Source organism: Peromyscus maniculatus, chromosome 3, assembly GCF_049852395.1.
Source record: "Peromyscus maniculatus bairdii isolate BWxNUB_F1_BW_parent chromosome 3, HU_Pman_BW_mat_3.1, whole genome shotgun sequence".
In the NCBI taxonomy this organism is placed as follows: Eukaryota; Metazoa; Chordata; class Mammalia; order Rodentia; family Cricetidae; genus Peromyscus; species Peromyscus maniculatus.
In genome coordinates, this window is record NC_134854.1 from 94,070,182 (window position 1) to 94,193,931 (window position 123,750).

The 123,750-nt window shown below is 47.4% G+C and overlaps 1 protein-coding gene and 1 long non-coding RNA gene across 6 annotated transcripts; one reads left to right on the forward strand and one right to left on the reverse strand.

The window, feature by feature from the left end:
- The first annotated feature begins 5,703 nt into the window (after window positions 1-5,703).
- St3gal5 (ST3 beta-galactoside alpha-2,3-sialyltransferase 5) lies at window positions 5,704-76,879 on the forward strand. Of its 4 annotated transcripts, none has more exons than XM_076566925.1 (7): window positions 5,704-6,143; window positions 53,067-53,190; window positions 56,857-56,968; window positions 68,738-69,081; window positions 72,117-72,303; window positions 73,886-74,044; window positions 75,629-76,879. In XM_076566925.1, the coding sequence occupies exons 2-7, from the start codon at window positions 53,069-53,071 to the stop codon at window positions 75,875-75,877; spliced, it is 1,173 nt and encodes a 390-aa protein (XP_076423040.1). In that variant the 5' UTR covers window positions 5,704-6,143; window positions 53,067-53,068; the 3' UTR covers window positions 75,878-76,879. The 4 variants fall into 4 exon arrangements, with proteins under 4 accessions (XP_076423040.1, XP_006991055.2, XP_015864755.2 ...); XM_006990993.4 differs by lacking the exon at window positions 5,704-6,143 and adding an exon at window positions 20,308-20,467; XM_016009269.3 differs by lacking the exon at window positions 5,704-6,143 and adding an exon at window positions 20,410-20,682.
- Window positions 26,551-27,937, reverse strand: LOC121828019 (uncharacterized). Of its 2 annotated transcripts, none has more exons than XR_013049908.1 (3): window positions 27,627-27,937; window positions 27,287-27,465; window positions 26,551-26,835 (listed from the first exon to the last, which is right to left on the reverse strand). It is a non-coding gene; the product is annotated as an uncharacterized LOC121828019 (long non-coding RNA). The 2 variants fall into 2 exon arrangements; XR_013049907.1 differs by having other exon boundaries at window positions 26,729-26,835; window positions 27,420-27,465; window positions 27,627-27,764.
- Window positions 76,880-123,750: the final 46,871 nt, after the last annotated feature.

Below are 123,750 nucleotides of genomic sequence, written 5' to 3' on the forward strand. Positions count from 1 at the left end.
CCCCTATGGGCCAAGCCTTCACGCACATGAGTCTGTGGGGGCCATTCCTCTTCAAACCACCACAGGAAGGGTTTATTTTAACTCATAATTTGAGGGCTCCAGTCCAGCATGGTGGGGAAAGGCATGGAAGCGTGAGACAGGTGATGGCGATGTGTTCAGTCAGGAAGAGAACACAATGAGCTCGGCTCACATCCCCCTCTTTCTCCTTTTTCTTCAGTGTGGGGTCCTGACCTGCAGAATGGCGCCACCCCAGTGTCTGTCTTCTCAGTGATTCTGAGTCCAGTCAGGCTGATAACGAAGATTAGTCACCACACCATCCCTCCTTACCCTCCACCTCTGGAAGAGGGGCATTGATGCAGTCAGGGTTGTCCGAGGGCAGAATTCACGGTTCAAAGTTCCTATGGGCAGGGGCGGGGGAGGGGGAAGGGAAGGGGAGCATGGGTGAGGTAAAGGGTTCTTAGGACGGTGAAATTATTCTCTGTCATACTGTGTGGTGGACATGGGCATTGCATGCTTGTTACAGCCTACAGAAGGAGCAACACCAAGACTGAACCCTGATGCAAACCACCGACTTTTAATTGTAAGGTATCAGTATTGGCTCACAGGCGAGAATCTGTGTGTCCCTCTAGCCCAAAGCACTAATGGGGACATTAGAGGTGGTGATGGGACTATCTGGTATTTTCTGATGGATTTTTCAGTAAATCTAAAACTGCTCCCCACTAAATACCATTAGTTAAAAAAAAAATAAGTACACATTTGAGAAAGCGCATTCATTCTCACCTCCGCTGTCTGCTGGGACTCTCATCAAGGCCTCTCCTAACTTAAGGAAGGGAAGGAAAAGAAAGGAAGAAAGACCAGATTTAGCGGTGAGTTCACAGGAAAGACTCAGAGAGACCCTTGGCCTGCAGCAGCTTTGAACCTGAGGCCACCGTGTGTGCTGCTTGGGTGGGACACTGTACCAGGGCTCAGACTGAAGAGGACCACAGTCTGCTTATGAGCACTGGAGCTTTGGGTGTCGCAGGAATTCCAAGTGTCTTCTTATTTTCTCAAAGACTGTAGGTGAACCTTTCTGGACTCTAAGCCTACTCCAAGCTGGGGAACACAGTTTGGGGATTTGGAGTAAGAACCTCTGTGAATTTACCATTCTTCAGAACCTTGAGTGGGACAGGTTGAGGCAAACACCACCCAGGAGAAGCCCAGGGAGAGACATAAGTGGAAAACCATGGAGCCTGGTCACCATGGAGCCTGGTCACCATGGTGAACAGAAGAAGAAATGGCTCAGAACCAGCTAAACCTTTGCTTCCAAAATGGCAGGATTAAAGCCACAGATAAGCAGCAAATCCTGGAACCTACACTGGGTCATCCAGATTCCCGAGCTGGGCTGTCCGTTTGTCTTGATCTTTGTCTCACACACACACACACACACACACACACACACACACACACACACACACACAATTTATTTATTTATTTATACACATATGCATATATTATTTATTTTTGCTGCAAGAACAAGTTTGTGTGAGACTGGGCTTTCACGAAACTCCACTGGCTTGTCATTCTACAAAGATCCAACTCTTGGCATGGCCTGGGGCCCAAGACAGGTAAGAGTAAGCTGAGGCAGCACACATGGATGGCAACCCAGTCCGTAAACCTCCGCTCACTCACCCACTAATATGGCTTACAGTGATGCTTTGTGGGAAAAGATCGTTTGAGAGGACAATTTTGGAACCAGGAAAGCAAGCCAATGAGAAACACCTACCTGACGGAGCAAATCATACAAACCAAACCCTACGCCACAGGCTCTTCAAAGGTAGAAGAGTGGCCCAAGAGATAGCTCAGTCGGTAAAATGTTTGCCTTGCAAGTGTAAAGACCTGAGTTCAGTCTGCAGAATGCAGGTAAAAAAGCCACGTGCACACACTTGTAATCTCAGCTCCAGGAAGGTAGAGACAGAAAGATTTCTGAAGCTTGCTGGCCAGCCAAGCAGGCCTGCTTGATAAATTCCAGACCAATTAAAGACAAAACAGCCACAAAACAAAACAATAAAACCAACCGACAAGTTGAATGGCACCTGAGAATCAATACTGGAGTTTGTCCTTTGGTCACCACACACATGTGCAAACACACACAGAGGGACGAGGGAGCCCTGGGAACATGGCAGGCAGCTGATAGGTAGTAAAATGGAGAAGACTAGGGGGAGGGTTGGTTGAGCGCTAACTCTGGCTGAATGGAGAGGTTACCTTGAACCCTTGGTGGGCCACGCAGGGAGGAGCTGCTGGGCTGGCACTCTCTGGTGCTTCGTAGACTCTGCACCTCTTTCTGCTGGATACCTGCCTTGTCTCAACTCAGCAGAAGTCAGAACTCTGGTCCTTGAGGAGGCAGACAGTGTGGGTTTGGACAGGAAGATAATGGCGTCTAAGTTACGAGAGGGATCGAAGACAGATATTGATTACCACGCTCAGCAACTTCTAGCCCTTTCACTGCTATGAGTGGGAACGAGCTGGAAGTCTGATCCTCACTTTCCAGGCAAGAGCCCAGAAGACCTTCTCTCTCTGGGGAGACTGAGCAGCCCCAAAGGAGAAACCGAGAGATACTGCTGTATCTGTAGGGGACTGCCCCTAAGATATGGTCAGACACTATCCTGATTCAGAAGTGACATCTGAAAGTGACTTGGGAGTTTGACAAAGGAAAGTAAATAGTTGTAGGGTTCAAGGGCTGGGGAGATGGCTCACTGGATATACTTTTTGCATAGATAAGCATGAGTTCAGATCCTCAGCACCCACATAAATGCCAGGTAGACTTAGCAGCCCAGCCTACCTGTAATTCTAGCATTCAGAAGCTCGACACAGGATCTCCAGAACAATCTGGGGAGCTAGACTAGTTGTATTGGAGAGTTTTGGGTTCAGTGACTACACATATGCCCAGGCACCTGTTCCCACACACATGCAAACACACACACATACACACCACACACATACACATAATTAAGATAATAATGAAGACAGAAGGGATAGCATGACAAGTGGGCAGAACCAGAATGGTGTGGTGCCTGTAAGGGGAACTGTGGGCAGAGTATAGGGCCAAAGATAAGGTGGGAAAGACTGAGAGCAGGAGATGAGGGTAGCAAGGCCAAGTGAGACCAGTGGGTACCTGATAAAGATACAGTGCACAAAGGAACTCCTGCGCAAATCCCGTTCTCCCTTCTAAGTGATGCGCTGTTGCCTGAGGCCGCGTCTGCCAGCAGAATTATTGAGTCTGGCCGTGGATCTGCTAGCTGTTGCCCTGAAGAACCAGATGGAGAAAGGCTTCTAAGGCTGGGCTCAGCGGATGGGAATTAATTCGGGAGCTAATTGTGGGCCTGGTGAGACTTTGGAGATGGAGGAGTGATGTGTGGAATTGACTTCGATTTAAGGACAAATTAATTTATGAGCCAGACACTGTGAGAGGTGATGCTGGGCTGCACCAAAGCTAATTGAGAAACTCCAAACCACTGTTCATTTGGCGTCAGTATTGGCTAGGAAATGACTTGGATGGGACACAGGGGTGATGATAAAGCAAGAGAGAAAACATCTGCAACCGTGTGAGCAGAAACAAGCACCAAGACACAGCAGGGGACTTCAGATGTCACCGGACGTATTGGCAGATTGCTCTCCCTTAGCCAGGGGAAAGCATTCTTTCCCTCTGAAAGGAGCCTTGGTGAAACACCCACCACCCAGGGGCTGATGAGGATGGTCCAGTCCCTTCCTCCCCCTCAGCCTTCTGCACAGGCTGTCTCTGGGTGGTAACAAAGCCCATCCCTTTAAGGACAGAGATGGCAGCACCAGCAAAGCATCCTGGGAAGGATACTGGAGCAAGCACAGGAGCTGTCACCCCCACAGTCAGCCTGTGAACTTAAAGTTCATTTCTTTATAGGGTCCACACTGTGGCACAGGGCGGCCTTAAACTCGGGGCAATCCTCCTGTCTCCCAAGTACTGGGGATTACAAGTGTGAGCCACCATCCAGTTTACCCACTAATCATTTTTCATATTTATTTATTTTTAGTTTCTGTGTGTGTGTGTGTGTGTGTGTGTGTGTGTGTGTGTGTGTGTGTGTGTGTAAGTGTACCTTGTACATGCTGGTGCCTACAGAAGCCAGAAGAAGGTATCAGATCCCCCAGAACTAGAGTTACAGGAGGTTGTAAGCTATGGTATGTGGGTACTAGGAGCTGAACCCAGGCCCTTTGTCAGGGGCAGCAAGTGCTCTTAATTGCTGGGCCATCTCATCTTCCCCCTGTCCTCTAGTCTATGAATAAAGTCTGGTTTCTAGTGCAAATAACTTTCTGGAAAAGGAAGCAAAAGTTCATTGCTGGCTGCCAACACCTATTCATTTCACGGGGGGGGGGGGGGAGAGGTGGGGCTCCGGGGTAAATAATAATAATAATTATTATCCACACGTTGGAGTACATTAAAGACAGCTACACACATTACTTTGATCCTAAGGCATCCTCCATGATGGATTGTCCTCATTGGAGGACTATCTCCCTCTTATAGCCGAGGGACTCAGTACCCAGGGTGGTTTGGACAGTGACTTACTGTGGGAACTGATGGCCGGTGTCTTGCCAACCTAGCCCCTCGGAACATCTGTCCTAGGGTCTAACAAGTGAGAATTCATGAAAGTGCCCCGCTCCTGCCCCAAAGCAGCCCTAGCTTTCAGTACCTTGGGGACCTTGGCCTTGGGGATGATAACATCAGTGATACAGAGTACCAAGTCCTTGCACGGCGATCTTCTTTCTAAACAGTCCAAGCTCCGGGACTGGAGGAGACAGTCAGTGACGTGCTTGCCTCAACACACCCACACACACCCCCCACACACACAGGCAGGCAGGAAGGGGTAGTTTAGTGCAGTGGGCTTTGGTGACGCAGCCACCTTTGAGTCGTTTCTGCTCCTGTCAGTCACCCCAATAAAACTCGGGGGTTCACCAAGTTGGACTTTGGTGGGATCTGTACTTTGGTGTGTCATGAATTCTTTATCTGGAGATGAATAGATATATGTGGCATCTCCTCAGGAAAAGTTTCGTCACACAGCACCACTTCCGTCAGCTTTTGGGGGGAGATGGGAAAATAGGAACAGTGGGTAGTAATTTCACCCCAGTTCATAGGCCCTCTGGAAAGACCTGGGAGAGCCAGCCAGTAAGCAGCCGCCTTCCATAGCTCCTGCTCTGCTCCTGCTTGAGTTCCTGGCCTGACTTCCCCCAGTGATGAGCTGTTACCTAGAGGCATAAGCCAAATAAGCCCTTCCCCACCCCCCACCCTAAGTTGTAAGCATTACAGCTCAGATGGAAAGCTATCCTGGCAGCTGGGAGCCAAGGAATACCACAACATCACACTGCACAACAAACCTCACACAAGAGATTTATTAGGAAGGAAAAAACCAGGAGGGTGGCTGCCTCTGGCCAGGTGAGAAACAGCAGCAAACTGAACAGGATACAGGGCTTAGATAGAGTTTCTTGGGAAGGCGGTGGGACTTTTCAGGGTGGAGCTTTTCAGGGTGGAGCTTTCCAGGGTGGAGGCTGGTGGGATTTCAGGTCCTGAGCTTGGGCTTTTCACTCTGTAGGGTGGGGGCAGGGTCCAGCAGTTAGGGCAGTTAGAGTGTTCCGTGGGTGGAACCTGGCAGTTGGAGGTCCTCGGGGGAGGGTCGCCTGGCCCCTCGTGCGGCTCCAGGGGCTTACACAAGTTGCTTTTGATCATGCTGTAAGCAAACTAGCACAGCGCCTTAACAGTTTACAAGTCATTAGAGGTGATACGGGTCGCCACTAATCTTATCACAGCTGGAGGCGTTGGACTGCCTGATGGCTTCTCTGGAGACCAATGAGAGACCTGGGGAAACCTAGACCTGCCCTGTCCTGGACTTGGACCATGGCATAGGCTGTAATTAAAAAAATAAGAGTTGGTGCCGGAGGGACGGCTCAGTCAGTGCACGAAGACCGGAGTTCCACCGCCGGAACCCGTGTGAAAAGAAGTTAGGTGTAGTGGCACACTTTTGTAATCCCAGAAATACGAGGCAGAGGCAAGAAGATCCCTGGGACTCACTGGCCAGCCAACCTAGCCCTACTTGGCTGGTTTCGGGCCAGTGAAAGGCCTTTCTCAACACCACCACCACAAGGTGAGTGGCACCTGAGCAGCAGTGTTTGAGGTTGCTCTCTGGCTTCTGCATGCACATGGCACCCACAATCACAGGTACGCCTGCACATATATAATACACACACACACACACACACACACACACACACACACACACACACACGCATACGCACATGCACGCACGCACGCACGCACGCGTGCACACACACATTGTTGAGTTGGGTGTGATGGAACATGACTGTAATCCCAGTATTTGGGAGGCAGAGGCAGGGGGATTGCCATAAAATCAAGGCCAGTTTTGTCGACATGGTAAATTTCAGACCACCAAAACTATGTATTGAGACGCTGTCTCAAAAAACAACAAAAATGGAGACAAAATGGGGAAACGTTACCGGGATGGGCATTCATTTGTGTAATAACAGTCTTTTAGGCCACCAGCCGGCACCCAAATCATGACAAGGAGGCTCTTCATTGGTTATGAATGTTGGGCCTTAGGCTTGCTTGTCCTGCTGGCTCTTATAACTTAACCTGCTTCTCTTCATCCATGTTTTGCCTCAGGGCTTTTTACCTTTCTTTCCTTCTGTGTATCTTACTTTCTTGCTGTCTCCATGGCTGGTGGCTGCCTGGTGGCTGCTTGGCTGGTGTCTGCCTGCCTGGTGACTGCCTGGCTGGTGACTGCCTGGCTGGTGACTGCCTGGCTGGTGGCCGCCTGGCTTCTGGCCCCAGGCATGGTCTTCTCCCTCTCCCTTGTTCTCTTCTTCTCCTCTCTCTTGAGCCTAGCTTCCTCCTCCATTTATTCTCTTCTGCCCAGCTATTGGCCAGTTCGGCTTTTTATTAGACCAATCAGGTGCCTGAGGCAGGCAAGGTGAAACAAGCGTAACACATTTTTACATAATTAAACAAATGCAGCACAAACACGTGTAACACATCTTTGCCTAGTTAAAGTGATAGTCCACAGCACGTCTGTGGCTAATTCGAATATCTTCCATGCTCTGATTTGGTGGAGGGGCAAGGAGGACAGTCCTAGGGCCTTGTGCATATGAGATACTAGACAGGCACTCTACTAGTGACCCACATTCCCAGCCAACCTCACCCCCTACCTTAAAATTTTTATTTTGAGATACGGGCTTGCTAAGTTGAGCAGGCAGGCTTTGAACTTTTGAGCCTCCTTCCTTGGGGCTTCTGAGTGGCTGGGGTTGTAGGCTTGTGTCACCAGGCCTAGTTGCTCTAATCTCAATGGGTTAAAGAAGGAAGTGCTGCCAGGCAGTGGTGGCACATGCCTTTAATCCCCAGCACTCGGGAGGCAGAGGCAGGTGGATCTCTGTGAGTTCGAGGCCAGCCTGGGCTACAAAGTGAGTTCCAGGAAAGGCACAAAGCTACACAGAGAAACCCTGTCTTGGAAAACAAAAGAATGAAGCGTCTCCAGTGTAACACAGTGAGGGCTCCTGAGGTCAGCCTTGAGCTGGACTGATGATATGGAAAGGAATTTGGTGTGATCAGAGGATTCATGATAAGGTCAAGAAAATACAAGCAAGCAGCTGCCATTCCAGCCCGGGCTAACTTAGAGTTATAGAGGATGGAGAGGCAGTGGGCACTTCTGCACAAAGAGGGAAAAGTAAGAGGCCGGCTTATCGAGGAAAAGGCGCTGCGTTGGGCTTTGGACCTTCACTGGAATGAAAGGAGAGCGGGGGAATCAGAGAAAATTTGCGAGGCACATGCGTGACATCCAGGACTCTCAGAGACAGGCCATTAGCGCAGTCACAGTTGGCACCAGCGAACGTGGACTAGGACAGGGATGGGAAGCTAAGAGAGGGGTTTAAATGGACTTTGTCTCATTGAACTGGAACTGGTCAGATTTACTTGTACAGTCCCAGCACTCTGGAGGCCAGCCTGGGCTACGGACTGAGACACAAACAAAACAACAACAACAACAAACCGACCCTAGGGTAGCATCTACAGCCAGGAGTACTTGACCAGGGAGGGCGGTCCTAGCCCTGGGTCTCACAGGTGGAGAGGTCTTGGATAAATTCCCTCCCCAGGCTTTGCTAAGATCTGTGTAGGTGCAAAGAATGCATTACTCGGTGGTATTTGGTTGTTGTTGTTATTAGTGAATTCCTCCCAGCAGAAGACAGGTGGCCCCATGGAAGCAGGAAGTCGGGTGGGTTGGGTGGGTTTAGTAAAGGGACTGGCGATTAGGGAGTCAGCAAGTGATAGGGAGCTTGCTTGGGAGTCCCAGTAGCTGGAAATCCTTATCCTTACCACTTAGACTTGAAGGAGTAGACGTGGAACTGTTAGCTGCGAGAGAGGAGCGACCTTGGCTAGAGGATGAGCCACTTCTGATGGAGGCAAGGAAGAGTGGAGGCAGTGGTCAGGAATTCCCCAAACTATAGCTATTTTACTGGGCCTCAACCGCATGGCCCAAATCCAAAGGACAGAGCAGCTAGCTGTTTGAGGCCATCCGTCTTCCCAGACAGAGCAGGGCAGGGTGTGGACCAGAAGGGGCCTGTGGGGATTCTCTCACAGGCTGACAATTTCATTTGAATAGCCAATTATATGTTTGTTTGCTTGTACAATAAAAAAAAAAACTGTATGTAGCATAGTAAAATGTAAGTTCCCTACTGTTATTGATTAGGATAAGACCAAAGCAGATTTAAAAAAAAATTTTTTTTTAAATTTGTGAGTGTGTGTGTTCAAGTTCATGCATGTGCTCATCTCAGTGTGTGCATGAGAGTGCATGTATGAGAGAGAGAGAGGGGGGGGGGGTTTATGCATGCGCACATGCTTGCCTCAGTGTGTGTGGAGGTCAGAGGACAACCTGCCAGGGAAGTTCGTTCTCCCCTCTACCACGTGAGTTTCTAGGATCAAACTCAGGTCTCCGGCTTGGTACCAAGCACCCTCGCCTGCTGAGCCATTTTGCTGGCCTTCAAACAGATATTTAAATGATAACAGGTTGGGCACTTTGAAGAAAAAATATTAAGTAAGTAAGGGACTGAGTGGTTTGCGGATAGGGTGGAAATGACTACGACGGCCCTTGGGGGTCTAAACTTTGGGGGATTCTAGGCTACAAGGTATGAAAGATTCTCCAGTTCTGCGATTCTGCTGAGTGTCTCCATGTAGCCGTGCTGAGTATATGACAAATGTCAGGGACCATTTTTTGTTTCCAGTGTGCTCAAACTAGTTGATTTCAGGGAAGTCACAGTACAAGCCATCTAGTGAGATGATCATAGGATTTCCAGTCACTCCAATACAGGTAGACAAGAGGGAGACCATTCTCACTCTTGAAGGCCAAAGCAGGACAGGCCACTACCCTAATTGCTGTCATGTTGCTGGTGATAAAATTCCCTGACCCCCCGCCCCCAGGGTTTATTTTAGCTCACAGTTCCAGGCTACAGCCCATCTTTGTGGAGAAGTCAGATGGAAGGATCTTAAACAGCTAGTCATATCTACAGTCAAGAGCAAAAATAGAATGCATGCATGCATGCTTAATGCTCAGTGGACTCCTTCTTATTCGGTCCAGGAGCTGTCGTGAAATAATGCTGCCCACATTCAAGGTGGGTCTTTCCCATGTCAGTTAACCCAATTAAGAAAATTCCTCCTCACAGACCAACCTCATCTAGACAGTACCTCATTGAGACGTATTGTCTCAGTACCTCGCCCCATGTGATTCGGATTGTGTTGAGCTGGCAAAACTACCCGTCACAACCACCAAAGACTGGAGCAAGAACATTCACAGTAGTCTTATTTGTGATCGCCTCAAAACAACCCAAATGCCTACCAATGGGATTTTGAAAAGGATCATGATACACTCACACTCCTCAGCAGCGAAGATGAATAGAGTGCAGTTCAGTGGTAGAGAGCTTGCCTAGAATGTGCAAGGCCCTGAGTTCAATCGCAGCAATGAAGAATGGAAAGAAAGAATATAAATATAACAAACATTTTATGTAATAAATATAAAAATACAATAAGTAAATATAATAATAAACCAATATAAGCTTCATTCAGCATCCTAGACAAGCCCCACAAGCCGAGTCTGACAGTGGATAAACTAACCTATGAGAAGACAGGAGAGTGATGTCATGAAAAGGGGGGAGGGTGGTGACCAGGAGTCACAGGCTATCTTCAGAGAGGCTGCCCTTATTTCAGTATTTTTTAACAATATTGTATTTCAATTCAAATGTTTATTTTTCACAATATGAAACTTTTTATTATGTAATTTCTGTATATAAGGCATTTGAGAGTAATCTTTTACAAACAGAAGCTATTTTTGTAATTTATTATTTATTGTATGTGTATGAGTGTCTTCCCTGCATGTGTACCTGCGCACCACATGTGTGCAGTGCCTACAGAAGCCAGAAGAGGGCATCGGATCCCCAGAGCTAACAGGCCATTGTGAGCACCCTTTGGGTTCTGGACTTGAACCCGGGTCCTCCTGAAGAGGGGCCAGGCAATGCTCTTAGGTGCTGAGCCCCCTCTCTAGCCTCTGAGACCCATTTCACTAGAAGAAATGACAAAACGAAAGCGGTGCCTTCTGTGGCTCCAGGGGAGGGGGGGCGGTTATTATGCTTCCAATCCAGCCAAGAAGCTTGCTGCCATCTCTTCCAGCTTTGCATCGGATGCTTCGGTGATTTTTCCCATCAGCCCTGCTACTGCTCACTGAGGATTGGTGCCGGCTGATAACGTAGGGCAGGAAAACACTCTCCAACATTAGGATCTTCCAGGGCTCCAGTCAATCAAGACACCCCCTTACAGTCATAGAGATAGCAGCTGCCTGTGCTCCAGTAACCACAGGAAAACACGTCTTAGCAGCACAGTCAGATGCACACCACAGTTTAAGAGTTTCTGAGTGCAGCAGCAGCAGCAGCAACAGCAGCAAGATCAGCAGCAGCAGCAGCAGCAGCAGCAGCAGCAGCAAGATCAGGAGCAAGCTTGGCCAAAGCAGCGGCCTCACAATACTGAGCCCACTCAAGCTTCTTGGTACCTGCAACCTGCCTCCTGGTCCTTGTTTGGGTAGCAGGTCCCACATGGGATATAGACAAACCACTGTGGTTGGCAGGGAAGACCCCTGTATGGACTGTTTCCTAGAAGATCTGTCCATCAGTAAGGGAAGTAAGCAGATATATCATCAGCCTGTGTTTCTATTTCTGTCATTTTTAACCATTGCTGATCCAAGTAATATGGTCATGGAGGATGATGACATTTTGTCCTGAGCTATCAGAGATCACATGTCTTTGTGATTGAAGGTTTGGTTGTTTTTTGTTGTTTTTTCATTTCTAATTCCTTTCTTCCTCCCTCTCAGCCTCCATTCTTGATGGGGCATCTGCCATCCACATAGGTCTCACAGATGTCCATATGATGGACATCAGTGGAGTTCCTATTGCTAAATATAGTTTGCTAAATGTGGGTCTATGCAGTTGGCTGGATGACTCATGTTAACCTCTAGCCCCGTCTAGTGCTAGGAAAATAGGTCAAGGGATCGCTCCTTGATGATAGTTGATATCTTGGTACTGTTTGCCTTTACTTCCAACTCTGGACAAGCACTACTCCAGGAGTCATGGAGCTGCCTTATCATGGATGGTTTAGCTGCAAGCTTGCCCACGGGTCCTTTAGTATTCATACAACTGTAGCTTTTAGTAGTCAGTACCTGAGCATGGTACTCTAGACTTCCCCAGTATAGAGCTCAGCGGAACTGAGCATGGGACTTGGCCTCTTCAACACCGCTCCATCCTACTCCACTTCAGTCAAGAGAAACCCAGCTCTTCTTAGGGTGGAGGGATGAGCACGGCATCTGATCCTTCGGGAATTGGACATAGCTTTGAAAGAAGAAAACTGACTTCCATCAGCACTATTTACTAAAAGTCAGGAATGTTCTCTGTCCTGCAGATTAAGCAACATGAAGCTCCTAGCCATAAAGATCTGCCATCCCAGTTGGGAGTATAAGAACATCCCTCTGGTTAACACAAACTGACCGAGCTGGCCCAAAGATGTTTAAGGAAGTGTCAGAGATTGTAATCAAACTTATTGTCACAGTGTGTCTGCACGTCATCATCTTCACCAGTCTGAGGGAAAAGTAGGAGCCCTCAGTCCTGTAACTGCTATAAAATATATTACTCTAAAACCTGTGAACTTGGATGACTCTGAGCCCAAGTTAAGAGCTGAAGCCCTGGCCGCCACCTTGGCTTTAGTCATATGAGATCCTGGGTGGAAAGTTCAGTTACCATACCCAGACTTAGGCTGTGAGAGAGTAAGTTTGTGTTGTTGTTTTGTTTTTTGTTTTTGTTTTTTTGGTTTTTCGAGACAGGGTTTCTCTGTGTAGTTTTGGTGCCTGTCCTGGATCTCACTCTGTAGACCAGGCTGGCCTCGAACTCACAGAGATCCACCTGGCTCTGCCTCCCGAGTGCTGGGATTAAAGGCATGCGCCACCACTGCCCGGTTGTTTGTTTGTTTTTTAATATTTATTTTATTTTATGTGTATGAATGTGTTTGCCTACATGTATCTGTGCACCACAAATAAGCAGTGCCTGCAGAGGCCAGAAGAGGTCATTGGATCCCCCAGAACTGGAGTTACGGACCACTGTGAGCTACCATGTAGGTTGCAAGAACTGAATCTGGGTCCTCTAGAAGAGTAGCCAGTGCTCTTAACCACTAGGCCATCTTCCCAGCCCCAGATTTTTGTTGTTTTAATGTCAATTCATAGTAATTTGTTTTACAGCAATAGACAAAATGCTTGTCATATTCTTGAAACCCAGATTCAATTTCACTGGTCTTGATGGAAAAGAAACGAAAAAGCAATAGAACTGATGTTATAAAGGATTTGTTAATAGATTTGCTTAGGACACACTAAACCATGCAAAGTAGAATTCAGCTAAGGGAGCTCTGCCTCCAAAATACTCCCAAAGATAAATAGTATGCCTCCCAGGCCTGTTAGCAACAAGCAGAATTTACCACACTAGGGTGTAAGTGTTCACCAGCCATTAGACCCATCTCCAAGGAACATGCCTCTAAGAGGCAGTTCAAGGGGAGAGCACAGGGTCACAGCTACTATTAAGTCCTGGTCTGCCATGAAGTCTCCTGTGCTCTTGGTGAGAAAAGCCTAACTCTGCCAGGTGGGTAAATGACCCTGAGTAACAGCTATTCAAAAAGAACAGCACTGGTGTGTTTAAGACATCTGGCGATATCTTTGCTGTGTCAATGTCCCATCTGCCCAAGTGGCCAGACTTGCAGTCTCCTGTCTCTGAGTTGTTCAAAATGTAACCCCTGGGCAGGGACCCAAAAGAGATTTAAGGATGACCGTGTGTGTGGAATGCAGAAGCCTCAGGAATGTATGTCTAAGTCAGTCAAGTCTTCTGTTTGAGGCTGACTCTTCCTTGGGCATTGGGCAGAACTGGGCAAGTGCTAGAAAAGATCTTCCCCTTCATCTCTAAGTGCTCGGACTGATGTCACACTGGGACAGCATATTAGTCCATGACACTCCAAGAGGTGTCCCTGTGCTCTTAGGATGTGGCTGGTTTGCTTGCTTGCTTGAAAATGTCTTCCTTTTTAGTTAGGCAATTTAGTCCTTCAGGACTGTGACTCAGAAAGGCTGTGAAGTCTGACCTTACGGTTTCAAATCTGTATAGGTGTGCATGTTGAATGTAGATCTGTGTGGGCATGTATGCATGCACACAGGGGTCAACTTCAGGCATTATTCTGGGAGCCATCCACCTTGGTTTTTGTTTGTTTTGTTTTTGAAACAAGCGTTCTGAGTCTAACAGCCCAGGCTGGCCTCAAACTCCCAGAGACCCGCCTGCCTCTGCTTGAGTGCTGGGATTAAGTGTGCACCACCATGCCCGGCCACCATTTTTTTTTTTTTTTTTTTTTTATTGATGCATTCTCTCATTGTGAATCGGAACTCACCCATTAGGTTTAGCTGGCTGAAAAACGAGCCTCAGGGACCCACCTGTCTCTCTTCCCGGTCAGTGGAATTCCATCACCAGGTTTGGCCTTTTCACATGGGCGCTGTGAACTCAATTCTGATCCTCAGGCCTGTGTTGTAGCAACACTTGGCCAACTGAGCCAGCTTCTCAGCAGGCGAGTTCAAATCTTGACTTTACTACTTCTTAAGAAGGTAAACACAGCATTTTCTTTCATTGCCCTAAATTTCTCTAAAATGCGGGGACAAGAAGGTTGTGCCCCCGGCCAAGCATTGGGGCGAGCTCTGGGGGCCCTGTTGAAAAGAGGGAAGAGGAATTGTACCAGCCAGGGAGGTCAAGATCATGACAGGAAACCCACAGAGACAGCTGACCCGAGCTCGTGGGAGCTCATAGACTTCAGACAGACAGCTAGGGAGCCTGCATGGGACTGACCTATGCCCTCTGCATGTGGGTGACAGTTGTGTAGCTTGGTCTGTTTGCCTCTAGCAGTGAGATCAGGACCTGTCCCTGGCTCATGAGCTAGATTTTTTTGGAACCTCTTTTTCTACGGTGGGATGCCTCACTTAGCCTTGATGCAAGGGGGAGGAGCTTAGTCCTGCCTCAACTTGATATGACATGTGTTGTTGACTCCCATGGGAGGCCTGCCCCTTTCTGGGGAATGGATGGGGGAGGGTAGAAAGGAGGTGGGTGGAGGGAGTGGGGGGAGAGGAGGGAGGGGAGACTGCGGTTGGTATGTAAAATAAAATTTAAAAATTTAATGATAATTAATAAAAAGGCTGTGTCTCAAAAGTCATGAAGATAGACTGCCTGAAGGTGTGAATGGACTTTGCACACTGTTGGCACACAACAGGCTCCCTACAAGGAGTGTGCAAACACACAGGTGAGGGAAGGCGGACAGAGGGCTTTAAGGCCTGTCTGAACGTGCCTGAATCTAACCCTGTTGGTCCCACACTTGCCGGAGGATCGGGTCCATGTGGGGCATTTCCTCCACAGGGCCTGCCTCTGCCCACTGGCAGCTTTTCCATGCTCTGTTATTGCAAGTTCTTTCCCCGACTTTATCTGGCTCACGGAAAACATTCCTAGAAAAACCTCAAGGGACCAACTTCTTTTGTGCTCCAGGGCAACAGACAGTGGTTGTGTTGTCTGCCACAGAACTCCAACCCCTAGGGGCCTGAGGGAAGGAAGGGGAAGTCAGTTGGGATCAATTCACACCATAGAGCACGGCTTCGGTGAAGTGAGCCTACCCTGGATAAGGTAGACTCAGAGGGTAAGGGAATTCCTTCCACCCCTACATCACACACCCCGTCAGTCAGGGCTGAGGTGTGTTCTGTCCCCTCTTCCCTCTGCCTCTACCTCCCTACAGAATGGTCACACCAGAGACAGTCCTAACTGCTTAGAAGGTGCCCGACTCAGGGGAAGCCCCGCCTCTGTCCTGGTTGTGGGAAGAAAGCCATTTGGCCGGCAAAAAGAAACAGGCCATCTGGAGAAGCCTGAGACCTCAGTGAATTGTCCCAGTGACTCTCCAAGCTTTTATTTATTGTAAAAACAACATGATAACAACATTAAATAGAATTTTTTTTTGAAGGGAATAAAAGATGACTCATGACTCAAGAGCCCTGACACTCACAAGTGTTTAATTTTATTTCCCCAGTCTCCTCTGAGTTTTAGCTACCAACTTAGCTGCATGCAATCTGTGTCTGTCTGTCTTTTTTGTTGTTTTTGAGACAGAGTGACTATGTAGACCAGGCTGACCTTGAACTAATAGAGATCCGCCTGCGTGGTGATTAAAGGCGTGGGCCACACCCAGCAGATCCTCTTCATTTATTTTTAGGCAGGATACTTTCTATCTCAGGCTGGCTTGAACTCAATATGTAGCCAAAAATGATCTCAGTTGACCCTGATGTCCCTAGTACTGAAGGATGGGATGGTAGGTATGTACCACCGTGCCTTACTTTATGTCATGCTGGGGTTGAAGTCACAGCTTCATACATCCTAGGCAAGTATTCTAGTAACTGAGCTACATGCCCAATGACTTTTTTTTTTAATTTATCATTTAATATATATGTAGAGACTCACAGAGGTTTCCAAGTGAGAACTTACTCAGGGTCCAAGAATCTGAGCTTGCTTTATCCAGTAGGGCTGCATAAGGGGATGATTTGCCCACGGGCATGGTTACCAGGTGTTTGGAAGGGTCTACACTTGGCTGTGAGATGTGCTTTGATCTAGCAAGGGAAGGGAGGTCTTTTGCCCTGCCCCTTGGCATTGTTATAAAAAGCCCTTTTGAATAAACAGAAAAGGCCGTTGGGTATTGACCCAGGTCCTCCTGAAGCTATCCTGTGTTTCTGTCTTTCTCCTCTTCACTATCTTTCTATCTAATATTTTCTTAACCCTCTCTCCTCATCATAAGAATCCTTGAAAAGGTGGGAGCTGGCCTCTCACAAATATACTCCTTAAGTCATTTTCTAGTATTAATATGCAGTCTTCACATTGGTTTCCTCCATTGTTTCTGTTTTTGTGGGGTGTGTGTGTGTGTGTGTGTGTGTGTGTGTGTGTGTTTATTTTTTTAAACTGCAAATATCCCAGCTGATTTGATTCAGGCATAATTAATGATTCCTTATCCCCGGAGCATTCCTGTTCATGGCTGGAATCTTGGCAAAGCTGTGAGTGAAAGGGAGTTTGTTTTCTGGGCCCATCTGCACCACAGAGAAGATCTTTCTTCTCTGCTAACATGTAACCTGAGAGTTCCCTTGTCCTATCCCAATCTAAGCTGCACTCTGAAGGTGTGCCCTTGGTTGTTGTTGTTTTTTTTTTTTTTAAAGTAATGCTATATGTTTGATTTGTTCCTCCCAGTAAAAGCAATGTGTGCTTATGTAAAATAAAAATACAGAAAAGCCAAAGAGAATTAAAGAATGTTATATGCTGGTTATGGTGGTGCAGATCCTATAATCTAGCAACCAGGGAGCTTGAGGCAGGAGTATCGCCAAGAGTTTGAGGCACCTTCTGGCCCTGCTTTCCCTCTGCCTGGGCTGCATAGTGAGTTCCAGGCCAGTCAGGGTTACACACAGAGACAGCGTCGCTATCAGGCCTGTATGTCACTGTTCTGACCCCATTTCTGTTCTCCGTCCCTTTCCTCTCACCTTCCTGGCTCATTCCAGAGCTGACTTACATCATTTGAACGACGGCAGAATGAAGGAGTACTGAGGTCTTGGGTGCTTGTTGAATTCAAAACATGCACAAATAAGCACTCACAGTATCATTTGGAGGGCTTGAAGGGGGTTAGTTCAATCCACAGAGGAGCCCAAAGCCTCATCTAACTGGAATGTATGGAGGCAGGGAGGGCTTCTGAACTGCTTTAATCCAGTAACTCAAGAATGTCAAAAAGGAAACGTTTTCTTTCTAATCTTTGTACTCTGTGTTCCCACAGCATTACTTTCTTCTTCGGGTCTGCTCTTCTAACCCAAATGGCTGGCTATCTTTTTCACATCTTCTGAGGCTACTCACAGCTAGCAGGAAATGGAAGCATTGCTGGAGATTTCCTTTAAGTAATTCTGGTTCCTGTGGCCAGTGATAGGAACCCTTTCTATTTCTAGAAATTACTGCAGCTGCCAAAACAAAACAAAAAAAACCCCACAACCTTTTAAATATAGAATTTACCTCATGCTTGTTGCACAATCAGAAATTAAAACCGAAGATATTTAAAAATATTTATTACATCAGATTTGGTGGCATATAACTTTAAGCCTAGGCCTCAGGAGGCTTAACGCGTCTGGTTTACTTTGAAGTTCCAGGCTAGCCATGTGAGACCCTGTTTAAAAACAAATCTAAAACAACACCATCTTCCCTCCAAACCCAAAAGAATATGCATTACTTCATTAAAAGTAATAAACATAGACTTGGAGGTATAGCTCAGTGGCAGGCGCTAGTCAGCAGAGTGCTGGTCTAGTCAGCATAAGGCCCTGGATTTGATCTCCAGCACTGAAAAAGTAAACACACAACTGAAGTTGCTGTCCTTGATTTAGTGGTTGTCCTACCGTGTGCTAATCAGAGTCTGGAAGCTTCTCTGAGGCCAGTCAGTCAATCTTTGAGATCTAGTGACTGATTCTGATAGATTATTTGGGGATTTTGGGGGGCAGATCTTATCTTCATTAAGTGTGAACCGGGTGGATGAGTTGAATGCTTCAACAGATGTCCTGTGGGGCTAAGACAGGAGGCAGAGCTCACATCTCTTTCTTCGACACCCCCAACTTAGACCTACCGCTGCAAGTCAGGGTACTTCCGGCTCCCAGGCAGTCGTTATTGCTGACAGGGTGGGGCTCCATACAGGGAGACAGCGGATCCTTGGAGCACACAGGCAGGCCCCAGGCTGGTCTCCAGCATAAAGAGAGTGAGGCAGGCGCTCCACATCCTCTCTGCAGCTGTCGCCATTCCAGGCAGCGGCTCTGTCTGACCAGCCTTGGCCAACCCACTGGCTTTAGACTGTCCCATGTCAAGCTTTCTTTCATTTTTCCCCTTCTAGAATATTCCCAGTGTCCACTTTAATATCATCCAGATTTATTATTATTATTTCTAATAAAAGCAGAATCCACCCACCCTATTCTTTCCTGTTTTTATTCTTGGCATTGACTACCCAGATAGCATTCGCTCCCTTCGACCCTCACCCCCACATCCCTGCCCTGTTCTCCACCCTGGGGCAAGAACAAAGATGTGCCCAAACCTGCGGCTCTGTTCGAGCTGTTGAAAAGGAAAAAATGATAGGGCTCTTGGCTCGGGGTCTTGGATCTTGCTCTTCAAAATGAGAGAGGCATTGTTTGGTAAAAGATAGACACCGTGCCCGCCCGAGGGAGCTGGGAGAAAGGGGTTCTAAAAGCCAGCCCAAGTCCTCTTCCTGTTTGTACGGCGTCACATGCTGTTGTAATACCCTGGCCCTAGCGTTCACTACAAAGCTCCAGCTTTCCCAGCTGACACACAGCCGTAAGAATTATCATGGGACCAAGAGCAGCCTCAAAAAGGAGTTTGATCTGCAGTAACCAAGAAAACTGAAGCTGTATCTTGGAAGACGTGTCTCCAGACTGTCAGAATGCCCCTTTGTGGTTAAATGTTCTCCAGGCAGAAGGCAAGCGGTGCCAACATAACAAAAACTAAGGCACCAGAGCATTTCCCACTATACACGAGCCCTAACAAAGGGTCTACATCCTCAGAAGAACTTGGCTTCATTATAATATCATTTACTTTGTGGTTTGGATCCCATTCCTGTAGGCTTTTCTAGAGGATCATGGGAAGAAATATCCTAAAAGGGAGATACAGTCCAGTTTTAAGAGTTTTTAACGCCCCAAATTTGAGATTTACTAAATGTGTTTTTTAAGAATTGCATGGTAGTTCCTTTCCAGAATAAGGTATGGGAGGCGAGGGGATCAGTAGTTTTCAGATTTGAGTGCTCCAAGCCCAGGTTCTGATCTTGGTTGTGCCACTAACTGCCTCCAGTGGCTTAAAAGCTACTCACCTCCACCTCAACCCGGACCTCAGTTCCCCCTTCTGTTAAAACTAGGTCGGCTTGGGTAACTAGTACTGTGACACTAGGTACAACACAGCAATCCTGGCAGGGCTAGTGAAGACACTTCATCTAGCCCAGTGGTTCTCAACCTTCCTAAGGCTACAACCCTTTAAAATAGTTCCTTATGTTGTGGTGACCCCAGCCATAAAATTATTTCCATCGCTACTTCATAACTATAATTTCGATACTGCTTACGAATAGCAATGCAAATATCTGTGTTTTCCGATGGTCTTAGGGCACCCCTGGTTGAGAACCGCTGATCTAGTCTGTCCTGGTGCTCGCCTCGAGGGACTCAGGGACCGAGGACCAGTAACTGTCTAAAGATCAGAGGGCGGCTGGCGAATAAAGCACGTGACTATGTCAAGCCCCTTCATCTCCTGGTTCCCCGATTACTAATTGGATGCTCAACCAAAAGCCCACAAGGGTTCCAAAGCCACCTTTGGTTCCCGGGGTGCCTTCCACCATCTAATCGCAGACAAGCCTAGAGACAGTTGGAGAGAGCCCCAGGCGCGGGGGATCCCGTGTCCCTGGCCGCCTGGCGCCCAAGCTGCGTCCGGGCTGGAGGCGCCCTGCTCCCCCCTCGCTCTCCTGGGCGGAGGGGGCTGCCCGCTTGGAGGCGGGGCCGCGGCGAGGCCCCGCGCGCCGTGATTGGCCTCCCCAGTCCTCGTGACGCTCGACCCCGCCCCCTCTCCGCATCCGCGCCGGGGAGCGGACGGTCCGGGGCTGAATGGGCGCGAGCGCGGCGCCGGGGGCGGGCTGGGGCGCGGGGCCCGTGGCTGGCGGCTAGCCAGCGCTCCCTCCCTAGCATGCGAACGGAGGCGGCGGGCGGCGCGGAGCGGCGGCCTCAGAAGCCGCGAAGCCAAGCAGCGGCACCTGCCTGCCGAGGTACGTGGCGCAGCCCCCAGTCGGCAGAGCCGACACCGGCAACCCAGGCAGAGGCGGTCCGCCTTTGCCCACTCCTACCCCGGGGCCCAGCGACTCCTCCCCAGCCCTGCGACGCCGGACGCGCCTGCAGGGGGGCGCAGGTGGAGGGTCGCGGCCCCGGGTCGCTTAGATCGGTGCCCCCCGCGGCCGGCGCAGGTGTGGAAGCGGCGCAGCGGGTAAGGACGACCTGACCTGGGTGGCAGGTCCAGCCGGGGTGGCCCTCATCCACGCCGCTTGCTTCGGGGGTTTTTAATTCATTGCTGGAACCTTCTGAGCCAGCCGAGCTGAACTGACTCAGTGTCCCCGTGACTGGCTTGGGGAACCCTCTGCAGGGTTACTAGTGATTCCCGAGCCTTCCCTGTGCATGCAAGCGGGTAGATTTCTGCTGGTAAAAATTCCCTGGTGACCTTCCCCGCCCCCTCTGCGGCCAGTCCTGCGGAGAAGATATGTTGGGGCGACCTTTTTGGTTCCTTGGAAATTTTTAAACCTGACAAGGGGGTCCGTTCTTTGTGCGCTGTTTTGTTTATTTGTTTTGTTGTTGTTGTTTGTTTTTTAAGAGAACATTTGGTAGGACCCAAGTGAATAGAAGCGAACCCCTGCCCCTACCCCACACCAGCTGGATGACCTTGGCAGACACTGATTCTCCTGTGGGGGGCTTGCTCTCCTGCTCTGTACTGGAAAGCTTAACTGTTGGCTGAGGTCTCTTCCAGGCCACTGGATTTGTGGTTCTAACCATTTAAAATAAATCTATTGTCGAAGAGAACTCTGCAGAATCATTAACTGACTGGGAAATGAAATTTTTATACCTCTCCATCTTAATTCATACATACGGCCTTTGCAAAATTAGGTGTCATTTACTTAAAAGGGGGGAAATCGGCTTTATGTGTTATGCTTTTTCTGGAACTGATGGGTTGCAGGTTCCTTCAGCCAAGGGCTGTGTTGGGTTTTAGACTCACAGAGGAAGGAGACTCGTTCTCATCTTCTGCCCTCTGGTGTCGAGCCAAGCCTTTCCTTGGTTTATGACTAAATCCTCTTCTACCTGCAGATACACACACATGCCGGAGCTGGCAAGAGGGATCTATGTGTGTTGAAGGAAAGGACCAGACAGGACAGATTTTGCTTTCATTTGTGTAATTCCATATCCCAACAGCTCGGAGGGGTGGCTCACAGTTCTAGTTGCGGAGCTGGGAATCATCTGCTTCCAAGTGTTTGGACAGAGAGAATTAATACAGACTTCCAGAGCACTGCAATCAGAATGCAGGGCCCTTGACACCCATGTCTGCCATGTGGTTGGTGCCATTTCTGTAAGGTGGAGGTTCTGGCTAGTGTTGATGGTATATCCTTGAGACTTGAAAAGAAGTGAAGGAGATGATTGGGGGGTTTTAGTGGCTGGTTTGTTGGTTGGTTGGTTGGTTTGGTTTGGGTTTTGACGCCCGGTATCATGTAGCTCAGGTTGGCCTTGAATTCACTGTGCAGCTGAAGTGCTGGGATTACAGGCCTGTGCCAACATGCCTGACTTCAACAGGGTAAGATGAGGAATGATGAGGCTTCTGGAAGACAGAGTGCTGGGGGGCTGGCAGGAAATTCTAAAAGCTCCCGACTCTGAAAAGTCACTCGGTGTAACACATATTGCTGATTGTCCCGTGTCATCAAAATAGGTTAAGTGGTGAATGGTTAAGGAACTACTCAAGAAGAAACACCTGCTCTCTGCTGGGCCTCCTCTACTTCTTCTGCCCCTTACTGGGCTGGCCGAAGCAGTGAAGAGTTAGTAGTTGTCTCTTGGGACATTAATGGTGTGCTGGGTAGTTTTTAATGTCAACTTGTTACAAGCTGGAGTCATTGGGGAAGCAAGAACATCAATTGAAAAGGATGCCCCCCCATTGTCCTCTAGGCAAGCCTGTGAGACATTTTCTTAGTTAGTGACTAATGGGAGAGGGCCCAGTGCATTGTGGGTGGTGCTACCCCTGGGCAGGTGGTCCTGGGTTCTATAAGAAAGCAGGCTGAGCAAGCTGTAAAGCAAGCCGGTAAGCAGCACCCCTCTATGGCCTCTGCATCAGCTCCTGCCTCCAGGTTGGCGCCATTCAGTTCCTGCCCCGATTTCCCCGTGATGTGGAACTGTAAGCTGAAATGAAACACTTCCTTCCCAGTTGCTTTTGGTCACGGTGTTGCAGCAGCAGCATCCCTAACGAAGACATGTGGGAAGTAGAGTCACCCTGCACACCTTTCTAGCTTCGGAGGAGGGCTGCCTGTGGAACCAGGAGGAGGATGGTCATCACCCTCCAAGGGCATGCTCTGCATTGCTTGTCTAGCTGGGAAAGTTTGGCATAGAAACAGCTAGGGATATACATGACAGCTGCTGAGGATGGAGAAGCATGGGGGGATCGGTGTGGCTGGCCTAAGTTAGCAGAGGCATCCACTGGAGGGGGTGTGACTCACAGGCCCAGTGTGGGAGGGAGCCGGAGGTATGGATGGTGGCACAAGGGCTCTCCTGGAAGAAAAACCCATCTCAGGCACTCCCATAGAGGGAACAAGTGGGGTGTGTGAAGGAGGAGGGGGGAAAAGGAACTGAGAGGGCCTCATGGGTGATACTAGCTGACACCAAACAAGGTTTGCTCCTGTCCAGATAAAGCATAGGTTCTTGCAGCTGCATGTGGTGTGCAGGCTTGTTAATCTCAGCACTTGGGCAGGAAGATCAAGAGTTCAAGGTCAGCTGGGGTGTACAGACCCCGTCTTGATATATATATAAATACATATACACGCAAGCACATACATGCATAAAGCCAGTGAGATGGCTCTGTGGGCAGAGGTGCTTGCTGCCCAGTGATCTGAGTGAAATCTTAGAACCTACCCAGTGGAAGGAGAGAACTTCGTGTTCTCTTAGGACCACATTTTAGAAACGTGTGGGTTTGGGGAAGGTAGACTGACCTAAAGTGAATTGCCGAACAAACTTCCGTACTGAACATGGGCCACCTTCAGATCGGGGAACAGAACAGAACCAGGACCTGCCTGTGTGCAGTCTCTGGCTCTCGGCACTAACCCTGGCCTGCCTGCCTGCCTTCTCCCACACCGTGCATAAATGGGAACCTACAGTGTGTGTCTCCTTTTGAAAGCCCTCAGTCACAGCGTGCTCACTGTCTCTGCCGATGGTGATCGTGGGGGTGAGTTTAGTGCACTTGCGACCGATTGTTGAATGTGGAGACAGCCTCTAGTGTTTGTCTGCCCCAGAGAGTGCTCCTGTAACCGCTCAGTGCCTACCGTTGACAAAGTGTGCGTGCATTTCTGAGACTCTGTGCTGAGCAGTGGGATTACTGGGTTATGGGTTTATTGCTCACTTGGGTGATCCCCAGGCAAAGCTATTTTATTCTAGTCCTAGAATTGACAATGATGAAGGTAACTGTTTCCAGGTGACGGTGCTAGAGTTGTTTTTACAGTAGGATAAGTTTCTCCTTGGTCCTGCTCTACATGGCCTCAGGAAGAGCCATCCGGCAGGCTCCAGGCTCCTCCGTTCTGAGCACGGGGCAGGCTGAGCCATAGCTCTGAGCTCCATGATCCTCTTGATGTTAAGGGTGTCTCTAGTTTGATCTTAGTCTCCACCCATCTTGCTGTAAACAAACCTCCACCCAATCACTACATTCCTGTTTACCTATAGGAAAAGCCTTTTTCTTACTTGAGTTTATGAGCTATACAAAGCATCTTTGTACTTACAGTTACAGCAGGGAAAAATACCCAGGAGTAAATTTTTTGGGTCATGAACCAACACCTATACTTGGGAAACTTTTTTCCCCTTCAGACTTAATAACATCAGGATTATAATAATTTAAGATCATGTGATTAAGTTTGATTGGCTCAACAAACAGCATTTAAAAGGTCTACTTTATGAATAATATTTACGCTTTTTTAATGTTGCAGCCACTTTTAAAATTATTTATTTATATATTTACTTATGTTTTTAGTTTAGTTTTTGTTTGTTTGTTTGTTTTCGGGTAAGGGCTCCTAAACCCCAGTCTGGCTTTGAAGTTTGGCTCCTGCCTCCCCTTCCAAGCGCCGGGACCTCAGCCATGTGCTACCGCACTCGGTTTTGTCAGACTGCCCTCTTCATAATGGCAGGCTTAGATATATTAACCGAGCAGAGTCTGTTGTCTGTTAGACGCAGATAGCGTGTCCTCCCTGGCCGTCTTCTCTCTGGCCTCTGCACTCTCCTCTTCCCTCCTGTTCCTCGCTTGCTTTCTCTCTTTATCTAGACTCCAGCAGGAGGACAGAGTGGCCTCTGGTCTGTCTTCGCTTGCCGTTTTCTGCAATCATATCTTAGTCAGCTGGGACTTATCGGCTGGCCTGGCTGCCACTTTACCTTCCCTCCAGTTTGCTGCTCTCCAGTGGAAAGAACCTGCGCCATACCTGTAATTCAAAAATTTCTTACTTTTAAAAAAGTAAGAAGAAACTGGCAGGGACTAGAGAGGTGGCTTAGTGGTAAGAGAGCAAGCTGTCCTTACAGCGAACCGGGGCTCCTTTTCCATCACGCGTGTCGGGCACCTCACAGCTGCCCATAATTCTGGCTGCAGGGTATGCAGTGCCCTTCTCCAGCCCCATGTACCCACGGGTGTGCTCGCACGTGTGTACACACAAGATTAAAAAATAAACTAAGGGGCTGGCAAGATGGCTCAGTGGGCAAAGGCCACTTCTGCCGGGTCTAACAACCCGAGTTTGGCCCCCAGAGAACTCACAATAAAGAGCTCTCCATGTGCTCACCATGGCACGTGTGCACCCACACAGATACACACATACTCACAATCAAAATAATAAAAAGGAGCAGATAGATTCAAGTTTCCATTTCTCTGGAAGATACCAACTTCTAAACTTACATGGACCTAGTGATATAGTTTCCAGCCGTACGTAATATATTAATGACTACTTTATAGTCTGTTAGTCATGCTAAGCCTTCAAATCCCGCTCCCCGCTGCTCCCTGTACTGTAAAACATGAGAACTAGTTTCTCACTCTGTTACATAGCTCAGCTGACTTCACCATAGCCCTGTCTGGTACCTCTCTCCCTCCCATTTTACAAAGGAGGGTATTGTTTCAGAGTGCAGAGCTAGGGTTCAGGCCTGCAGGTTATGAATGGGGCTACCGGTCCCACATCTTTGCAGCTAATAGTGTATTCCCATCCCTCGGAAGGGGTCCTGTCCGAATTCATGACATTGCTTTTAGGTGGCTGAGGTGGTCCTGTCCAGGTTTCTACACCTCCAGGTGCTACATGGCTGTTCCCCTGGGTCTCCAGGGCAGCCTTCTTTCTGGTTTTGCCTCATGAGGGGATGGCCAGCCTCTGGAGGTTCCCTTCAACACCCAGTTCCACTTAGAAAATCTCTTCTATTCCTCCAGTATAATTTCAACACCCATGGTAGGGGCAGCTCATTTCTCCATCAGGTTCAGCATGCCGGTCATCCCTCCTGGGCTGGACCATTCAGAGACTTCTCCTACCCGCACCCGCTGTCCCTACACTGACATCTGCCTCCCCCATCCCGCTCCAGTTCTTATTCAGACAGTGGCAGAGGAGCATTCCTCCTTCAGGGGAGCCCCTGTAAAGGGTCTTTGCTCCCACATCTCTAAAAGCTCCTGTAACACTTCAGTGTGCAGCGCCGTGAGAGGGAAGACCCTGCAGACAGATGCACCGGTTTGTTCTTCTTCGTCTTGGCTCTGTGTTGTTTCTGAGGTAGGATTGATGGTAAGACCTTCTGAAGGAAAGGCTGCGTCTCCGTTACTTCTTGCTGTGTGTCCCGATATGGACTCCATGTGTGACTGAAACCTGGTGTGTCTGTCTGGGAGCCTGCCCAAACGCTGGCTTAAAACCTTTTGCCAAACCAGATTGGGCCCCTCAACATTTTATCCCGGGTGGGGGATAAATTCTCTCCCCGAGGGACTGCTGGTAATTAAAGGTTGTCAGAGAAGGGCTGTCGTTTTCTTCAGTGGCGTCGCTACTGCTAAGTTGTCTTTGCTGGGGCAAGAAACACTAATTAAACTCAGTGAGCCAGCCGCACACCAAAGAGGACCTGGAGGTGGAGGGGAGATTTATTGAGAAGAAGGGCGAGCAGGAGAGGGAGGGAGGAAAAACAGGTATGAAAATGATGAAAATTGATTTATGTACGAAACTGTCAAACATAAGTGTCTCAGTTAGGGCATCTATTGCTGTGAAGGGATATTGTGTCCATGGCAACTCTGAGTGAGAAAAACATCTCTTTGGGGCTGGCTCACAGTTTCAGAGCTTTCATCTGTTGTCATGGCAGGAAGCATGTTGGTGCACAGGCAGACATGGAGAAGGAGCCGAGAATTCTGCATCTGGATTAGCAGGGAGAGAGAGACACTGGACCTGGCTTGAGCATTTGAAACCTCCAACCCCCCCCCAACCCCCCCCCCCCCCCCCCCCCCCCGTGACACACTTCCTCCAACAAGGCCACACCTCCTAATAGTGCCACTTCCTTGGGCCATTTTCTTTCAAAATACCACAGTAAGAAAATCTTGCTTTAAAAAATTGTTCAAGATAAAAGGGTTCCTGCCAGGCATGGTGGCGCATGTCTTTAATCCTAGTTATCTAGAGGCAGAGGCAGGCAGATCTCTGTGAGTTCAAGGCCAGCCTGGGCTACATAGTGATTTCCAGGATAGCCAGGGCTATGTAGAGAGACCTGTGTTGGAAAACAAAAAAAATAAAATAAGTAAATAAAATAAAAGGGTGCGTGATCGGGGTGTGAAAGGCCATTGCGTGTTTTGGTCATGGCTCCCACAGACTTACGTATGCATGGCTGGCTTCTGCAATAGGAAGATGCTCAGCGTGATCTGAGTTCAGCATGGCCTGGACTCGTTTGTCTTCATCCCCCTCTGTTCTTCAGTTACTGGGTCCCATGGACCCCTGCCCTGTGCCTCACCTTAGTGCGGCTTCCTGATTCGGGCTTTAGCTGGTGTGTTCTGCACCTGCAGGATGAACACAGTTTTGATTGGCATTGGTTCATGTCGGAGCTGCCTGGCAAACCCCCACCAGGCGCCTGTCCCCATCAGCCCGGCTCCCCGCGGAGTGTATCTAAGGTCCTGCTTGGTAATGTTATGGTCCTACTTTACCATCTTCAGAACCTGACCTTTCTTCCTGGGGTGCAGGATGGTGGCATCCTAGAGTGCCCGCCCATTGTCTCCTCTGTGTTCCATTGTACTCGAGCATGCAGGGAAGGAAGGACCTTTATTTGTGCTGGCCTCACAGTTGTTTTTTCGAACTGTCTGTTCTTCTGGCTTTCATTTTCTCCTATGAAGTATGATTTATTAAGCCTACCAACTTATCTTTTCCTTTTATAGGGAAATCGTCCATTAAAAACTTCGCTTCTGGAGTTTGCTATGTTTAGGACAGGCAGGGATTGCCACAGACTTGTTTTACCATAGCAGATTCTTTGAGGCTGATAATGTGGTCAGGTCGGTTCCCCGACCCGAGACTCTCACGTAAGTAAGGCCTTTGTTAAGGGGACCCACAAGGAAGAAGGCCTGTGGACAGCTTTCCTCCCAGCATCCTCTCTTGCTCCCTCTGTCCTCTTTCTCTCTGAGACATGCCCCCACTTTTGCCACCGAATTGTCTTGAGAGCTAATGCCAGCATCAGAACCTTCTCGCACGCTCCATTACTTTAAGAACTGCTCCTCCCAGCTCAGTCACCAAGTTCTGAAGCATCTTACTCCCTGAAAGCCCCTGCTTGGCCCCCTTCTTGCCTTCCTGGCTTTGGCTCAGCAGTTCCGTCACCCCTCACGGCCATGCGCCCAGTGACCTCTTGGGCACCCAGTGCCTCAGCCTTGCCCTGCTGAGGTTGGCCTGCCAGGTGGATGTCCTGGTGTCTTCTTAGTTGACTTCCATGGTCACTGTCCCATAGATGCCCTGGTGTCCAGCCTCAGCACCCCTCTGGCAATCTGCACATTCTTCTTCCATCTAGAACACGCTCTGAACTCCTCCTCACCCTTGGAGCACCCATCCACTCACTTACCACCTCCTGGGGAGGCTGATATGGATTCACGACACGCCCCCACAGTTGGGCATGGTTGCGCATGCCCGGCGGACCTAGGCACTTCCGCCTAGCCATTTCCGGGTCAAAACGTCTCGTGTGACCAGGACCCCGTGGCTTTGCGTGGTTGCATAAAGCGGACAGCACAGCCATGTGATCTGCACGCATGGAGTAGCCACATGGGCCTGTGTGCGCAGGCGCGGCCCAGCCTTTATAAGCCGGGCCGTATTCCCAGCTCCATGTTTTACTCGCGTGTCTTTTCCACAGGCCTGTGCACCTCTGTCTCTTTACCTGATCTTAATAAAACTCTCGTTAGTGGATTCCGTCGTGTTTTGTGATGTTTCCTCGCAAGGTAAGAGCACCGCCCAAATGAGCACCGCCCAATAACCAACAGAGGCCTCTCTGATTTCCTGTGTTGGACCTGTGGCTCCTTAACCATCAGCCACACTGTCTCATTGTTGGTGCTTTGAATATTTGGGGAGTTCCTGGTTGATTATTCATTGAAAGAGTGAAGGGATTATGCCCTGTTTATTTCCCTAATCTCAGTTCCTGGTATGTAACATTTGCTTATTAAATGTTTATTTAAAGGATTTTAAATCTGGACATGGTAGTTCATGAACCCCAGGGATTTAAAAAATTATTTACAAAATTAAAAAATTAATAATGAGGAGTAGAATTGTTAAGAGAACAAAACAAATCCCATACCCATGCAGACCAGCCCTTCTCAACTGAGGTTATATGAGAAATTTAAGCCCTAATACCCAAAGGCAGCCTGTGTGATACATTAACTTCTCTCCTGTGCTCCTGTAAGGATTCTACTTGTTTGCCATCCTTGGGGCACTTGACAAAATTAGCCGATCTAGCCCTTTGTTGTGGTGATTCAGCCCTAGTGGAATTTCAGTCAAAGAAGGGCTAATAGAGACAACTCAACCCTGTTCACATAAAATGCACATGAGATAGAGGCTGAGAGGATCGATAAGAACGTTGGCAATGGGCGCCCCAGGAATGCAGGACAGCTTGCTAATCTGCTTCCCACTGACAAATATTCTCTGGTGCTTTTGCCTTTGTAAAAACAAGAGTTCAAGGCTGGGGGATGACTCATTTGGGAATAGTCATTGCTGTGCCAGTGTGAGGACTTGAGTTCAGATGCCATGTACCTGATAAAAACGGGGTGTCCTGCAGTCTGGTAACAGACAACAATGGAGGGAGACACCTTATGTCCTTCTCTGGCCTCTTGAGAGCACGAGCATGTGCACACTCACACACACACACACACACACACACACACACACACACACAAAATAGTCTGAAATGTCAAAATGGAAGAATAATTTTTTAAAAAGATATTAAGAATAAAAAAAGATTTTAAGAAAGATTTTAAAAATACTTTCTGGATAAAGCAGATTAGAGTCCCTAGCCACCATCATGCCAGAGGGGGAGGCAGAATCATGGACTGAGCCCCCTTGGCATTGCTCATTAAAACAAAAACAAAAACAAAAACCAGGCATTGGTGTGACTCTTGGTGTTCGCTCCCTGAGTCCTGCATCTCTTCTTGTTTCTGGACTTCTTAGAAAGTCTCTTAAAAAAATGCAACAATTAGTCTAGTCCCATAGCCTATCTAAGTGGTATGAAGTTCCTTCCTTCCTTCCTTCCTTCCTTCCTTCCTTCCTTCCTTCCTTCCTTCCTTCCTTCCTTCTTTTTTAACTTTTTATTCATTCTTTGTGGATTTTACACCATGCATCCCGATCCCACTTATCTCCCCATCCATTCGTATCCACCCTCTGCCCTTGCAACCTCCCCACCAAAATGAAATAAAATTTTAAAGAAAAAAAAAATCTCATCGTGGAAGCTATAGTGTAACACAGTATACCCTTCAGTCCAAGTTTTCTTTCTTTTGTTGATTTTAAATTCTATTGTATGAGTGTTTGCTTGCATGTATGTATGTTCACCATGGGCATGCCTGGTCCTCACGGAAACCAGAAGAGGGCCTCAGATCTCCTAGAACTGGCATTATAGGTGATTGTGAGCCACCAAGTGGGTGCTAGAAACTGAACCAGAGTCCTCTACAAGAGCAACAAGTGCTCTTAACTACTGAGCAATCTCTCCAGCTCCTGCCTAGTTTTCTTACTAAGAGTAAGCATGAGTTGAGGTTCCTTGGAGTAAATCTGGTAGGAGACCCAGATGCTAGTTCATCTTCACCCCCTGTGCTCTGACAAGCCGTGTCCTTGAAGTGTGAATGTAACCTTACCTGACATACCGTTTATCCTATTCTATTCCAGTGGCTACTGAAACAGGAAGAGTTGATGAAAAAACAGGAACTTTACTTAGTTCCTGGGTGTGGTGGTTTGAATGAGAATGGCCCCCACAGGCTCATATATTTGAATACATGCTTAGTCCTTAGCCGGTGGAACTGTTTAGGAAGGATTAGGAGGTGTGGCCTTAGTGGAGGTGGTATGTCACTAGGGGAAGTACTCTTGGAGATTTCAAAAGCCCATGCCAGGCTCAGTTTCTTTCTCTCTGCTTTCAACTTGAGGATAAGGATGTAAGCTCTCAGCTACTGCTCTAGTACCATGCCTGCCTGCTTGCTGCCATGCTTCCCACAATGATGGTCATGGTCTCACTTTCTGAAATTGTAAGCAAGTGTTTTTTGTTTTGTTTTGTTTTTTCCTTTATAAGTTGCCTTGGTCATGGTGCCTCTTCAAAGCAACAGAAAAGTGACTAAGACACTAGGTATCTCCCATCTAGTCACTTATTAATTCATAAAGGTAGCAACTTGAGAGTGGATTCTGACTCATGCCACCTTAACCAGCTGTTCACATGAGATGTCACCAGCACCAGGCCAGTTCAACACCATGAGCTTCCTGAGAAAATGCTGAGAGAAAAGTGTAGCCTCCCACTGTGCTACTCTGGGCCCCATGCATAACTTGAATCTAATTGTGAAGAAACATCAGATGCACTCCAACTAGGAAACAGTCTATAAAACACTTGGCCTGTACTTTTCAAAAAATGTCAAGGTCATAAAAGAGAACAAAACTGTTTTAGATTAAAGAAAGTCAAAGAGACTTGACAATTGGGCCTCACATGTGATCCTGGACTGTATCCTAGAAAAGGAAAAAGAAAACATTTTTGTTGCTGTTTTTGTTTACAAGCTATCACTTGGAACTACTAGAAGAATCTTCCCAGGGCCTTCCTATTAGAGTCTAGTTGAGAATCTGTTCATGTTCTGACATTGACCTAACTGTGCTTATGTAAGGAATGCCTTTGTTTCTAGGGTGTCACGATGCCTCCAACTTGCTTTCAGGTGTTTCAATAAATTATGCATCTTATATCCTAACAGAGCAGCAGCGCACATGGTAACCATGGGGGATATCTGGGGGAAGGATAGACGAGAACTCTTTATATTGTTCTCTAAGTATAAAGTTGTTTCAGGAAACAAAGTAGATGTCTCTACAGCCTCCAGCTCAAGGTGCTCTGACACCGTGGCAACAGAAGCTGTGGCGTGGCTGCATCTTCTGTGGCCACTGCCCTTCATTTTCTCTACTGCTGAACATATCTCAGCATCTCTTGGCCTCTGCAGGAGACAGAATGAAGACCTAGTCTCTGCTTGAGAGTTCTTTCTGCCTCGCCTGCTATGGCTGCTCTTCTAGAGGTTTCCTGGTTTGTTCCTGGCCTGAGGGTCATCTGGTCAACCAGCTCTGACCGCCCCTATTGCCCCATTTCCTGATTTAAACTAAACCTACCACAGTCCTGTGAGAGAAGTTTCCCATGCATACTTTGAAGTGTGTTTAAACCCAAACACAGGATCTATGCACTGTAAAATGCTATAGTCAGCCCTCAATAGCAGATAAGGTACAAGCCCCAGCATTTGCCCATTAAAGATGGGTCTGCCCGTATTGGCATTGTGGCATACACTTGTAATTCCATCACTCAGGAGGCTGAGCAGGAGGATCCTGAATTTGAGTCTGGACTAAGGGGGAGATACTGTCTCAAAACAAGACCTACAAAGCAAAAGGCAGTTCCCCCCCCCCATGCTTTGAGAGAACCCCAAGTTGTACCTTTCAATAGAAATCTCAGCCGGGCGGTGGTGGCGCACGCCTTTAATCCCAGCACTCGGGAGGCAGAGGCAGGCGGATCTCTGTGAGTTCGAGGCTAGCCTGGTCTACAGAGCGAGATCCAGGAAAGGCGCAAAGCTACACAGAGAAACCCTGTCTCGAAAAACCAAAAAAAAAAAAAAAAAAAGAAATCTCACACTTGTAGAATATTTTTATTTTTGAGAATTTCATTCAGACATCCAGTGTACTTGGATGATATTTACTCTTCCCCCTAACTTCTCCCATCCTTCACCCGCTCCAGACTGATTCCAGTTTGTGCTCCCTCCCCCAACCCTTTTAGATCCAGTTTGGGGAGCCTTTTGTACTCCAGCGGGGTTCCTCTGTGGAGAGGTAGTGGTGGGGGCCAGTTTTTGGATTCAAAGGAGGGTCTCCAAGTTGGGGCTTGTAACGGGTTTTGGGGTGGTGGGCTCATGGGCCTCTGTAGAGTTCCTCTGAAACTGCCCAGCTCCAGGGGCAGAGGAAGGGGGGTTGTGATATGCATTTGGTTCCTCTTTTCTACCTTTCCTTCCTGGTTCTAACTTAACAGAGCCTTCCCCTCCCCGACCCTTCATGGCTCTCTGGCCTCAAGCCTAGCCCATGGTAAATATGGTTGCATTCTCTCTGTGTGTGCTTGAACTTGAAAAAAAAAAACAATTCCCCTGCTCTTTCTTTTTGGGGGATCTTTAGTCTAACTTCTTCCATTTGTTCTTGTTCTCATTCTCTCCCTCCATGGTCCCAGCATTTTAGTGCCCATCTAACTAGCCAAGCTATTTACTGTTCTTACTTTGAAAGTTAAATGAGTGAGGATTCTAAGGTCCCAAGAAGGAAGAAGAGAAATAGAAAGCTGTCGTCCAACCCTGGTTTTTTGCAGATTAGTACACTTAATCCAGTGTTAATTTGGCCCACATCAGATGACAGATAGTTGAGTATTTTAATCTTGTTTTCTTAGGGTGGTGACATCAAAGACATCCAGTTGCTTTTTTTCCCAGGCTACCCCTACTGGTACGTGGGACAGTCACTGACTTGTCTACCTGCCCCTCCCCCAGCACACACACACTCAAGCAGTCTTGTTTGTACAGCCTGGACACTTAAGAAACATCTAGTGAGACTAGAGAACTAAATATAGTCAGGATGGCTAAAGGTGACCCCAAGAAACCAAAGGGCAAGATGTCTGCTTGTGCCCTCTTTCTGTACATATGCAGAGAAGAACATGAGAAGAAAAACTCAGAGGTTCCAGTCGATTTTGCAGTTTTCCAAAAAGTGCCCTGAGAGGTGGAAGACAATGTCCAGCAAAGAGAAACTGAAGTTTGATAAAGTGGCAACGGCAGACGATGTGATCGGGAAATGAAAGATTATATACCAGCTAATGGAGGCTAGAAGAAGGACCCTAATGCCCGCCAAAGATCGCCATCTGGGTTTTTCTTGTCCTGCTCTGAATCCCACCCCAAGATCAAATCCACAGATCCTGGTGTCTCCATTGGAGGTGTGGCAGGAATGCCACGTGAGGTGCCGGTTAACTTAGTGAAGAGGAGGAGCCTTGCATTACCAAGGCCGCAAAGCTGAAGGAGAAGTATGAGGAGATATTGCCGACCGTAAGTCTAAGGGAAGTTCAGTGGCGCCAACGGTCCTGCTGAAGTTGTCTGGAAAGAAGGTGACAGAAGACGATGAATAAAAACTGTCTCCTTGTGAATACCTTAAAGTAGGAGAGTGTTGTGATTGACACATCTCTTATTTGAGCCACGTTTAATTACAAAATTGATCACGATCATATTGTGGTTTCTCAGAGTGTCAGTGGTTTACGTGAACTAGCTGTGAGTGTCCGGAGCGCCCTGAAACTGAATCAGAGTTGTACACAGCTCCAGACATTTTTAAAATGAAAAGGCACTCTCGTGTTCTCCTCACCGTACTTTGCTGTCGGCGTGACAAGGCATTTGAAGGTGTTCCTGGCATTTTGTTTTCGGTGCACGAGGCAGCGTTAACTGTGTAGTTATGGACTGGAGATCTTGAGTTGTCAGCTCTACACATCCATAGTTTGTAAGGATAGCAGAACAACCCAGCAGATTTCTTGTTTGGTGTGGACGCTGTGAGGGGAGGTGCCTTTTGGAGGGGGCTCTAGCTCAGGGCGTGCACTGTGAGGCTGGACCTGTTGATTCTGCCATGGGTGTCCATTTAGCTTTACATTGTCTTGGTTTTTTTGTGGCATAACAGTCTGCTGACATTCTTAGTTGTGGAAGGAGGGGAGGCATCAGCTGGCGTGAGAAGTGTTTGGATTTTTTTCTTTAGTTAAGTGCGGTAGATTTTAAACTGTTTTGAAATAAACTGTGGAACTCCTCCTTGTCAGCAAAGCAAAGGACTACTGTGTCAATGAAGTTTAAGAACCCTCTGTACCTAGATGCAGTTTTCAACATTCTTCTATTCTTTATTTTGGTATGTTTAGAATGCTGAAATGTTTCTGAAGCTAAATAAACAGGATTAGATTTTTTTTAAGGAAGAAAGGGAAAGAAACATCTAGTTGTGGTTTGTTTGGCAGTCACAACTAAGTCACAAACAAGTTTGAGGTCACAGGTGAATTTGGGTGCACTTTGAAGTGTGGATCCAGTTGCAAGCTGATGGTCGGTGCATTCACTCGTGAGCCAGCCCCTTCAGTCAGTAAGTGCTCGCTAAGTGCCTTTTGCACAGTGGCACTGTTTTAGGATGCTGAGTTAAAAGAGTGAACAAAATGGACAGAACCCTCACTCTAGGGATCACCTGTGTTAGTGTGGAGAGCAGGCAGCGAGACTGATGTTTGCCAATGGCGTCTCCAGTGCAGTGAAGGAGAGCAGGAGAGCAGAGGAGCAGGTTAATCAAGGGAGTCATAGGAGCCAGACCCTGAGCGAGTAACTGCTTCTTGGTAAAACCTTGGTTAGGCAACGTCTGTGCTCATTAGTCAAGTTCTCAGTTTGGAGAATGAATGCTTTAGAGACTATTCAAGCATTCAGAATTCATTGCCTTAATGTTTTCAGACTTGTAGAAGCAGAGATTTGAGTAATGGTAATGATGCCGCCTTCACATCAGTGGGTGTGGATTAAAAGACATCCCTCAGAATCATGAAGGGTTATTTGGCCAGAACAAGTAGGGTACATATTCTCAGATCCGTGGTTTTGTTTGTCATGGAAGACAGACCCTTATAACTTGGCTCCGTTATAAGGGTTAAAATTCTCCGTAGAAGAATCTTGATAGTCTTTAGGCTGAAACCTGTCATTCCACGTGTTTATCTCTGCTGGGAAAAGCTTGCTGAAAAGGGGGATTTCTTTTTAAGTGCTCTAACCACATAACATGAGAGAACTTGCTTGAAAATGGGTGCCCTCTTCTGATCTCGACAGGTGTTGCATTCTGGGAGTGAAGTGTTAGAAATTCACATATTTTGCAGCCTCAGGTGGTTCTTTTATAAGGTCTTGCAAAACCCTGGCTGAGATAATAGAGGGAGGGACACAAGGTTTATGTGTGCACATACCTACTGGGAGATGGTCGGGGGAAGCCTCAGCAACTAGCACTTCCTGTGGTTTTGATATTGAGGAAACTGCGTACTTGTGACAGTCAGATGAGACCCTGCCCACCCTGTGGAAATGGGAGAGGGTGACGTGGTTGGGGTGATCCCCTCTTGGGTGTTGAAATGAGAGTAAGATGGGTGAGTTACTCAGCATAATAAGTCTTTTGGGTCTGGGAGTTGTCTTGAAGTGTCTCGGCACGGGTGTGTGGGTTTACACGAATCCGTGGAAAGAAGACTCAGAGGCACATTAAGAAGGTACTAGCCTTTCGAGGCTGCAGCAGGATCCAGTCTCTAAGGACTGAAACATTTTCCCTTCACGCAGGGCATTTTTCTTTTTCTCTATATTTACAGTTTAGCCAGTTGATTTTTATATGTTCAAAACAACTTGAAAGAAGCTCCCCAAAATACAATGTCAAGTGCAAATTCCTCAATTCATCAGGCACCACAGTTTCCCGGATTTCCTGAACCAAGTTTTGTATAGGCCTTTGTATCCTTGGGAGACTCTCAGACAAGATTCACGAAGGGCAACCAGAGAAACTAAAGGTGTCTGCTAAACTAAAGATGGACTGGGGCTAGGGCTACTCTGCGCCAGGCCAGGTGTAGCCCAATGGGAGTGCAGCCACAGATCCCCCTTTCTTTTATAGAAAAATCAATTATCTTGAAGGCTATGCAGTCTCATAGTATATACAGCCCTTTTTCTATCTGCCTTACAATCTTACGTAACATATATGTATTCTTAGAGCAAGGCCAACAATCTGTAAAATGTAACACATTTTAAAGCCAATAAAGTTACTATTGCTAGAACAAGGGCACCACCTACTAGGGTAAGAAATCTATGTAAGTGAGTCATAGGATTAATGAGGCCATGGTATCTGCCAGACTTTCCATAATGTCCATTCCTGTTGTACCAGGTAAATTTTTTGTAAAAATGTCTTTAATTTCTTTCTGGAAATCATAAACCATTTGAGAAGAATTAGGTTGGCCCAACAAATGCATCTTAACCTTATTCCAGTCATACTTGCTTTCATTAAATCTTAAGATTTATCTTAATGCACACACCCTTAAGGGTGAGAAGAAACATTCCAATCACATTTTAATTTTATCTGCTCCTTCAAAATTTCTAACTGATCCTCTAATAATACAACAGCTTGCCTTAACTCAGCTAATTCATTTACTATCTCATTATCAATCTTATTTTGTTCAGTCCAAAGTTCTTCTGAATGTCTATGCCAGTCTCTAAGGAATTCAGCGGTTTGGATTTCTTTATGAAGTGCCAATCCAGCTGTCAATGCAATGATCCCCATAATAACTGCAACCACCAGTCCAGCCATACGACGTGTTCTTTTTAATATTCTTTCAGGGAGCTTCTGTACCAGGATCGTCACAGGAGAGTCTCATCATGGCCTCGACAACTTCATTGGTATCCAGATTTTTGGCCTTGTTCTAAGAATATATAAACTTTCAAAGGTCAAATTCAAAAACATAGAATTAACACAGGTATGAAGGGTATAGCATTCACAAGTGATGCTGTAATTATTTGGGTGCCATTGTACAGCCATCTCTGAAAGCATTAAAGATAATCTCTATAGGATTTAAAGCGGTAACTTTAGGCAATACTGTGGAGTATTTCTATAAAAATCTTAAAAAGAAGATATAATCCTTTTTTATAGATCCCAAGTAACACACTAATGCAACTTAGCAATTATTAACAGTGTGGCTCAAACAAGTTTATTTTATTTTATTTAGTGGAAAAATAATTTTGTAAGCTCTTTATCAGTAAGACATTATTTTCTGTAAGTTTTTAATCCTAGTAGCCACATTATTTAATAAGCTAACAACCCAATTTGTTTCAGGTGCTACATTTTTAAGAATTTAACCAAGAATTTCTAGAAAGCAACCTAAAGAGCAGAGCCAAAATCTCAGTAATGATCAGCAGACAGGAGCATACCCAATATATAGTTTAAATTATGAATCCTGTTCCTTTAGTTTATCTACCATGAGAATCAAACATTCATCCAAACATTTATTAGACAATCAAGAGAAGAGAACATCCTCTATACAATGAATGATTAATACCTCTGGAAATTCAGACAGCATCCACTTAGCATTCCATGTCCCGACTGCCACCGTTTTTCATCAGAAGTTGAGACCGTTTGAACTTCCTCTTTCTCCCATGAAGGGACTAATAATGAGTTATTCCCACCATTGGGGAAAAACAGAAAGCATTTCCCACGAAGGGATCTTTAATATTGAGTTATTCCCGCTCTGAGGAAAAAAACAAAACAAAACATTTAAACTAAAGTTAAGCAAACAGACAACAAAATTCTAAGCTCTGGGCTTGCTTGTTAGGCTGCAGATTCTTTGTGATTCAGATGCCGCCGCTCTGTGCTGGCCGCCAGAAAGAGCTCAGAGTTTTAGCTATCCTCAGTTTCTTACATTGGAAAGAGCCTTTTCTTCTTCTATTTCTGTTGAGAAGCGGCTTTTTCTTTCCTTTAGTTTTCTCTTCTGGGGCCTTTTAATCTTTAGGCCTAGTTGCAATATTTTTGCCCTTTTTACTGGAAAAATCCTTTTTTTCTTGATCAAGCATTTTTCTCTTTTCTATCAGAAAATTTCTTTTTACTTCCTTCCCTTCCCTCTTCTCTATTGGGAAGATTCCTCTTTCTATTTTATTTCTTTCTCTTTTCTCTATTGAGAAAGGTCTTTTTACTTGATTTATTTCCTGTCTCAGGAGCCATTCTATTTCTATTTTTAAAAACTATGCAGTTACAGCTTTTTCTTTTGACAAGCATTTTAGCAACTGTACATTTTATTCTCCTGAGATGGGGAGTTTAAATTCCCCATGACCCTGCCAATGCTGGAGTCCTGTTAACCTGAGAGCGCTTCCTTCCAGTTCTTCAGTGGATCCTTTGTCTTTCTTTAAGCCATGCACTGGGTGCCAAATGTCATGTAAACAACCTGAAAACCTCAATTCCTGGGGTGCCACAGTTTCCCAGGTTTCCTGAACCAAGTTTTGTATAGGCCTTTGTATCCTTGGGAGACTCTCAGACAAGATTCACAAGGGCAACCAGAGAAACCAAAGGTGTCTGCTAAACAGAAGATGGACTGGGGCTAGGGCCACTCTGCCCCCACTGCACTGTGAGAGTGCAGCCACAGGAGTGGGGGCTTTCCTCCCACTCAGTGCCCTGGCTGTTAGCAGCCTTTGTTCAGCCTACTCTGTGTGTGGATTCAGGCCAGGGCGTGTTGATTGTCTTGTATACCCTTGACAGGTAAGGACCAGACCACTTTCATGATAAACTAAGATATCTTGAAATTGTACATTCCTACCCCAGCACTGAATATTAGATATTGAAATGAGGATGTCATTAGTGTCCGTTCTTGATTCTAGTCTTACATTTAAGTCTAATTACCGTTCTTGACTTTGTGATGGGGCCGTGTTGAAATATCATACATGTTATGATAACTGTCCCAACAGTGCCAGGGGTGCGCTTGTCCCTCGGGGATAGGTGGCAATTATCTGGGGACATTTTAAAAAATTACCACATTTTATTTATTGAAACAGTGTGTGATATATATGTGTGTAGACATGAATGCCATGGCAGGAGTTTGTAGGTCAGAGGACAACTTGTGGGAGCCTCTTCTTCCATCATGTGGGCCTGGGCATCAAACTCAGGACTTGAGGCTTAGAAGCAAGCGTCTTCACCTAGGGAGCCATCCTGCTGCCCAAAAGATTGTTTTTGTTTTGTTTTGTTTTGTTTTCAGAGACAGGTTTTCTCTGTAGCTTTGGAGCCTGTCCTGGAACTGGCTCTGTAGCCCAGGCTGGCCTCCAACTCCCAAGAGATCCCCCTGTCTCTGCCACCCAAGTGCCGGGATTAAAGGTGTGTGCCACCACCCAAAAGACATTTTAAAATAAGATTATCTACTTATTTGTATGTGTATGTGTGTGTGCCTGTGTGAGGCTATGTGCACCAAGTTTGTGCAGCTGCCCATGGAGGACCCCTGGAACTGGAGTAACAGGTGGTTGTGAGTCACCTCACATGTGTGTTGGGAACCAAACCCAGGTCCTCTGCAAGAGTGGTAAGCACCCTTGAACAGTGGAGCCCTCTCTCCAGCCCCACAAGAGAGGTTTTTTTTATCGACACAGGAAGAGCAGAAGGAGGGTGGTTTAGAGATGCTGCTGATACTTGGTGATGCCAGGATGCTGCCGAAAGTCCGATGATAAATGGGACTGCTCCTCCCCACAAACTCCGGAGCCGAACATGTCTGCACCGCGTTTGAAAAGACCAATTGAATACCTTGTCTCTGTGTTGTTACTAGGATTCTAAGTAAGCTTTCGTGTGTGTGTGTGTGTGTGTGTGTGTGTGTGTGTGTGTGTGTGTGTGTGTTGCACTGCTAAAGCTAGCCTGTTGTTAGCTACCTAGATTGTGGGGATGGAAGTCACTTGGGCAAGGAAGGGTAGGTGGACCTCTAGAACGGGAAGAGAAGTTCGAAGTCAAGGCCCTCCTAAGCCATGCATGGGCGAGGCACAGGACCGGTGTGCTCCTGAGTGATTTTATTAACAGCTCCGTGAGGTTTACAGCACGTTCTATGATACATAAACATAAGAAAGTGGCCACTAGAGTAAAACAAAGTGATGGACCTGTCACCTCACAGTATTTTTGTGATTAGAGCAGCTGAAATACACTTATCTAATAGGAGTCCCTCATACACTTTATTTAGTTTGTTTTGATTTGGGCTTTTCAGGACAAGCCCAGGCTGGCCTTGAACTCTGTTTAGCCCAGGCCTGCCTCATGCTCAACAGCAGTCCTCCCCAGTGCTGGGTTCCAGGCCTGTGCCCCACACCCAGTTATATTCTTAGCTTTAGCCCTCACATGTTACGTTAGAGATCTATACTTGTTCATTCTGTACTCTTCATCTGCTTCCTGTTTCCTCCCCAACCAGCCTGTGGTAACTGCTGGTAAACTGTCTGATCTATAGTTTTGAGGTTTTTTTTAATTGCACATGTAAGTAAGACCATGTAGGATTTGTCTTTCTGAGTCCAGCTTACTTCACTCAGCATAGTGTCCTCCGTGGGCCTCCATGTTGAAGCAAACAGGAAATATCTCTGTCCATCATGGGGTTAAGGCTAGAGGAGTTTGATTTAGAGTTCACTGGCATCCGTTGCAGCCTGGCCCCTCCGTTCGAGCAGCCGAGCTCCTGGATGCCATGCCTGCCCACAGCAGCCCTCAGACCGCTCTGCTCATGGCAGACACCCCCTCTGAGCAGCCCCCTCTCTGGGCAGCACCCCCCACTTGCTGCCCTCCAGATCATGTTACTTTCTTGGCAGGTCTTGTTTTATCTCCGCGTCCTTCCTTTGGGCCTGGCAGGGCCGGTGAAACTGACAAATTAGTCTTTCCTGTGGCTGCATCAGGGGTTTCTATGGTCGCCCCTCCACCAGGGTTAAGCAACTTAAAGAGCATTTTGTCCAAGAACTAGTATTCAGCTTAAATGATGAGAGCTCCAGAATTATTTACAGCCTGCAAAGTCACAGGTTTTATCTACCTCCTTTCTTTTTTTTTGTTTGTGACAGATTCTCACCTGTACCCCATGCTGGTAACTCGCAGTAATTCCCCTGCTTCTGCCTCCTGATTGCTAGGATTGCTAGGTATGACCTAGCATGCCCAGCATAGATTTTTTTCTTTTCTTAATACTTCTTTTTCCTTCTCTCCCACCCTTCAAGGTAGCTGTTTCCGAGTTAAATCTGAGCACTGTTCTTCCACACTGGGATTTTGCCTCTTTAAGAATCTTATCTCATCTCTTATCTTCCTTATCTGAATGGCCCTAGGTCCTTATCTTTTCTAGACTTACCTATTTCCTTCTTTACTGCAGGAACTGAATTTTACCTGGGCAGACAGGAAAAGAACAGTCAGTCTGTGTGTTCCAGGATAGACTCCTTGCAGCTTGGTTCACCTGGATCTGTGGAGGAAGGTTGACGGTCAGGCGGGCTGGCAGGACAGTTGCTCTGTTAAACCACACACCCAAACTTCCACCGCCTCCTGGACACCGGTGTCTGCTCATCTCAGTTCATCACCGCCCTAAACCACACAAAACCTGCCATTCATGTCCGCCTCCTGTTGTGGGACCCAGATCCTTGATGTGTTCTTTCCTCTCCATCCTCCTTTCATAATTCCTTAGTCCGTCTGCCACTGCCTCCTCTTCCTCTTGGTCCACCTCAGGCTGACCTCCCTGTTCCTCATTCACCTGTGCCAACACAGTGTGAGTCTCTAGAGCTTGCCACAGTCACTGGGAGTATAGCACGCAGCCCACTGGGCTAATTCCTCATCTGTCGTGAAATCCATTTCTCGTAACCCTCCCACCGCCATGGCTGTCAGCTCCATGGCCGTTGCTCCCCTTTCTGGACAGCCCACTCCAGTCATGTTGATTTACTCACTGGTTTATCAACTCAGATACCATTTGGAACAGTATCGCCCTAGCAGGTCCTCATTATTTAAGCCCTCATGTACATGGTCCACCTGCTGTTCTGAGCTCTGCTCTCCCCAGGCTGTGGAGAGGGAAAAGAGTGGGTTGATTTCTCAGTGCCTCTACTTACCCAGCTGTGCCCTTGGGAAAGTGAAATCCAGATAGCAATCCAGTGAGGTGGGTGTTTTAGGATTTGGTCAGAGCAGGTATAGGCTTATCCTTCCCAATCTGTGGATGCCCTGTCTACTTTCCACCAGTAATCATCCTTAGGGTCGGTTTGCCACTGCATTTTATACTGCTTGGAAGCATCTATTCTGCTCTTGTCTGTAGTGGATGATTGTTAGTTTCATGAAAGTTTGGGGGTACCTGTAACCGGTGACCGTCTCCACAGAGTCATCACTTCGGTAGGTTCCCCTCAGCCACCCCTGAGATCTGAAGTTTCCTCCCTGGTCTTGGTGTGACCACATTCACTTTGTCCTGCCAGCAGCCCAGTCAGCCCCCCACTCCTTACAGCCACTTTCTTCCCTCCATCCCTGAAATTCTTTCATTTCAAAAATAGATAATGGGGAGCCAGTGAGCTGGCTCAGTGGGCAAAGGCACTTGTTACCATGCCTGGTGACCTCAGCTTGATCTCCAGGACCCACATGATAGAAGGAGGGAACCGATTCCCTTCTTCAAGCTGTCCCCTGATGTAATTTTTAAAATATATATAATTAATTTATAAATTATATATATATATATATATATATATATATATATATATAATGCCAGGCATGGTGGCATGTAGATGTAACCAATCGTCTTTTTAAAATAAGAAACACAGAGCCAATGTAAAAGAGAAAGCCGAGAGGTCAGAGCTCAGAGATAAAATCTTACCTCCTGCAGTGCTCCTAGCTTCCCCGAGAGAGCTTCTTCCTGTTTGTCTATCTTTAAATAGTCTTTCTGTTCTGCCTTCTCATTGGTTGTAAACCCAACCACATGACTGCCTCGTCACTGCCTGTAAGTACCGCCCTCCAGGTCTTAAAGGCGTATGTTTCCAATACTGGCTGTATCCCTGAACACACAGAAATCTACCTAGCTCTTCTAACCACCACGCTCTTGCTATGGCTCTAATAGCTCTCACCCCAGGGCAACTTTATTTATTAACATAAAATTAAAATCACATTTCAGTACAAATAAAATATCACCATAGTGGCACATACCTTTAATCCCAGAACTCAGGAGGCCAAGGCAGATAGATCTCTGTGAGTATAAGACCAGCCTGGTCTACATAGTGAGTCCCAGGACAGCCAGGGCTATGTAGAGAGACCATGTTTACCAAAACACAGAACAAAAAAATATATGTGCATAATTAGAATTGCACAGCATATAATCACTTGACTGGTCAAGCAAGATATGAATAATAACAGATTATAGCAATATGGTATTAATATCAATAGTAATTTACTTTTACTTGTGCATCATTGATTAAGAAAGTTTCACTTTTAGACATTCTCTTTCCATCCGATTGGAAGTGTAGACAGTAATGTTGGGTAATATCACTGCTCCCTCCTGTTTCCAGCTGCCTTTTGTGGTACATGTAACATAGTTGGCCTTCAATAAGTTTTGGTTACATTTTCTTTCTTTCTTTCTTTCTTTCTTTCTCTCTCTCTCTCTCTCTCTCTCTCTCTCTCTCTCTCTCTCTCTCTCTCTCTCTCTGTTTTTTTGAGACAGGGTTTCTCTGTGTAGTTTTGGAGCCTGTCCTGGATCTCGCTCTATAGTCCAGGCTGGCCTCGAACTCACAGAGATCCACCTGGCTCTACCTCCCGAGTGGTGAGATTAAAGGCATGCGCCACCACCGCCCGGCTACATTTTCTTTAAGGTGAAATATTCTACAGATGGACTAGAAGCTCCCCCTCCCTTTTTTTTTTTTTTTTTTTTTTTTTTGGTTTTTCGAGACAGGGTTTCTCTGTGTAGCCTTGCGCCTTTCCTGGAACTCACTTGGTAGCCCAGGCTGGCCTCGAACTCACAGAGATCCACCTGCCTCTGCCTCCCGAGTGCTGGGATTAAAGGCGTGCGCCACCACCGCCCGGCTCCCCCTCCCTTTTTTTAAGATTTCTTTTTACAACCCCCACCTTCCTCCCTCCACCTCCACCTCTGCCCCCTCCCTCTACTTCCCTCTCCCCCTTCTGTGAGAGAGAGAGAGAGAGAGAGAGAGAGTGTGTGTGTGTGTGTGTGTGTGTGTGTGTGGTGTGTGTGTGTGTGTGTGTGTGTGTGTGTGTGGTGTGTGTGGTGTGGTGTGATGTGGTGTGTGGCACACTTGCATGCAGGTGCCTGAGGCCGGAAGGAGGTGTCAGCTTCCTGGAGCTGAAGTTAGAGGCAGTCGTGAGCCATCAGACATGAGTGCTGGGAACCACACTAGAGTCCTCTGCAAGAGCAGCCTGTGCTCTTCATCACGTCCTCACCAGGGCTCTACTAAGAATGATTTCCTTATCAGATGTGTAGGCTCATAGACGTCCATTCCACTCTTCATATATGGGCAGAAAAATACCTTCAAAGATAAGCCTCTTCTATGTGAAGTAGTTAGTGAAGCCATAAAGTAGGGCTGCGGCTCAGTAGCCTGAGTAAAGATAGGGTCAAACTGATGTGCCCGGGCAGCCACACACTTAGGAGAAGAGGAGAACCAGGAGAGACAATAGACTAGTGCTGGAGAAACTATATTCGGGTGAGGGAGACAAGAGACAAGTTATATTTAAGTCTGAATATGTCACACAGCACTAAAGCCAGAGGACAGTGTTTTATAGGAAGATGTAGATCAGCAGTTCCTGCAGGTAGGTGTGAGTGTAATTGCCTATAATGTAAGCTAATTGAACTGACTACTAGCAGTTGAATTGTTCATGTCGTAATTATGCTTCTGTTATTGTGATAAAATACTCTGATAAAAGCAACTAAGGAGAGAAAGTTTATTTGTATTCACTTATTCATTAGGGGTTTTGTATCAATATATAGCTTGTTTTTTATTTTACAGAAGTCACAGTGAAGAGACTTTATTTTTTTTCTTTCTTTCTTCCTTTCTCTCTCTCTCTCTCTGTCTCTCTCTCTCTCTCTCTTTTTTTTTTTTTTTTTTTGGTTTTTCGAGACAGGGTTTCTCTGTGTAGCTTTGCGCCTTTCCTGGAACTCACTTTGGAGACCAGGCTGGCCTCGAACTCACAGAGATCCACCTGCCTCTGCCTCCCGAGTGCTGGGATTAAAGGCGTGCACCACCACTGCCCGGCTTCTCTCTCTCTTTTTTTCAAAACATGGTTTCTCTGTGTAGCCTTGGCTGTCCTGGATCTCGCTCTGTAGACCAGGTGGGCTTCAAACTCACAGAGAACTGCTTGCCTCTGCCTCCTGAGTGCTGGGATTAAAGGTGTGTGCCACCACCGCCAGGTGACTCTATTTCTTTGTATTTGTATGCATGCCAACACATGGAGGTCACCAATCAACTTTTGGGTGTCAGTTTTTCCTTCCACCATGTGAGTCCTAGGGATTGAACTAGGTCATCAGTCTTGACGGGAGTGTTACCCACTGAGCCTCTCACCAACCCAGAAAGGGGTTATTTTAGCCCACACTTCCAGGTTCCAGTCTGTCATTTTGGGGAAGTCCCAAAGGCTGGAGCTCAGGACTGTTGACCCCATAGTCAAGCAGAAGAAAGCAAACCCCCCTGTATCCTGCGCTCACCCAGCATCCTCCACTTGTTCAGTTCAGGATCCCTTGCCTAGAGAATGGTGCCATACCATAGGTTGGTCTTCCCATCTTAACTAACATAATCAAGATAATCCTCGTGTGCTGTGAATGTGTTGCTCTGATTGATTGATATATAAAATGCTGATTGGCCAGTCACCAGGCAGGAAGTATGGTATAGGCAGGATAAGCAGAGAGGAGAATTCTGGGAAGTGGAAGGCTGAGTCAGGAGACATTGCCAGCTGTCGCTGCCATGAGAAGTAAGATGTAAAGATACTGGTAAGCCACGTGGCAAGGTATGGATTTATAGAAATGGGTTAATTTAAGATAGAAGAACTAGCCGGGCAGTGGTGGCGCACACCTTTAATCCCAACACTTGGGAGGCAGAGGCAGGTGGATCTCTGTGAGTTCAAGGCCAGCCTGGTCTACAGAGCTAGTTCCAGGACAGCCAAGGCTACACAGAGAAACTCTGTTTTGAAAGAGAAAAAAGAAAAGAAAAGGAAAAAAAAAATACAAAGTCTCTTTACTGTGACGTCCGTAAAATAAAAAAACAAGCTATATATTGGTACAAAATAAACCTTTCCATTTCAAAATGGAAGAATGGCGTGAAACAGTCCCACCAAAAACAAAGTCAAATCCCAGCAGGGTAGGCACCACCCCGCAGCTCTGCGTCCAGCCTCTAGAGCCCATGATGAAGTCTGCCCAGCTCCAATGGATATACCCACCCCGCCTGCCCTTCTACCTCAGCACAGATTCTTCCTGAGGCTGGCTGTACTCCATGCCTGCAGCTCTCCTTGACCGGTGACCACAGTCCTGACACCGTCAATATCCTGGGCTTTCCATGGAAACTGAGGCTTCATCTTCACAGCTTCACACGATGACCTTTCATGGCCTCTGTAGACACCCAGCAGACCCTGCCCTGTGGTGCCCAGCATCAGTTGCTTTCCATGACTCCCTCAGTCCTGGGTTTTGTAGACTTTCAACACCAGTACTGTGTGGAGGATGGTATGACACTGTCAAGTTTTAATGCCACCTTAAGGTGTAGCTAGGCCTTCATTGGACCGTAGATGTATCAGCTTCATGTGTTGACCGTGAGGAAACACTTCCCTCTGCTCAGCAGCAGCCAGAATTCACCATGCTGCCTTGAAAGTTCGGCCAAAACAGACCATTATCTTTAAATGTAACTTCTCTGGGATTCTCAGGACAGGGGGTAAGTAAAGCCAGATTCTTGGCCAAAATATCACACAAATGGCCACTGTCTCTGTTCCCGATGAGTCATTTCCTTCCGCGAGCCCATGAGCCCGGCCTCCACTGTCTGTGTGTCCGTCTGTGTGTGTCTTCCAAGCTCTCACTAGAACAGCCCATGGCGCTGCTCCCAGCCTGTGCCCTCTGCTTCTGCTCGCTAGGCTGACCAGAGAGTTGTGTGGGAAAACTTGCCAGGGTCTTGGCAGTTGTGACTTGTCCTTTAAGGCTCCGGTATTATCTTCAGCAAGGGTTTCCTAATAAGGGCTTTTTGAATGTACTTCAAGTAGAACAATACACTATGGTATTAAATATTTTCAGTGTAGAATTGGTAGAATATCTGCCGAGTTAGAACTGGACTTGAGGGACAGGTTTTTGTTGTTGTTGTTGTTGTTTAGTTTGGTTTGGTTTGGTTTTTTAAGACAGGGTTTCTCTGTGTAGCTCTGGCTGTCCTGGATCTCACTCTGTAGACCAGGCTGGCCTCGAACTCACAGAGATCCGCCTGCCTCTGCCTCCCGAGTGCTGGGATTAAAGGCGTGTGCCACCACTGCCCGACAGGGAGAAGTTATTTATAATAGCAGGGAAAAGAAAAAGAAAAAAATGAAATAACTTGAGTGTCAATTCACTTATATTCATCTAAGATAAGAAGCCACATGTTTTCACTCAGGTCCTCTGGAAGAGCAGCCAGTGCTCTTAACCGCTGAGCCATCTCCAGCCTCCAGCCGTATATTCTCTGCTAGATTGAGTAGACCTTGGGTAAGGCGAGGCAATCTCTGAATTCTTTGCCATACCGCGTAGGTCATAATCCTGCTGCATCATTAGCTAGGAACATCCCACTTTCTGGTGTTTAGTGTTTGATGCTCATAGCGATGGCCCTAACTCTTTAGCCTTTTATTTGTTTATTTTTTAAGATCACATATTAATAATATAAAACATTTTGTAAACTTAAAATGTCCCATAGCCTTATAAATTTATATATTTTAAAAGTTGTTCATTTTTTTTTTTTTTTAAATCCAGTTTTAGCCAGGTGTGGTGGTGCAGGCCTTTAATCTCAGCACTCAGGAGGTAGAGGCAGGAGGATCTCTATGAGTTCAAGGCCAGCCTGGTCTACAAAGTGAGTTCCAGGAAAGCCAGGGCTCTGTTAAACAAAGAAATCCTGTCTCGAAAAACAGAACAAGACAAACAAATCCAGTTTTTTAATTCAAATTTAAAACTACAAAATTTCCTCTTAAAGAAGTTTAAAGTCTCTCAACTGTGAGCCCCTGCATTATAAAAAAATAAATAAATAAATAAATAAAGTACCTTTTTTCCTTCAAGAGGGAAGAAGTAGGGCACAGCCACAGTCTGGACAAGGCAAAAACCAAGCTCCAACAGTGCAGACAGCTCCATGCTCCACATCTGGGATTCACCCACAATCCTCTGGGCTTCTCCAAGGGGCTTGGTCACCACTCTGGCCCCAGCTTCAGGAGCATACAGAGCATGCATGCCTTTTCAGTCCCAGCCGGCTCCATTTAGTAGCAGGTGCTGTTTGTGGTGGCTCTCATGGCGCTGGCATCCCCAACACTTCCAGGGCCCTTCCTGGGCTCTCCTTAGGAACTCCAGCCAGCCCTGCCACACAGTGGTAAGCATCAGCTGTTCTCCATTCCTTCATATCTTTAAAACCGGTACCACCTGGGTGACTCTTACATTACAAAGCCTGGCTGCCAGCACAAGGTATGTTCTTGTATGTGAATGTCCGAAGGTGCAGCTTTAATACCTTTTTAAAGAAGCATTGTTGTAAAGTCCTATCTTTCATAAACCTTGTTTTTATAGCTTTGTTTTCAGGGCAGGAATTTTTATACAAAAATCCATCCTAATCCAAAATATCTTGGAGACCTGTTGTCTCCTTGGTTGGTTTATGCCATGTGGTCATCTTTAATCAAGATGGCAGTGAAGTCACATGACATCCATCCTCTCCATCCCTAGCAAAGTTGGCTGCCAGCCACGTGGCTGTCTACTTCCTGATGGGGGACAGCAGCTAAGATGTTGGCAAACCACGCGTTGCTTATACCCCAAAGTGGCGCCATGCCACGTGGTTCCTTTAAGATCACCTATGCATAGATTTTTAACTGTCAACGCTCGTTATGATTTTTAAGTTAACTTTTTTTTTTACAGATTTTACATATATTTAACCATACAAAATAAACTTATAAACTTGAAGTACAGAAAGTTACATAAAAGAATAGTCTAACTTTTTTTGACTGTTCTGCTTTGCTTTCTTCTCCCTGTCACAGCATCAGGTGACTCCCCTGACCCTGGACATAGAGACTTTAAAAGCATGCATGCCTGGGTCAGAAAAAGGGAAAGCCATAACCCAGTTCCAGAGCCAGCTTTTCAATAAAGTAGAACAGCATAAAACAACTTTGATATTATCCACCCCAAGAGATGTTTGATCCCTGCTAAACTGAACCCAGTGGCCAGAAAGCTCAGAAATAAATTCTGAGCCCCGGCCATAAAAGTGGCCATGGTAGCAGTGGTGACTGGTGGCTGACACCACAGAGACAGAAACAATATACCAAGAAACACAGGACACAGAAAGCCCACACACTCCGAGAACGGTCAGAAACAGAACATGGAGTGGCCACCATACTTTTCAACTGATTCTGATCCCTTTTTCTCTCAGCTCCCTCCATGCTTACAACCGGGGAACACAGACCCATCGACAGACAAACCTTTCCAGCAATAAAACAGACAAAATTCTCTCCATTCAGGAGACAGACAGACAAAACTTTCCAGCTAACCGGAACTGGGCAGGCTTCACTATTTGCCTGATGTCTTACTATTTGCCCTGAAGGGGAGAATATTGGGGTCCCATTGCCCACCCCCCATATCCCAGATCATTGTCTCACAGAACAGAACAGACTATGACTCTCCAGGAGGCCTCCATAGATGCTTGCTGCTTTTCTCAGCATGGCAGTTCACTCAATAGTCCGTCAAACCAAAGGTAGCCTTGGAGCCTTGGAATGTTTTTTTTGGGGGAGGGGGTTTCGAGACAGGGTTTCTCTGTGTAGCTTTGCGCCTTGAGCCTTGGAATGTTTTAAGGTGTGTATCTCCTGCAGTGGTCTCAAAGCCCTCGAGTTCCAGAGTGAAGATCTGGCTTTAGAATTTAGATAGGGGCGGTGGTGGCGCACACCTTTAATACCAGCAAGTGGGAGGCAGAGCCAGGCGGATCTCTGTGAGTTTACGGCCAGCCTGGTCAGCAGAGCTAGTTCCAGGACAGCCAGGTCTACACAGAGAAAGCCTGACTTGAAAAACCAAACCAAACCAAATAACAAAAAAAAACTTTTAAGAGGGCTGGAGAGATGGCTGAGAGGTTAAGAGCACTTGCTGCTCTTCCAAAGGTCCTGAGTTTAATTCCCAGCAACCACATGGTGGCTCACAACCATCTGTAATGAGATTTGGTGCCCTCTCTGACATGCAGGCAGAACACTGTGTACATAATAAATAAATAAATACATAAATAAACAAATGATAAAAAATAGAATTTGGGGTGGGCAGTCTGAATCTCGCTAGGGCCTCCAGAAAATGTTAATCCCACCAGTTGAGAATAAGACCACTACCACCATTTTTTGAGCAAAATTTGAAGCAAGCTTTAATTAAATACTGGCCAAGTTCATGGACTCTGGCCAGGACCATTCTAGGGTTCCCAGAAAATGGCAATGAGTCACATTTTGTAGAGACTTATAAAGACAGAACCCATAAGGCTACGTATTTCCCACCGCGTCCAATCAGGGGCAAGTATATTCCTGATTTTCTTCCTGCCTACCACTTATGTGTGATCAACCCAGCTTGTTTAGAGGAGGAAAAACATGTGGCTTCTTATTTTATATGAACAACAGCCCCCAGCAATTCAAGAAGTCTCTGGCCTTAGGCAAGTGGGCTTACAGATTCGATCGTGTTTTTTTTTTTTGTTTGTTTGTTTGTTTGTTTTATGGATCTCTTGGGCACAGTAATTAAAACATCAAACACAACGTTATCTCTCACAGGTGCCCTCCTTTTGTGTTGTCCAGTGAACTAGGTGTCTTCCTGTGTGGTCGAAAGTGGCTCATCATGTTTCTGCATGATTCTCATCATGTTTCTGCATGATTCTCATCATGTTTCAGTCCACAGGAAAGAGCAGAAAGCAGAAAGGGGCTGTGCTAAGGGGTGCACCCTGGGAGTTGCAAGTAGGAATTCTGTTCATATCTCATTGGCTAACACAGAGCATCACTAAATCCAAGGGAATCTGGGAAATGTAGTCTCTGTCCTAGCAGGCCATGTTTCCAACTGAAAATCCAGAGTTCTGTTGGGGAGGCGGGGTGTACTGTCCCGGTGGAGAGTAGAACAACCCCTGCTGTATTTCTCCTTGTGATAATACTTATGCAAAGGGATGGAAAAAAAGAAACATACAGGAAATGTTTCTTTTTAAATTGCCATAGTCTCCTTTTCTTTGCTTCTCTTAATGTGATACTTGTGTTTTTAATGTAACTGAAAACATTTTCTTGATTTTAAAACCATAAAACATCACAGACAAGTCATAGAGTGAGTCCCACATACCTGTCCCCAGCTCCAGGTTAGCATTGTCTCGGCCATTTTCCCTATGGTCTTCATTTTTCCTCTTCCTGTTTCACTGTTTTGTAAAGTAGCTCTCTCATGTACTGTGTCATCAATAAACACTTCTGTAGAGATGGCGTAAAGGAAGGCCTTCTGAAGAATCACATTTTTAATCTGTGTGTGTGTGTGTGTGTGTGTGTGTGTGTGTGTGTGTGTGTGTCCCTCTTTTGGCCAACAGTGTAGAATTAGGAGAAAATATCAGTGAGATCCATGGCTGATATTAGAGAAAAACACTTGGTCTCTCTCTCTCTCTCTCTCTCTCTCTCTCTCTCTCTCTCTCTCTCTCTCTCTCTCACACACACACACACACACACACACACACACACACACACACACACACTCACACACTCACGTCACAGTGCACATGCAGAGGGCAGAAGACAACTTTCAGTTGTTGATTCTCTCCTTCTACAAAGTGGGACCCAGGGATCCAAATCAGGTCATCAGACTTGCCGTGACCGACTTAGCCATCTTGCCAGACCCCTACTCCAAATTAAAATTTTAAAATTTGGAATAGTAGTAGGTTCATGTGTGACAATGTATAGATTCTCTGTACCTTTATCGCCCCCCTCCCCATGGCATCTTGCAAAACAATAGTGCTGTGTCTCAACAGGCATGTCAGCAAGGATCCATCAAGACCCAGAATTTCCATCACTTCAGGGCCGTTCACGGTGCCACGCCCCACACTCCTTTTAATTTTTTCTTCCTGAAACAGTGGAACCCTTTAGCATCAGCTGAGCGTAACTCCCTCTCGTTTCTTTCAAGTTGTACCAGGAATCCATCCCTTTTTAATCACCAAGCAGCACTCCAAGCGAGGCTGTATCACTTTAGTCTCTTAATGTATAATCCACCTGACGCTTCTCTCTTTCTTCCCCTCTCTCCTCCCAGCAATGCCAAGTGAGTTCACCTCTGTAAAGCTGAGAAGCGATTGCACAAGGACCTCCCTGCAATGGTACACCCGAACCCAGAACAAGATGAGAAGACCCAGCTTGTTACTAAAAGACATTCTCAAGTAAGCATCGCCTCCAGGTCCTGTTCCTCCCCGTCAGCAGCATAAGGTTAGGAGGGTGGTCAGTGAGGCTCGTACCTGTTTTTAGAGGAAGACACTGGTCCGAGGAGCGGGTCAAACCACAGCTGAGTAAGGACTCGGTATACAGATGAGTGGGTCTATGCACTGCTTGCGTTTGATGGATGGGTCTGACGGGGCCCCATTCCTAGCAGCTGAGCAGTCTGAGCTTGGACGCCTGAGAGCAGCTTGAATGCCTCTTGTTCATGTCTCTGCTTAGCGAAAGAGGCGTTCTTAGCTATTGTGAGCTAATGTAAATATGACAGATGGAAGTGCCCTGGAGACTAAGTACCACTAAATACAGAACATTGGAGAAGACGGCAGGTGTTTAAGCCAGGCGACCCTTATATCCCAGCAGCGGGGAGGGTTAGCAAAGGAAGACTTGATGGGTTTCTTGGTACCAACCAAACCAAGGTGACATCTTCCTTCCTTCTTTCTTCAGAATAAATGACAGCGTGTGTGTGTGTGTGTGTGTGTGTGTGTAAGAGAGGGGGGTGGGGAGCAAGCTGGGGAGAGAGAGAAAGATGAGATTTTGTTTCTCACTTCACTTTACTAATTTAGGAGATGTGAAAGTAAGGTTTTTGTTTTGTTTTGTTTTGTTCCGAAGCTAAGGACTGAACCCAGGGCCTTGCACTTGCTAGGCAAGCGTTCTACCACTGAGCTAAATCCCCAACCCCAAAGGCGGAGGTTTATGTGAATCCCATTCGGTCCCAACCAGCTGGTGTTTATTGAGGCCGACAACACACTTACCACTCTATGAGGTGCCTGCGGTAGGACCCAGACCAGAAGGCCCTAGGCCCATGCTGAGTGGTGTGTGCAGGGCAGACCCATGCTAGGAAGTACAGTGAAGAGAGCGCATGCTGCAGATGTGGAGATGCCTTTAATACCTTTCATTTAAAGAAATCAAATTGGGGATCCAGCTCAGTGGTAGAGCACACACCTTGCATGCAAGAAGCCCTGGATTTGATCCCCAGCATTCCATAAACGAGGTGTGATGCTGTATGTCTGATATCTCAACACTTAGGAGGTGGAGGCAGGAGAATTCGGAGTTTAAGATCTTCTTCACCTACATAGTGATTTTGAAGCCATCCTGAGATACATGAGACTATGTCTCAAAAAAAAATACACACACACATACACACACACACACACACACACACACACACACACACACACACACACACACACACACGGGGTGCGGTGAAGGCGGGGAAGACAGGACAGGAGAACTGGGGGAGATACTTCAGTCATCAAAGTACTGAGGACCTAGCTTCAGTCCCCAGAACCCACACTAAAGAAACCAAGCAAGGTGGCATGTGCTTATAATCTCAGAGCTGGGGAAGTCTTAGAGATGCTTGGATCCCTGTTGCTCACTAGCCAGCCAGGCTAGGCTGCTTGGAAAGTTCTAGGTCAATAAGAGATCCTGTCTCAGAAATAGGGATAGAGGGAAGGAAGGGTCTCAGAGGGTAAAGGTACCAGTAAAAAGCCTGGTGACCTGAGGTTAACTCCCCGGGACCTGCATGGTGGAAGGGGAAAGCCAGCTCCAGCGTACAGTCCTTTGGCTTCACACAGCCGTGCGTGACGCCCGTGATATGCCTACACACATACCTCACACATGTCACAGAGGGGCGGGGGGGGGGGGGGGGGGAGAGGGAGAGAGAGAACAGGGTTTAGAGAGAGGAGTCGGTCATACTGAGTTCACGAGCTTAGTCGGAAGGTATCAGGGGCCCAGGGAAATGCCTTCTCCTCCCCTCCATGTTTGCCCTCCGCTCTGGGGACTGGTGTTACCTGTATCTTGTATGTATAAGTCGCATTTTTTGTATGGAGATTTGCTCTCTCCACGCTCAGCCAAGCCATTTTCATAGACAGTACCAGATCCTAACCGTGTGCTCAATCTCAGGAAAGATTAAGATAAGACATGGTGCAGGTTTCCGTGCGCAGCATGGTGAAGGGAGAACTCCGGAAGTCTGACGCACTCCCAGCAACCCCTCCTTGCGTTGTGAGCCTCAGATCCGTTTCCTCAGCACTTTGCGTCTGTTATAGCCAGTGGAGTTTGCTAGGGGCTTTATTTTAAAAACTGCCTCTGCCTTAAGAAAATGTTGCTTTTCTCAAAAGATTATTCCTTACCTTTGTTTGTATAAGCCATAGAGAGTTGGAGGGATGTCTCCTGAGTACTTTGTGCACTTTGAGTGGACCTGGGTTTGTTTTCTATCGCCCATGTCGTTCGTGGCTCATAGCCTCCTGTAACCCCAGTTCCAGGAGATCTGACACCTGCACCTGGCCTCCTTGGGGACCAGGCACACATGTGGTGAACATACATACATCCGGGCAAATACTCATACACAGAGGTAGAAGTAAATAAGTCTTAAGAATGTAGATTGTTTAAAGCAATGGCTCTTAAGTTGTGGCTTAGACATTCTAACCTTTCATTTGCCGTTGTTACGTGGGACTTATTAAAACTGAGATCTTGGCTGGGCATGGTGGGTGCACACCTTTAATGCCAGCACTGGGAAGGCAGAGGCAGGAGGATCTTTGTGAATTCAAGGTTAGCCTGGTCTAACCTAGCAAGCTGCAAGACAGCCAGGACAGTGAGAGACCCTGTCTCAAAACAAAAAAGCACCAAGATTTCTAGAACCAAAACTAGACACACTCTTTCCTCCAAGGACTGTGCGTCTGTGCATCTGTGTGTGTGCGCGTGTGTGATGATAAACTAGTGTGAATTTATGAGAGCTATAGAGATGGCTCTTTGATGTGCGTAATTAGTGCCTTCTAATTACTCATTTCTTGGTGGAATTCTCTAGAAATGCAAGTAGATGTATTGTTCAATTTATTTTTTTTAATGTTTTACCTGCTAGTGTGTCTGTGCACTGTGAGTGTGTCTAGTGCCAGAGCCAGGAGAGCATCCCAGGACTGGAGTTACAGGTGGTCGTTAGCCACCGTGTGAGATGGTGGCCTTTTTTAGAACGTTGAGAACTTCATCTACAGCCTTTCCACCTCTCCCTGCACCTAGATTGTTTCCTCTTTTAAAGGCCTGGGGGGCAGGGGGGGGCACACACAACAACAAACCGTGGAAGCAAGGATTCTGTAGTTCATGTAGTTCAGTAGTTCAGATCTGTTATTGCTCTGTTTAGTTCCATCATCAACATTGTCATTTGGATTTTATTATTTGGATTTTCTGCCCTTTCAAAAAAAGGTTAGGGGTGAGAGAGGACTCTGGATTTGCATATAACAAGACAGTCATAAATGACTAATTTATCTCATCATGAAATGACACCTTCCTTTTACTCTGTGGTGACCTTTTATCAGTGGTTCTCAACCTTCCTAATGCTGTGACCCTTTAATACAGTTCCTTATGGTGTGGTGACCCCAACCATAACTTCATTTTCATTACTACTTCATAACTGTAATTTTGCTGCTGTTATGAATCAAAATGTAAATATCTGGTACGCAGGATATCTGCTATGCCAGCCTGTGAAGGGGCCGTTCAGCCCCGTGGTTAAGACCCATTGCCTTAGACTGTACTTTTATTCCATTTGAATTAGGATTGTGCTTAGTTTAGGTTTTTCTCTGGGTATCACAGACTGCATTACTCTACCTGATTCCCCCACCTAGGTGTACATTGGTTGTGTTTGGAGTGTGGCTCCTGTACATCCTCAAGTTAAATTACACCGTTGAAGAATGTGACATGAAAAGAATGCATTATGTGGACCCTGACCGCATAAAGGTGAGCTATTGCATGTGGTTTAAATTCAGACATTTCCAAACACACACTTCAGCTGCAGTCACGTCTCTGCCGTATGACATAGAAATGCTATTGAAAATCTGAACAAGAGGTGCTCTAGTTTCATATCTGTTTCTGTGGTAAAGAATAAATCTGACCAAAAGCAACTTGCAGTAGGAAAGCTTTATTTCAGTTTTCAGGTTGCAGTCTGTCATTGAGGGGAATCAAGACAGGAAATCTAAGATAGACCTGCTTGCTCTGCCATGCAGAATTACCTTCTAACCAGGGAACTCTCTCACAGCCAAGGAAGTGTATCAGAAGCCAGGGCAGAGCACGGCCTGCTGGCTCGCACAGACTCCTGCTCAACTACCTTCCTTGTACAGGCCAGGACCACCTGCCCAGGGAATGGTACTGCCCACAGTGGGCGGGGCCTCCCACATCAGTTAACAACCAAGACAGGTCCCCATAGACTTGCTCACGGGCCAGTCTGATTCGGGCAGTCCCTCAGTCGAGACTCCTTTCTCTGGTGACTCTAGACCGGGTTCAGTTGACAGTTGAAGCTGACTAGGACAAAGGAAAAACCAATCTCAGCACTCTGGAAACGAAGACACCCCTATCAAGCCTGCCGTCTGGCCCTTCCTCTCTGCAGTAGTATTTCTCCTTTACCAGTGGGCTCCGCTGGATGCGTGTTGAGGCACCTCCCGTGGAGTTCATTTGTCATGATGCTGCCCATCATTCTTCCAAAACGGCTGATGAAAACGTTCCATGGATGTGATGTGTCATTCCTGGGCTTTGGTTATTGTAGGGGTCTCTGCAAACACCACAGGCAGCAGAGTAATGATCCGAGCAAGCCACGAAGGAAACCCAGTTCAACACGACTCGGTAGCTGGTGTTGGTTCAAACTTGTGGAGTCTGACACCAGGCAGTTTATTGTAGCCATATTTAAGTACACTACAATCTAAAAAAGGTTTCCTAGTGTAACACGATCCCATGGACCCAAGGAGGCGTCGTTTACATACAAACTCTTCTCAAAGTCCATGTCGCTTCTCCCATGAAGAAGGGTTCTGAAGACAGGTCACATGTGTTACCTTAGGGCCTGAGGGAGAATCTGTTATGGTATCAGTCATTCAAATAGTGCATAGGTCATCTGGGCTGTTAGCCACCTCTGGTCCTGGTTGGAGGAGTTTGGGGGTCCCCTGGCCATACAAGTAGTGCAGGAATCATCTAAGCTACTAGTACCTCCATTCTCAGCCTTCTGGGAGAAAACAGGTCAAAGAGATAACGTTGCATGTTTAACATTCCTGATTTCCCTAGTGCTTGTCTCTGAACACAAGGACAGGTTTTAGTTTTAAAGATTTTCACATGGTATTTCAGTTATTTTCATAGTTATTCAGTATTTTATATATATATATATATATATATATATATATATATATATATATATATATATATATTTCAGTTATTCACATAGTATTTCAGTTTTTCTTTAAATTGTTGTCGATGTTTCTAAGTGGTTTGTTACATGAAAAACAAATTTCACTGGTAAACTGAATGGTTAAATTCAGCAGTAGTGTTCCGCCCAAGGTTCAAGACAGGTGATTTAAGACAAGGTCGTGTGGCAGGAGTGCACTCCAATGGGAGCAGGTGCTGCATGAGTGTGACTCACTGTGTTGTCCTGGCTCATCCCAGCACCCTGTCTCTGCAGACGGTGGCCTGCAGACTTGACCTGCTTGCCCGTGTCCACATCTGGCATCGGTAGCTAGTGCAGTTAGCCTAGTTCGTGTTGGGTGTCTGCCAGGAGTCATGCCACAGGTGCACTGTGCTGTCAACTCAGCCCTCAAGATCGTTCTGGGTATGTAGCATGTCACTCTCCCTGTCTCATAGCTGAGATGACCGGGGATTGGAGATGAAGCAGTCAGGCCAGGGTCCTGACCACTCTGTGGTCCCAGCACTCAGGAGGCAGAGGCAGCAAGACTGCTTTGAGTTCAAGGCCTTGTCCCGCCAAACTAAACCAAACCAAATCCAATGGTACTTGAATCCCTCGGGCCCAAGTTTTCCCAACTGGGAAATGTCAGGAGCGGTGTATATCTGCGTTTCTTGTTTGACTTGGATTCCCTCATTTCTCCTTTTGGTCTGTACTCTTCCGATCGCCAGGTTTTTGTGGTCCAGTAGATAACCAAGCCGCTGAGGAGCACCACCCCGTTCAGTCACAGGTTTTGTTTTCCTGCTGTCCCTCTGTGCTCCGCTGTCTGCTGCCGCCTCTTGTCGCATCGGTATTCCACATCCGCTGTGGGGCCACACGTGTCCAGGATCCTCTGCTCGGAGCCCCGTCCTCTGCCAATCTTTCTGGCCTTACAGATGTTCCCTGAAGCCCATTCAGTTCCAAGGCCTTCCCCAGTGCTCTCGGATCAGGGTTTTTGACATCCTGTCCGTTTTCTGTCTCCTGGGAAAGGCCTAGAATCACGGCATTTGGTATGGCTTACTGAGTCACTGTGGGCTCTTGTCTCTGACTCTTTGTGGAGTTTCCCCACCCTCTCATGCCCCTTACTTCCCTGTCCTTTTAATGACGTGTGCCAGTGGCTGCCCACCTGCCAGTCGATGGCTCTGGAGTCTGTGTAGTAGAGGAGAGAATGAGTCTCTCACGTGAAGCTGAACACGCTGCGTGGGGTGCTTTTTCATAACGCTGTGCACCGAGTCCACTTGGCAGGAGTAGAGACCCAGCTGTCTGCAGTCACGGTTTCCCACCACACTACACTTTCAGAGGTCAGACCACTGTGTGCGTATGTGTGTTTATGTGCGCACACCACCGCCACGCCTGGCTTTCCCACGGGTCTTCAGGCTTGTGCAGCAAGCGTTTTGACACTCAGCCACCACCCCTGCTCCTGGTCTGATGTACAGCTATTGCTCTTTTTTTGAGATTTTTTAAAAAATTATATGTGTGTTGATGTTTTGCCTGTATGTTTGTCTGTATGTCACAACTGTGCAGTTGGAAAAGGGCATTGGATCCCCCAAACTGGAATTACAGATGGCTGTGAGCCTCTAGGTAGATGCTGGGACTCAAACCCAGGTCCTCTGGGAGAACAGTGCTCTTAACTGCTGAGCCACCGCTCCAGCCCTGTAGTCACTGTAGCTTGCTCTGTAAAGTTCTTCAGGGTCCTAATGACTTTTGATAGAAACCAAAAAGAGACTCAGGGCTGCATCCCTGAGGCTCCATCAAAAGCGGGGGAACACTTGCCTGGCCTGAAAGATCTGACTTGGGGCAAATGATGGGACCTGCCTACGTGGCCTTAATGACGGAAAGGTGTACTGGACTAGCAACCAGACTGCAGAAGGGAAGGCTTGAAATCTTCTGCCATTTGCCACACTCCCTCTCATATTAAATCATGTGAGTATATTGCCAGTCTGTCCGAACTGTAAATTATCTGAGAGTGAAATTAAGTTCATATAGTTCCCGATAGTCTAAGAAAAGGCCGGCATGCCTAGCTGGCTCTTAGGAGCCCTCTGCTCTATCTAGTGTTCTCTGTTTCGGTCTACATGTTGTCCTTGCCTCAGGCAGGATTGATTGCACAGTAGATTTCTGAAAACTGAACCTGCTGTGTCTCCTCCCCTCAGGAGTCTTGGTCCCTCATTATCTTCAGGAGCACATGGGGGTCCCTTCACCCACCTGTGAGAATTCATGGCCCATCATCTGGCTTTCATCTGGCTTTGTTTGGCCTCACAGCATCCCAGCACTGCCCCTGTTGTTTGTACCAGGTGGAGCTGCTCTTGCTTGTTACCCCTCAACCTCTTTCTTTCTAACCACCTTACTGAGAAACAATTCACACATCGTAAAATTCGAGGTTTAGAGCATATGGTGCAGGGTCTTTCATATTTACAGAGCTGTGCTGCTTGGTGAGGTGTGCCGTCTCCCCCAAAGAAACTCCAGGACCATAGCAGTCACTCTCTGCCTGCCCCAGGCAACCATGAATCCCTTTCTGCCTCTAAGGCTGTTTCCTGTTCCATGTAAATCCTTTGTTGTTGGCTTTTTTGCACTTAGCAAAATGTGTTGTCTTTCCGATTGAAAACTAACACTGGAGCTGGGCATAGTAACCCTTAAAGGCTGAGGCAGGGATTGGAGCCACATGCACTGGGTAGCAAGACCCTGTTTCTAAGACAAAAAAAAAAAAAAAAAAATCCTCAAATTTCACAAAATACAGGGAAGAGTGAAGAGAAAGTTTGCTATGGTTTTCCACTGGAAAAGAGAGACCAGGGGACTGTTATGTGCACATAACCCCTGAAATCCTGTGACAGCCGGGGTAGAGCTGGAGTCGGAGTGCATTACTGGAGACATATTTTTAAAGGCAGCTTCTTTTTTTAGTGATTATTATTATTATTATTATTATTATTTCCCATCCTGACCAGTTTCCCCACCCTCCTCTCCTGCCAGTTCCTTGCCCCCAGCTGCCCTCCCCATCCACTCTTCACCATTTCTATTCAGAAAAGGCCAGGCCTCCCATGGATATCCACCAAACATGGCATACCAAGTTGCAGTCAGACTAGGCACCTCCTCTCATATTAAGGCTGGACAAGGGAACCCAGTATAAGGAATAGGGAAAGAGTCAGAGACAGCCCCTGCTCCCACTGTTAGGAGTCCCACAGGGAGACCAAGACACACAACTGTAACAAATAGGTAGAGGGCTTAGGGCAGTCCCATGCAGGCTCCCTGGCTGTCAGTCCAGTCTCTGTGAACCCCTGTGAACCCCAATTAGTTAGTTCTGTGGGTTTTCTTGTGGTCTCCCTGAGCCCCTGGCTCCTACAGTCCTTCCTCCCCCTCTCCTGCAGGGTTCCTTGAGCTCTGCCCAATGTTCGGCTGTGGGTCTGCATCGTTTCCATCAGTTGTCGGTGAACATCTGATAACAGTTGGGCTGGACACCAATTTTTTTTTCTTGCCATTCGTGTTTGGGTCTATCCTAGGCTACCCTTCCTCTGGGTCCTGGCCTTCTAGGCGGTGTGTCAGGGGTGGGCTCCTTCTTGTGCCATGGGTCTCAGGCTGAACCAGTCATTGGTTGGCCACTCCCACGATTTCCAAGGCAGCTTTACCCCAGCGCATCTTGTAAGCAGAACAAGTTGTAGGTCAGAGGCTATGTGGCTGGGCGGGTGTCCCAATCCCTCCACTGGAGGTCTTGCCTGGTTACAGGAGATGGACACTTCAGGCTATGTATCCCCTGTTGCCAGGAGGCTTAACTACTAGGGTCATCCTTGTAGATTCCTGAGTTTCCATCTCACCCTGAAATGCCACACTTTCCCAGTCATCTCTCCAGAACTCTCCCCCTCCATCCCCCACCTCATCCCTCCTGTTCCCATCCCTCCCTCCTCTTGCACACCCTCCCCCTCCCCCACTGGCAGTGTCATTTCCATCCCCCTTCACATGAGCTTGAAGCACACCTCCCTCGAGACCTCCTTGTTACCCAGCCTCTCTGGGTCTGAGGATTTTAGCATGATTATCCTTTTCTTTACAGCTAATATCCACTTATACATGAGTACATACCACGTTTGTCTTTCTAGGTCTGGGTTACCTCACTCAAGATGATCTTTTCTAGTTCCATCCATTTGCCTGCGAATTTCATGATGCCATTGTTTTTTACCGTTGAGTAGTACTCCGTTATGTAAATGTACCACATTTTCTTTATCCATTTGTCGGTTGAGGGGCATCTAGGTTGTTTCCAGGTTCTGGCTATTACAAATAAAGCTGCCATGAACATAGTTGAGCAAGTGTCCTTTGGTATGATTGAGCATTCTTTGGGTATATGCTCAGGAGTGGTGTAGCGGGATCTTGGGGGAGATTGATTCCCAATTTTCTGAGAAATCGACATCTTGATCTCCAAAGTGGCTGTACAAGTTCGCACTCCCACCAGAAGTGGAGGAATGCTCCCCTTGTTCCTCTCCAGCATGAGCTATTTTTGATCTTAGTCATTCTGACAGGTGTAAGATGGAATCTCAGAGCCATTTTGATTTGCATTTCCCTGATGGCTAAGGATGTTGAACATTTCTTTAAGTGTTTCTCGGCCATTTGAGATTCCTCTGCTGAGAATTCTGCTTAGATCTGTAGCCCATTTTTTAATTGGATTATTGTTTTTGGATGTCTAGTTCCTCGAGTTCTTTATTTATTTTGGAGATCAGCCCTCCGTCAGATGTGGAGCTGGTGAAGATCTTTTCCCATTCTGTGGGCTGTCGTTTTCTCCTGTTGACGCTTCCTTTGTGTTACAGAAGCTTTTCAGTTTCAGGAGGTCCCATTTATTAATTGTTGATCTTAGTGTCTGTGCTACTGATGTTCTGTTCAGGAAGTTGTCTCCTGTGCCAATGTGTTCAAGGCTATTTTCTACTTTATCTTCTATCAGGTTCAATGTATCTGTTTTTATGTTGAGGTCTTTGATCCACTTGGACTTGAGTTTTGTGCAGATTGGTAGATATGGATCTATTTGCATTCTTTTACATGCTAACATCCAGTTAGACCAGCACCATTTGAAGCTTTCTTTTTTCCATTGTATAATTTTGGCTTCTTTGTCAAAAATCAGGTGTCCAGGCCGAGCGGTGGTGGCACGCGCCTTCAATCCCAGCACTCAGGAGACAGAGCCAGGTGGATTTCTGTGAATTCGAGGCCAGACTGGTCTAGAGAGCGAGTTCCAGAACAGGCACTAAAACTACACAGAGAAACCCTGTCTCAAAAAAAAAAAATCAGGTGTCCATAGGTGTGTGGATTTACGTCTGAGTCTTCAGTTGGATTCCATTGATCCACCTGTGTGTTTTTATGCCAATGCCATGTAGTAAAGGCAGTCTCTTGTGTATCTCAGGCTAGCCTTAAACAATTAGTAGCTCTTTTAACATCTTTCTAAAAACACTTCTTTACATGTGTGTGTGTGGATGCATACATGACACAGCACACATGTAGAGGTCATAGGACAACACACAGGAGTTGGCTCTTTCCATCCGCCGTGTGGGTTTCAGGGATTGAACTCAGGTTGTTGAGCATATGGAGCACTTTTTCCTGGTCAGCCACTCACTGCTCGCACCTTTCTGGGAAAAAACAAAGACAAAAAACCCAACAACATCAAAAACCAGTTTAACCCTGTCAGGTTGCCCCACTTTCTGGAAAGATCTTAGCAAGACGTCTCCCTTCAGGTGTGTGGGGCTTATCATGGGGGGCTTGGGGTGGGGCACAGCCCGAAAAGAGATGGCAAATGGGACAACCAGGAGGGCGTCAGAGCCACGGCAGGCAGCACTGGTCTGCTGTGCGTTGTCACCACGGACTGGGATTGTGGATGTGCACCACACCCCTGCCTTTACACGTGGGCACAGTTGAGTGATCGGGCATGTATAGTCTCAGGAGAGCGAGCCCTGTTAACTTCATTGGTTACATCCAGCATCCGGGAACATGAATGCTGCCCCGCCCCGCCTGGTCGGAAACTGTGTTCCCAGTTGCACTGACATTCATTCTGCGGGGGAGGGAGAGCAACTGACGAGCTGTGAAACTTGTGTTTTTGACTTCAAAGTGTCCATTAATGTGCCAGTTGTTAACAAGACCAGTAGCAGTCTCCGAAGGGATGCTTAGGCATATCAAAAGTGTGATTCATACTGAAATTGCACTTAAAAGATATTTGAGAAGAAACTGGCATGTTGTGTCAATTTAGGCTTGGTCTGAGTGAGTGGTGGAGCAATGTGAACTTGGCGCACTCTTCTTTCAGGGAACTGAAGACCACAGATCACCCCGGGGACAGCATTCCGTGCCATGTAGTTAATAATTGTGGCCCAAGTCCTCGGCCTTCTCAGCTCCACAGACCCCCACTTAGTGTGTCTGCTGTCAGCAGGCTCATCCTGCTGAGCTGGTCCTTGAGCTGAGGCAGAGAACCCTGCACATACCTCTGCTATCCTTGGTACCACCCCCCTTTCCACAGACCACCCCAAAATGTATCAGAGGTGAAAAAACTGAAGTCTCCACCCGGTGTCTACTGCTTTAACCAAGATGATATACTACTAGTTAGGTAGATCTGAAACTGCCCAGTCTTTCCATCCTACCAGTCTGTGGCTATGAAAGCACACAGTAGGACTTACTCCTTTGAGCTAGTCTCTGAGTGCACCATAATTCATTTGGGGGTGTTCCATCACCCTAGTTATTTCCCTCAGAGCAGTTTATAATCAGTTCTCAACTAATTCCACACACAGCCCAGGCATCCACTACCTCACTGAGGTCTCACTGTGGCAACCTAGCCCAGGCATCCACTACCTCACTAAGGAGGTTTCACTGTGGCATCCTAGCCCTGGCATCCACTACCTCACTGAGGTCTCACTGTGGCAACCTAGCCCTGGCATCCACTACCTCACTGAGGTCTCACTGTGGCATCCTAGCCCAGGCATCCACTACCTCACTGAGGTCTCACAGTGGCATCCTAGCCCTGGCATCCACTACCTCACTGAGGTCTCACTGTGGCATCCTTCCCTTGAGTGTCCTTAAATTTTGTCTGCTTTTAATTACAGTAAGGCTGTAGACAGGCAACTTGTACCTGAGAACTTTGCTCTCGATTGTATCAGGCCCTAGGCAAGATGACCTGGTCCTCAAAGGGAGGAAGCGGTCAGTGTGCAGTTACAGATGTGGAAACAAGCATTTCTCTACTAACCATCCCCAGATCCCAGGAGCTGTGGTGGAACTAGGCTCCCTCCCATTTTTAGTTAACCCAAAGTTCTCTGACCTAAATTCCCTCCTCTCCTGAAATTACAAAATCATTGGGTAATGAGAATGGAGCTTCATTGTGTCCTCACAAATATGCCACTTACTTGTATTTCTAAGAAACATGATCCTTAAAGAGTGGAAATGGCATGGTGATTTTGCTGAGGGAATCACCTCTACCTTAATTCCCTTCAGTGAACTTTCATGTGTGGTGTTCCATGGCAAATTGTCATATTGCTAGACAGCTGGCCCTTCACGATGTCTTTCTTCTTCATTGATGGTAGCTTATAGTTCCACCTGGAGACTTTGAAGAACTAAAGTCTTTATTTCCACCCCTAGATTTGACGCAGTATCTTGCATCTTAGAAGAGTAACATCAGCTCTCTGCATCCCAGGGGCGCCTGCCTGGTGCCACCCAGGCCCTCTCTTGCTTGTCTGCCAGGCTCCCCACTGCTTCCTCTAACTAAGCACCCCAGTTCCTTAAAGTGAGCTCTTCCTCCTTTGAATTTTTTTTTTCTGAGCCGTGAACCCTGTGCGGGGAAAGAAAGGGAGATGCTGAAGTGTGATCTAGCTAGAAAATGTCACTCCACGTGACTGCAAACACCCTCAGAGCTCAGCGTGGCTTTAGACAATGGGGAACAAACGTGAGGGGGACTTGCAGGGGCTGCAGCATCTCCAGGGCCCTTTAGCCCTGCTCGCTTGCTCCCTCAGACTCGCTGCCCCAGCTGTGAAGCAGGCACAGGAAGAGTTAGCACAGAAGGCGACAGCTGGGCTCACAGTATACCAGATTAAATTTGAAACCTGAAACTGAACGCCTTGCCAGGACAGGGAATGGAGTGAAATTTCACTCCTCTCCTAAGGAAACGTCTCAAGGAAAGATTCGGCAGCATGAGAGCACCGTGCACATGCTTCCAGCTTGCTTACACCTCCTTCCCGTCGGGCAGAGGGAAGCTTCCCTGGGTCTCCTGGCACTTCGCAGATGTTCCTTTGCATTCTGGGTAATTTGTGAATACATGTGCTGGGCATGTATCCTAGGGGTGACCTGGACCTTTGGGGCTCCAAAAATGGCCATTTATGGCCACCAGACCCAGAGTCTGTGGAGGTGAATGAAGACAGTAGGGGGGTCCTTTGCTTCCCCCTTTGGGCTTTAAGGCCCCACGAGGGGTGGAGTGTCGCCCGCTTGCTATTTCTGAGGACATAGGATCATGACAGATTCCTTGCTTGGCTTTCTGGCTGGTCCCGGGGGAAGATGCCAGTCCACATGTGAGCCACTGTTCTCCGGAGTGTTATTCCTTTCCTGTGGGTGTAGAAGCTGCTGGGTCAAGCCTTGGCACATGAGCTGTCCAGATCAGTGATTCAGTCTACTGGTTATGCTGCCTTGAAACCACAAAGGGAGCTCACTAGTGTCCTTATCTTAAGGGGCCACAGGGGCTGAGACCATCAGTCAGTTCCCCTCTTCCAAATGGAGTCAGTCCCCAGAATGCACACACTGTGCCCTTTATAGGCACTAAGTAACTTTTCAAGGCTATACTTTTAAAATTTTTTTAAATGTTTTCTACTGAAACGAGGGAAATATGTTCCCCTCAAAAATATATTTTACAAAAATTAGATAATGGCTGGCAAGGGGGTGGCTCCATGTGTCAAAAGCGTGGTTGCTGCCAGGCCTGACAACCAGGCCTTTCCTTATTCCCACGTGGAGGGAGAAGAAAACTGACCGCCGTGAGTTGTCCCCAGACCCCCACACACACACACACACAAGGCACATACATGTGTGCACACAGAATAAAGTGCAATAAAAAATAGAGTAGAAACAATAAGACTCAGGAAAAACAGCTGAGGTAGTGTTTGAAACCACAACAGTAAGAATCTTTAAGATACACTGACAGGTTTAAAGACAAGAGAAGTTCCTAGAAATAGGTATCCCGGGAAGTACAGGACCTCGTGCCCCACATCTGCATGCACTCTTGTGCACACAAGAGGAAGCTGCATCGGAGCAGGTATGTGAGGCAGGCAGGGCTGCTGAACACAAAATAGAGAGCATGCAGATGCAGGGCAGCGCCTGGGGCGTCTTGGGGCCCCGCCCTCAGCAGCTGTTCTCTGCTGACAGCAGCCATTAGCTCCGGGGAAATGCACATGAACCAGCAAGTCCTCTGTGTCAGGACACTTGTTCCCTGATAACACTGGAGGCCATTTGTCTTCCAGACTGCCCAAAGCCGATTAACCCCACTGATAAACAAGACTGTTTCCTACCCTGATAGATAAAAAATATGAAGATCTTTATTATTGTTATGGTTAAAAAAAAAAAACCAAAAACAAAAACCATGTAACACCCCATCTTAACCTTTAGGGTAGAGTGTTAAGAAAGAATCCAAAGCCTTGCAACATGCCAAGTAAACATATCATTGAGCTACATTACCAATTTCAATTCAGTATGATGAAACAGACCTCTAGAACTTCCTCGTGCGTGTGTGCGTGTGTGCGTGTGCGCGTGTGCGCGTGTGCGTGTGTGTGTGTGTATACACGTATGTGTACCACAGCATAGTATGGAAGTCAGAGGACCATCTTTGGGAAACTCTCCTTCCATCATGTGGGTCCCCGAGACTGAACTTGGGCCGTCAGGTTTGGCAGCAGCCATCCTGACCTATTGAGCTGTCTTGCTGGCCCTCCAGAAGTACTTTTCAGTGTGCAGAACCAAAGCACCATGCCTGCTAGATGCACAGCCTCTCCATCTCCTCAGCCCCAGCCCCCACATCCTGCTCTGTGCTTCTGTGGATCTGACCACTTCACACACTGCTGGCAAGTGCGGTCTTCTTAGTGCTCATCTTCATGGGACTGGTTTGTCTCACTGACATAATGAAATCAGTGCCCTTGTAGAGTTTCAATTCTTGTCATGTGATGTGGCCCCTGGTCCCTTCCTGTTCCTGAGCAGAACCTAACCCCAAAAGGCAAATGTTCTGTATTACCAGATGGTAATCAACAAAGGCCTCCAGGCCTCACGGGCCTGAGTGTCTACGCAGTATTATTTCTAACGTTGGAGAGGTTTTAAAGCCCGTGTTGATCCTCCCCTTTCAGAGAGCTCAGAGATACGCTCAGCAAGTCTTACAGAACGAGTGCCGGCCCAGGTTCGCGAAGAAAGCCATGGCCCGGTTATTTGAGCACAGATACAGCGTGAACTTGGAGCCTTTTGTGCAGAAGGTACCCGGGGCCAGTGAAGCCGAGCTCAAGTATGACCCTCCTTTTGGATTCCGCAAGTTCTCCAGTAAAGTCCAGAGCCTCTTGGATTTGCTGCCTGAGCATGACTTTCCTGAACACTTGAGAGCCAAACACTGCCAGCGCTGCGTGGTGATCGGGAACGGGGGCATCCTACATGGGCTGGAGCTGGGCCACGCCCTCAACCAGTTCGACGTGGTAATAAGGTATCCGCTCTCCAAACCAGCCTTTGTCCAGACTTTGGTCTTGCACTCTGGGCCAGTGCAGCTCTGGGGACAGAGAGGAACCCTGGAAGCTCTTGGGATCTTGAAACAAAACCACAAATGGCCAGGTGTCCCAAACTACTTATTAGTTATCCTAGATTCAAGGAGTATGCTGTGTGCTGGCGTTTCTTGCTAAGCCTTCCAGAAGAGGGAGGTTTGGAAGGATGGGGGGCTGGGTAAACAGGACTGTTAGTTAGGCAGGGATTCAGGTTGGTACAGGACGAGAGGATGATGGGGACACCTGGCTTGGGAGCAGGTCTAGGGATGGTGAGCCCTGGGAGGCAGGGCTGGCGAGGATAGACAGCCTCTAGGGTAGTTAGAACTCAACACAAGCAGTAGACGGCCATCCTAGAGTTCTCTGACACACCTAACTCTTCAAAGGGGGCTTTGTTCATTTGCTTGTTGGTTTGGAGTTTGGGTTCTGGTTTTTTTGAGACAGGGTCTCTCTAACTAGCTCTGACTGTCCAGGAACTCACTATGTAGACCAGGTTGGCCCTGAACTCCCAAGTGCTGGGAATAAAGGTTTGCTCTACCACTGTGCTTAGAAGTTCTTTTCCTAGGTTAGGGTGTCGCTGAATGGTTGAACGCTTGCTTACAATACACAAGGCCCTGGAGTCAGTGATAGCGCAGGAAGGAAACACGGTTTCCAATGATAAATGTAAAATGTGCCCGTTATTAGGAAGAAAATAACAGCTCCCTGTGGCATGAGTAAGCAGCCACTGCTGATTTCCTATGCTGGCTCTCACTGTTGCTCTGGACATGTGTTTGCATCTGTGTTTCTCTCTCTAAAGACTGATTTTGGTTTGATTTGTGTGTGTGTATGTATGTGTGTGCACATACATGCAAGTACCCATGGAGGCCTGAAGAGGACATCAGAAGTTCTAGGCTCTTGTAAGCCACCTAATATGGCTGGAGAGCAGCAAGCACTCTGAACCACTAGGCCATCTCCCTCGCCCTGCTTTACAGAGGATTTTGAACTTACATTTATGATTAGTTTCTGAAGTCATATCTTAGAACTCCTTTAGAAGAAGATAAATTGTTCGGTGACCCTCTTGCCAGACATTAGAATGTTTCCAGTTTTTCACTTTTTATTATGAAAACTGCTTTGCGTATTTTTATCCACATGTCTTTTTGTCCAGCTCTGATTAGTTCTTTAGACAAGTTGTTTAGAGTAAGATCGATGTCTTCCAGGCCCGGGTCTGTTTTTCTGGCCCTTGGTACACCGTGGTAAATTAATCACAAGAGAATGGGACGGAGCCTAGGGATGCAGGTGTGACATGCATGGTTGGGGGTCACACACAGAAAGTAGAAACAGTCACAGAGGCCTGGATCCGAGCGACATATTGAAAAGTAACTGACAGCTCCTTTTAATGGTTTGAAAACTAATGTCAAGTGATACCAAGATTTCTACTTCAGGAGCCTTCAAGGGCAGGGGGGCGTCTGTGTACCAGGAATAGTGAAGGGTCCTTGGAGCCTGATTAGAAAGATTGGTTAAGAAGCAATTTTATTTTCATAATTTTGTGGGAATAGTACAAATAATTCCCATTTACCTTCTCCCAGATTCCCTGGTTGACCACACTTCATCCATTTGCTATTTTCCCTGTATCTATACAGATGTTCCTTAGCTTTTGCGGAGGCTTCCATCTGCACACCCAGCATGCATTTCCATCAGGAATGCAGTAAGCTGACAAGAGAGGTAGCTCCGTGCATAAGGCTCTTGCTATGGGACTGGAGTTCAGGTCTCAGTGCCTGAGTAAATGCCATGCGGGTGTGACAGCCCACCTCTAAATTCTCGTGAATTCCAGACTCAGAAGGCAGAGGCAGGGGATCCCGTGGGCAGCCTGGTTAACTAGACTAGCCATACTGGTCAGTATGACTTCAGTAGAGAGAGCTTGTTTCAAGTTGGAGAGCACTTGAGGAGGACTCCCCATGTCAGCCCATTCATGCATATAAGGGGACGGGAGGAGTGGGGTGCGCTGACTCCCCCTGACTTACCAGACAGCTTAGTGTAGAATGCCAGTCACTCCCCTCATTGTCCACATGGCTATCACTCTGTGGAATCCTAAAAAGTTTCACAGCACAAATGTTACCAGCCCAGGAAAAGAACAAAATCCCAAGTTCAGAATTAGGTTTCTGTCAAATGCACATTGCTTTGAACCATCACAAAATTGAAAGATTTTAAGTCGAGCTGTTGAAAGTCAGATACCATCTGTACTGTTACTCTCTGCCGACTCCTTTTTGAAAGGTGCAAATAGCAGACCCTGAGAACTTGAGTATGCTTCTCTTGAGAACAGGGAAACGATACTCAGGATCAGAAGTTAACATAATAAATTAGTAAGTTGTGTCTAATCTACAACTTCATCTATTTATAGCAATGATGCCCTTCCTTTTCAAAGCAGAAGAAAGAAAACTTCTGGCCAGTGGCATGCTTTGGCATTTAATTGTCTGTTGAGTAGCCTGTTTTAATAACCAGGGGACTAGGTGTTTAAGGTCTGGAAGAGGAAGTAGCATGAGATAGAAAGGCTAGACACAGCTGTGTCTGACGTGTTTAGGAGATTTCAGAAGATATTAAGTAGCCAGGCACAGTGGCATAGCTCTGTAACCCCAAGTACTCAGGAGACTTTGGAGTTCTGGCAAGAACTCTTCATTATCTGAGCAAACAGGAGATTTTTGAAGGAAGTAATATCCAGGAAAGCCCCAAATGTTAGGTTTGACTAAGCTTGAAATACTAGGGAATGACAGAACTGCTTAAGTTGACAATCTAGGGTTTCATCCTGGTGTTCCATCATGGGCTTCCGGCTGCATTCAGCCAGTGCCCTGAAGGACACCGCTGTGTAGAGCACCGAGGCCCTGGGAGGGACGCCGACTCCAACAGTGTCCTGATTCATGAGGACATGGCATAGGGTATTGGGATGTCATATGGTGTGACAAGATGGATAATGACTTCCTTTGTCAATTGTTCTTTTTTGTTTGACTAGGTTAAACAGTGCACCAGTTGAAGGTTATTCTGAACATGTTGGAAATAAAACTACCATAAGGATGACTTACCCAGAGGGTGCGCCACTGTCGGATGTGGAATACTACGCCAATGACTTGTTTGTTACCGTGTTATTTAAGAGTGTTGATTTTAAGTGGCTTCAAGCAATGGTAAAAAATGAAACCCTGGTAAGTACTCAGAATTCTTCTGGAAATCCAGCCTTGGTAAAAAGTGAGGGCATCTTGAATTGCAACTATGGGCTTTTATTTTTAAATAGACACAGTAGAATACACACTTTGTGTTGTCTTTGAAATGATATTCTCCCTCTCTGTAGAAGCCCCTCAGAACTCTTCCGCACATTTGTTTTCAGAACCTGATTAAGAACAGGCACATGGAACTGAAAATGTAGCTCAGTCTGTAGAATGCTTGTCTAGCATGCATGAGGTCTGGGTTCAGTCCCCAGCACCACACAAAACTGGCTAACCAGGTACACACCTACAGTCTCAGCATGTGGGAAGTGGAGCAGGAGGGTAAACTCTAGGACATCCTCATCTATATAGAGTTTGAGGCCAGTCTGGGCTACACGAGACCTTGTCTTAGAAACAAACAAATAAATAGACCAAAACTAGAAGAAGAATTTTATGTGAAAATGGTGGTCATTACTAAGAGGGGAGTATCAACTTTAGACTACGCTCTCTATTCTGAAGTTGATTACCTTGTTCTCCAGACATAGACTTGAATGACTTTTAGTTAGTTCAAGAAGTGAGATTTGCCTGGATGAATGTAAACTGTGCTGAAGATTATACATATAATCACCCCAAAGGTGTTCTCCAAAATGCTGCAGGCAGGGTCCTCTCATTGGAGTAATTAAGTCCAAAGCATTCTGGAAGGGCAGAGGCTTCCACTTGGTCAAGTTCCTCTTGTCGGTTTTTCTAGTAATCAGCTAATGCTACTTTGTAGTTCTGTCCATGAAAGTGAAATAATTATCAGAGCTCAGTTACCAAGCTGATCACAAGTAGTTCTCTCCAAAACTAACAAGATAGGGTCCACGGAGATGACTCAGAGGGTAAAGGTGCCTGCCAGCATGCCTGACAACCAGCTTCAATCCCTAGGAGCTCTGCGGTAGCAAGAGAGAAACGATTCCCAGAGATCACCCTCCGCACACATGCAAGACATGGTTAAAAATCCACATTTTTTTTAAACTATTAGGCCATTCTACGTGATGGAGCAGTTTATATGTCCAGAACCTGATTCTCTGTGGATTATTGTAACCCTCTGGATTTTCTGTTGGGAAAATGAGGTGACCTATAGTCATTTGCTAAGTAACTTCATGAGACTAGGAAATAAAGTCAGTGGGAAGTGGGTATGAGGTGAGAACCCATCCAGCAAGGCACTCACAGCACTTACCACCCTTAAATCGAGCCTGTTAACTGGCCTTCACTGGGGAACATGGTGACTGTAGACTGTAAAAGAGACACCCTGGCTCAGATCATCCTTGGGGAATTTCTTCCTCAAGCAAACAAGCTGGTTCTGTGGTTTCTGTTCAGGTCTACACCACCTTTGTAAATTGCAAGTTTCAGGGTTACATTATTGGGTAGAAGTACCGGATTTCCATGCATTTAGATGACTACGCTCTAGGGTGCAGGGTCCAAGGCCAGTTGGAGTTGTGCCCATGACCTTAGCATGATTAGCAGTGAATGCCTTCTCACCCTCCAGTGACAGGATAACGTCATTAATCATCCCTAATGACTGCTTGCATTCTTTCCTCAGCCATTTTGGGTTCGGTTCTTCTTCTGGAAGCAGGTGGCAGAAAAAGTCCCACTCCAGGCAAAACACTTCAGGATTTTGAACCCACTTATCATCAAAGAAACTGCCTTTGACATCCTTCAGTACTCAGAGCCTCAGTTGAGATTCTGGGGCCAAGATAAGGTATTTTTGTTACTACTCAATTAACTGTTCTCTGTGTACAAGAAGAATGTTTAAGTTTTGTGTGGGCTCATCATTTACCCCGAGGAACATCCCTAGTAGGGAAACCTACTTATTGACTAGACAAGTCCATTATCATTACACCCCTTGGTGCCAGGGCTCCTTGTGGTTTAATTAGCCTTCTTCCTAGGTGCACTCTTTAGTATAGTAACACTTAATGTTACCGAGATGTTAATTAAGGTATCTTTGCCCCAGGCTACATTCAACTGCCAGACACTAAGAGGCACTTGTTAATCTAAAAAGGTTCTGTATATTTTATCTCTACAAGATACTAAGAATTGGTATTTACCAACACTTTACAAATGATGGTGAATGAAGTCAGACCTCTAAGACAGTGCTTTTCGGTTTGGCCCCACCCCAGACATTCAGACTTCATTGATCAGTGTTGCGTCTGTACATGGAGATTTTCAAAATTACCCAGATGATTTACTTTTCAGCCTAACTTGAGAACCTTTGTGTTCTAGGTTTCCATTGAGTGGGTTGTTAACCTGCAATTAGCATGTGCTACCAGAAGCGGGTGGTGTGGAGAATGCTTTTATTGTAGCTTGACCCATGTCTTTAAAACTTTTAAGACCTGTATGGAAATCCTTCTTAAATAAGATTTAGCATGTGCATGACGAAGTAAACATGTTCAAAATACAAACAATCCTTTCTTGAGCTAAAACAAAAAAAAAAAAAAAATGAGCCTAAATAAATAAAAAGGTTGGAGCTGGAGACATGGCTAAGCACTTACAGATAAGAGCACTGGTAGCTTAAGAGCACTGACTGCTCTTCCAGAGGACCTGAGTTCTGTTCCCAGCACTTACATCAGGTAGCTCCCACTATCTGTAACTCCAGTTCCAGGGCACCTGATACCCTCCTCTGGTCTCTTTAGGTACACACACACACACACACACACACACACACACACACCTTAAAAATATAAAAAGACAAGTTAGTTAATTAAAATTTAAAAATCAAAGAAGAACAAATGTCCTTAATTCAGGTCTGGCTTAGCTGCTGTGTATATAAAAATGGTCTAGGAACAGCAAATGGTTAACATTAAGTAGGGATGTGGGAGAAAAGAGAATTTAATAAGGGAGAGTGTGTCCCCCAGGAGGGTTGGGCTCTAGAAACCATGCCCTGGGAAGGACCATGGAGGGTCCTCTCTGAAGCAGACCTGATAGATCCTTACAACATACATACAAGTAACACACGGACCCAGCAGGGTATATATATGTGTATACATATACATATATGCATGCATGAAAATAAAGAGGCTGTGAATTTGCAGGAGAGCAGGGAAGGGTGTGTGAGAGGATTTGTTGTAATTGTTATAATTTCAAAAATTAAAATAGCTGAGTGTAGTGGTGCACACCTTTAATCCCAGCACTTGGTAGGCTGAGGCAGGTAGATCTCTGTGAGTTCCGGGACATCCAGGGCTACGTAGTGAAATTCTGTCTAGAAAAAAAAATAAAAATTAAAAAAGAATTAAAGTATTATTTTTTAAAATGAATAAATGAAATAACCAGTCTGTGTTCTTTTCAGAACATTCCCACGATGGGCGCCATTGCTATTGTCTTAGCCACACATCTGTGTGATGAAGTCAGCTTGGCAGGCTTTGGATATGACCTCAGTCGGCCCAGGACCCCTCTGCATTACTTCAACAGTCAGTGCATGGGTGCCATGTACTCGCAAGCCATGCACAATGTGGCCACAGAGACGGAGTTCCTCCTGAAGTTGATCAAGGAGGGCGTGGTGAAGGACCTCAGTGGGGGCATCCACTGTGAATTTTGAGCACAACAAACCTCAGTTAGAAATGCAGAGGACTGTGGTGAACAACCCCCACTTGCATTTCAGCCTGCAACTGCTTTGATGTGCAGCTGCTGTTTTTAAACTTTTAGTTAAAAAAGAAAAACAAAACAAACAAAAAAAAAAGAAATAACAAAAAGATTTAGCTCCCCCACTCCTTCGCCCTATTTATTTGAAGTCTGTGTTGGGTTTTGCACATTTTTATAAGTTAATTTTAAGAATGGGATTGGAAAGACTTTTCAAAGAGAATCATATGGAATGATACTTTATTGTATTTTCAGGAAATAATTTAATTTGCAGAAACTACGCATGTCATCTGCACAGTGAGTAGCAGGTGATGGGGTGGGAGGAGAGGGCCTCTGTCCCTTGGATCATGGCCCCGGTGCCCGATTCTGGATTCTGCTGCTCTGTTTGGTAGAACTGACGGCAGAGAGACTTCCTGCTTCCTGGACGAAGGGCTTACTCATCACCACTGGCAGGGGCAGGAGGTTGGGGGCCGCTGGACACGTTCATGACCCCTGTCTGCGGTCCTTCTTCTGCCAGAACCGTCACAGCAGCTCACAGGAGCGAGCGGCGGCCTGGAGGGTGCCGGTCGGTGAACCACTGTTTGCTGCATACTGTGATGTCGCCTCAGGCTGCCGGAGCCATGTCTGCCCGCCCACACTGTCAGGACACTTGTCAACTCGAGAGAATTTTTTTTTCTGCCCTTCCAAAGCACTTACATGTTCCATAAGACACTGTTTGTCTGAGGCGGCACATCGGAACTGTGACACAAAGCCTCAGTTATCCAGAGCCATGGGGAACGAGCCCTTTCCATGGATGATCACATTTCTGAAGCACTGGAGTGAAATCCTCCCACTGTTAGAACTTGCTCATTTGAAAAAAAAAAAAAAAAAAGATTTTTCAAATGCCTGACAGTGTATACCATGCAATGTCAAAAAAAAAAAAAAAAAGGAAAGAATAAAAGCTTTTGAGGAACCTCTGTGATCTAGTTACTTTGAGTGTTAGTTCCATCATTCGTTCATCTTGAGAGAAATCTCTTGGCTAAGTGGCAACCTCGTCCTGGATGCCGCATCATGAGGGAAGAGTTAGGGCGCCTCACTCTCCCAGCTGTTTGGTCCAAGTCAAGGGGCCCCTCTGGAGAGGTGATGGATATCTTAGTTACTTTTCAACACTGTGACAAAGGCAACTTATTCAAAGAAAGCATTTCATTTGGGGCTCGGGGTTCCAGAGGGTGAGTCCATGACCATCATGATGAACATGGAAGCAGGCAGGCAAGCATGGTGCTGGAGCAGCAGCAGAGAGCTCATACCTTGATCCACAGACATGAGGCAGAGAGAGCTAACTGGGAAAGGGGGCTTTTGGAACCTCAAAGCCCACTCCAAGTGACACACCTCCAACAAGGCCACAGCCCCTAATCCTTCCCAAACGGTTCCACCAACGGCGGACCAAGCATTCAAATAATGAGCCTATGGGGACCGTCCCCATGCAGACCCCACTGCAGTTAGCTGCCTCGCCCCCAAGCCCTAGCTTGTCTTTAGTGGCCTGGCGTCAGAAGCTGTGTCCATCTGCCATGCCTTTGTTCCTAGTCCCTCCTCGCCCATGCTGTCTGGCGCCTCCCTCAGTTCACTCCCCTGCCCTGCAGCCCCTGGGGAAACTTGTCCCCAGGGCAGGAATGGAGAAAGGGAACAAGTCATGGCTGTCCACACAAATCCCATCTCTTCCGGGACTGTAGGCTGAAGCCCAAGAGAACTGCAGAGCAAACTAGTGTTTCTCCCTCGGTCTCCTGGCTTCTACTTTGGAAGATACTGTTGGCATCTCTGACTGTTTCTCAATACACAGATCTCCGGACTTACATGAAAACACTCTAGCTCAGATACCACACAGCCCCGTCCCTATACTCGGCAAAGAAGCCAGAGGTGTATGGGTCGGTGAGATGGCCCAGCAGGTAAAGGTGTGTGCTGCCAAGCCTGGACCTGAGTGCAATCCCTTTTCCTATCTCCAGAGAACACTTGAGACCAGCATTGTAGAAAAAGTAAGGAATGTGACTTGCACTCTCCCTTGTCAGAGTCACATCATCCAAATTTGGGGGGGGGGAGGGTGCACATACACAAGCACCCCTTCCTCTGGAGGGTGAGACATCATTGTCCAACCTTCTGTTTATTAACTCCCGTTCCGCCATCCAAGGTCTTTTTACAGACCATGAATTTGTGTTCATGAACAAAGGACTTACGTGGCTGGAGATGACCCTGACCTGCAACTAACACTCAGTGGAAGACCAAGCAAAATCAGGACGGAGGCCATTCATTAAACATGCATGCACAGATGTTTTTGACCCTGTTCTCCACAGGGAAAGTGCAGGTTTAACAGTTTAACTTGCATTGTCTGAATAAGATTTTTACTAATTCCCGGTATTAAAAAATTACAGTCTCAGTTGTGGTGGTACACACCTTTAATCCCAGCACTCAGGAGACAAGAGGCAGGCGGATCTCTGAGAGCAGTCTACAACGTGAGTTCCAGGACAGCCAGGGCTACACAGAGGAACTTTGTCTTGGAAAACTGTCAGGCCTGCCGACAGCTGGGTAGCTGGGTAGAGGCGTGCAGATTGAAGAGACAAGAAGACAGAAAAGAGTCGAGAGGTCTGCCGGTCAATGCCGGACAGCCCCGAATTTATTTCATAGCCAGCTTATACACAGTCCTGAAGGACAGAGGTAGAACCATGCACAGCACAGGCATTCAACCACTATCTATCCTGTCTTGTGTCAAGGAGCAGGGAGTTTCATTTTCTATCTTAATGTACCTGTGGCTGGCATCAGCAGCCTACATCTAGCTAGATAGTGTGTTCCTTCTTGTGGGCTAACCAGGACTTTCTCACAGCCCTTCAAGGAGACTCTGTGGGCTAATCAGGACTTTCTCACAGCCCTTCAAGGAGGCTCCGTGGGCTAATCAGAACTTTCTCACAGCCTTGGAGCAAACAAGCTTGAACTCTATTATAGACTCAGAATAGACTTCAGATTCAAACTGGGAAACTGAGTCAGTTTCAGGCTGCCACAGAAAATCAGAGAGAGAGAGAGAGAGAGAGAGAGAGAGAGAGAGAGAGAGAGAGAGAGAGAGAGAGAGAGAGAGAGAGAGAGAGAGAGAAACAATTTAGTATAATGATATGATACAAAGACTAAACAATGTGCTTTTAGTTTTCTAAAAAGCAGATCAGGCCTAGCAATGTCACTCAGTTGAGAGTACTTGCTTAGCACGCACAAAGCCCTGGGTTCAACCCTTAGCATAAACTGGGCATAGTGGCCTCCAATCCCACTCTTGAGGTAGAGGCTACAGCAGTGTTTTTCAACCTTCTTAACGCTGCAACCCTTTAATACAGTTCCTCGTGGTGTGGTGACCCCCAGCTACATTTTTGTTGCTACGTCATAACTTTAATTTTGCTACTGTTATGAATCATAATGTAAATATCTGACATTCAGAATTTCTGATAGGAGACCCCTGTGAAAAGGGCCCAAAGGGGTTGTGGCCCACAGGTTGAGAACCACTGGGCTAGAGACTCAGGAATTTAAGGTCATCTTTTTTTTTTTTTTTTTTTGGTTTTTCGAGACAGGGTTTCTCTGTGTAGCTTTGCGCCTTTCCTGGAACTCACTCTGTAGCCCAGGCTGGCCTCGAACTCACAGAGATCCGCCTGGCTCTGCCTCCCGAGTGCTGGGATTAAAGGCGTGCGCCACCACCGCCCGGCACACATAAGGTCATCTTTAACTACACAGCGAGTTAAAACCAGTCCAGGATATATGAAACCCTGTCTATGAATAAATAAATTAGTTAATTAAGTGGATTCTGTTCAGTACATGAAGGAAGACAAGTTTATAGATTTTTCTTCTGCCTAGAAGTGAGACGTCAAGTGTGCTGGATTAAATGGGGAATGTCTCCCATAGGTTCATGTGTTTGAGCTCTCGGTCCCCAGCTGGGATTGCTGTGTGTGTGTGTGGGGGGGGGGGGGGCGTGACAGAACCTTACGGAAGTGCAGCCTTGCTGGGGGAAGTACATCCTGGAGTGGCCTTGTCCCCGCACCATGTGTTGATGGAAATGTGACCAGGCAGTTCACGGCTCCTGCCAGCCTGCCGCGCCTCTCACCACCACAGACTCCAGCCCTCTGGAACCATGAGCCAAAGTGAACTCTCTTCCTTAAGATGCCTTTGGTCATTCTCTTATTCACTGGTCTATTGCTGTGAAGAGAGACCATGACAACTCATATATATATATATATATATATACTTTTTAAAATTACTCTATGTGTTTTTCATATCATGTATCTTAGTCCCCTTCATTCCTGGTCCCCTCACATCTGCCCTCTGCCCCTGCTCTGCCCCCCACCCCCATCCCTGAATAAAACAAAATTCAAGAGAAAAAAAGGAAGAAGATAAAAATGATAAAAAAAAATTTTAAAGGGAAGGAATTAAAAACCTCATCACGGAAGCTGCAGTACGACCCAACAAGTCACACCGTCTAGTCACTCCTTGGTCTATTTGCAAGTATTCATTGCAGAGTCATTGGTCTGGTTCCAGGACCCTGGTCTCCATGACGCCTTTGATGCTGGGCCCCCACTAGGACTCCTGCTGAACATCCTGCTGCCGCCCTGTGTGGTGGAGACCCTGCAGCTTGGGGTCTGTGGGTCAGGTCCTTTCATGTGGATGTTGGGGCAGGCCAAGTCATAACCCTGGGTCTGAACCTGGGCAGCTGTAGGGTTGATCCACCAGATGGGGAATGGGCACAACTCTCCCATAGTCACAATTTCAGGCTGGCTCACCCACACCTGCACTAACAGGGTTGGCTCTGTTGTGCTGCCCTGGTGAGGTGCGGGGCCTGATCTCCCGAGTGTTACAGCTGGTGGGGGTCAGGGTGGTGGGATGGCTCTCTCACTCTTACGACCCCAGGGCCAGCTCTCCCACCTGCCTCTGGCTTTGATGGGCACTGGGGGGGGCACTTCTCCCCTGCCCATGTCACACAGCAGCTCTTACGAAAGAAAGCATTTAACTGGAACCTTGGTTACAGTTTCAGAGGCTTAGTTGTTTATTATGGTGTCAGGCAAGGTGCTGGAGAAGTAGTTGAGAGCTACATCCTTATCCACAGGCAGAGAGAGAGAGAGAGAGAGAGAGAGAGAGAGAGAGAGAGAGAGAGAGAGAGAGAGAAACTGGGCCTGGCATGTGGTTTTGAAATCTCAAATCCCACCCCTCAATGACATACTTCCAACAAGGCCACACCTTCTAATCCATCCAAATATATAAGCCGATGGGGGCAATTCTTATTCAAACCACACAGTCGTGGTACTTTATCAAAGCAGCAACAAGTAACTAATACCAAGTCATTCTCCGGTGCTGAGCTGCCATCCAAACCTCGGCAGGTTGCAGCAGCTCTTATCTCTCTCTTATCTCTTATCTCTGTGTAGTTACAAATGCAGAGAGTGATTTTGTATTATATTACCATAATTGTTCTATCTTTTTATTAGTCATTGCTAATCTTTTTTAAAGAACAACAACAGTTATTTGTATTTTACGTTTATGGATGTTTTACCTGCAGTTTGTTAAGTGCGTCTGAAACTGATATTACCGGTGGTCATGAGTCACCATCTGGATACTGGGAAAGGAACTCTGGTCCTCTGCAAGAGCAATGCGTGCTTTTAACTGCTGAGCCACCTCTCCAACCTCATCTAATTCTTCTATTGTGACTGATTTTACAAGTCAGCTTTGTCATGGGTATTGAGTCCAGGAGCAAAGTTATGGCTAAGGTCCAGCACCATCCAAGGAGCCTCAGAATGAATCCCTGAAGATGGGCGGGGGCTGTGGCGCAGCTGTGCAGCTGTAGGAAGATGGGCGGGGGCTGTGGCGCAGCTGTAGTAAGATGGGCGGGGGCTGTGGTGCAGCTGCAGGAAGTTGGGCGGGGGCTGTGGTGCAGCTGTAGGAAGATGGGTGGGGGCCGTGGAGCAGCTGCAGGAAGATGGGCGGGGGCTGTGGCGCAGCTGTAGGAAGATGGGTGGGGGCTGTGGCGCAGCTGCAGGAAGATGGGCGGGGGCTGTGGTGCAGCTGCAGGAAGATGGGAGGGGGCTGTGGTGCAGCTGCAGGAAGATGGGCAGGGGCTGTGGTGCAGCTGTAAGAAGATGGGCGGGGGCTGTGGTGCAGCTGCGGGAAGATGGGCGGGGGCTGTGGTGCAGCTGCAGGAAGATGGGCGGGGGCTGTGGCGCAGCTGTAGGAAGATGGGAGGGGGCTGTGGTGCAGCTGCAAGAAGATGGGCGGGGGCTGTGGTGCAGCTGTAAGAAGATGGGCGGGGGCTGTGGTGCAGCTGTAAGAAGATGGGCGGGGGCTGTGGCGCAGCTGCAGGAAGATGGGTGGGGGCTGTGGTGCAGCTGTAAGAAGATGGGCGGGGGCTGTGGTGCAGCTGTAAGAAGATGGGCGGGGGCTGTGGTGCAGCTGCGGGAAGATGGGCGGGGGCTGTGGCGCAGCTGCAGGAAGATGGGCGGGGACTGTGGTGCAGCTGTAGGAAGATGGGCGGGGGCTGTGGAGCAGCTGTAGGAAGATGGGCGGGGGCTGTGGCGCAGCTGCAGGAAGATGGGTGGGGGCTGTGGTGCAGCTGTAAGAAGATGGGCGGGGGCTGTGGTGCAGCTGTAAGAAGATGGGCGGGGGCTGTGGTGCAGCTGCGGGAAGATGGGCGGGGGCTGTGGTGCAGCTGCGGGAAGATGGGCGGGGGCTGTGGTGCAGCTGCGGGAAGATGGGCGGGGGCTGTGGTGCAGCTGCGGGAAGATGGGCGGGGGCTGTGGTGCAGCCGTAGGAAGATGGGCGGGGGCTGTGGCGCAGCTGCAGGAAGATGGGCGGGGGCTGTGGTGCAGCTGCAGGAAGATGGGCGGGGGCCGTGGTGCAGCTGTAGGAAGATGGGTGGGGGCCTTGGTGCAGCTGCAGGAAGATGGGCGGGGGCCGTGGTGCAGCTGCAGGAAGATGGGCGGGGGCCGTGGTGCAGCTGTAGGAAGATGGGCGGGGGCTGTGGTGCAGCCGTAGGAAGATGGGGTGACGCACTTAACAAATTTGCAGGCAAAACACCCATTAACATAAAATACAAATAACTGTGTTATTTTAAAAAAGATTAGCAATGATTAATAATAAAATAGAGCAATTATGGTAATGTAATACAAAATTACTTAAAATGTATGAATTATTTATTTTCTGGAATTTTCTAGTTAATACTTTCTTACTATAGCCATCCACAGGGCGCTGAAATCATAGAAAGTAGAATTCTGTATGGAGAGACCAAATGTGCACTAAAAATTGAGATGTTCTAAACAAGCAATATATTGCTACTTGGTCTTGTTATCTGGGTTATGTTGGGTTTATTGAAGAAATTAAATTCTTATAAAAGTTGGCATTAATGAAAAGTCCATTTAAAACATTAACTTCCTGAGTGGGAAGGTCACATCCTAAATGAACGAACAGTAATACGACCAGAATGATGGCTGAAATAGCTGTGTACCGGGAGGGACGGTTAAGGCTGAGTAGGAACAGTGGGCCAATGAAAGAGCAACTTCATACCGACCGTTACTCCGCTCGGAAGATCCTATCAGGGCCAGCAGGATGGCTCAGTGAGGCAAGGAGCTTGCCACCAAACCTGAGGACCTGAGTTTGATTCTCAGGTCTCATCTGGCAAAAGGGCAGCATCGCCCCCTTCAAGTGGTCCTCTGACTTCCACGTATGCTGTGGTGTGCTTGTGCATGCAAACAAGAGCCAAAAAGATGTTTTATCAGGCTGAGCATTTGGAGTGGGAAGAAACTGAACCCTACACTCTTTGCTGACTCTTTATCCCCTCTAAGGCACCCCTAATAAGGCCTTGCTTATCTTCAGCATTCAGGACACGGTCTCAGGTAGCCCAGGCTGGCTTCAGACTTTCTATGTAGCCAAGGATGATCTTGAACTTCTCAGCCTACTACATCCAGCTCCCAATGCTAGGATTACAGGTGGGCGCCACCCCTGGTTTATGAGGAGCTGGGGGACCAAGGCCAGGGCTTCCCGAATGTTGTAAGCACACTACCATCTGAGCTATGCCCCAGCCCCAGTACACAACTTCCCATCTCTGATGGAATTTAAAGATGGACAGTAATGGTCTAAGATTATATACATGGTGAAGAGCTCAAGCTTAGATCCCAGCTCAAGGGTTTTTTTGTTTTGTTGTTTTTTGTTTTTGTTTTGTTGCTATACAAGCAATATACACACATTTTTCATTTATAATTGTCCTGGCAATGTAAGTAATGTCTTAGAGGAAGACATCAAAACCTGAATAGACTTGTTTCATAGCTGGACACATAGCCATACATTTTGAGAAACATGTTATTGCTTAAGTTTGCAAAACAGGTCGTGTGCTTGGCTTTTCAGAGCCTACCAGTTCTTGTACAGTTCTTGTAGGCATTGACTTCCTTGAGATGGACTGTGTGGCCTGGGTATTTTATAACAGCTGCAGAAATGAAGCCAAGACAGCTTCCTGGGCTGGGAGCTGTGTCCTGTTCCAGTTGTAATGAGCGACCTTCCTTTTTTTGAGATGGGGTTTCTCTGTGTAGACCTGGCTGTCCTGGAACTCGCTCTGTAGATCAGATTGGCCTGGAACTCACAGAGATCCACCTGCCTCTGCCTCCCCCGCCCAGCTGGCTACCTCCACTGCCTGGAAGTTATGAGCTTCTTAAAGCAGATTTAGAAACCAAGATTTACGGCTCACACACATCTGTATCACACATCTATCTACTTTTATGGGGGCATTACTTGATTTTTCAATAAAGCTTGGTAGTGTTTAGGGAAGATTTGGTCATTTTAAGTTAGGCAGTTGTTTCTTTAAAGTAATGGAGACCGGATCTTTCCTGCTCCTCCAGTGTGCTGCTCAATTCAAGGAGCAAGTGAGGTGCATCCACGCCCTCTCCCACTCTCCAGTGTTTGCGCTACTGCAACAAAGTAGACTAGGAAACTTACAAACAAAAGGCGTCCATTTTGCTCAGGTCTGAAGGCAAGATGATAGCAGACTTCCTGGTTCTTAGATGGTGTGATGGTCAGGTCTAATTGTCAATTTGTCACAACTTAGAATCACCTGGAAGAGAGTCTCAGGAGGGACTGTCTGCCTGGGGGTGGCCTGGGGGTGTATTTGTGTGTGTGGAGGGGTGTCTTTTTATTTACGTGTATGTATGTCTGTGTGGGAAGGGTAAGTGAACATGAATGGAGATGCCCACAGAGACTGGAGTTATATATGGTTGTTGTGGGAATTCACTCCACCAATGACCTTGGGGTATCCAACCCGATAAAGGCGTGGTTTTTCTGGGTACATGACTACTTAAAATTGAGGAGGGGGCGCACATTCTCTTGGTCTTGACTCAGGAATCTCTGTTTTGACTCAGGAATCTTTTTTGGAAAAGAAAAAAAGGGGAATAGATAGGCTAGGATAATAAGGTAGATTATTGTATCTACTTGGAAACTTATTTAGCAGCTATCAGCTTTAGACAGTTTGCATTGGTATGGATTCTTGTATATTGATACAAATGTAAAATTATTTTTCTATTCCTATTTTCGATAATTTGTATATTGATACAAATATAAAACTATATCATATTGTAATATGTTTCTACTCCTGTTTAAAATATTTTTGTATATTGATACAAATGTAAAATTATATTTGTCATACTATATGTATGTTCTACTTCTGTTTAGGATATTTTATATATTGATACAAATTAAGAATATTGTTATCATATTGCACTATTCATTTCTACCTCTGATTAAGATATTTTTGTATATTGTTATAACTTCAAGGTCATTGTCCCTATGCTGTACATCTGTTTACAGATTGTTTAATTTTATAATGTGAAGTCTTAGTCTTTAAGTTATATAGGTTGATAAGAGTTATAGGTTAATAATCACCCATGCTTGTCATACATATAGTTATGTTAGTTAGGGTTTCTAGCTATGTAGAGATATATGTCAGATGGATAGGTAATCTTCAAACACTTCATAGACCTAGAGAATATGGCATTTGAATGTTTTAATAACTGAATTCTGTTGATGGGAGACATGATTGCTCTTCACAGAACCGATCTATTTCCGAGAGGATATTGGGCTTCAAAGACACTCCATATTGAGTTTGTCTTCTTCTTGGCATAAGAGGCCTGTTGGGCAAAGAACTGCCCTTTCCTCAACTGCTGACAGTAAACATGCTGTCCAATCTGGATGAGCAGGACACAAGGAAAAGCGACTGCTGAACCTTGCCAAGACAGGGTAGGACAGTCTTTCAAATTTTCCTGCTTCTGAAAATGATCTGTCAGATATTCTAGGCCTGTGGCCAAAAGTGGATGCCCCAACATTGCAGAGAAACATTGGGTGACTGTCCAGGCAGCCAGCTGTCTCTGTCATTTCTTGTGTATATTCAGAAGCTGCTTGCTTGCACTTCCTGCTTACTTAGGTAATATTATTTTCCTTCTCAGGTCTTTGATGGGGTTGAAGACTAGATAGTTACAGATATAGTTCTCTCGTATTTTAGCTAAGAGCATATCAGGTACAAAATTTGGATTCTTCAGAATAGGACAGCTATTGGAATAATCTCTATAACTTGCCAATTACCTTTGGCCTGGACATACACTAGTGTATGTCTCTTGCTTGATGTTCTTGTTGGTTGTAGTTCCATTTTTGTTTGTGTTATTACCTTTTCTTTCTTCTAGACAATACTTGATAATTGTTCTTATTGTATAACTTTGTATTAGGTTTAGAACCTTGGGGTTGGGGCTTTAGCTCAGTGGTAGAGCATTTGCCTAGCAAGCACAAGGCCCTGGGTTCGGTCCTCAGCTCTGGGAAAAAAAAAGGTTTAGAACCTTCTTATTTAGACAAAAAAGGGGAAGTTTTGTGGGAATTTGCTCTGCCGATGACCTTGGGGTATCTGGCCCAATAAAGGTGTGGTTTTTCTGGGTACATGACTGCTTAAAACTGAGGAGGGGGCCTGCTCTCTCTGTCTCTGTCTCTGTCTCTGTCTCTGTCTCTGTCTCTGTCTCTGTCTCTCTCTCTCTCTCTCTCTCTCTCTCTCTCTCTCTCAGTGTTTGGAGACCTGATGGCTGGTTCCATTCATCCCCGGGTAGAACGGAGGACAATGATGGCTGTTTACTTTGTTCTGTATCCGTGAGTGTATTTCTCCCTATTTTTATCTTAATAAATCCTTGACGCCCTTTGGCAGGCTCTCGTGGACTCCCTTAGCAGGTTGTGAATGGTCCAGTGTTGGTGCTGGGAACTGAACTCCACCTTCCCTGATAAGTTACTTTGGGTCAGGATATTTTATCACAACATCAGAAATGAAGCAGGACAATATTGTTTCAAATACCCAAATACCACTTCCCCTAACATCTTCTGATGCTATCCCACCATCATTACCATCCTATGGGAGATCACGTGCATGTGCGCGCACACACACACACACACACACACACACACATGAGCCAATAAGCAAAATTAAAGGTTGAAACATACACCAAGAGTTTGGACTCACACAAAAGGTTTTTTGTTAGATAGAGAACCCTATCAATGACTTTTCCTTCCCCACTTCAGCCTGTGACCAATGTGTATCACTTCTCCTCCAACGGAGAACACTGGGTATTCTGTGACTTCGAAAGGTCAGCTAGAGGGAGGTCAGGGGGGTCAGGACCCCGGCCTTCCTGCTGAACTCCCTACTCTGCTGACATGGTGCTGTTCATCACAGGGAGCCTGACAGGGATGGAGAAAGCATCTGGCTGACTTCCGGCTTCATAGACCGGCATTTCCTTCTGGGTCTGTGCACAGGAGCCTGGCGGGGCTTGTCTGGAAAGTGCAGGCAGTCTGTCCATTCATGAGTGATCGGATGTTCCTCTGTTGTCTTTGGACAATATGACACCACACTCATTAGTGTATCTACTTTGTTGTTTTTAGATTTATCTCAGAGTCACTTTCGGTGGTCCCCTGACCTTGTCCAACTTCAAACCGTCTGCAGGACTTTCCCCAGCTTCAGATCCCCCCCCCTCCTGTGCTCTGGCTCAGCTCCCTACAACCAGGAAGGGTCCCTCCTCTTCAGGAAGGGACATGGCTTGAGTAATGGTTCTGAGGCAGCTGAAAGACCACAGCCTTGTTCCTGTTTGTCAGGGTCCCAGCTTCCTGTAGAGACAGAGGGCTGTCCTTTTTGTTGTTGTTGTCCAGTACTGATGACAAATTTTAAGTATCCTTTACTTCAGTGTGAGTTAGAAAAAAGAAACACTTATTTGGATTTATTTATTTATTTTTGGTGTCTCTGTGTGAATAAGGAAATAATAGGTAACTTCCTTAGTGGAACAAGCCTACTTCTCAGTAGCCCAAAAGCCGTACCACCATGCCCTGGAAAGTCAGAAACCTCCATCAACACACTAATTGTTGGAACTGATTGTGAGCGAAGAGAAAAAGGAATTTTTGAAATGTTAGTCCTAGAAGCCACAGTGCAAAGTCAGTGTATCCAAGAAATTGCTATTCCAGCAGCTTGCAGAACCTTCCATGCTACATCATCTCACCCAGGGGTCCATCCCCCCCCCCCGCCCCCCCCCCCCCGGCATTGCTCTGACAGAGACAGAATAAAAGCTCTATGTGCTCTGTCCATGTAAAATGCACCCACATGTTTTCCAAAACTTGGAACCGAAATTGATGGTGCCTTGATTTTCACACACACTAACTCTACCAGGTCCTGGACTATGGACATAACAGAGTGGAGGCCCGGCTGCAGGATACTCTCCTGTGGCTCTGGCTGACTCTCCTGACCGGCCATTCCATTGGTAATGCTGTTTGTGCAAAAAAAAAAAAAAAAAAAAAAAACACCCAGGGCCTACCCACAGTTCCAGACAGACACTCCTGGCTGCATCTTAGTACCCAGTGGGGCGCTCTCAAAGATACTGCCCTGGGCTTCTGCCCTGCTCGGTCAGAATGACGGCCGTCAGTCTCTCCCACCCTCTGAGAGCCAAACCCCTATGATAGGCTGCAAAACCACAGACTCAGACCCACTGGACTAGAGTTTCCATCTGGGAGGGGGTGTAATTAAGTAAGATGATGTAATGAGGGCATTGGCATCAGGGTTCCTCTAGGAAAATTCCATGCTGGAGGTAAAGATGGGCCACCCACAGGAACTCTGACTTTGGAAGAAAAATGGCCTGCCTATGCATTGCATAGTTCCTGCCTTGTTTCTTCTTTACTGTCTCTGTCTCTGTCTCTCTGTCTCTGTCTCTCCCCCTCTCTCTCACATGTTGTAAAGTTGCAGTAAGCAACATTCAGGCAGATTGGTGTGTGTGTGTGTTCACATGTGTATGAGTACACATGTGTGTGCTGGTACATGCGTGTGTGCATGCACATGTACACCCAAGACTGATATCAAAAGCCTCCCTTGATCTCTCTCTACCCTAATCACTGAGGCAGCACCTCTCAGCTGACCCCAGATCTCACCAGTCCTGCTTAGTCTAACTTGCCGGTTTGCCCTGGGACCCCTCTCTGCCTTCCGAGCGCTGGGATTGCCCATCCGGCATTTACTGGGTTCTGGGGATCCCAGCCTCACCCTTGCACAGCCAGCCCTTTCCCCACCCCCATTTTTCCCCCTTACTACAAACCCAGGGTCAGGCCTTCCGGGTGGAGGCGACAGTGGCAGTGGACATCAAAGTTATGGGAAGTCATTGACCATGGGACAAAATCCCACGTCCAGCAAGTCTGGGCTGAGGCCACGGGGTGGTCGGGGGAGGCCGAAGGCTGGAACTAAGCGCAGGCAGAGTGAGTTTCCCTTGCTGGGAAGAGGAAGGGAAACATCAGGACACTCTTTGTCACCTGCCAACAGGATGCACTCGATCAAGACACAGCACTGCCCGGCTCACTTTATCCCACCCAAACCAAAACGGCAAATGCAGGTGGGATATGACCTCAGCAAGGGCCGACACTATGCAGGCCACCCTGAGACCAATGTCAGGGTAAAGGGCAATCGAAGTCCCGGGACAGTATTAACGGGGGCGTCCCTTAACTCGTGTTAGAAATCAATACTGTGACTGCGGATGGGAGGAGCCGTGAAGTCCTGGGAGTTAAGTGTGGTGGGGAGCTGCTGCTGGAGCCACAAGGGATCTGACGTCACCTTGGGCAACACTGAAAACTGGGGCTGGTGGTCTGAGCCTCACCATCCTTCAGGCTGCCTCCTGACTCAGGATTGTTGGCCATTCATCTAGACCAGCCTTTCTCAACCTGTGGGTCGTGACCCCATTGGTGTGGAATGACAGGGGTTGCATGTCAGATATCCTGGATATCAGATATTTACATTACGATTCAGAAAGTAGCAAAATTACAGTTATGAAGTAGCAACGAGAATAATTTTATTGGGGGGGGGGTCACCACGAGGTTGAGAACCACTGATCTAGATCCTTTTAGAGCCAAGAATGGAAGCTAGGAGCCTACCTCCACACTGACACGCATATGCCTCTCTGGCAGTTTCTCCACTCCTCAGCGCCAGCCAGGTTCACCTTGACTCTACTTGACTTTTAACCGGGCGGTGGCGGTGCACGCCTTTAATCCCAGCACTCCGGAGGCAGAGGCAGGCGGATCTCTGTGAGTTTGAGGCCAGCCTGGTCTACAGAGCGAGATCCAGGAAAGGCACAAAGCTACACAGAGAAACCCTGTCTCAAAAAAACAAAAAACAGAAAAAGAAAAAGGAAAGGAAAGAAAACACGTGGGTGTGACTATTATTAATGGGCCGGTATGCAGCGCCACCTAGTGTCATGAAGCCATATGTACACATGAAGCCAGTTCTTCAGTGAACTGTTTTTCCGCAGGGTTCCAGTCCTCTCCAGCAGTTCCACCTTCCTGCCCTATCTGCCTGCGCCTTCCCTATCTGACCATTCAGCTACAGGCTCCTCTTCCCCATCTCCTGTCTTTGTCCCCGATCTTTCTTCCTCTGGCATCTCTTTCTGGAAGAACATCTATCCCCATGGATCAAACCACACACTAGAAAAAAAAAAAAAGACAGCTTCTTCAATGTATGGTGCTGGTCCATCTGGATGTCTGCACATGGAAGAATGCAAATAGATCCATACTTATCACCCTGCACAAACCCAACTTCATATTCTCCATATGAATCAAAGGCCTCAACATAAAACCAGATATGCTGAACCTGATAGAAGAGGGAGTCGGGAAGCAGCCTTGAACTCATTGACACTGGAAAAGACTTTCTGAACAGACCACCATTAGCACAGGCACTAAGAACAGCAATTCATAATTGGGACCTCATGAGAAGATTCTGTATGGCAAAGGACATCATCATTCAGACAAAACAGCAGGCTGCAGAATGGGAAAAGTTTTTTTTCACCAACTACACATACCATAGAGGGCTGATATCTAAAATATATAAAGAACTAAAAAAACTGGACATCAAGAAAACAAACAACCCAATTAAAAATGGGATACAGATCTAAACAGAGAATTCTCAAAAGAGGAAATACAAATGGCTGAGAAGCACTTAAAGAAATGTTCAACATCCTTAGTCATCAGGGAAATGCACATCAAAACTACTTTGAAAGTTCATCTTACACCAGTCAGAATGGCCAAGATCAATAAAACAAGTGACAGCTCATGCTGATGAGGATGTGAAATAAGAGGAACACCCATCCATTGCTGGTGGGAGTGCAAACTTGTACAGCCACTGTGGAAATCAGCGTGGCAGTTCCTCGGGGAGCTGGAAAGAGATCTACCTCAAGATCCAGCTATGCCGCTCTTGGGCATTTTCTTAGGTTTTTATTGCTGTGAAGAGACACCATGACCACAGCAACTCTTATAATGAAAACATTCCATTGAGGGGGCTCACTTACAGTTTCAGAGGTTCAGTCCATTATCATCATGATGAGGAGCATGGCAACGTGCAGGCAGATGTGGAGATGGAGCTGAGAGTCCTGCATCTTGACCCAGAGGCAACTTCTTCCCCAGATTTCTTTCTCACCAATTTTCCAATCATGTTCTTTCCAAGTCTCTGACCATCAGCCAATCCATTGGCTACAGCCCATGGATCAGTGAAAATCTGGCCATTTCTCCTTCCAAACAAACTGTATGACCACGTGTACTGCCCAAAGTTCTACCCACTATGAAGATTTCCCTTCACCAGTATCTTTCAGGGTTGTCCCAGAAACAGGATGTAATGCTGCAGCTGTCCACTTCTGGTTGGTGCCTGAATAACGTGCAGAATCATCAGTAACCCAGGCTCTAGTCTGCTCTTCCTCAGTCAACCAATCTCAGGAACATCCCATGAGGCTCTAGGTGCATGCTTAGCAGCAGACGACATTGTAACAGGAGTAGAAATCATAGGCAATTGAGCAACTCCTTCATGTCATTTGCTTGTGCTTTTAGGACCTGCTCAGGCCCAATCACACAAATACCACAACCATTTGATAGTAGGCTGTTGTTGTACATGGTCTACTTTGTGACTTGCTGGGTCAGGTAACACCCAGCTCCTGATGGGCAGCTCAGGTCACATGGTGACTTGGTGGCCCACTGTCAAATGTTCAGTTTCCACTACGGCCCAATAGCAGACCAAGAGCTGTCTCTCGAAGGGAGAATAGTTGTCTGCAGATGATGGCAGAGCCTTGCTCCAAAATCCCAAAGGTCTTTTCTTTGATTCACTTATAGGAAGCTGCCAAAGGCTCCAAACTGCATCCCTATCTGCCACCAACACTTCAAGTACCATAGGGTCTGTTGGATCATGGTCCAAGTGGTAGAGCAGCCCGCACAGCAGCTGGGACCTGTGGAAGAGCCTCCTCCTTTCCAGCCTGCACACAAAGCTAAGCTTTCCGAGTCACTTTTGGTATATGGGCTGGAGTAACACATCCAAATAGGGAATGTGCTGTCTCCAGAATCCAAAGAGGTCCACTAAATGTTGTGCTTCTTTCTTGGTGGTGGGAGGGGCCAGGTACAATCAGTTATCCTTCACCTTAGTAGGAACATCTCTGCATGTCCCACACCACTGGACTCCTGAGAATTTCACAGAGGTAGAAGGTCCTTGAATTTCAGTTGGATTTATTTCCCATCCTCTGATGCACATGTATGTTACCAATGAGTCTGAAGTGGTTGCTACCTCCTGCTCACTTGGTCCAATCAGCATCATTTTGTCAATATAGTGCACCAGTGTGATTATTTTGTGAAAGAGACAGACAACCGAGATCCTTTCTAACTAAGTTATGACACAGGACCGGAGAGTTAATATATCCTCGAGGTAAAACTGTAAAGGTATACTGCTGGCCTCGCCAGCTGAAAGCAAATTGCTTCTGGTGTCCTTATGGACAGGTACCAAGAAAAAAGCATTTACTAGATCAATATCTGCATACCATGTACCAGGAGGTGTATTAATCTGCTCAGATAAGGACACCACATCTGATGCAGCAGCTGCAGTCGGAGTCACTACTTGATTGAATTTTTGATAGTCAACTGTCATTCTATACAATCCACCTGACTTCAGTACTGGCCAGACAGGAGAGTTAAAGGGAGATGTGGTGGAAACCACCACCTTGCATCTTTCAAGTATCTAATAGTGGCACTCGTTTTTGCAGTTCCTCCAGGGATGTGATGCTGTCTTGGGTTCACTATTTTCCCTGGAAGAGGTGACTCCAAAGGCTTCCATTTCGCCTTCCTAACCATAACATCCCTCACTGCACAGGTCAGGGAACCAATGTGAGTGACTTCTGCCAGCGTCTAAGTATATATATCCCAATTACACATTCTCGAACTGGAGAAATAACCACAGGATGAGTTCGAGACCCCCTGGACCTATTGTGTGTCAGACTTCAGCCAAAACTCCACCAATCACCTGACCTCCATAAGCCCTTACTTTATCTGGAGATCTTCAATGGTTTTTGGGACCTCACAGAATCAGCATTATTTTGGACACAGTATCCAAGAGGACCTGGAAAATCTGATCATTTCCTTCCCCCCAGTGTACAGTTACCCTTGTAGAAGGCCTGTAGGTCCCTCTGGGGAAGGACTAGAGAGAGGTTAACAGTTAAACTCTTAGGTATCTTATCAAGGTCCTTCCTCAGGGGAACCTGACCATCCCTTCATTCACGGGGTTCTGGGTCTGCAAACTGGCTCAAGTCTGGAAATTGATTCACTGGCCAAGATTGCCTTTTACCACAATCTAATGAAGCTTTTCCTTCACCTGTTTGAGAATTTTCTACTTACACAGATCAAACAAAAATTCAGTAGCTTCTTATCTATTTCATGCCTGGAAACACCATGATTGATTAGCCAGTGATAAAGGTCTGTATGAGTCATGCCACCATAAAATTCCCTTTGCCTGTGTAGCTAGAGTTTTCCTGCCTGGCTCACAGTCAGGACAAATCTTTGTCACCTGCCAGTCCCACAGCCACTCAGACCCAGCCAAGTAAACACAGAGACTTATATTGCTTACAAACTGTATGGCCGTGGCAGGCTTCTTGCTAACTGTTCTTATAGCTTAAATTAATCCATTTCCATAAATCTATACCTTGCCACGTGGCTCGTAACTTACTGGCATCTTCACATGCTGCTTGTCATGGTGGCGGCTGGAAGTGACCCTTCCGCCTTCCTGTTCTTCCTTTTCTCCTCTCTGCTAGTCCCGCCTATGCTTCCTGGCTAGCCACTAGCCAATCAGTGTTTTATTTATTAACCAATCAGAGTAATTTGACATAGAGACCATCCCACAGCATGCCTGTGCTGAACATTACAGGTTAGGCCATTGTGGACACTGCTTTGTCTATGCTGCTCACTATGATAACTACGATCACTTTGCCACCACCTGGCTCCATGCTACCTTGGGGCCCAATTACACCCACTGCATTGAATTCATCCAGCTGAGCAGCAGCATCTCCAGCCCTAAGGGCTGACACAGGAAGAGGGCAACAACAGCGCTCTTCAAATGCCCTTCTCACCGTTTTGTGTCTTACAGGGTTAGTGGAGGGCATGTCTTCTGGGCCTTCCCATTGTGGAGGATTAGGATTTACACAGCATATCCACTTCAGCATTGCAAATTCCCTGAGCCTTAAAATCCCTCCATCAACACTAAGTCAAAGGACATCAGGCATCTCCAACTCCTTTTCAGTAGGCCAGCTTTTGACAAATGCTTCAGCCAACCCTTCAGACTTTTGACACCATTTTTAACTGTGTGAGCTTCCATAGTAAACCTAGAATCTCCACTCCGTGAGCCCCTATCAACAAACTCAGCCTCATCCAGTTTTATGTTCCTTCCACCATTACCCCACACCCTTAAAATCCATTCCCACACATATTCCCCAGACTTCTGCTTGAATGAATTAGCAAACGCATTAAGCTCTTCAGTAGTGTAGCGAACCTCCTCGTGGACTACACTTCCTACCTCCCCTCTAGGACCCGCTTAGCCTCGAGTCTGACTAGAGGTCTAGAAGCAACTACGGGTGGACCCTGAGGGACATCGGCATTGTCTTGCCTGGCATTTCCTTCGGAGAAGATCACTGCTGGTTTAGCAGACAATGAAGGATTAATTTTCTCAGTCAAAGGGGAATGGGGAAGTATTTTAAGGGGTGGAGCTGAAGGTGGAGAGACTGCTTCCCCAGGTGAGATAAACCCTTGAGAATCTGAGGGTTCAAAGTTCTCAGCTTCAATAGGGTCCTCCTGCAATCTCCACCCCAAGGTACAGGATCCCATTCCTTACCAATCAATGCCCTCACTTTAACCACTGACACCCTCAGAAGCGGGGACTTGAATTTTTGCTGTAAATTCAGCCAGCTTCATAATGCGGGCTTCGGTTTGATTTTCTACCTTTTGAACTCTGTGGCTGCTGGAGAGAAGATTCTCTTCAGGGCACCCTTAGAAACCTTTAGACTGTTTATGCACATCAGGAGCCCATCAGTTTCATCACTGAGTTCATTGTTATCCTTCCCCAAGTGATTCTGCTCTGTTAGAAGTTAACTTTATTATGGGTCTCATTCCTATCCTTTGTCCATTTATCCAGAGACGCTAAGAGCAAGTGATCAACATTATCATTCTCCTTATTTTTCCACAAACTATCCAAAGTTTTATATACAGAGTCAGCAAATCCACTGCTGCTCACAATTGGTGAATCAGGACAATCAAATGCATTTATCTCCTTAAGTTTGTAAATAGTTCACACCATGGCTTTAAGTGCTCTCTGAGCTCCCGGGAGAGGTTTTAGTAGCTGGAGAGGCTTCAGTAACTGTAGATGTTGGCAAATTGGAAAGCCTATGCCAGATACTTAAAAGAGTCATCCTTATACTTCTGGTACCCAAATCTGTATTAGTCGGGGTTCTCTAGAGTAACAGAACATGTGTGTGTGTGTGTGTGTGTGTGTGTGTGTGTGTGTGTGTGTGTGTGTGTGAGAGAGAGAGAGAGAGAGAGAGAGAGAGAGAGAGAGAGATTTACTGGAATGACTTACAGGCTGTGGTCTAGTTAATCCAACGATGGCTGATTCTGAACAGAAAGTCCCAAGAATCCAGTGGTTGTTCCGTTCACAAGGCTGGATGTCTCAGCTGGTCTTCAGTCTGCACTGGAATTTCAAAGAAGCAGACTCTAATGCCAGTGAAGGAATGGACCTGCCAGCAGGTGAGAGCAAGAAGGCAAACAGCAAAAGCTTCCTTCTTCCATGTCCTTACACAGGCTTCCAGCACCAGGTGTGGCCCATATTAGAGGTGGGTTTTCCCAGCTCAAAAGATCTGGATTAAAGGTCCAAATTAGAAGTAGATCTTCCTACTTCAAATAAGCAAAAATCCCTCACAGGTGTGCCCTCCATTTTGGGGTTTTAGTTAATTCCAGATGTTGTCAAGTTGGTAACCAAGAATAGCCATCCTATTCCCCATGACTTGGTTAGCCCAGGATAACCTACCCAGGGGTGGCACCACCCACATCCACCATTAATCAAGAAAAAGCATGTGTATAATACGAATAGTGGGCATACAAACAGAAGTTCCTCCAAACCTTATTCGCTTCCTCTCTCCCACCCTTCCTCATATGTCAACTTTCTTACTCCCCTCCTATTGTAAAATATTATTTAAGATGTGTTACATTTGTTTATGCTGTGGGACATTTGTTTAATGATGCAAAGATTTATTGCATTCTTTCATGTTGCATTTGTTTAACTCTGTGAAGCTGTGTTACTGTGCCTGTCTGGAACACCTGATGGTCTAATAAAGAGCTGAACGGCCAATAGTGAGGCAGGAGAAAGGAGAGGTGGGGCTGGCAGGCACAGAGAATAAATAGAAGGAGAGATCTGGAGGATGAAAGAAGAAAGAGCAAGAGAACAAGGAGAGGAGGATGCTACGGGCCAGCCACACAGCCACACAGCCAGCCATGGAGTAAGAACAAAAGTAAGATTTACAGAAGTAAGAAAAGGAAAAAGTCCAGAGGCAAAATGTAGATGGAATAATTTCAAGTTAAGGAAAGCTGGCAAGTAGCTGGGCGGTGGTGGCGCACGCCTTTGATCCCAGCACTTGGGAGGCAGAGGCAGGCGGATCTCTGTGAGTTCGAGGCCAGCCTGGGCTACCAAGTGAGTTCCAGGAAAGGCGCAAAGCTACACAGAGAAACCCTGTCTCGAAAAACCAAAAAAGAAAAAAGAAAAAAGAAAAAGAAAAGAAAAGAAAAAAAGAAAAGCTGGCAAGAAACAAGCCAAGCTAAGCCCAGGAATTATAATTAAAGATAAGCCCCCTTGTATGACTAAGAAGACTAATTCTTCCTCTTTGAATAGTTTTTTTTAAATGACTGTAGATCTTCATCTAAGGTTGGGGGCCCTGTGAGATTTTCCCCATCTACATCCGTATGTCAACTGGTGTTGTATCAGTCAGGTCTTGTTTGGGCAGCCATAGTGTTGAGATTACATGGGTGTGGGTCCCTTGTCACATCTAGAAGATGTAGTTTGAAGTGAAGTGTCTCCCATTGGCTCACATGTCTGAGCACGTAGTCTCCAGCTGGTGGGCCTGTTCTGGGAAGGTTGTGAAACCTTTAGGAGATGCAGCCTCACCAGAGGAAGTAGGCCACCAGGGTGGGCCTCTGTCCACATTCTGCTTCCTGACTGACTGCAGTGGGACCAGCTGCTCCCTGTGGCCACCGTGGCCCTCCAACCATCATGCGCTGTGTCTCCCAGAATTCTCAGCCAAAATAAGCCTGTTTTCCCTTGAGTTATTTGCCTCGGGTGTCCTGTCACAGCAAGAAAAGTAATCGATGCAAGAGAAAAGGTTTATTTTGGCTCATAGTGGCCGGAAAGCAGAGAGGAGGCTCTGAGAGAGAGGGAGAGAGAAGACAGCAATGGGAAGGATGGGGCATGTGAAGACAAGAGACCCCTTCAGAGCCAGGCACTCCCTCAGTGAACGCCTTCCACCGGTGAGGTGCCCCTACTTTCTCCCATCTTCCAGCAATGCCATCAAATCATGACTACATCAACACATGAATCCACTGATTAATAACAAATTAACTCATCTTCATGATCCAATCACTTCCCCAAGGCCCCACTTCAGAATATTATGCTGGTCATCAAGGCTTCAACACATAAGTTTTGCCAGGCTATTGCATATGCAAACCATAACATGCTAATTAAACCAGTGGTTTGGGTTAGAGAGATGACTTCGCCATTAAGAGCATTTACTGCTCTTACAGATGACCAAGGTTCAACTCCTAGCACCCATAGCAAGCAGCTCACAACCACTTGTAGCTCCAGTTCTAGGGGATCTGACCCCCTCTGACCTCTGTAGGTTCCTGCATACATGTGGTACACATAAACTCACACAAGCACACATACATACACTAAATCAATCAATCGGTCTAAAAGGTATTCTAGCGGTTATGTTTTCTACCAAAGACTTAAATATTTTATATCACCATGGTCTGCTTGGCTGGCTTCCAATAGAAGTCTGATGCAATACCATGCATTTCTTCTAAAGTGTTCCTCTGTATTCTCTGACACCCTCACTTCTCGATTTCTTGAAGGCTCTGTGCTTCTCTTGGGTTGCCTGTACTTACACAGTAAGTCGAGGCACAGACTCACTGCAACTGCTGCTGTTCACACTGCTAGCGGCGTGTGAGCTTTCTGGGTCTGAGCTGTTCACGTCTGTCCTTAGTTTTTGAAAATTCTTCACCATGATGACCTCTACTGTCCCTTTCTCTCTGTCCTCTCCCATCTTCCATTATGCACAGGTCACACTGTTTGTGCACAGAAGGAAAGCAACAGGTTCTTGGTTTGTCTGTCTGTTTCTTTTGTTTTGAGAGAGAGTGGGGGAGAGGGAGGATAGAGTCTCATGTAGCCCAGGCTGGCCTCAAAATAGCTATGTGGTTCAAGGATTCTTTTGAATGCTGTGTTAGATCTGCACCACCACAACTGGTTTTATGCAGTGCCAAGGATTCAACCCAGGGCTTTGGGCATGCTGGGAAAGCGCTCTACCAACTGAGCTACATTCCCAGCCTGGGAAGCATGACTTCTAAGCCCTTTCCATATCAAAGCTGAAACAGGCGGCCCTCCTAAAGCTTCTGGTTTTGAAATAGGAAGAGTGGAAGTACAAGTGGGAAGTGGGAGAGCATATACACCAACACCAGGGACCGAAAACAGCCTGGGGTCCCCGGGGCTTTCAGAAAGAGAACATACCCCAGAGGCACACAGAGGATGAGAGAATGGGTTCTTGGGATTTGATTCCCTGTAGTCAGGTTGGAAGCCAAGAAGTCTGAACTCCCATGGCATTTTCAGTGGCTTATAGACCCAAATAGAGAACACAGTATGGAAACTATACGTATGTTGTGCAGTGATTTTCTTTGGTGCCAGGAGCCTCATTAAAACCAAAATTCTCATTAAAACAAAGAAAAGTTTGTTAAAACTAGGTAAGTTTTAAAGAGGACATCATTAAGGAATTCTAAAGGAATGTTAGGAAGTAAACCACTCAGAAGTCTCAGGAAGTCCCTGAAACTTACCAGGTGCACAAGGCTCCTCCCTCCCAAAGGCTACATGAGCAGTAAAGACTGCTGAGAACAGAAACCAGCTGAATAGTCTAGGAGAGACTCTCTGACCTGTCAAGCTGCTGGCAGCTCATACAGTAAGCTTTTGTGAGTTGTCACTTACACGGGAGTTACCTTTCCACGACACAGCTGCTTTTAAGTTGCCTCATGGTCCTGTAAGTAACCCCTCATCTATATTCCTGTTAATGACCCCAAATAAACTCATTAATTCACCAAATTGGGCTTTTGCAATATCATCACTTTGGTCTTTCATTGTTTTCCTATTTGAGTGAATAACTGTTTGTGTCGTGTCTCTCCAGATATGGTGTCATGCAACGGCCTGTAAGCCACAAAACCTCTACCAGACACTTTGTAAATCTCATCTCTAACCATTGCAATGAAGCTCTAAAAGCATGTAGCAACTCATTTCACAGGCGGAACAATGAAGTCCCCAACAAGAAGGCAGCTCTCCCAAGCTGCTGACAAGACTGGCTTGAGTCCAGTCCCCAGTGTGGGGTGTCTCCAGGCCTCCCCCTCAATTCTGTCATCCCATCACATCTGAGACTTGAGTTCTGTCGCCCAGCCCTCCAAACCGACACTCTTAGTGAATGTGAGATGTACCTGGCCCTGGACGTTGACACACCCTAGATTAGCAGGCTCCGGACACAGCGCACAGATCAGGAAAGAAACTGACTGTACACCTCTGGAGGGAAAGGTATCCTGAAAGTCGGACTATACCTGAAGCTGGGGTCTGGTGGGGGATGGTCGCCCCACAGGATGTGGCAATCCTGCTTTCTAGAGAGCTGTTACCGCTAAGCTCTACTCTGCTCCCCCTAAGGGAGTTTCCCAGCAGAGGTATCTGTTTCTTCTCAGCTTTGGGCCAAGATGTTACTTCTTCTGCTTCATTCTGCTAAGGGGGAACTCCTGCAGAATTGTAGCAATCTGCTCCAGCTCTGGAAGTTTCCCAGCAGAGGAGTCAGTGGCTTCTTCTGCTCTGCTCCCCTAAGGGAGCTTCTCAGCAGAGACTCTGCTCCGTGCTAGTGAAAGAAGATCTTCACCCAAAACTCCTTCAGGAGATTTATTCGGGAAGGAGGAATCCAGGACCCGCCTCGGATGTAAGAAACCAGTTCCCAGCGGCAGCTATGAAGACTGATGGCCTCACTGCCGAACTGCTTTACCCTGAAGACCGCATTTTGTCCTCCATTACCTCGGAGAAACTCAGAGGCTGAGGACTCGCACAACTGGGCAGATATTCAAGCTGCACTTGAGCTTGGATCCTTGCATAGAAAGCATGACAATCTTAGACCGCCAAATGGCTCAGTGGGTAAAGGCACTTGCTGCCAAGTCTGATGACCTGGGTTCAATCCCTCGGCCCCTCATCACGGTAGAAGAAGAGAACTGACTTCCACCAGCTCATGTATACCTGTTCTCTCACATACACAGTGCACATCAATGCAAGACATTTTTACAAACATAACAATTGAAAAGAAAAGAAGTAGGAATAGAGTCATAGGTGTAATATAGGAAATACAAATATGTACTTGTGCAAGATGTACATTCGTAAAGAGCAAAAGTACAAATCCAAGTATTTGGATGCATAAGAGGAATCCTTCCCAAAATGACTGGTTTATAAGAGAGGCCACAGGTAGAAGAACCAACTGTCGCCAAGCACAGAGCCAGGCGAATTACCTCCATGTTTGTGTCCTCAAAAATCCTTATCATGAGCTGGACATGGTGCCCCAAATGGCCGTCTCGGGACTTGGGAGATGAAGGCAGGAGGAGCAGAAGTTCATCTTCAGTGAGTTGGAGGCCAGCCTAGGATGTATGAAACTGTCTCCACGGCAACAAATCGTATGTTAAAATCCTAACTCGTACCGCTAAGAGCTGTGGGAGCAAGCCCTGCTGTAGCTTCCTGCCATCCCACAGATGCCCCACCGTTTCTCCACCGCTCTCCCGCACTCCTTGTTTTAGCATTGTTTGCCTTGAGTCATGCTGGCGCACTGTTTATCTATGCCCACCATGGTTACGTGTGCACTAAACATGCTGAGGCCTTTCCTTGTTGATATTACGTAAGCAACACCGAACATCAGCTAGTTACGTGATACTGATGTCACCTTAGGGGTTGCCGTACACACGAGGAGCCAGGCATACTGGTTCATACCTGTAGTTCCAGCACTCAGGAGGCTAAGGCAGGAGGATCAATGTAAGTTCAAGGCCACCCTGGGGTACATAGTGAGTCCCAGGCCAACCTGAGAAGTTTCTCAAAAAATATAGTAAGATACAGGGCTGGAAAGAGTACTGACTACTCTTCCAGAGGGCCTGGGTTCAATTCCAAGCATCCCACATCGTCTGCAACTCCAGTTCCAGGGGATCCGAGTTTTGACATCTGAGGAGGCCAGGAGAGGGTTCACAGGTGCATACACAGGCATGCACGCGCGCGCGCGCACACATACACACAGGCAAAACATAGAATAAAATAAAAATATTAAATAATAAAATAAACACATATGAGGGCATGCATTGGTTATATGCAAATAGCACATCATTTTATTTGAAGGACATGAGTGTTGACTTGAAGGACGTGAGTGCATCTCCCAGGATCCAGGAACCAATCCCCTGAGGGTATCAATGAAGGAGTACAGATGTTTGGAACAGGTTAGCCTGTTCTCCAGGGATCTCCAGTGTGGATTCCAGAAACAAGACCCACTGACCATCTGGAATCAGGGATCGAAGCTCAAGTGCAGCTTGAATATCTGCCCAGCTGTGCAAGTCCCTCGCTTCTGAGTTTCTCCGCTGTAACGGAGGACGAAATGCGGTCTTCAGGGTAAAGCAGTTCGGCAGTGAGGCCATCAGTCTCATAGCTGCCGCTGGGAACTGGTTTCTTACATCCGAGGCGGGTCCAGAAAGGACTAGATCTTCCGTTACTGATTCATTCATTAAGACAGAAGTGAGTCCGTTATCCTCAACTTGCTGTGTTCTCTCTGCAAACCTTGTTGTTCTGTTTATAATCAGAAGTCTAAGCACAATGAGCCTCAATGTTCTCTAGCTAATGAGCAATTAGCTCGCCGTGAAGACACGGGAATCCCTTAGAGATCATTTGCAAATGTAATTCATTACATTCCCTTAAACACTTTGAACTGCATTATAAATTTAGCACACCGCCTCTCTCTCGCAAGTCCTTTAGTTGTCAAACAAAGCAAACCACGACCTTAGCAAGCCAAGTCCTTCAAGCACTCAGCTGTAAATCTAGGAAACAAAACTTATTACTATAGTGAAGCACCAGACTTCTTTAAAAGTCCAAGGAGAGGTACAAAAATGAGTCAAGCTTTCTTTCTCTCTCCCCTCAAAGTTGCAAGTCTAAATTTTATTACCCATTTAAATTGGAAAGTATCAGGGCTGGGGAGATGATTCGGTCAGTAAAGTGCTGGCTTTACAAACACGGAGACCTGAGTTCTATCCCCCAGAATCCTCATTTTTAAGACCCTTGATGTGATGACTCTTGGCATCCCAGCAATGGAGGGATGAAGACAGGTGGGTCTCTGGGGGTCACTTGTCAGGCAGTTGTGCCTACTTGGTGAGTTCCAGGCCAGTGAGAGACCCTGTGTGCTCTGGCCTCTACATGTGTACCTACATGTGAACATGCATGCACACACACACACACACACACACACACACACACACACACATTAATTAATTAATTTATTAAAAACTAGAAGCATCAGCAATCTGTCCATCCTTAATACTCTGTGAACAGTATTTTAACACGCAGATCTCTCCCAAACCTAATGTGGAATGTTCGGTTGTCGAGGGCTTAGCTTGTCCATAGCGGGCACAGTGAAACTTCCCTAGGGTAGAAGAGAACTCTCAAAGACAACATGAACTGCCTCCAGCAGGCCAAGAGGCCTGGGGACTGGGGACCTTTGACATATAATGTATCTCGTTACCCTGCAGTGCCTTTTGGTCACAGAGTCAAAATCCCGGATTGCTGACCTGGCTGCCACAGTGACCAGAAGGACCCACTCGGCTCTCTGTGTAGTTACAATTACAGGGCAGATAGGATCAGCTCTGTGACCCTGACTTCCTGGGCACATGGCCCTTACTCATCAGGGAGGGTCACACTATAACCATCCTGGCAGGAGTGAAAATATTCTAAAGAAACAGTTGCGTCCCTCCCTCCAGTGTCAGACGATGGAGACAATGGTCCACGAGGAGTGGAATTTCCCCAGGAGTCTCATTCTGGTAGAAGGAAAAGGCTGGGCCCTTGGTACCAATCCCTGGGGAGATTCCACATCGCTGACAACTTGTCTGGCCACTTTGGGCTGGTGGGATGGCCCAGTGGATATGGGCACTTGTCATGCAAGCCTGGCACAAGCCTGATGACCTGGGTTCAGTCTCTAGAACCCACAAAAAGGTAGAAGGAAACAACAAACTCCAAAGTCCACCTTGCAGATGGGCGGACTGGGCAGTGATGATGGGGGACTGGGAAGGGATGATGGCGGACTGGGCAGTGATGATGGGGGACTGGGAAGGGATGATGGGGGACTGGGCAGGGATGATGGGGGACTGGGAAGGGATGATGGGGGACTGGGAAGGGATGATAGGGGACTGGGCAGGGATGATGGGGGACTGGGAAGGGATGATGGGGGACTGGGGAGGGATGATGGGGGACTGGGAAGGGATGATGGGGGACTGGGGAAGGGATGATGGGGGACGGGGAAGGGATGATGGGGGACTGGGAAGGGATGATGGGGGACCAAAACTTGACCAAGACTGCTTAGTCAGGCATGCCTCTTGCTTTCCTACTGAAACCTAAACCTCGGGACCCGAAGGTGGAGTTGGGAAGGGGTATGGGTGCCACTCGGCCTCTCTGTTCGTCTTCCCAATGTGACTGTATTGAATGCATCTCCTGCCTCTGTTTCCCCCTCTCACTTACCTGATTAATTAGCCTGTTAAAAGCAGCTGGCCAAGCCTGGCTTATTAGAAGATGCCCGACCCAGACTCTAATAACAGAATGTCACATTCCTCATCCCGACCCAAGTGTCTCCAAGAGGAGGTGAGCTCTGGCTTGTCAGAGGTGAACACGTGTTCTGGCTTTGGCTTCTGTGGGGGATCACTCCAGAACCCATGCTGTCCCACAGGCACATGCTGTAACCCAGCCCGGAGCAGGAACTTTCCCTGAAGGGACCACCTGGTTTCGGACCTCACCATTTTCCTCCCCCTGGATAATCTGCCTTTCCTGATTTCATTTCCCAGAACCTCGGGGGGATTGGGAAAGGAGAAAGAGGCTCCAGGGCAGTTTGAGGGGCACACTCAATAGCCACAGGCACCTGTGGGATTGGGAGTAGCAAGGGCAGGAGTGGGCACGGCCAGGCCCCGGGCTGCCCATCACCACAGGAAGTGGCCCCTGTGAAGATTTAAACATGCCTCCTCACCTTATTTCCTGTCACACTGGGATCTTGGGTACTCCACACCTGGGGAAGGAGGCCGTATATTCCCACCTCCCAAAGCTAGACAGAAAGGCTGTCTCAGCCGCACCAGTGCCGTGAGTCAGGCTGAATTCGATTTGCCTCCTCCCTCCCTCCCTCCCTCCCTCCCTCCCTCCCTCCCTCCCTCCCTCCCTCCCTCCTTCCCTCCCTTCCTCTCTCCCTCCCTCCCTCTCCCTCTCTTCCTTCCTTTCTTTTCTGAGCCAGGATCTGGCTAAGTATCCCTGGCTAGCCTGGAACTTGCTATATATACCAGACTGACGACTTCAGACTCACAGAGATCCACCTGCCTCTGCCTCCCAAGTGCTGGGATTAAAGACCTGCATCACCATACCCAGTGATTTTAATGAAAATTGTAAATGCTATTTCTAGAAGCTGTGAGTCCTGTTACATTCTCACAAGCTGATACACGCACACACACATGCACACACACACACACAGAGAGAGAGAGAGAGAGAGAGAGAGAGAGAGAGAGAGAGAGAGAGAGAGAGAGAGAGAGAGTGTGTCTCATGGCTTAGTTCCAGCCTAAGAAGGCGATGATGACCTGGGTACTTTCTGAATACCGGGGTCCCAGGTTGCACCACCACACCCCGTTCATGCAGTGCTAGGGGTGGAATCCAGGGGCTCAGGAGTACTGGGCAGGCAGTCAACCAGCTGAGCCCATCCCCAGCTCCTCACAAGATGATCCTATTTGGCGTTCTGGGAAGAATTACAAAGCCAGGGCTGGCTCGGCCGTTTGAAAACCGAGGAGCTCTGAGAGGCTTCCATTACTGCTCTGACCTTATTAAAGCGCCTCGTCTGTAAAGTGAGAGTGAGCTTCCCACCTGCCAGGTCCCTCCAGGCTTCAGGAGGGCTGGAGGGTCCCAGCGGGTGATGGCTGAGTCAGTGCGGCCCTGACAAGCTCATCATTAAGATCACCTCTTCCTGTAGTGAGTGGCCAGTACTTCCCATCTTGGCCAGCAGATGGCGCCACCACACCGTAAAGACTTTCCCCGCTCCACGGCCACTAACTTTAGGTTGCTGTTACCACCTAAGATGTGTCTGGTAGCTGTCCCCCCTTGCCCAGTAGAGCAGTCAGATTCTTGAGTCACCAGTGCGTGAGCACCGGTGTCATATTCCAAAGTTCGCTGCACCCCTGGGCTCCCAAGCAACAGATCCTCAGTACCGGGCCCTTCTGGGAGCCTGGGAAGTCCTGTGGGTCCACAAGGCACGACTGTAGCTCTGTTAGGCATCAGGAGTGTCCTCAACAGGGCACACTAGGCTCAGAGCAGCCTTTCCCTGGGTATGGGCTGCTCTCCAGAATGTCAAAGCTACAGAATGGTCAGGGCAGGGGTGGGGGCCACCGAGCTACAGATCCTGCAGGTGCCAAATCACACCAGCCTCCCCGACACTGTTCCCTTCTCAGGGCTAGGAAGAACTCTGGGTCAGCCATTCCCTCAAGCTCAGCTACTCAGCCCCGTTGGTAGGGTTGGTACCCACCCCCAACTGTGACTTCTACAACAATCCTGCACTTTCCCAAGTGTGTCCAGGGCTCCACACACCTCATGCCTCTCAGTCCTGAGGAACTGAAGTCAACATGGCCATTGTATGGGGAAATTGAGGTACAGAGGGAAGAAGTGATTCACCCGAGTCCTCAGTGAACCACAATGCCAGAAGTTCCAGCCTATAACTGAATTCCAGTGACCTCTTGGCTGTGAGCTTCTGGGGCTCAGGCCATTGGGGAGAGCAGGATGGCAGCGCCTGCCTCCTAGAAGTCTGGGAGAGCCATGGTGTGGTCACAGGCTGGGTACAGGGGTACAGATCATATGAATGTTGTATGGGCCTGGGCAGGAGTCTCTCTAATTCCAGCATGGGTGACTTACCAGAAGGCACTCAGATCCCTGGGGAGAGTCAGCCTTTAGCTATGACTAAACACAGCCTCCTGACAGGTCCTGATCATGGGACAATTAAGGAGGAAGGGGAGGGAAGGAGGGGCTGACACTGACTGGACCTGTTCCTGGGGTTGGCAGCAGGTATGGGGGTACATGGCGATGTCCCCCTGTGTCTCCCTGCCAAGGTGCAAGCTGGCTTCGGTCCCCTTTCTGTTCTCCTGACCGGGGTCAGCAGAGGGAGTAATGTCACCAGGCGCCCCGATTTGCCACCAGAGAAAACCCGTTTTCCGAAATGACAGGCGCTGTTTTGTGTAAGAGACTGGCCAGAGCTGCCGGAGTCCAGAGGACAAGCCAGAAGGATGAGAATAACCTCATCCTGGTCAAGGTCAAGAGGATGGGAGGGGAGGTTCGAGGAGCGGAGAGGAGGAGGAGGAGCCTGTCTGGAGAGGGTAGCAGGACAGGTACCTCCGGGCACAGCCAGCTGCGGAGTAGAGGAAAAGGAGAGACACTGGCGTGAACACTTGGCAGGGATGACGCCAGGATGGTGGCATGGGGCCCGGGGGGGGGGGGGGGGGGGAGGGGGGTATGTGACAGCTCAGACCATTGGCTCCTCTTCGCTTACGGTTTCATGGCGTCCGAACACATCTGGACTGTGAAGAAAGACTGCACGGGTCCAATTGTTCAGGTGATTGTTGGGTGGCCTGGGGTGAGTCATTCCGTTCCCAGGGGCCCTGGTTTTTCTATATTGGTGTTAAAGGATTAACACTGGGCTGTTGTAAGGATTAACTGAACTATAGGCAGCCTTTAGCACGTACTCAGTATACCCTGCTGGCTCCTGAGGGTCAGTTTCATATAAATAACAACACTGCCATTTAGTGAGCACTCGTCACACCCAGACTCCAGCGATTCCCCTTCCTCCGTCATCTCACACCTTCACAGGCAACCCCCAAGTAGCTTGCCATTTTAAAAACTACTTTTTATTTATTCTCCGACAATTTCACACACGTATAAGATGTATCTTGATCATGCCCACCCCCAACCCCTGCATCCTATCCTCATGCCTTCTCGATTTTTCAATTTATTATTATTAGTTTTTTGTAACCCACAAAGTCCGCTTAGTGCTGTCTGCTGGAATACCGACTGATCTTGTTGGCTTGGTCTTGTGCGGGTGACCCCAACCCAACCCCAGGGAGTTCCCGAATGCAACAGAGTGTCCTGTCCAGGAGCCCGCATATTTCACAGCTGTCCTCCCCAGCCTCGGACTCCACAATCTTTCCTCCCTCTCTTCCGTCATGTCCTCGGAGCCTTGGGGGAGGACGTTGATTTGACTGTCCCATTTAGGACTGAGTCCTCAGAAGTCACTTAGTCTCAGTACTCAGGACCAGTTCTAAGTCCCTGTATTAATCTCCACCCAGGGCAGAAGCTTCTCTGGCCAAGGTTGAGAGCCATACCAATCTATGGGAACACACATAAACCTTTGGCTTACCATTTGGCCCCAGTGTTTCCGATAAGCAAGTCGAGGCCCTTGCCATAGTCACAAAGGGCCAAGGTGATGAGTGGTTTATTTATCTCCCAGGTTCCAAAGACCCATTGGGGACCGGGCCTGGGCTGGGCAGGTCTCTGGCTGGTCGCTCTGGAGGTTTGGAACCGGACACGTGGGCATCAGTGCTCCCCACCGCAATCTGCTGACCCTCCCCTCACCCACACCCAGGAGTCCTGGTTCTCCTGTTAAAAAAAACTGGGGTGGGGGAAGGAGCCCTTACACAGAGCGCAAATGTGTCCCTGGATTCTCCTGGAACCCCGGGCGCGCACAGACAGAAGTTGTGTACACAGGATTTTAGTATTTCCTCTCCGGCTCCAGCCCCAATTTGAGGGCCTGTAAAAGCTTGAACGGCGTCCAGTGCGGCGTGGTTTGCCTAAGCCAGGCTCCCGGCGCTGAGTCAAAGCCCACACAGGGACCAGGGCGCCTGGAGTGGGGTGGGGGGACCATGCAGGGAGGGGCGGGTGGCGGGCGGGAAGCTGCTGGGGGGATGGAAGCATGGAGAAAGGCGCCAGCTGCCGGGGCAAGGGGACGCAGGCAGGCGGGGAGGGGACTCTGAAGCGCCCACACACACATGGCCCAGCCTGCCAGGAGCTGGCTGATCTGCCTTTGAGCAAACCTCAGGGGCTGGGGCGCACTCATGGGGAGAGGCGAAGGCGTAATTGCGTGACCCCTTTCTTCCCCCAGAGCCCGGGAAGCTTTCCCATGTTCATCAGGACCGCGGCGGTGGGGGCTGGAGCGGGAAGGTTCCTCGTGGCTGGGAGGATAGACCCGGTGTCTCCAGAGGTGGGTGTAAGGGCACTTCTGGTCTCTGACTTTTAAGCACCCCACCCCCACCGTGAAAACACCTTGTCCTTGAGCTGTGTGAGTCCGCACAGCTCGCTCACCCTCTCTGAGCCGAGCTTCTCTCGGCTGTAAAGCCCAAGGGTGCCTGAGCCTGTCTACTATCTCTGCAGTTCCAGCTCCAGCATACGGATGTGCGAGGCAGGCTGGAAACGCAGAAAAGAATGGACGTCTTGGGAAGGGAAGAGTCCCTCACCCTGGGATCCAGTGTGCCATGCCTGCTGGCTGAGTCCAGAAACTGCAACACCAATTGATAACGCCAAAACTGACGGCTGAGGTTGGGCTTCCTGAATCCGCGGCAAACGGCAGTGTTGAAGACACAACTGTGAACACTTAGGGTAGAGGGCTGTGGCCTTCCAGCTGACTGGATCTGCGTTCTTCTCTCATCTCTAAATCTAAACGTGCCTCATAAAATCACCTCAGAACTCATGCACAAAAGGCCATCCCCTAGTAAGTGAACCAGTTCACTTTTTAAACTTTTGTTCTTTAACGTGGTGGTGATAGAGAATGAGATCAGGACGAGGCAGAGACTTGAGCTCCCCAAGCTGGCTGAGAACTCTCCGAGTCATTGAGGGTGACCTTGAACTCCTGATTTTCCCGCCTCCACCTCCCAAGTGTTGAGATTACAGGGGGCCACCACACCCATCTTAAATTTACTAAAGTTTTAAACTTTGCTTAATCTTTAAGGCTTGTGGTAAATTACATCCTTCAAATGGCATAATTTAGAAAAGCACAGAGTCATACATAATGTCACTGTACTGATGCAGTAGTGTGCCGTCCTCTAGAAAACACAGTCATACATAATGTCACTGTACTGATGCAGTAGTGTGCCATTCTCTAGAAAACCTACCCCAAAATCTTAGGTGTGGACTTGCTTTTCCTAGTGGTCGTTCATATATTCATATTCTCTCTCTCTCTCTCTCTCTCTCCCTTCCTCCCTCTCTCTTCCTCCCTCCCTCTCTCCCTCCCTCTCTCCCTTCCTCTCTCCCGCTCTCCTCCTCCCCCTCGTCAATGCTTAAAGTCTTACCTCTTAACTCCACTTACTAAACACACTAACTGATTCACTCTGCATCTTGAAATTCTTTTCTGTGGTGCAGTCAAGGACCTCACTTTCACTTAGCACAGATCCCACTCCCTGGGGGGGGGGGGCAGCAGCATTCAGGCCCTTGGTGGCAGTAGTGGGTTGTGTCTCCCAGCCACCCTTGACATAAGCCAGGGCTGCAGGCAAGGTGTGCCAGCTCTGATGGAGGAAGGAGGACTAGACACTTCCTGCGTGTGTAGGGGGTCAGTGTGGGGGCTCCGAGTGCACCACTCTCAGGGGACGGGCCCCATATCTTCCAGGGCCACTCACTGAGCACTGTAGCCTCTGTACCCAGCTCAGGTGAGGCAGGGCCTGGGCCTCCCCCCTATTCTGCTCCGCTCCTTTCAAGCCCAGAGGCCCTAAACATCAAGCATGTGTGCATGTGTGCATGTGTGCAAATGTGTGATGGCTGGAGCTGAATCTGACCTAAACAGTGATTTCAAGTGACACATTCCAGTCCATCGGAACCCCACTGCCGGGAAACCTGCATCTGTGAACATTGGTTCTGACACATTTGCTACTAGGGCCTGTCCCCAGGCTGGGATGAAGCCGCTGATCTAATCAACAACATGACGTCACAGGACTTTTCTAGCCTTCCTTAGTCAAACCAAACTTCTAACTTCCTGGCCCCAAGACTCCTGGTAGGGAGCCGTGAACAGGCAAAATCCCTCACTGTGTGCAGGGTGGCCCCTCAGATCGCTTCTGGAGACAACCATCACGGAAGCATCTTTAGGACTGATGTGGCGCCTCCATATATGGATGCCTGTGCACGAAGTGGTCCTCAGGGCGTACTCCTTCGGGGAGAGGAGCTGGAGGGAGTTTTGTTGTTGCTGCCTTATTTTGAAATACTTAGAAATTCATAGAAAAGTACAAAGGACAGGGAGTCCCAAGCACTCTGCACCCAGTTGCCCTCGGGTTCCTCATTGCCACGTGCCCTGGTCTGCCTTCTACTGCTGTGAGGAAGACCATGACCAAAAACAACTTGGGGAGGAAAGGCTTTATTTGGCTCCCAGGTCCCACTCACAGTCCATCACTGAGGGAAGTCAGGGCAAGAACACAAGGCAGGAACTGAAGTGGAGGCCGGGGAATGCTGCTTAGTGATCTGTTCCTCATGCCTTGTGCAGTTTACATCTTTTATCACCCAGGACCACCTGCCTAGGGTGGCACTGCCTACCTCAGGCTGGACCCTCCCACATCAATCGTTAATCAAGAAAATGCCCCGACAGCCTTGCCTACAGGCAGTCTGAAAGAGGCATTTTCTCAAGTGAAACTCCCTCTTCCCAGGTGAATTGACCTTTGTCAAGATGACAATGGATATAGATAGATAGATAGATACATAGATACATAGATACATAGATACATAGATACATAGATCATAAATAGATAGATGATAGATAGATAGATAGATAATAGATAGACAGATACATAGATCATAGATAGATAGACAGACAGATGATAGATAAATAGATAGATAGATAGATAGATAGATAGATAGATAGATAGATAGATAGATAGATAGACAGACAAAAGTAACCAGTTTACCATGGTACCAAAACTAGGAAATGGACATTGGTAAAATCCCAAGAGTATCTTGGTTTTATCACATATATATATGCCTGTCCACCGCATATTCTGTGTGCGTGCAGGGGGGAGAAAGAGAGTTTTTTTAGAATGTTCTCACTATGTAGTCTTGGCTAGCCTGGAACTTACTGTGTATCTCAGCCTGACTTCAAACTGTGGGATCCTCCTGAGTGCCATGGTACAGCAAGCCCTTAGCAATTCTATGCATACGTTTGTCTTTGACCCTTTTCAACAGGGTCTTTTGCTTATCATTCTCCATCTTTAGAACTGTATTTATATGTGTGTATTCATGTGTGTGTTGGCAGAGAGGAGGGGAAGAGGAATGAGCAGGGAAATCAGGTCTCATTCAACAATTGGACTTATCTCTGGGTTGGCAATGGGTGTCAGGAGCACAGGGTGATGCCTCCTGTGTCTCCCTGACACAATGCAAGCTGGCTTGGGTCCCCTGTGTTCTCACTGGGATCACCAGAGGGAGTAATGTCACCATGCACCCAGCCTGGCCACCAGTCAAAATCCACTTCCCTAAGTGGCAAGTACTGCCTAGCCCAAGGGTTCCCATCAAACGCTAGACTGAAGACTGGAACATCCTGCTGGACATTGCAGATATCAGATAGAACACACATAGAGGACCCAGAAAATGAGATCCAGGAAAGAGGAAAGGCAATTGCAGGTCTCGTGAGTGTTCTCTTACTTTTCTACTGCTATGACCAAACACCATGACTGAGGCAACTTATAAAACAAAGCATTTAATTTGGGGGCTCACGGCTCTAGACGTTTAGAGTCCGTGACTGTTACGGCAGAGAACGCGGTAGCAGGCATGCAGGCAGGCAGGGTGCTGGAGCCGTAGCTGAGCGCTCACATCTGATCCACAAGCAGGAGGCTGAGAGGGAGAGCTAAGTGAGAATGGGGTGGGCTTTTGAAACCTCAAGGCCACCCCCAGTACCACACCTCCTTCGACAAGGCCACACCTCCTGTCCTGGCTGGTTTTATGTCATCTTGACACAAGCCAGAGTCAGCAGAGTGGAAGGAACTTCAACTGAGAAAATGTCTTCCTGAGATGCACCTGTGAGGCATTTTCTTAGTTAGTGATCAATGGGGGAGGGCCCAACCCACTGTGGGTGGTGCCATCCGTGGGCTGGTAGTCCTGAGTTCTGTAAGAAAGCAAAATGAGCAAGCCATGAGGAGCAAGCCAATAACAGCACCCTTCCATGGCCTCTGCGTCAGCTCCTGCTTCCAGGTTCCTGCCCTGTATGAGTTCCTGTCCTGACTTCCTTCGGTGATGAACAGCAATGCTGAAGTGTAAACCAAATAAACCCTTCCCTCCCCAACTTACTTCTTGGTCATTGTGTTTCATTGCAGCAATAGAAACCCTAAGACACCTCCTAATCCTTCCCAAACAGTTCCAAGGGGATCAAGAATTCAATCAGATGAGCCTATGGGGGTCATTCGCATTCGACCCACCGCAAGTGTTCCTGTTTGCTTCCTCTTGCTGTGAGAAAGACCATGACTAAGATAATTGGGAGGAAAGGGTTTATTTTGTTTGTCTGTTTAAACAATTTGTTTGTATTTTGTGTACATTGGTGTTTTGTCGGCATGTATGTCTGTGTTGTGGTGTCAGATCACCTGGAACAGGAGTTACCAACAGTTGTGAGCTGCCATGTGGGTGCTGGGTATTGAACTCAGGTCCTCTGAAAGAGCAGCCATTGCTCTTAACCTCTGAGCCATCTCTCCAGCCCCCTCAGTCGTCTTTCTTACACCATCCAGGACCACCTGCTTAGGGGATGGCACTGCTTACGGTGGGCTCCCCACCCCCATAAATCATTAGTCAGGAAAATGTCCTACAGACTTACCCATAGGCTAATATGATGAAGGCAGTTTCTCAATTGGGGTTTTGCCTCCCAGATAACTCAAGTGTGGTTGTTTGAATGATAATGGCTACCAGTCTCATATATCTGAATGCTAGGTATATGGAACTACTGGAAAGAATTAGGAGTTATGGCCTTGTTGGAGAAGGTGTGTCCCTTTGAGGTTTCAAAAGCCCACATGAAGTCTCTCCACCTGCTGCCTGTGATTCAGGATGTAAAGCTCCCAGCTACTGCTCTGGTGGCATGTCTGTCTGCTTCCCACAATGATGACCATGCTCCAACCCTCCGAAAGTGTAAGCAAGACCCAAATCTTTTAGAAGAGTTGCCTTGGTCATGGTGTCTCCTCACAGCAATAGAATGGTAACCAAGATGCTCTAGCTCGTGTCAAGTTGGAAAAATAAAACCTTACCAGGATAAATGAGCATTTGTGAGAATACTCATCTGCGGAATGATTAGGAAACATCAGCGCTTGATGAAAATCCACTGGCACACATCAACTGTACTAAGTAACAACTTGCTTTGGAGGATGTTTCTCAGGATAAAATTCAGTTGTTTTGAGAGAAACCCAAAGTTCCCAAAATTTTATTCCCATTACAGCACACAGAGATGTGTGTATAGACAGCAGCTGTGACGTTCACTGGGTGTGCTGGCTTATGTCAGCTTGACCACAGCTAAGGTCACGTGGGAAGAAGGATCTCGATTGAGAAAACTCCTTCATAGGATTGGCCGGTAGCCAAGTCAGTAGGGTATCTTCTTGATTTGTAATTTATGTGGGAGGCCCAGATCACTGTGAGTCGTGCCATCTCTGGGACCACTCCTGAATGGTATAACAAATAGTCCATCACTGAAGGAAGTCAGAGCAGGAACTCAAGACAGGAACTTAGAGGCAGGATCTGAAGTTGGAGCCGTGGAAGATCCCTGCTTGCTGGCTTGCTCCCCATGGCTTGCTCAGCCTTCTTTCTTACCATCTAGGACCACCCACTTAGGGGATGGCACTGCTCACAGTGGGCTTGTTTCCTGAGCGAGCAAGCCAGGAAGCAGCTGTCCTCCACAGCCTCAGCTTCAACTCCTGCCTTGAGTCCCTTCCCTGACGACTACAAACTGTAAGGTGAAATGGACCCTTTCCTCCCCAAGTGGCTTTGGTCACAGTGTTTCATTACAGCAACAGAAATGCTGACTAAGACCCCGGGGTAAAAGAACACAGCTGTGTCTTGGTCTATTGCTTAAAAACAAACCAACAAACAACTTCATGATAGAGGTTTACTTCTGATAGTCCTGGAGGCTGAGGTGTCCCATGGAGAGCTGAGGATGTAGAACAGGGGTAGAGTACTTGGTTAGCATGTGGGAATCCCTGGGTTCAATGACAAGCATTGCAAGAATAAAATAACACAAGTAGTATCAGGAGGAGGAGTAAAAGAAGAAGAGGATGGAGAAGCAGGAAGTACAGGAAGAAGAAGACAGGATGGAGGGAGGGGAGGAGAAGAGGAGGAGGAGAAGGAAATAGACAATGCATCATTGTTATCAGCAGAGTTGGAGACTGATGAGGGCTTGCTTTTTAATTCATGGATGGCATCTTATTGTCTTCAGATGGTGAAAGAGGGGACATCTGGCCTCTTCAGCCCCCTAGGAATACACTAAATCTCATTCATGAAAGCTCTTCTCTCATCATCTAGTCACATCAGTTGGGTTTTAACACATGAATTTGGGATAGACACAAACACAGACAAAAAATAATCTATAGTAGGCTGCTTGTGTGTAGACAACTAGCCCAGGACAGAGGTTATAGTTTCACACACATGAAACTCATCTGTAGCACATGAGAGAAGCTCTGCATTGGTTTTGAAGTGCTGGCTTAATTAATATATATGTTTACTTATTTTTTTATACAAAAATCTGAGCTATTATTCTGCTCTACTCTATGATGCCATCAAGGGCCCAGACCCCATCCATGTTGTTGCTCTTCCATCCCTAGCATATTGTCCTCACCAGTAAGATGTAAGATAACACACTCCATATCCACCATCTATCCAGAGGGTAAAGGGGAAGGAATGGTCAACCTAGCCCTTTCAAAACATACAGCAGTTGTCTTATTCTATCAAATAATAGCAAAATGTCCTAGTTAAGAATAATAAGTACTTGTTAACTCTGTTTCTGTTGGTCAGAAATTTGAAAGCTGTGGACAAGGTGTCATACAGGATGACGGCATTTGGAGGGCTTGACTGGGTATGAGGTTTGCTTCTAAAGTGCCTGACTCAGGCCAAAGACCTCAATCCCTTGCTCAAGGGCCAGTCAATAGGACTGCTTCATGGATTCCATGACTTAGCAAATGGCTCTTTCCAGGTGACTGTAAGCTGTCACAATCATGTTGCTATTCAACTGCATTTCTCATCAACCATTCTCTACGCGCAACCCCAAAGAATAGCAGGGGTCAAAAATATGTTTGTATCTCTGTGGTTATTTGAATGAGAACAGCCACCATAGGCTCATATATTTGAACCTTTGGTCCTTAGTGGATCAGATGTGAGCTCTTAGCTACTGTTCCAGCGCCATGCCTGCCTGCCTGCCGCCATACTCCCCCACCATGATGGTCATGGGCTCACCCTCTGAACCTGTAAGGAAGCCCCCAATTAAATGCTTCCTTTTACTAGTTGCCCTGGTCATGGTGTCTTTCCACAGCTAGAACAGTGACTAAGACGATCTCATAGAAGGTAAACTACATTCTCTTCTTCCACTTCCCCTTTTCTCCCACCCTCACAGCACAATTGTATTCTTCTTCTTCTTCTTCTTCTTCTTCTTCTTCTTCTTCTTCTTCTTCTTCTTCTTCTTCTTCTTCTTCTTCTTCTCCTCCTCCTCCTCCTCCTCCTCCTCCTCCTCCTCCTCCTCCTCCTCCTCCTCCTCCTTCTTCCTCTTCCTCTTCCTCTTCTTCCTCTTCTCCTCCTCTTCTTCTTCTGAGGCATAAACTACAATCATGTCTCATTTTTCTCTCACAACAACTGATTTTGGGCTGGGCTTACACCATGCAATAGATAACTGTCTTATATTCATTTCTATGGCTATGAACCTGTTGGCTCTGAGTCATAACAAGTGCAGGGGTGGGGGCAGGAAGGGCAGGGCCATGGCCTGGTTAGACAGGCTAAGCCAGCAGACAGGGCAGCAAAGCATGAAATTACAGCTGGGAGCTAGAGAGAGGGCTCAGAGGTTAGGAGCACTTGCTGATCTCTCGGAGAACTGGAGTTTGCTCTCCAGCACCCACAACAGGTGCCTTATAACCACCTCTAACTCCAGCTCCAGGGGATCAAATGCCCTCTTTTGGCCTCTGGGGGCAAACCACCCATCACATATACACAAAAGATAAAGTGAAATTTGAAAGCAGAGTGAGCCTAGTGTGGCGCCAAAGGCATAGACTGGGGCCAGGAAAAGCTTAATCTAAGCATCAAGGGTCATAGTCTGTATAAAAGATAAGATAAGGTCTAAGCATCCAGTGCTAAGGATCCATAAGGTCTGGGGGGGGGGAGTATTTCAGAAAGTGCTCTCAGCCTCAGCAATAAAATCTAAATGCAGATGCTGACCATACTCTCCCACTCAGGAAGGAATGGTAAAGGATTTAGGAGTCAGGGGTGTAGCTTATTCAGATGAGTATTTACCTACTACATATGGATTCCTAAATTAGATTCCAAGTACCAAATAAAGTGCTAAACCCAGTACTCACAAGGTCAAGACAGATCAGGAGTTCAAGGTCATCTTTGGCTATATACAAGTTCAAGGTCAGCCTGGGATAGAAGAGACTCAGTTCCCCCACCAAAAAAATAAAAATAAAAAATAAAATAAAAATTGAAAGAAAGGGATTGGTTAGTGATGTCTGCAAGGGTATGGGAGGATGATGTGATCACCAAGTCCATGACTTCTGGAGCTCTTTCTTTTCTACCGGTAGCTCCCCTTCATCTGCTCCTCCCCCCTCAGAGGCCCCCAGAGTAAGAAGAAATTATCCACAACCCCACCCTTCTCATGTTGGCTGACCCACCACTAGACTTTCTATACACAGGAGCTTTTTCATGCAGTTGTAATCAAAAGGCACCTCCTAATTGTAAATGCTTTTTCCACTTGGCATGGCAGTACAGGACTTTCCTACGATTGTTTCTTAATGTGATTTTTTTTAAGTTAATACAATCTCATTATAGAGAACTAATAAAAGAAAAAAATACACTTTAGAAGTTGGGTAAGCAGCTTATTTGGTAGAGTGTTTATCCAGCATGCATGAAGTCCTGGGTTTGATCACTAGCATCCCATAAACCAGGCATGATGGCATATACCTGTAGCCCTGGTACTCAGGAGACAGAGGCAGAGGTTGAGAGTTCAAAGTCATCTTTGGCTGTACGGTAAGTTCAAGAACAACCTGAGCTTTGTGAGAGCTTGTCAAAACAAAAAAAGTTAAAAATGAGTAAAACTTATCCTAAAAACTTGAAAACACCTTTCATTCTAAAGTCCACTGGGGACTCCACAGCTTGTCAGCCAGTAGAAAACCAGGAGGGTTCTCCTACTGGAGAAACAGCTCTGGAACTTTCTGGAAGGGTCAAAATTATCTGTAATCCCATTTTAAAAGTCAGCCCTCCCCTTCAAAAGAGCGGGTAAACACTATGAGCAGGGCCATCAGCAGAAACAGAGGCTGAAGAGCTCAATAAACATGAGAGAATATTCTCCTCTATTACTCAGAAAAATGAGAGGTAAAACAATGAGATGTCTCTCCCCAGCTCCCACCCCGCCTTCCCTGAAAGACTGCCAAAATTCAAGTGTGATAAAGTCTAAGCCAGGCACGGGAATGGGCACGAATGGCTGTAACCTCTTGGGAAAGTCATCTGGGGTTGTTGATGAACATTTAGCATGTTCTGTAAGGACAATCACCGACCCACCCACTTCCAGTTAAAAACCCCAGAGCATGAAGAAGACAGGGGACCTTAACTGAATCACCCACTCATTTATTCAATGGATATTTGTTAATCAGCCCAAACCCTGACTCCTGACAAGCTTACCTGCTAGGAGGAGACTCTGGTCAGCCATGGAGTGGATGCGGGGTGGGACTTAAGTGTGAGGGAAGGCCTCCTGGAAGCCCCACGTGTTAGTTACTTTTCTTGTTGCTACGGCAAAAGCAACTTAAGAAAGGGTCACAGTTTTAGCTTCAGCATCAACTTGACACAAATCTAGGGTCACCAGGAAAGACGGAACCTCAACTAGAGAACTACCTCTTCGGACTGGCCTGTGGGGCGTTTTCTGGATTGCTAATGTTGTAGGAAGGCCCAGTCCACCATAGGTATTCAAAGGTAGGCAGGACTAGGCTGTGTAAGGAAGAATGTTGATTGTGGACCTGAAGCAAGCCAGGGTTTCTCAGTGGTCACCGCTCCAGACTCCTGTCCTGGCTCCCCTCCGTGATGAACTGTAACTTCTAATATGAAATAAACCATTTCCTCCCCAAGTTGCTTTGGGGCATGGCGTTTATCACAGAAACAGAAAGCTAACTAAGACAGGAAGGGAGGGTTTATTCTGGGCTGTTATTTGAGAGGATAATCCATCTTGATGACAAAAGCATGGAGGCAAGGGGTGTGAGGCAGCTGGTCACACCGAGTTCACACTCAGCAATCAGAGCTCTGGATGCTGGTGCTCAACCTACTTTCTCCTTTTTATTCACGGCATCCCAGCCCAGGGGATGATGCCACCCACACTCAAGGTGAGTCTTCCTCCTTAGTTCACTCTCTCTGGAAATGCTCCCAGAGCCACACCCAGAGACGTGTCTTCCATGTGATTCTAAATTCCATCCGGTTGACAGGACAACATCACAAATAACATTTAATTGAAGAATAGAAGCCAAGGGAACTAGCCATGGGGACATGTGAGGCTGTCCTGATTAGCGTTTCCATTGCTGTGATGAAACACCAATGACCACAATTTATTCATTACAGTTCTCAGGTCATACTCCATAGTTGAGGGAAGGGCAGGGTCTTGGAGGCAGGAGCTGATGCAGAAGACATGGAGGGGTGCTGCTTACTGACTTGCTCCCCATGGCTTGCTCAGCCCGCTCTCTTTGAGCACCCAGGACCACGAGCCCGGGAGTGGCATTGTTCACAGTGAGGGCTCTCCCACATCAATAATAAACCAAGAAAATGCACTACAGACTTGCCTATAGGCCAGTCTGATGGAGGCATTTTCTCCATTGAGAGTCCCTCTTTCCAGATGACTTTAGCCTGTGTTGAACTGACATAAAACTCACCAGCATAGAGCATCCCAAGCAATAAGAATAACTAAAGCAAAATCTTAGAGGCATACTGAGTCTGACATGAAAACAAAACACACACACACACACACACACACAAAAAACACCATAGTGGAGGCTGGCGCTCAGTTGCTAGAACACTTGCCTAGCATGCATAAAGACCTATGTCAGATTCCCAGCACCATATAAAACAGGTGTAGTGGAGAAAGCCTGCAATCCCAGCACTTGGCCGGTAGAGACAAGAGAATCAGAAATTCAAGGTCATCCTTGGATATATACGTGGTTTGGGGCCAGCCTGTTACACGAGACCCCGCCCCCTCTCTCTCTCACACACACACACACATACACAGAGAGGCGGAGGGGAGGGCATCTTAGCAGATGGTAAGTTCAAGGAGGCGGAAGGGCAAATGGCACAGTGCCTTGGAGGTCACAGTAAAGACTCAGCTTTGCTGTGAACAGAACCAGACAGTGTCTGGGGATGGGATGCGGCGCCAAGTCAAGGGAGGCTTTGGAGAGGGACGCGTTTGATGAGGACTAAGGACTTGTGCCCTGGACACGGCAAATGACCATCTGAAGAGGAAAGGGTGGGAGGCACCAGGTCGGGAGGAGGACTTCGATCACTGTGGGTGGGCACCGTGGTCTCCCCTCGGGGAGGGAAGCAGAAGGACCCTGAGAGCGGGAGGGCGGCAGGTGACGGAGCTCGGAGCAGCTGCACACCGGCAGCTGTTTCTCTACAACAATGGGATGCCCTGTGTCCTCCCTGGCGCTCCAGAGGCCTCTCACCCAGGGCCAGGACAAAGCGGGTCCCTCCGTTAGCCGGGTCTCCACCGCAGCAAAGCAGTGCTCACCGACTGAGGCTCTGGCCCAGAGGAAGCAGCCGGGCGCCTAGTTCAAGCGCCGGCCGGCTCTTGGAAGAGGAAGACAGTCCCCCTGACTTAAGGGCTGGGCCAGAGGAAGGACACGGCCCTGGGAGGGGCCAGGGAGAGGCCAGGCCAGATGAGGCCAGTGCTGAGTGGAAAAGCAGACAGAGCAAAATGCTTCTTCCTTCCCCTTGTGGGGGTGCCCTTCGGGGCAGGCGCAACACTGTGGACTCAGAGTGGGGGGCCCCCGCTTGCATTTTAACGGCTGGGGAGTCGGCAGATGCTATCTAGTGAGGCAGGATTATGGATCGAGACTTTATCGTCCTGTTTCCCGAGGGAGAAACTGAGGCTCAGAGAGGGACTAATTGGCCCAGGGTCACCCAAACCGAGGAGGGCTGGGAACCTCAGCAGGCCAGGGACACCCATGACAACCGGCAGCCACCAACATCGACACTCTTAGGAGACCAGACTAGGAGGGTGAGGCAGGACCCAGAGCAGGTAAAATGGTTCCAGATGGACAAAAGAGAAAGAGAAGGGCCTGGGCCTGAGGAGAGTGAGCACCTGTGGAGGGGAAGGACCACGATGAGAAGAGCCCAGCCCAGGCGGCAAAAGGAGGTAGAGTTGTGTGAGAAGGTAGGTCTGGAGATCAGTCTCTGGCCCTGGGAAGGATGCACACACACACACACACACACACACACACACACACACACACACACACACACACACACACACACTCCGGCTCGCCATCTCGCCCTCTCAACAGCTTTGGGCTGGGGAAGCTTCCTGTTTCTCTTCACGGTGTTGAGCCAGTTTCCAGAGCCTTCTTCATCTCATGCCTAGAACACAGTTTACTTCATCCTCTGCTCCCTGCAATGAATCACCACCAGGCTCTGTCGGACAACCAAGGCCAGGGGGTGAGGTAGGCAGGACCCTGTGGGCTCACTGCTCAGTCCCGCACCATGGCAGAGAGCAGGTGACTTGCCTGTCAGTCACTGGCCCCCGCCCATGCCCTGTGTCCTGTCCTGGGGAGGTAAGCCAGGTGTATTTCTTCCTGCCCAGTCTGCCTGGATGAGCCGGGGGTCGCCACACAAGTCACTGTGCTATAAAGGAAAAGGAGAGAGTCCAGAAAAGCCCACAGGGTATGGAGTTTGAGGTCTAGGGTCTGGGGAGGTGACCTTCATCCAAATAGAATGATCACATTCTTTTTTGTGTGTTTGTTTGTTTGTTTTGAGACAGGGTTTCTCTGTGTTGTTTTGGTGCCTGTCCTGGATCTCGCTCTGTAGACCAGGCTGGCCTCGAACTCACAGAGATCTGCCTGGCTCTGCCTCACAAGTGCTGGGATTAAAGGCATGCGCCACCTCTGCCCGGCTGACTACATCTTTTAAAATTATTTTTATTTATCTATTTATTCATTTGAGAGAGGGACTTTTTTTATTTTGTTTTTTCAAGACAGGGTTTCTCTGGGTAGCCCTGGCTGTCCTAGAACTCACTCTGTCGACCAGGCTGTCCTCAAACTCACAGAGATCCACCTGCCTCTGCCTCCCAAGTTCTGGAGAAAGGGACTTTTTTTTTTTTTTTTTTTTTTCGAGACAGGGTTTCTCTGTGTAGCTTTGCGCCTTTCCTGGGACTCACTTGGTAGCCCAGGCTGGCCTCGAACTCACAGAGATCCGCCTGTCTCTGCCTCCCGAGTGCTGGGATTAAAGGCGTGCGCCACCACCGCCCAGCGAGAAAGGGACTTTTTAAAAAAGATATTTTTCTCTCCTTCACCATGTGTAACTCAGGGATTGAACTCAAGTTGTCAGACTCGGTGGCCGTGGGTGACTTCGCAGGCTGAGCATTCGCTGGCCTGGATGAGCATTTGTGAGCGATTCCTCTAGAGGTTCTGTTCTTTTCTGTTTTAACATCTCTGGATGGTGTTCGTTCTCTCCCTCTCTCTCTCTCCTTCTCCCTCTCTCTCCTTCTCCCTCCCTCTCTCTCATGCATGCTCGTCTCCTGGGAGCAGAGTGTCAGGGGTTGCCTAATGAGAACAGGTGGCCCTCAGACTCCATCGGTTAGCAGTTGTGTGGGGAGTTTCCATCTGAGTCCAAAACAAGAAAGACATTTCAAGACATGGATGAGACGTCATTAGCTGGTGGGGACCCCAGAAGTCATAAGGCCACTGTCTGCTTGTGCTCAAGAAGGTCACCATGAGGTTGAAGCCAGGCCCTTGGGTTCCCCGGAGACTCTTGGTTGGTCTCATGTCACTGGAGGCTGTTCTGGGTGTCTTCTCACTTGCCAGAGGGCCATGGTGTCTGCCAAGGACTCTTAAGCCATTAGTCTTCGTGTCTGCTTCCACGAAGGAATTCACGGGAGAGGTGCAAACAAAGACACTCATCAAGACAGCTGTCGTACTGGAACCCATGAAGCTTCATGGGGGGGGGGGAGGGGCTGCCATCTCCTGACCAACTTTGGCTCCTGGGTCTTGTCCCCCAAGCCA

Bases quoted from the DNA above. Each gene is read 5' to 3' on its own strand.
- St3gal5 (XM_006990993.4), top strand. From the start codon at position 20,389: ATGCGAACGGAGGCGGCGGGCGGCGCGGAGCGGCGGCCTCAGAAGCCG. The intron at 69,082-72,116 runs GTATCCGCTCTC...TTGTTTGACTAG, and splicing joins CAGTTCGACGTGGTAATAAG to GTTAAACAGTGCACCAGTTG. The intron at 72,304-73,885 runs GTAAGTACTCAG...TTCTTTCCTCAG, and splicing joins TGGTAAAAAATGAAACCCTG to CCATTTTGGGTTCGGTTCTT.